Source organism: Triticum urartu, chromosome 4A (genome assembly GCF_056163025.1).
Source record: "Triticum urartu cultivar PI428250 chromosome 4A, HENAU_Tu73, whole genome shotgun sequence".
NCBI lineage: Eukaryota > Viridiplantae > Streptophyta > Magnoliopsida > Poales > Poaceae > Triticum > Triticum urartu.
Genome location: NC_141876.1, coordinates 618,676,443 through 618,820,621, shown reverse-complemented (window position 1 = coordinate 618,820,621; position 144,179 = coordinate 618,676,443). Strand labels below are relative to the sequence as shown.

At 45.2% G+C, this 144,179-nt stretch overlaps 4 protein-coding genes, 2 long non-coding RNA genes and 4 pseudogenes across 6 annotated transcripts; 7 read left to right on the top strand and 3 right to left on the bottom strand.

Annotated features, from left to right (window-relative positions):
* Window positions 1-10,877: 10,877 nt before the first annotated feature.
* On the top strand, window positions 10,878-12,734 carry LOC125550108 (uncharacterized). The gene is made up of 3 exons (XR_015601918.1): window positions 10,878-11,146; window positions 11,274-11,440; window positions 12,194-12,734. It is a non-coding gene; the product is annotated as an uncharacterized LOC125550108 (long non-coding RNA).
* Window positions 12,735-14,891: 2,157 nt separating this feature from the next.
* On the top strand, window positions 14,892-16,502 carry LOC147977477 (uncharacterized). Its single transcript, XR_015601919.1, has 2 exons — window positions 14,892-16,226; window positions 16,313-16,502. It is a non-coding gene; the product is annotated as an uncharacterized LOC147977477 (long non-coding RNA).
* Window positions 16,503-17,758: 1,256 nt separating this feature from the next.
* On the top strand, window positions 17,759-19,942 carry LOC125553291 (uncharacterized; annotated as a pseudogene).
* A 1,075-nt stretch (window positions 19,943-21,017) lies between these two features.
* On the top strand, window positions 21,018-22,850 carry LOC147977476 (ethylene-responsive transcription factor ERF053-like). Its single transcript, XM_087521180.1, has 3 exons — window positions 21,018-21,090; window positions 21,208-21,323; window positions 22,554-22,850. Exons 1-3 carry the CDS (start codon window positions 21,018-21,020, stop codon window positions 22,848-22,850), a joined length of 486 nt encoding a protein of 161 aa, XP_087377306.1.
* Window positions 22,851-29,319: 6,469 nt separating this feature from the next.
* LOC125553310 (aquaporin PIP2-5) lies at window positions 29,320-30,530 on the top strand. Its single transcript, XM_048717122.2, has one exon. It carries the CDS (start codon window positions 29,388-29,390, stop codon window positions 30,261-30,263), a length of 876 nt encoding a protein of 291 aa, XP_048573079.2. The 5' UTR covers window positions 29,320-29,387; the 3' UTR covers window positions 30,264-30,530.
* A 7,625-nt stretch (window positions 30,531-38,155) lies between these two features.
* Window positions 38,156-39,781, top strand: LOC147977475 (uncharacterized). The gene is made up of 3 exons (XM_087521179.1): window positions 38,156-38,388; window positions 39,361-39,455; window positions 39,552-39,781. The coding sequence occupies exons 1-3, from the start codon at window positions 38,156-38,158 to the stop codon at window positions 39,779-39,781; spliced, it is 558 nt and encodes a 185-aa protein (XP_087377305.1).
* A 5,651-nt stretch (window positions 39,782-45,432) lies between these two features.
* LOC147977474 (uncharacterized) lies at window positions 45,433-72,621 on the top strand (annotated as a pseudogene).
* Window positions 72,622-94,356: 21,735 nt separating this feature from the next.
* On the bottom strand, window positions 94,357-94,495 carry LOC125549671 (small nucleolar RNA Z247; annotated as a pseudogene).
* A 1,266-nt stretch (window positions 94,496-95,761) lies between these two features.
* On the bottom strand, window positions 95,762-98,395 carry LOC147977473 (importin subunit beta-1-like). Its single transcript, XM_087519986.1, has 2 exons — window positions 95,967-98,395; window positions 95,762-95,885 (listed from the first exon to the last, which is right to left on the bottom strand). Exons 1-2 carry the CDS (start codon window positions 98,393-98,395, stop codon window positions 95,762-95,764), a joined length of 2,553 nt encoding a protein of 850 aa, XP_087376112.1.
* An 11,053-nt stretch (window positions 98,396-109,448) lies between these two features.
* LOC147977472 (uncharacterized) lies at window positions 109,449-111,230 on the bottom strand (annotated as a pseudogene).
* Between the last annotated feature and the right edge of the window lie 32,949 nt (window positions 111,231-144,179).

Here is a 144,179-nt window from a genome sequence, read left to right as displayed (position 1 = left end):
CCCCTCATGTCACCCACCCCCTGCCAACACCCTCCTCACAAATCCCTTCCTATGAAATTCAGTTCGGTTACTCCCTCCCGAGATCTCCTCCCTCCTATCAGCCACGAAACCGGGAGAGAGCGCGTAACCGTTTCACGAGAGACAGAGCGACGGGATTTGTTTCCGCAGGGTGGGATGCGTGGGTTATATCCCGGTGGCTTCCACGCGATTTGGAAGGGATTTGGGAGGGGCGTGATCCACGCCGGGTCTAACCGAAAGTTGTTAAAAGCCAGGCCAAGATCTGGTCCCGGCCGAGGCGAAACCCACGGTGATCCGCGGGGTTTGGGCCCGATCCACGCGGGGGTGGGGCTTAACCGAACATAGCCTTACGGGAGTCTTTCAAATTTTTCTGTGTAGTTTTAATTTAAAACCCATAGTTTTTTTTAACTTGAAACTAATACATCAAGTGGTTTCTATGTAATTTAGTTCATTCATCAGCGTCAAGCATCGGATCCGCATCTGCATGTACATGCATGCCATACAGGGAGTAAAAATCATGCATCCATGAATGGATGAAATATGGACCACACGAGGCTGGGTGCAGTCACCACGTAGCACTGGACCCGCAGGGTTGTCTATATGGCCAAATTTTGAATTGAATCTGAAATTGATGTTTAATGTGTGTCAGACCATTTTTATACATGGCGCCAAATAACTCTGAATTACTACTCCTACTCTGAATTATTACAGGTGCAATGCATAGTAGTTCTCCTCTTTCACAGTTTACTACTCCTACTAGTGCTTTCTTTCGCGGCGTTGCATGGGTTTACGTGTCTCGCTGGACCTGTCGAGGTGTCAACGTATGTGCGCTGCGCTCCACAGTACATAGATTAGCTTCTTCCTCGGAGAGACAGACAAACTCAGAGGCCTAGACAAGGCCATGCATGCAGCTACATGCAAAAACAATCATGCATGCATCATCGTCGACAGTACTAGTCCTTATTCTCCTACCATTATTCCTTTTTTCACGCAATCTCACTAGTCTTAGTTATCTCTTCTTATCAAGTTGTAATAGGTGTAACTTGCAGAGGTTTTTAAAATTTGTCAAAGCATATTGAAGACTGGTCTTGTTTCAATGCTCTCATCACAAGGAGCACGAGTACGCAAACAAAATATGGATTGCACTTTCGGTTCAAAAGATACAACATATTCAAATTTTAAGGCCTCCTTTGGTTTGGAGTAATTTCATAGGAATTCTAGAGGATATGATTTTTTTCCTTTAGAGCCCTTTGGTTCATAGGAATGGATTCCTATTCCTACATAGGATTGATTCCTATCCTCCACATCTCATAGGAAAATAAAAATAAGCCTAGACTCAATGAAAAAATTCCTTTGATGTCAACCAAATGACATCTCGTTTCTTATTCCTACTCATACGATTTGAGATACACATCATCTTATTTCCTATAAAATTCCTATTCCTACGATAATCCTATCCTATGAACCAAAAGAGGCCTAAAGGCAAAAGGAAAAAAAGTGTGATGGCTGGCGTATGCCATCTCTGCGAATTGCTGCATGCATGGATCTCATTTAAATTAATTAAGGACTAAAACACATACAAAGGCCAAACGAGTTTCCAAATCATGAATCAGGCCAGTATATAATTGCGTGTAACCGTTTAACAAAAATCTTACGCATTATGAGTGCGATATGACGACGGTTCATTTTGGTGGTTATTCCCCCTCATAAGTACGTTAGAGCAACTTCAATGGGGTCGCCCCATTTCGTCCGCCCATGTCTGTTTGGGTTTGCGTGGACAAAAACGATGACCCAACGCACAGACTCATTTTCATTTTGCGTCCGCTTTATGTCCGCGCGGATCCATTTCAGGCTCAAATTTGGGACTGATTTGGGTCCGAAGCGACACAAAGCGGACGCTTTCTGCCTCCCTCTCATCTTCCACTGTCCGCTGCATGCCCGCGCTACCCCACCTGCCATCCACCCATCCATCCCATCTTGCCTTTTTCGCTCTCCCACCCACCCTGTGAGTCTGTGGATCTCCCCGCAGCACAGAGCACACCCGTCCATGCCGACGAGCTCGACTTGCTACTGGCGTCGAGCTTTGCGTCAAGCTGCTGTGGGCGCGCAGTGCCGGGGGCGGGCGAGGCGTGAGCTGCCGCTGGGTGCGTACGGGGCATGAGCTGCTGTGGGCGCGCAGCGCGAGGGGCGTGCGGGGCGCGGCTGGGGCGAGAGCTGTTGCAGCCTCGGTGAGCTGCTGCAGGGGTGGACGCGGCGAGCTCAGGGAGGGACGGTCGGGCGCGGTGAGCACGTTAGCCGGGGCGCGGCGAGCCAGGTGCCGGGCGAGCTCGAGCTCGGGACGGGCACGGCGAGCCAGGTGCCGGGCGAGCTCGGGGCGGGCGCGGCTCGGCGAGCGGGCACTACTAGGGAAAACCCTAGCAGTAGCGCTTGTTTAAAGCCTATCAGTAGCGTGGGGTGCAGCGCTACTAGTACGGCGTTACCAGGGGCGGAGCTAGACTTATTCAAGGGTATGCAATGCATACCCAACAATTTTGGCAAAAGGGAATCAGTATATATGTCCATACATACATGTATATGCATGATAGCAGTCTTTTCACGTGTAGAACTCAGGAAAAAACGAAATGCATAGCCACCCCGTACCCTCCCGCTTCATTCTTACCCGTCTGGGCCTAAGTATTAGCTTGGGCTGCTATCGGATCAATATACCAGCCCTGCCTCTTGCCCTCCTGCTATATTCCAATATCTCGCCTTGTCCTCAACAAGCATGGCGCATGCAGCACACTTCACATCAACAACGCAATACCGTAATTATGTGAGCTTGTCATCTGGATTTCTTATTTTTGAGAACACAGAATGATCTTCAATATATTGATTGATTTTCTTTCAGAATAATTTTATTAGCTAATTCATTGTAGTCTGTTGCATTCAATCGGATTTAAGCACTAATTTGCATTTGTTCAGTTAACACTTGAGAGAGGAGCTAAATTGACTTGGCAGTTGGCAGTGATATTGGAATTGTAGACTATAGTGTTAAACTATATTTTTCTCATTATTTTCAAAATGCCACTAGACTATTCGAGATTGTTTCTGGAAAGACAAATTATAGTTCATCATGGTCATCATGAACTTTCATGTCATATATAAAAATATGATACAAAAAAATATAGCTTCGCATACCCATGTAAAAAATCCTGGCTCCACCACTGGGCGCTACAGCTAAAGGTTAGCAGTAGCGTGTGTTGGACCACGCTACTTCTATATCGACTTAGTAATAGCGCTTTGTACTATGAGCGCTACTGGTAATTAGTAGTAGCGCTTCTCCTAGCACGCGCTACTATTATTATTTCATATTTCTTTTTTATTTCATGTTATATTCATACACCTTTATACAAGTTTTCATATCGCAGCAATTTAGAGAATGATTTTACATCATAATGAGTTATTACATCACTGGGAGAAAGAACTTTGAACTAGTTTCAAGTGGATGGATATCCACTTGAAACTAATCCGCGGTTTTTTCACCCAATGTTATAATATATCATCATCATCATATCATTAAGAACTTATCATCATATAACACCTCATCATGATCATCGTTTTCATGAATGAGACATCACATACAAGTTGGTCACTAGACATAATCACAACTACTCATCATCATCAACTCTCATAAACATATTGTACCTCATAGGACCTACTACATTCTCTTAGGACCTACTATATTATCTTAGGTAAAATAGCATAAAATAAGATAGCCCCTGACTCTCCATTATGGAGAATGGAGATTATCCTGTCTCCAATTCTTGCCTTTCGCACAATGTTGCTTCCAAGAACCTCCTTACGATTGTTCATACATTTTTTTCCATTCTTTGATTATCATGTGTTCACCGGTTTTAGAAATCCGGTATGGACAGGTGAGATTCGTAGGATGACCTGGTTGTATGTTCAAAATATCAAGGCGATCATTCTGATACATCAGATGAGGCACACAATTATCTGGGATTTTCTGTTGAAAAACATAGTAATAACTCCGTAGTTAGCAATGTAGTTATGTTTTAAAAGAATTTATGCAAAAGATGCACGGATGTCGTAATAGTAAAAAATCTTACCATGGCATCTGCATGGGTGTTACTGTAGTTCAACACGTGCACTAGTGGCACGTATTGACCATAATGTGGAGGAGTTTTATTATAGATATTGTAATTCTCAAGATCAGTACAAAATGCGACCAGATGATTTTTCTTCTGATAAGTTAACTCAGAGCCATCGGTGTAGTAGGTTCTATCTACCATGTTCCGCACATTGCTTGAACAATGAAAATAAGCTGTCAATAGAAATAAGTTGTCAACTATTTTGAAATGAACAATATAAATTAGTTAATAACTATGTTTGAGAAACTCACATAGCGGTAGAATTGAAAGCGTATCAACAAGGACCCAAATGTCCAAATTGTCTTAGTCGATGTCAGGATCACCAAGACCCATGGCAAACATACCCTCTTGAAAATCATACATCTTGCAAAGTGCTTCCCAACCCGGGCAACTAAAATGGGATACGCTCTCAGAATTGTATAGATTTACCTCAAAATCCATACGATGATGGGTCCTTAGGTTAATTTTCTTTGTTTCATTCCTCTCATGATCTTAGAAACCCATCCTATCCAAGACATAGTGTCTTGCACGGCACGGGATAAGCTAGTCGAATTGTAAAAGACAAAAATTACACGTTGAAGTAGTAGAAGTCGAGCTTAATTAAGAAAAAACACTTTGCGTCGTAGCTTACCGTATCACAATCGAAGGCCTCTTCGAGCTTAATGCTGAAGCGCCGAGCTTCGTCCAGGTGAGGCCTGTCGCAGAAACCCCGGTCGTTGTGGCACCAGTCGCACTCCCCCGGGAGACTTTCGTCGTCCGAGTACGACATTTCCTATGTTCATAATTCAAATATTAAACTTGTACAATTAAATATATGTACTAAAAAACCTAAATTAGATCATTATTATTCATCCAGGGTTGACTATCGATCTGTCGAGTCTTTTCTTGTTCCCGAGTGCATTACACCCCACGACAACAGTCGGGATTTTTCGGCCTTGATAGACTTAAAGTCAACTCAAAATATCGTTTAATTATCTTTCTAGAAAATCCAGGCCACTCGATATTTCCTACATATTCTAGCACAAATCATTCCAAAATTCACGGAAAATTCCGACATGACCTTTGCTAAAACAGGACATATCGAGCGCCTGAAATTTGCCAGAACGGAAATTAATCAACACTCCGGCAAAATATAGGCCACTTGGAGGTGTAACATGAACATGACCGGCCACTGGGGCAATCACATATCCTATTTGAGCAACACAAGATATACATGTTTGTATCTACATCATATCTTATATGACTCATATTGACATGGAGATTTGGCTGGTCTCACCTCGAGATCGGAGGGGGTCGGTGACGGGGACGACGACGGGGATGATGGAGAGGCTCCTTGATTTCTGCAAAAACAAAAATCCTATAAGTTATCTCTAATACATCCCGAATAGTATCATACATATAACATCACTAATACAACTAAAACCTTAACGGACGACGGGTATCGACGACAAGGATGCGGGATAGGCATCGTCGACATCGATGCGGGAATAATTGCTTAAACTAAAAAAATAACAACAAATGTGACATGTTCAACTAGTTCTTACTAAATATAAACTTACTATAAATAGAAATAAACTAGTTCTTTCTAAAAATAAACTAGTTCAACTAGTTATATTAATTTTCTTACTAAAAATACATTAGTTATATTAATTCAACTAGTTCTTACTAAAACTAAACTAGTTCAATTAGTTTATTAATTTACTTATTAATTATTTTAAACACTTACTAAAAACCAGTAAAAAACTACATTATACAATAGTAAAAAACTAAAGTGAAAAACAGAAAAAAAAGATGGATGGAGGAGGGGAAGGGAGTAGGAAGGAGACAGGAGGAGGGGGAGGAGGCCGGTGGGATCGGAGGACGGAGGGGGCGGGGGAGGAGGGGGACGGGGCGGCCGGAGGAGGAAGAGGGAGGGCCGGGGGTGGAGGAGGAGGGGGCGGCCGGAGGAGGAGAAGGGAGGGGGCAGCCGGAGGAGGAGGAGGAGGGAAAGGGGCGGTGGAAGGAGGGCGGCCGGAGGAGGAGGAGAGTAGGAGGGAGGAGGGAGTACCTCGGCGAGGAGCAGCGCGGTGGCGGCGGACGACGTACGGGTTCGGTGCGAGCGAGAGTGAATGAGAGGGAGTGAGTGCGCAGGATGAACCGCTTCAGAATAAGGTAAGTAAGGAGTAGCGCGTTTCAGAGAAACGCGCTACTGCTACGGGCCGTAGCAGTAGCGCTGGTCAGTGGTATGCGGTACTGCTAAGTGGGGCTAGTCATCTGCTTCCAGTACAAATATAGCAGCAGCGCGGTTTCGCGGAACGCGTTACTGCTAAAGTAATAGCAGTAGCGCAGTTTATTTAAAAACGTTATTACTAAGTCACAGTAGCACCCTGTTTTGTCCAGCGCTACTGCTAGTGTATAAGGTTTTTTCTAATAATAGAGGGCGGGCGCGGCGAGCCAGGTGCTGGGCGAGCTCGAGCTTGGGACGGGCCCGGGGAGCCAGGTGTCGGGCGACGACTGCACGGAGGCCACGGCCAGCAGCACCGAGCAAAATGACGCCCCAGTACATCAGTACATCACAAACGCGCTAGTATGAGCTAGCTCGCTTCCTCGCCCAAAGCGAGCGGCGCGCGCGTTGCTATTGTTTTGGAATCGAGCACTGGGTGGCACTCAGCAGCTCTGTACTATCGGACGCTCGTCTCAGCCGCACCCGGCGGCCGGCTTCGCCTCGCGCCCGCGCCGGGACTGTGCTGCTGCAGCCGTCGTCCGCGTTGCCGGTGCCTTCTACGTGTTTGACGAAATGCCAAGACGGACATGACAAAAATGCGTCGGTCATCCGTTAGACACACATATAGACTCAAATCAAAAAGCGGATATGGATGTTCGTTTGACTGACCCAAACAAACAAAAAACAGACAAAACATATGTCCGTTTGGGTCGTTTCATTGGAGTTGCTTTAAAGTTTCTGTAAAACTAGTAAGTAGGAGTAGGATTTCTGTAGTCTTACCCATGTATGAAATTCACTGGATGCATGGCACAGACCGTACGCAACTAGTCACGTGCATGGTTTTCCCCGGGAACAAGAACAATGAAGGGCCGTAGTCGGGCAGCAGCAGTAGTGTGACCGAAACCGGCCAGTGTGAATGTATGTGGACAAATGTAGGTGTTGGCTTAATCGATGGCGACAAAACGCTGCAGTGTACTGGTATGATGCGCATGCTCTCTCTTTCTCTCTCTCCTGATCACAAATAACATCGTGTGCCCGGCCGGGACCATGCACATGCATATACAAAGCGAAAGTCATATGGACAAATATACGCATGGCTTTCTGGATCTCGATCTCGAGCTCCTAAATATTTTTGTTGCATGCTTATGCTTACGTACATGTCTCCTATCTCAACGTAATATACTTGTGGTTGTGGAGTGCACGTCGATAAGACTTTATACAATGCAAAATGCTTAGAGAGATGCTTAGGAATATGAAATGAGTTTTTTCTTAAGTGTATCCACTACAAATAAGCACCGGTGCTTTAAAGTAAATCATTTCATTTTTGTAAGCATCTTGTATTGTACAAGATCTGGGTAATGTTGACCCTCTGACCAAACTTTAACACATTTCTAGATAGATAGCATTTTTTTTTCTAGATAGCTAGCTAGATCCATCTCTTAATCCCTCAAATATATAATTCACTCAGCCCAGATCTATATACACATCCTAACAATTACCGAGCTCTCTAGAAATAGAGGTCTAGAAGAGCTCCAACATTTTTTCCTTGAAGTTGACCCCGCCTGTAGCGCCATGTAGCGCTATGCGCGTATTGTGTTGGCGACTCTTTTCCTCGCCGGTTTATCAACTGATTTTTTTTCTTTTGGTCGTTCCATTATTAAAATACTTTCCAACTTTTTCCTAAATAATTAGGATTGTGAGCTAATGCACAGGACCACATCCCACGTATCGTTATGTGCGTACTATGTTGGCAATTTTTTCTGTTCGGTTTTCAGCCATATTTTCATTTCAGTTGTTTTTCTATTAAAAACTGTTAAATTTTTATGTACATATTCATGAATTTTGAGTTTTGTAAATTTAGAATATTCATGATTTAATTTTTTCATATATTAAAAAATTATTCAAAAAATATGAAAATAATATTCACAACACTAATAATATTCATGAATTTTAAAAGGGTCACAAGTTTTCAAAGAAATTATGAATTTTTAGAAATTGTCGTAAATTTTAAAAATAATCCATGATTGAAAATTGTCCGTGAATCCAAAAATGGCCCACGAATAAGATTCAATATTCATGCATTTGAAAATTTTACTAAATTTCAATAATTATTCAAAAACTTAAAACTATTCAAGAATTGAAATGTTAATAAAATATAAAAACTGTCCGGAAAAAAAATGAAAATGAAAAACAAAACCTGAACGAAATCTTGCCAAAACCAGAAGGACAGATCTACATTACCCGCCCAATAGCACCCATGGGGTCGGCGCTACCTCGGTGACCTCCACATTATGCGCGGAATATAGTTGCCATAATAATCTTGGGAGAAATAAATAAATAAATTCAATAACTGGAGAACGACTCTGGCAAAGCTGCTAGCTACACGGTACATTAGCCTCTAGTATACTTGATCTCAGATTGCCCGAAAAAACATGATCTCAGATGGAGGCCAGACCAAGACCAGGACGTGCCTACATGCATACACCATCGATTTAGAAATACGGAGTATTACTGTATTACGTACAGTACATATATTTACTCCTTAGTAATGATGTCATTCTCCTTTCTTCATCACATCACATGCATCCGTCCATTGTTCGTTACGTAAGTACGTGTACTAGATCCAGTTACGGACAGACAGCCAAGCAATCAACAAGCGAACGGTTTGGCTCTTGTCTTCTTGTCTTCTTAACTAGAACATGAAGGCGCGCGTTGCTGTGCCCATCCATTATGAAAGAACTGATCCAGCAAATACCTTAATGTATAGACAATTTATAATTTCTATCGTTTGAATCACTCGAGTTATAGAGGCATGATGTCGATGATTGGCCATATTTCTTTAATTTATATACAGCCGATCCACTTTTTAAAAAATATTAGTCGTATTACATTTTCTTTTTAGCACGTTCATGAGGAAAGAATGAATAGAACAAACATTAAAAAATCCTTAATTGTACTTCACTTCATTTACGAATTTGGAGAAAGATTGCATAATAGCAAAAAATCATTAAAACAAATACTCAAGGAGCTTGATCCTCACATATTGCCTTCACTGTATCTTATTAATTGTTAGCCAAACTGCTACAAAAATACTCGCTTCTTGATTTAGAGCAAACACATCACAAACGGTAGTCTCCGCCGGTCAATTTTCGTCCCACCTCCGCTGGTTTATTTTCGTCCTGAAATTTCGTAGGTTAACCAGGGACAACTCCCACCTCTCAGGTTTTTTTCCGTCCCAACTCCCACCCCAACCCACGTACGCACCCAAAAAACCGGCCCTCATCCACCTCTCGACCCACACCAAATAGGGTTTCTGTCCGCCACCGCCGCTCGCATCGTCGCCTTCTCCTCAGCTCTTGAGCTCCCACCCCTCTCGCTCGCCAGTCGCCTGTGCCCCGAGCCCCCACTAGCCCGACCTTGGAGGAGGCTGCGGTCGCCGGATCCAGCCATGGCCGTCACCAACGCCCTCCTCTCCATCGCCGCAGGCCCATGTTGGATTCAGCCGGCGTGCCGGCCGAGCGCGCAACCCTAACCTCAATTAGGAGCCCGAGGGAGGGGGAGCGGGACTGGAGCTCGATTCAGCCGCCGTGCCTTGGATTCAGCCGCCGTGCTATACCCGGGGGAGGGGGGAGCGGGACTGGAGCTTGATTTGGACAGGGGGCGGTTTGTGGCTCCCGTGCGCGATGAAGATCCGGCGGCGGCCGCGTCCTGCATCAACGGCGCGACGAGGAATCATAGGACAGATGGGAGAGATGAGGAGATGGGAGGAGGAAGGAAGGAACGGGGAGGGACTCACCGACGCGGTGGCGCTCGCCGGAGGCTGGCTGGCGGCGGGGTCACACGAAAACGGCGGCACGCGTGTGGCACCCTCCCGGCGGCGCGAGCAGGAAGGAGGAGGTGCACAGGAGGCGTAGGTGCTACGGTGAGATGGGCTTCAGATGTGCAGCCGGCCCTAGCGCTGCAACTTCTGCATCATCAGAGAAGGTTTGTGATGCAAATGCCTACTCCTTTACTCTTTTTTTATTAGTTTCAACTGATCGTATTGGTTGGATTAGCACATATTATCTGTGATTCCAATGCCTTCTCCTTTCCTCTGCTATAGAATTTCCTCTCTTGTCGATAAACTTTAGTTTCCAGTAAAAACCCCGTGCGTTTGCTTTTTTCCTGGGTGAAAGCACTGGAGGTTTTGTTCATGCATGAACCTTTATTTATTTTTCCTCTTATATTTTTTCTATCTTGGATGTCTCAAGTAAATACAATTTGAAGCTTCAGTGCATGATAGGAATGTAGTTATGATATACTCCCTCCAACCCAAAATAAGTTATTTTGGGACGGATGGAGTGTATCTTAACTGAATATTGTATCTCATCAACTGAAAAATGTAGCAATCAGTCACACATCGAATATTCAATTTACATCTTTCTGGTACAAAGACATCAATTATCTTCTATTTGCATCCATGTGCGTAGACAGTCTCATGAAGATGTCCATGTTACTTTTAGGTGGAAGATAATCTGTTCAATCTTTTCAAAGGTACATTGGTGAAATGCAGCAACCAGATAAAAGAAATGCATTACTCCATCACCACACTGATGCTCCATCTCCCTCTGATGGCAAGTGCGACCCTGATGAAGCTGCTCCCCTACATCAAGGACTACCCCAACAGTGCGGCCTTGATGGCACAACTCCCATACACCAAGGACTAGCCCCATGGTGCGGCCACGACATCACTGCTCCCCTACACCGCCGACTACAACCTGAGATCTTAGAACAGGTGCAGAACTTACACAAATTCCATCTCCCTCATTTTTGATCAATTACATCTATATTCTTGCTTGCAAGGTCATGTGGATTGTTTTTATTATTATGGCCAGTCGTGAGATCGATTGTTTTGGATGCAGGTTTGCAGGTTCATTGGAACAAATGTTCAAAAGGAAGATGCACAGTAAGAATTACAGTAAGAAGTTCAACTACGAGCCCAGACATGAGGTATTTTAACCGCCAACAGAGGGTGTGTTGCGCTAAAAATTAGTAATCTTCGCTCCAAATTCTTAGGTCACTGGCCCAGGTTAGTGCCCATTGTCATTGTGCATCTCTGTTAACTATTTTAGAACTAGCACAAATCTGAGTAGGGCTGGAACAAAATGAACACCCAGGGTTCGAGTACCTCTACTATGATATAATTATCTTCCAAACAGGTGTCATTTCCTTATCAAGATGGTTCTCGTGATTTAGGAAAACTAACAACACCTCAATGGTCTTTGCACTAGATTAGCTGTAGGATCCATTTTCTGGAGCATTTTGATTTTGGTGGACTATTTAGATACTTCCATACATACACTTTACTGAAGGTTATTTTGACGGACCGTTAGCTTGGAAGCTTTTCCATACTTTTTGTAACTATCCTTCAGCAAAACTAGATGCAGTTTGTGTTGTGATGAAATTAAGATTGCTCACAATATTTTGCAGGATAAAATTAATTACAATGTAAGTTCTTTGGTGTGTGATCCATTACAATACAGGAAGTTTGTGGTTTATGCCATAAAATTTCAGTTAATATTTGGTACATGAAGTGATCTAAGTCTGCCACACTGTTTGCATTTGTAGCTTGCTTTGTTTAATAAATAGATTGATCTTATTTTCTATAAACTTTTTTATTTAACCTACTAACTTCAAATACATTATATTTGATCCTTCAAGGGGCAAAATAGTTCAGCTCTTTGTTTTACAAGTTTCAGGATTGAAGGGGGAGATGCTACAACAGTACAACTACAAGTTCCCTTGCTTCTTTGTAAGGGAACCAATCAACTAACTTAATGAGATTGATGCACGAGAGCTTCTAGATGTTCTTCTCGATCTTGAATATTCATTTTCTCCAACTATGCAAGATTTGCTTGTGTATAAGTTTGATAAGGCCAGGGGCAAGAACAAAGTGGTTGATTCATTGAGTAAGTTCATCCCTCAGTTAGTTTAACTTGGCTGCTTGTGTCCCATAAGGTTGTACAACCTTTTGCAGCATCTAATCTACTAACACATGGTTAGATTGAATTTGTGTAGTTTCTCATTGTATTCATGCTTTGTAGTCACCGTCTCAAATTTATTTAATTGCTTCAGTTAATTCCATTGGTTAATATGTACTCTTTACTTTATTTGGTTACAAATATAAACCTGCATTACTCATGCCCTTGATATATAATATCATTCGTTCAGGGTGGTTGAATCCACTATAGGGAGTTCTTTAAATTCGCATGTTGTGTTAGTGCATTGTAATTTGTTTGGTACATACGCTGCAATCAATTAGCAGCCACAAGCTTTCCTTTTTCTTTAGCACTATTTTTTCAACTGCAATTGATGCTTTCATTACAGTTAGTTTTATTTTTCCAGATGAAGTATGCGTTATGTACAGTCCTCCAGAATTCAGAAATTGATCTATAATTCTGTGAAGAGAAGGTTTTCAAACCCAAAGGAACATTGGCAACCTTAGGGACTTGGGCGCCAACGTGTAGTCCCAGCAGAAGTTGCTCACCCGGAAGGTGGTCTTCTCCAAGGCCTCCCTAGCCTTTGAACAAGACCGCTCCATCAAGGTATCTACACACGTTTCCAATTACCAAACATATCTTTTCTCTTGGGCCACAGGACAATATCTTCGTCTTAATTATTTGAATCCATTATTAAATCTTATTCTTTGGTCGAGTTGAATCTATGAGTCTCCCATGGAGCAATGTCGTCTTTGTTAGGCTGCAATTATATGCCTGGGGGTGGTCAAACTGAAAAGTTCAGGGGAGATTCAGATTACATGTGGTAGTGCTGAACATTGTTGTGGCGTTCATCGAATGTGGTAGTGCGTATAAGGTTGTAGCCTCGGGTTAAACTAAAAATATATCTGCAATTTGCTTTTACAGTGTCTAAGAGTTAATGATGTCTAGAATTGCTGCAAATTAATTAATTATTATGGTACCATGTAGTGGTACACTGATTATCTGCCGTTAAGTAATTAATTGAACATTATTTTTGTGTTCATCGATTGTGGCAGTGCATAGGCTCTTATATCTTCAGTTTAAACGAAAAACCATCTAAAATTTGGATTTACATTGTCTAACTGTGAATGGTGGCTAGCTTCGGTTGAAGCTGAAATACCAAAGATCACACTAGAGTGAAAAAACACCCCCGCGTCGCCCTCCTCTGGCGACTCGAGGGGCGACTCCACCCGCGCGCCGCTGGGACTTCCCCTCTCCCCGCTCGTCTCGCGTCCCGGTGCTGCAGGATCGAGCTCGTCCCGCGCCCGACGCGGCTAGACGGAGCTCGTCTCGCACACGGTGCAGCAGGAGTGACCTTTGGATCGAGCGGTTGCGGCGATCCGGTGTCGTTCCTTTGGGGTGCGACGTGTCTCGGGTGAGGTGGTGTCGAGGTCTTGGATGCTAGGGCGGTGGCCCTGGTGGTGGTAGCGCGGTGCTTGTGGGCAGAGCCCGTGCCTTGGTGCTGCCCGGTCACCATGGCCGTGTGGGCAGCGTGGTGTCCGGGGTGTGGCGTTCGGTGGCGATGAGTGTTGGCCGAGGTGAAAACCTGTTCTATCTTCGAACGGACCGGCAGCGGCGAAGATCGTTCCCTTCTTGAAGGCGTCGTCGCGGCTCTCATTGCCTGTCATGCGGTTCCGGGGGAAACTCTGATCTTTGGATCGGGCGGTGGCGGCGATCCGGTGTCGTTCCCTTCCTGAAGGCGCCGCCTTGGAACACATGGTTCGTCATATGTAGCTTCATCTCTGTGTGGGTAGTGCTAGGGGTGGTGTTGCTGGGCTCAGCACCTATGTATCCTGCCCTGGGTGTGTGCATGTGTTGCGGTGGCGGGCGTGTGTTTGTACTGGGTGCTTGTTGATTGATGCTTTATATATAAAGCGGGCCGAAAGCCTTTTTCGGTAAGATCACACTAAAATCCTTTTTTTTAAAGCTCTCATGGCTGAGTTGAATTTCTTCTTGGTCGGTTTAGTAGACGGAAAGTTAGCCTTGTCTCCAAATTCTGAAATACGGAGTATAATTTTTGTTTACTAAAAAGATTAATTGACTTTTAACAGCTGGGGTGATGTGATCTGTTTTTCAACCATGTTAATGTATACTTTTGGAATGGAAAATGAATCTACATCTATTTGTTTAAACAGAGAGAGGACCTGTTTTTCAACCGCATTAATGTATACTTTCGAAACAAAAATGACATTATATCTATTTTTAAGCTTTCCCAAAATTGGAAGCTGGAAGATGTATACTTTTGGCTGCACGGTAATTTTTTTCTGCCTATCCGTCCATTCTACTGAACCTGATCATCTCTGATTTGTGTTGTTCCTACTTCTTTCAGGGTAAACCATTGAGTGGCAATGATACATGTGTGTCCATACGACATAGTGATTAGCAGCATGAGGTGCTGAGCACATCGCGTGTGTGTCTGTATGTGTGCGCTGATATGTGGTTCATGAGGAACAAACTGATTAAGCATGCTCCAAAGCTACGAGCGACTGAACTAGGTATCTTTTCTATTTTCATGGTGAAGCCTGGTTTTAACTGCTAAAGAATAGCAGGAGATGGAATCATTGAAATATAATCAATTCTTAAGTAAATGAACTGAGACTTGATGGTTGTGTGTTATTGGTACAATATGTATTTTGGGCCTGAATTGTGAAGCAAATCGAGAATTCCTGGTTACTTATTATTAGTATAGTATACCTTTTTTGGGCCTGAATTCTGAACCTTGCTGATTTTTTTGGTAGTGTGTTATCAGTGTAGTATGCATTTTTGGCCTGAATCCTTAACCTTATCTAGGTATTGATTTTCTGCAATCAGTGAAGCACTCATGGTCATGCGTATTTGTTAGTCTACATTACTTATAGATTTAGTTGTTTTGATATGTATCCATTCGTCGGTTAGTTAACTGAAATTTGTTGGCAGTGGTTCTTTATGTTCTTTAACTGTTATACAGAAGCAGCGGACTGAAACATTTAAAAACAATCAGCTCTTTATGAATTAACTAAAGACTTGATGGTTGCGTTATTATTATAGTATATACATTTTTGGGCTTGAATTACAAATCTGATTCAAATATCCTTGTTTTGTGTTATTATGATGGTAATGTTATCGAGCTTTGTTAATGTTTTTTTCCTTTCCTTCCTGAACTTCTGATACTCTCTGCACTGATGAAATGTTTTTGCATGTCAGTTAAGTACCAGGGCAACCACAGATGATGTTCCTTCCTTTCATTGAGTTGCCTTACTGTTATGTCGTCCAACTTTTTGTTAATATACACACTCGACAACTTACTGTTATAACGTCCAACTTTTTGTTAATATACACACTTGATTCTGGAACCCATGAACTCTTTGTCTCTCCGAGGACATGTTTCACATCTACTCCTGTTTGTAAAAAAACATTATAGTCTATTATGTGTTATATAGTCAAAAAATACATAATTGGTTCTCTTCTATGTGCTTTCCTTAATGAATACACTTGGTTCACAAAAGCCTTAGCATAATTTGTTGAACAAGTTTTGCCTAATTTTATTTCTTGCATCTCCTGTGGTAAGTTTTATTTCTTGGTACTTGTAAAATTGTTCAGATTACTTAGCTTCGTTCAACTGCTGTGTTGACTAAATCTACTGTGCCTATAAACATACGTGCTTGCCCGTGACCATGTCGGCTATGTTGTTATTCTTTCTTGAATTGGTAGGTTGAAACCAAGAGGGCATTGTAAACTTTGATGACACTTTGTGGGAAACCAATTACTTCATGGCCAGAGGTGATTTTGGAATGGAGATTTCAGTTGAGAAGATATCCCTTGCACAGAAAATGATGATCTACAAGTGCAACCTTGCTGGTGAGCCTGTTGTCACAGCGATTGTAGGCAACATCCATTCCAGTTGTCCATTGGTTTAACTGCAGTTTTTTATGTACAATTTATAGGCCGGACTGATTTTTTTTACTTGCCCTGATGAAGCTGTAGACTATACACATAAGTTGCTGATTTTGCATGCTATACTTGTGTAAATGTTGTTCCACCTTCCCACTTTGTAATTTCATGGCCATTTCAGATGATCTAGACATTTAATGTATGGAATTTACATTGGCACTAAATAAGGAATATTGAAAGATAGTATGCCACAATATCTGTTATGAGGTAAAAAATAATAATTTTCTCACTTTAATATTTTAGTCATGACTTGTATTTTTATTTACTAACCTCTCTTCATAATTTTTTTTGAATTATATTTAGCTTTTCAGAAAGTTGTAAAGAATAGTTCTATTTTTTGTGGGTAGTCAATCAAATTATGGTTCTTGGTTGAAGCCCTCTTGATGACATCATGGAGAGATTAAGAACATCAGCAACATCTTGCGGTGTTCCTCCTCATCATTGTTGTCACCACCGAATAATGACGACCAGCTCATTAGACCGCTACTAGAGCATTGGAGCCTTCTTGAGAAGGCAACACACCTGAGATCGGGAGAGAGTGCGCGAGAGAGAGGGGGAGAGAGCGAGGGAGCGAGGGAAGGGGGAATTGGGAGAGAGATCTTGCACACATTGGTAGGAAAAACATGTTCTGAAATATAAATGAGATTTGATGGTAAGTCATCATTGTGTTTGTTCCCTATCTGTCAGATACCATAACCTTAATGTCGGATGTGTTGTAGAATTATTGTTTTGATAAATATATTTTAAACCATTGATATTTTCGTATGATTGTAAATTTGTCCATCCACGTATCACCTCAAGGAACATTTTTAGTTGATGGATGGAAAAAAGAAAAAAAGAAGTCGCCAATGCAGCCCGTTGCAACGCACGGGCGTTCTACTAGTTTTAGTTAACAACACACACGTGCAAAGCACGTGCCTTCGACTAGTATAATTAGAAGAAGAAAAAGAGCTGCCCTGTTTTCTCCCTGAAAAGCCAAGTCCTTATGCTGAAGCTCTAGGGACAACTTCTGGCCTGCTGAGTAGTAGATTTATTGTCTTCTGCAACGTCTTTTGCATGTGTGCGTTGCTGATAGGGGATATAGGGGGTAACACTATCCCTATAAATTCCTTCTCTTTTCTGTCCCTATAATCTACTACCCCTATAAAAGCACGAGAGGGCGGAGAACCAAATCATCCTATCCGTTGAAACTTGCAATCTGATGGTCCAAATGGCTCCAATCTATCAAACATGTTTTACACTTTAATTACCCACCAATGCCACTCCACGTTTCCACTAACCCACCGATCCCATGCTAATCCATCTGTACCCCTTCGTCGTCCTAGAATACATGAGCACGATGCCACGATCCACATGCCATCCCTCCTCTATTGCTGCCGCCAACCGCTTGGAGGGTCACCGATCACCGCTCCTCCACTCCGCCGCCCCGCCACCACCCCATGCCGTCGCCACACCCCTATGAGCGCTCGCATCTGCTTAAGCGTGGGCCACGGTCTCGCCGCCAGCCGATTCTCCGCTGGGACGAGGCTTAATCTGCTTAAGAGTGGGTTGCGGGAGGTGTGTCTCCGTCCGAGTGACTGCACCGCCGAGGCAGCAGCGGTCGTCCAGGCCGCCACCCAGGAACCGCGGCCCTCCTCCGCAGACCCGCCAGTATGGGCTGCCGCCCAGGCTCCACGACGACGACGGCGAAGAACAAGGTACGCCAGGGAGGGGAGGCCCTACTGGCGCACCCAGTCGCCACCACCAAGGGCGCGGGCCACCGAGAGGCTTAGCCGAGTGGCCGCCGTCCAGGGAGCAATCCAGACGCGCGCCGCCGGCAGGCATGGCCCGCTCGCCCGACGCTCTGTGGCTGGATGAGAATTTCGACGATGAGGCAGGGTATAGGGACTATGACAACGAGGAGGCTGAGGGGGAGGGGGAGGTTTGCTGGGGGGGGGGGGGGGCATGGTCGGGCGACGCCATGCCCAAGCCACCCGCTGGCTTCGTCCTTGACGACCATGGCCAGTGCATCGCTCCCACCTCCAAGCGCATCGTCACCCTCGTCAGGTGCTCCACATTCAGTTTTCTCCTAGCTAGCAGTTCATACTTGAAATGCATTATCCAAGTTCATCTTGCAAATTTGTGCAGATTGATGACGCGAACAATAGTCCATTGGAGTGCATAATCGGGAGGGTGTTCAGCAGTACGTAGGATCATGAGTGCTTTCTTCTCTGTCCGGTCGACTGTGATTAACCACACTCTACAAATTAGTTGCAAACTTGCAATGTTCATTAGTGATTTCCCTCTCCCATGATTACTTATTTCGTGCCTATGCAGGTGCTCAAGAGCACAAACTTCAGTGGCTGGATCGTTGTATGTCACTAACTACATACATTACTCATTTATAGTTCAAACATGGTTTCAATTGATGCTAGAAATATTTATTTCGGACAATGTAATTGATGTGTGTTTGTAGGTTGCCTCTCTTGGGTGATATGATTTTTTGCGGTTTCTCATAAACTGCAGTGTGTTATGCAGATGGAAAAAACATTCAGGTTCTGCATCCTGCCCAGCAGGTTATTTGTTATGACACAAGAACTTCATTATGGTTTTTGATAAAAGAAATATGGACTTCGAAATAGCTTGAAGGTTATCGATTATATGTAGCAAGGCCATTTGATTAAGTTGGCTCTTTCTTGACACCATTTTCTATGCAAGCTATTTGAATACATATTTTCCAAAACAAAGTACATAAGTGTGTTTGGGTGTGGCCCAGATTAAACATCTCACATTTTGTTTCAGAAATCATCTCTATTTAAGTCCAAGAGGTCATCAGGTGAAGGGATGGATAAACTATTAGGTTGCATTAATTTGGAGCTATGAAACTGGTAAAAGGATTATAGTTGCTGCAACTCCTAGGGTCAAGGTTTGTTCCACATTTCTATAATTTTATTTATATTTGTACTAATTTATCACATATCATGCATCTTTTCTCCTTTAGACTAATTATTACAGTAGAATATATTGGCCAATAGACTGCCATTCTCACCTTTGGTATTGCATCTTTTTTCTTGACAGCCTGTTACATTGGAACTTGGTGAAGATGTCGTATTTGAGTATGTTGACATTGACAAAAGGTACATGCCGAATGCTGAGACATATATACGTTGTGTGAGGCAGAGGTTAAATGCTCTGTAAATAAAGAGAGACAACAAGGACTGGTGAGTTTATGATCCCACTTTCGTACTATTTTTATACAAGAACAACAATGAGCGACATATGTACTTCTCATCCAATTAGTTTTCTAGCACGTAAATGTAACTATTTCTTCATGCATGTGAGAAAGACAAATATTAGTTCCTACATGTTTGAGGATATGTATAACTATACTATGGAATGCAATTGTGCCGAGGAGGAACGAGGATGAGAGATGTGTCCTGCTAGACATATTAGCAAATTCTTAGTTCATTTGATTACATTCATGAGTACTATTCTATTCCAACATGTGGGCTTTGTTCAGTGCATATACAGATATACTATCTTATAGAAATATGTTATTCAGGGATGAAGAGGTGGATAAGTTTGTGGCTTTACTTACTGAATGTCCAGATCTGTCTTGCTTCTCACCCAAGGCCTACATTTAGAGTATACATATTCATATATAAGTGATTTAAGGTCAATTACCTCCCCCTGTTGTAATGCTCATCATCTTAATTCAGACATTGTTATATATATGCACCATGGTTCACGACTATACTTTTTTCCGTAGGGCCTATGCAAATCCATTTGGAACAGTGTTAATATTTTACATTTTGCTACAAAAAGTTATATGCTGCAGGTGTCTATACACGGGAACCAAAGAAGGCAACTCGGCAGTTTCTCCCTGCCCTAATCAAGATTCACAATGATAGGAGGGCACAGAGATCATGCTGCCATGGAATCCATCCATTTTCATTGCCTTGCTGCTTTCTAGCTTGTTTCTTGATATTCAATAGCCATATACCTTTAGGACTTGGGATGCGATTTCACATGCATCGCGTAGCTGATGCTTTTGCCGGTTCATGATGAGCTATTTTTGTGTAAAGCTGCTATTGACCGTGGAAAGACTAGCTATGCATGGCTCAGTTTTATTGAGCTTAGATGAAAATTTGAGTGAACCGACTAAATTCATACAAAAAAGGTGCCAAGTACAACCCCAAATTAGAGACACGATGGGATGCCCATCCTGGTCACTATTAGATTTTATTATTTGTCATCTAAGAGCTACTATTAGACTTGCAATCTCGAACGACTACCTGTATTTTTTAATTTGTTTGTGGACCTGGAATGGCCATTATTTGGGCATAGGACATGCCAGTACGTTTTCTGAAAGTTGCAGGAGAGGCATGCTATTTAAAATGGATAGATTGCAAAAAAAAAATTGTACCTCCATTGGTCAGGACCTGACCATGGAAGAATGAACACTAAATGTTGTCAAATGAACTATATTGGTCCGGATCTCCACGTAATAAGTGTTATTCTTGCTGCACTGGCTCGGGCATCCGCATTGTCCGTCGACGGGTATGTATGGGCCGTCGCTTGGTACAGCCGCAGGGGGAATGGCTGGCCATTGAACTACATTGGCCAGACCTGTAGGTAATGAGTAGCATGATTCATGTCTTATTTTGGTGATAAAGATATGATATCGATGCAGCCTGATGGTTTGCTGTGAGCGAAGCGATGCCGTTCTATGAGGGAGGCGAGCGGGCCGACGACAACTGTTGTGAGTCGGGTGAAGCGGCTCCGTCGACGGGTATGTATGGGCCGTCACTTGGTACAGTCGCAGGGGGAAGGGATGGCCATTGAACTACATTGGTCAGGACCTGTAGGTAATGAGTAGCATGATTCATGTCTTATTTTGGTGATAAAGATATGATATCAATGCAGCCTGATGGTTTGCTGCGAGCGAAGCGATGCCGTTCTGTGAGGGAGACGAGCGAGCCGACGACAGCTGTTGTGAGTTGGGCGAAGCGGCTCCATCGACGGGTATGTATGGGCCGTCGCTTGGTACAACCGCAGGGGGAAGGGCTGGCCATTGAACTACATTGGTCAGGACCTGTAGGTAATGAGTAGCATGATTCATGTTTTATTTTGGTGATAAAGATATGATATCGATGCAACCTGATGGTTTGCTGCGAGTGAAGCGATAAATCCTGTCAATTCCCACATGATATCTGGGCATTCTTACACCTGGGGCCGCTTCACTCGGATAAAAGTAAGTAAACAAGAATTAATTCTAACTCCCACATGATAAAAAATAGTAAAAGGTCTCGCAAACAAAATAATCCTATTTGACCACTATACATAGCGAGCATCAAGAAATAGAATAATCAAGAATTCCGTGTAATTGGCCAAGCTGCTAAAGTAGCTAAAGTAGTGATAAATTCTGTCAATAAAATAGATCCTATCTTTATGACTTGGGAATTAGAAATATGTATTTTTGAAATGAAATTATGATTAAAAAAATTATGTTTCATTGTATAACATGCTTTCAGTCCAGACGTGTGTTGCACGTGCAAGCTTACTAGTTGACACTAAGGAGCAGCAACTGCTGATAGGGGATATAGGGGGTAACACTGCCCCTATAAATTCCTTTTTTTTTCCTTCTCTTTTATGTTGAGAAATATATTTTGTGTCAAATTTCAGTTGTATAAATAGAATCTATGTTGAAGTTATGAAAAATTGCTTTTTACTATGTTCAATTTAGGAGTTCGGCCAAGTCCGATCAAAACTTAGTGGAGTAATAATCTTGCAGTAAGTTTACTCCGCTGATTCGCACCTCTTTTTAAGGAGATCGGTAGAGGAGTAAAAATCCGGTTTTACTTCTCTAGCCCAACCCCTAAAACCCATAGAGGAGGATAATGTTTCCTTCACCACTTATGTAGCGCCTATATTTACTCCACCACTCGGTGTTGGAGTAGAAAATCTGCACCCTTCTCTCCATCGCTCTGCTTCTCCTGCTCCCCATCCCGACAGCCGATGACCCCCCTCCCCCCCCCCCCCCCGACATTCCCCGCCGCCCCCTCCTTCCAATGGCCGGATCCCGTCGCCGGCAGTCCCCGCTGCCCATTTGCAGCGCGGATCCACGCTGACACAAGCAAAGTGCGTCCTCAAGCTGCAGCCTCCGCCATGACGTTGCGGCCTCATCGGATTGGCTCATTGGCTTCCGTGAACTCCCTGCGGTAACCATTGAGGAATTACCTCTGCGTCCAACAGCAGGAGTTGGGGACGTGGGTGGCAGAGATCACCAACCGTGAGACCTACAAGCGGCACTGGCTCGACTCCTTCTACACGGCCGAGCTCGCCGCCCTCGAGTACGAACAGTGGCAGGTCCGACTACGCGGCGTGGCTGCCCGCTTCAACTTCCTATGGGGCGAGGCACCCATCGAGCTCGAACTGCCGCCACCGGGGGTTGTGACTGCGGCGGTGGCAAACGAGGACCGAGAGGCGAGGGAGCGCACCACGGTGGAGGCCACCGCCCATGAGCACATGGTGGACCTCTGCCGCCAGTAAGCCGAGGTAGTGGAGGCGGAGAGGAATATCTTCAAGGAGCGCGCGGTTGATGGGGAGGCCATCGTCCTCTCAGACAATGAGGAGCACCGCGGCAACGATTGCAGCGACGACGAGGAGGTCTTCAACCTTGAAGAATGGCGGAGGTTCTTCCCTGACTGCAGCGATGGCACAGGGCGGACCCCATGGGTGATGGGATTTCGCAGGCAGATTGACTCACCATCTATAAGGGTGACGATGTTTAGTTTTAGTTTAAGTTCATGTTTCATTTTAAGTTCAAGTTCATGTTTAGGTTTAAAAACTAGATTATGTTTCGGTGGATGATTATGTACATTATGTGTCGAATTTCGGTTGTTTAAAGCTAATTTATGTTGAACTTATGAAAATTAATGTTTTACTCCGCTAAATTTAGGAGTTCAGTTAGGTCTGAGACCAACATTTAGTGGAGTAAAAATCCTTCACTAAGTTTACTCCGCCATTTTGCTCCTCTATTTTTAGGGGATCAGCTAGAGTTGACCTAACAGGCTTTTTTAGATAGCTGTGGACCGCAAGTTATTCTTGGAGGCGTTTTCCCAAAATACCACGACCCAGATGGAATTTTGTAGGCACATTCGCTATCTCTGGTCGAAGATGTTCTTAATTTGCAATGATTTTTTTTTCAAACCAGGCATGACCCCTTTCCATTGCAAATGAACGGAAATACATTGTTCCGAGAAACAAACAGGAGAAAAGGGAAAGAGGTGCAGCGAGTTCGGGCACTGCCAGGAAACCCACTGCGTTCGCCCGACATCGAAACGAACGCCATGGGGCGAAAACCTGACAACACCATAGTTCAACGATAACCTGAAATACTACAGTCTATTACAGCCAAAAGCTCATCACAAGAGCCAAATAGAAAACGGACAACAGCTGGAAGCGACAGCGGCAACTCTGAAAGCAGGCGAGATTGCGAGATCATTCTCCCTCGATCGGTCTCCTCGCCGCCTCGCACATCTTCATCATGCACATAGTGCTTGACCTGACCATCGCCGCCCCACTGCGCAGCTCCTTGACTCCATCACCTTGCTGAAGACCTTCCCAATATAGCAAAAAGGAGCACACGGAAAATACAATCTCAAACGGTGTTTTAATCTGTTTCTTCTCAAAGATGGCTCGATTTCTAGCCAACCAGATAGCCCAGCAAACGGCCGGCAGGCCAACAGTATAGTGTTTCTTCCCATAGGGAAGGAAAGTGTGGCATCAGAAGAAATATTGCCAGTAACTGTTTGGACAGAGGTCCTTAATTTGTAATGATGCAGGGATCATGGTTGAAGCTTAGAATGAAAGAACGATTGGAGTGACGGACGAAGAATTATTAGTGGAGATGCAGTGGCAGCGACATGACAGTGACGAGGCTCTTTGCCGCGGCAAGTTTGAGCGGCTCTGTCTGCGCTTTCTCTTTTCTGGATGTTTGCATTGCACGTAAGGGTTTTGTGATGGGACCACGTACATGCATGGCCAGCTCCACGTAGGTACGCCACGTAAGTATGCATGTCGATGTCGGCAGACTAGCGTCTAGCTAGGTACTGCCGCTGGTTGTATTATTCATGCATGTATGCTAGCTGCTCTACGACAACGTACATACAGTGAGTAAACTCCTCTTGATACATCATATTGATCGGATATGTGTATATTTATAATAGATTGATAGATACATCATTCGTTTCTACCAGTAAGGACTATGGATGGAGACTCCTGCCTATGGATCCTGGTACAAATTAAGTTTGCCTCCTGGATGCACGGGTGGCACTCCACGCTCTATCTCTAATCTCAAATATAAGATCTACGTATACAGATATGTATACCCGTTGGTAGTACGTAGGTAGTAGGTGGTGGTGACCATGCAAAAACAACAAAAAAGGTACGAACTCACGTCACATGCATGGTTCCGGGGGGACCGGATCGATGCCGACCAGATCGATTCACGCTGCAGCTACCTAGCTAGCATGCGACATATACGTACATTTCAGTGTACAATCCGTATGCGCGTCTGTATGAGTTTCTATTATTGTGTGTGCTGTTGCATGTGTACATGTCTCCTTCATCTGTCAACGTACCTACAGTGACAGTGCAGTGCGTGCCTGTCTCTCTCGCTCTCTCTCTCGCTCTCTTCGTGTGTGTGTGTATACGTGTGACCAGAGCAGGCCATGTATGCATGTAACTATATATATGCTCCCTTCATTTTTATTTACTCTGCATATTAGATTTGACTGAAGTTAAACTTCAAAAAAATTGATCAAGTTTATAGAAAAAACATGAACATTTATAATAAAAAAAATTATATGTGTGAAAGTATATTCAATATTGAATCTAATGATATTGATTTGTTATTGTATATATTAATATTTTTGTCTTTAAACTTTGTCAAAGTTTACAAAGTTTGACTTTGATCAAAAACTAATATGCATAGTAAATAAAAATGGATGGAGTACAAAAACAATCATTCATGCATGATGGATCATCGATCCTCCATCCATCATTCCTTCATTCACACGCACCAATGCCAACGTTCCAAACAATCAATCACCAGTCTCAATTGTCTCTTCTCATCCCTTCCGTGTCCTGTAGATGCGGAGAGAACTACATGCTCCTACCTAGCTACACTAGCTTCACCTTATGCTAATAGTTCATTCAATGAGGCTAGTCATAGTGGAAGTAGGTAGCAACATAAGTGTGGTATCACTTAATCCTTCATTTATTAGACGTAGATTTATTTTGTTTTGGGTTGCGTTATGTTACATTAAATATTTACCACAAACACATATCTCCTCACTAACTACTTATATCACATACACAAACTTTTTTTTGTGTGTGTTATGTTACTATCTAAGTTACTCCCACCATGACTAGTCTGAGGGAGCCCATTAATCATCCATCCATGTTGCACAAGCACAACGCAACACATGAGGTATATTTAACACACATGATAATTAATTTTACAAATATAAAATTAGCATAGCTACCTCAACATGTACAACATATAGATACCCCAACATTACAGCATGTTGATATGTCATGTAAAATCGACATTTATAATCCCTCATACAATTAAGTTGGCTATAAAGTAGATTATAAGACTAGTACTTTTTTCCACCTTCTCTTTTCTGTTTCTTCAAATTTATTGTATTTGCCTAGGTGCATGTGTAGAGGCAGACTCTTGCATAAGGAGCCCATTCTCCAAATTTGTTCATGTCTCTCTAAGCCGCAGAGGCAAAAGTGCCATGTAAGCGGGCTATGCGCCTGCAATTACTTGCTCTTATGTCAAATGATTTAATTGGTCTATATGATGAAAAAAAGATTTGTTTTGTCCTTGCATATTGAAATTCTACGTCATCTAATCTAAATCCTTAAGCCTGGATTAATCATGGCGCATATGCATTAACTTCATCAACTCTATCGGTACATTTTTTTTGTGAGGGGTCAACTTAGTCACTTACTTGGCACACTGGCCACACCGTTGTATAACACCCACAAGTAGGGAGACCTATATTAAGGAGATGCTCCATCGAGCTTTTGGGTTCATATATTCGTGGTCGGTTGTTCACTCTACAGCTTGAACCTAGCTAGTATTAAAAGACCAACTTAATGATTACATAAACATGATTTTGTTGAAACAGTTATACCAGCCTATTTATAGCCAAAGATGGTCACAGAGAACCAAATCAGGAGATTACACATGCGAAACACTGCAAATGGAAAACACTACGGCGGTAGGGCTTGGACCGGCCAAAAAAGGAAAACATAGCTAAAGCTCATGATCCGATCTAGGGACACGGGCACCAATGTCCAATACCACTGAATGTGGCTCGTACAAAGGAGTTAATGATTTAAAGAATAGTCATTACATAATAGAACACTTGGCATGCCAAAAATCATCATCACCACTATTTTCATTGGCGTGCTAAAAAATCCTACCTTGATCACCATGTTCTTTGCCCTGTGTCCGGTGGTTACCGTTGCTCCTTATTCTCTTTATAATGATAACATATGAATATCAAGAGTACATCCCACCTCTGCAACAACATATGTTCCAGAGCTAGTCAAGACATGAATCATGCACACATCAAATTATTTACAAAAATGAAAACAATTGGCATGATCCTAATAGTCATGTAGCAACATCAACCACCCTGGTGGCAGCACCCCAACTGCGAAATTGTTTCTCCAAAAGCGATGCCTCTCGAAACGAAATGATGGATGGGGACTTAGGAGGTCAGATCATGTGATGTCACCAAGAGCAGCAAATTTGAGGCTTCGAGTGATGGTTGCTTCAACTTGTTGTAATCCTCTGGTTCCTTGTCGATGACCGGCTAAGCACGTCGGCAAAGTCACATTTGAGGGTGCCATCCTTCGAAGCACTTGTACGGCGATTACGAAAACGAAGAGGTGGGAAAAAAAAAGGCTAGCAACTCACAGCTGGACGCCAGACAAAAAAGTCGACCGTTTGTGGAAGAAAAAAGAAAACAACCGCTGGATATTTATTTGGCAAAACACCCATGAATGGGAGAGTCATGTTCATCCGGAATACACAGCACGGGGAGCCATGCATAGCATAGTGCCGGCAGCTGCACGCATGTACTCCCTTCGTTTTAAAATACTTGACTTTCATTTGTCCAAAAATGAATGTACCTATACACTAAAACATGTCTAGATACATCTATATTTTGACAAATAAAAGGCATGTATTGTGGAACGGAGGGGGTTCTCCATTTGCATCCGTCCATCCATGCTGCGTCGCATGCATATACCGATCTACGACGTACACATCCAGGAATATGCCACAGCTCGCTAATTAAGCTTACGCCGTCCTCCATTAATCCTTGTGTGCTTCATATTTTGTGGCGGGTACCTTTGTCCTATCGTTTGTATGCTTAATGATCTGACCGAGGGCATTTTCGTCAAATTGGTGTGGTTTTAGTCGGCAGCGTACGTGTCTGGTCCTTCCCCTCTACAATTCCTGCAATGTCGATGGTTGCCATGCAATGTCCTTGCTCGATTGCCGGGGAGAAGGATTCACTTTCACCAACCGGTTAGCAGATATTCCTCCGTCCCAAATTAATTGCTTTAGACTTTTTTAGATACGAATATATTTAACACTAAAAACATGTCTAGATACATCCGTATCTAGACAAATAGACAAGTAATTGGGAATGGAGAGAGTAGTAAATAAAGAGAGGAATAGTTGGATCATCACATGCAGACCACTAAAAGAAAATAGCCTCAACACAACCCATCTGATGAATGAGATCCATGAGCAGGGAATCAAAAGACAATGCGTAGGACAAATACAGGGAGGTTAATTATGTCACGGCTTGTCCCCCGCAAAAAAAAATTATGTCACGGCTTGTGCTCGTTGATGAAATGCTTTTGAAGGCTCAGCTCAAAACTATCTCACCAATGTGCGATAATGAAAGTATTTCGACTAACATAGTTTAAACAGTTATTTTGATATATTCTCATATTCTCCACCTGTTGTAATTATTTATTTATTTTACTTTTTACTACCTATAATTTAAACAGTTATTTACGCTCCCATACCCCATTTTCCAAATCGCAAAAGCTTCATAACCTCTACATCCCTTGGTCAAATCATTCCACTCCTTTGAAGGAAAAGAGAGACGAGCCACCGGTCTATATTTCCAATGAAGGAATTTGGGTTCGCCTTTGAGTTTATTGAGTAATTGTTATTCTTAGGGGGCTAAACCTCTGTACTAGCTGAGACTAACGGCATAGATTTCTAGTCTTGTATCAGAAATTGTCCTTTGTTGAAATATATTGCCCGCCTCTCTCCATAACACGCATCCAGGAGAGGAATCAACTTGTGACTTACCCCGTTGTTTGTAAAAGTTTGGACTCCCCCTCAAGGTCTACCACTAGTGGTTAAGAATTGCCTTCATGGTGATATCACAAGGATAAGAGGGTACCTTCATGGTAACACCTACCCCTACGACGGTGACAAGTTTTCTTTCAAGGAAGTGAACATCGAAATACATCTTCGTCTGTGTGGTGTTTGGTTGTTCCTAACCGTAACTCATTTACTTGTGGTTAACTTTGCTCACTTGACCTTGCATGCATCATGTACTTGTATATCTCACCGTAGCATTGTTTTGGCCCACACTTTTCCACGTAGCCTAAACTTGCTAATAATCAAAGTAATTAATTAGTAGTTGTCCCTATTCACCCCCTCTAGGTCCAGTTTGATCCTTTCACTATCCCTATCTCCATCACCACCCGATCCCTCTGCTGGCTCCGCCTTTTGTTGATTCCCAAAGTATACAAAAAAAGAGAGGTATGGCTTGTAAACCAGTAGTAAATGGCACTTGTCGCAGTAATAAAAAGATGCAAATGGTGCGTGGCACTATGGTGGGGCACCCATACATGCTCACTGATGCTGGCCATGCTCTATATATACATGCATCCTTGCCAGGTTATGGACACCCAATCTCCATCCATCATTGCTGATTGATCCTTGATTCATCAGCCGAGAGCCGGAGATTGATCATGCCTATGGCAGCAGCACAGGGCAAGCTGAGTCCGGAGGCCATCGACAATGAAGTTATCAGCAACGGCAGCGCCAAGGACTACCTCGACCCTCCTCCGGGGCCGCTGGTCGACGCAGGCGAGCTGGGCAAGTGGTCTTTGTACCGTGCCGTCATCGCCGAGTTCACAGCTACACTGCTCTTCGTTTACGTCGCCTTGGCCACCGTAGTCGGCCACAAGCGCCAGACCGACGCCCAGGCGTGCAGCGGCGCCGGCGTGTTGGGCATCGCGTGGGCCTTCGGCGGCACGATCGCCGTCCTTGTCTACTGCACCGCCGGCATCTCCGGCGGCCACATCAACCCCGCGGTGACGTTCGGGCTGCTTCTGGCGCGCAAGCTCTCCCTTCCCCGAGCCTTCCTGTACATGGTGGCGCAGTGCGTGGGCGCCATCTGCGGCGCGGCGTTGGTGAGGGCCGTGCACGGCGGCCACCACTACGCGCTCTACGGGGGCGGCGCCAACGAGCTGGCGCCGGGATACTCCAGGACGGCGGGGCTCATCGCGGAGATTGCCGGCACCTTCGTGCTCGTGTACACCGTGTTCTCGGCGACCGACCCGAAGCGCATCGCCCGGGACCCGCACGTCCCGGTGCTGGCGCCGCTGCTCATCGGGTTCGCCGTGCTCATGGCGCACCTCGCCACCATCCCCGTCACCGGCACCGGTATCAACCCGGCGAGGAGCTTTGGCGCCGCCGTGGTGTACAACGACAAGAAAGCTTGGGACGACCAGTGGATGTTCTGGGTTGGCCCGTTCATCGGCGCCGCCGTGGCCATGGTGTACCACCAGTACATCCTCAGGAACAGCTCCATCTTCCGGTCCAACTACGATGGCGCAGTCTAGCTATTTCCATCCATCCATCCATTGATGCGTTCCGTATCTACTAGTAGATGAGTTGAGATCCACATTATGGATGGATCCACCGTGTGGCTGTTAAAATCGCTGGTCAATTAGTATGTTGTTGTGTTACTGAACGTATGTATGCATTGTATTGTATGTTAGTGTTGGGCTTAAGTGTTAGCTAGTTACTGCAAGAGATAACACACCCCATGCATGTCATGACTATCTAGTGAGAGAAACCAAAATACTACTTCCCATGATTTTTGTACTTGTCTTCACTTTCCAACTTTCACTTTGCAACTATTTTTATTTTTCATTTTACCAGTTTTGGCTCTCACTTTTTTTCCTAATCAGCAGTGTCACTCACGTCACATTCATGTTTTCTTTCTCTATGTCACGTCATCTCTCTTCACTCTCCTTGTAATTTGATGTTAGTTGACATTTTACACTGAATGATTGCTAGTCTACTGCAATAAAATTCAATTTTGTCAATGCGGTTTGAGTTGGGACACAGGACTTGAAGTTAAAACCAAGACGTTAACCCTATGTCTATTTCGTATGAAATTTAACCAGATTGGCCGGTCACTAAATTACTTGCGCTTTACGGGAATCTTTCAAATTTTCCTGTGTAGTTTTAATTTAAAACCCGAAAAATTAACTTGAAACTAATACATTATGTGGTTTCTCTCAAACCCTATATATGTCATATAGTAGTGTTCCTATGTAAATTAGTTCATTCATCAGCATCATGCACCGGATCCGCATCTGCATGTACATGCATGCATGCCATACAGCATACAGGCAGGGTGCAGTGACCACCGTACCACGTACATGCAGGTGGTACTACTGCCCGCAGGGTTGTGAATATGGACAAATATTCAATTGGATATGAATTTGATGCGTGAATTAATGTGTCAGGTCATATATATCCATGGCGCCAAATTAACTGAATTACCTTGCGTGCAATGCATAGTAATTCTCCTAGTATTTGACACTTTACTACAACTGCTTTGTTCCGCGGCGTTGCATGGGCGTACGTGTCTAGCTGGACCAGTCGAGGTGTCACCGTATGTGCACTGCGCTCCACAGTACATAGATTAGCTTCTTCCTCGGAGAGACAGACAAACTCAGTGGCCCAGACAAGGCCATGCATGCAGCTACATGCAAAAACAATCATGCACGCATCATCGTCGACAGTACGAGTCCTTATTCTCCTACCATTATTCCTTTTTTCACGCAATCTCACTAGTCTTAGTTATCTCTGCTTATCCCATCCGTGTCATGTAGAATTGTAGATGTTGGGAGTACATACTCCTACCAAGTTTTACCATGTTTCATTTCCTGTTTAGGGTTTATGGTTATCAAGTTTTAATAGTTGTGACTTGCTGAAGTTTTAAAATTTTGTCAAAGCTTATTCGAGGTTGTTCTTGTTTCAACGGTCTCGTCGCAAGGAACATGGATATGCCAAACAAGCATAAATTGCACTTTCGTTTCAAAAGATATAATAGATTCAAATTCAAAAGTTAAAAGAAAAACATGGGAGGTGAGATGCGTGGCATATGCCAAATGTGGCATGCATGGAACCCATCTAAATTAAAACATATGCAAAGGCCAAACAGGTTTCCAAATCATGACGCAATCGTGCGGTCCAGGATGCCCTCAGAAAAGTGTGATTGCGCCCCCACACCCAGGTGTCACAAATACACCCAAAGAACCAGGAAATGAAGAAACAACTTATGTGATTAGTAGGGGATTGATTATGTCACAGGTATGGAATGGGGAGTAACAATTTAACAAAAATCTTACACATTATTAGATCGATATGTCGATGGTTAATTTTTGTGGTTATTCCTCCTCACACAGTACGTCAAGTTTCTGTATAACTAGTAGGTGGGAGTAGAATTTCTGTAGTCTTACCCATGGCTGAAATTCACTGGATGCTGCTCACGTGCATGGGTTTCCCGGGGAACAAGCACAATGAAGGGCCGTAGTTGTGCAGCAGCAGTAGTGTGATCGAGACCGGCGGCCGGTGTGAAAATATATGGACAAACCTAGCTGCCGACTAATTGAATTTGAATCGGAATGAATGGTGTCAGATGATTCATATATATCGATGGCGACAAAATGCTGCAGTATAGTAGTATCTCTCTCACCTGATTTACAAATAATACCGGCCGTGTGGTGTGGTCGACCGGCCGGGACCATACACATGCATATGCAAAGTCAGTGTACACGTACTACGCAGGAAGGCATTGCTTTCTGGATCTGGATCTCTAGCTAGCTCCTAAATATTTTGTTGCATGCCAATGCTTACGTACATAGTTGGTCACATGCATGGGTTTCCCGGGGAACAAGAACAAAACCTAATCTACTGTAAAATGTTTAATTTTAGTCGGCAGTGCCGGTGTACGTACGAACGAGCAGCTTGCTTGCTGGTCCTTCCTTCCCACACCAACGCCTGCGTGCCTGCATGCCCGGGTTGCTCAAAACCTGCTCTTTTCTAATGGAGACAAGTAAAAGCTCTTGATAGATTAGGATTATAACGGGTCGAAAGATTTCGGGCAGCTATCAAGAGATTATATAACACAAAACGTGTGCCTTTCATATTTGAAACAATGTAGGTATAAGAGCATCTACATGCGCAGTCACCAAATCCTGCTCCTCAAACGCCTGCGGATGCGTCTGCGGGCACTGACCGGGCTCCTTAAATCATGTCATTCACATCTGTGTATCTCATATCCAATACTCTATAGCCATACTAAAGCATGCAAAATGAATAAAACTACGTAGATCACCAAACGGACATAGAAATGCACATTTCGATCATCAAAAATCACCAACGGATGTCCAATAGATCCACAATCCCTATTTGGCCCACAAACCTGGGAGGAGCCTCCAACCACACAACCCTACCAGCTGAGACGCAATGGGCCGGCCTAGTGCTGTTTTTTTAGTTTCTGTTTTTTCTTTACATTTTTTGGTTTTCTATTTTTATTAATTTTCATTCTGTTTTTTATTTCTTTATTTTAATTTTATTTCTCATTTATCAGTTTCTTTATTTTGGCCTTGTTTCCTCCGGGGGGTTTTTCTATTCTGCAGTTTTAAAATGTTCTAGTGTAAGGTGAATATTTTTTTTATTATATGCTGAATTTTCTTCCAATAGAGGTTGAAATTTTTATAAATACAAACTCAAGATTTTACTAAGTGTACGGTGAACTTCTTTTATATACAGTTAACTTATTTAATGTACCATGAACTTTTTTTATAATGTACAGTGAACTTTTTAAATATAGACTCTACTTTTAAAAAAACTACAAACGTTTTTCTAATGAGCAGTTTTACGGTGATTGGGTTAGTACTCGGAGTACTTAGCAGTACTTACATGTCTGATCACGTCTGATTTTTATTAGCCGTCAGATCTTGCGGGGAATTTTAATTGATTAAATTTAATATGTTACTTGCGATAAGGGCATAATGGTCCAGGGGGAAATATCTTTTCTTGAACCGATCACCTGATGACCAGATCCATGTCTACTCGATCCAGTTCAGAATCCTCCTCCGATCTATTCGCCGCCGCTCGCCGCTCCTGACCTTCTCCGTCCTCGACCTGCCCGGCGAGAGGAATAAATTCATCGTCCTCGTCCTCCACCCAACCAACCCCAACCCCCCACGCCGTCACCGAAGAAGAAGAAGGCCGGATCTGCACCGGCTGAATTGGCGTCGACCGCGGCGGGCGATCCCATCTCTTCGCGCGTACCATCCTTAAGCTATGAATTTGGCTTGGCGTTCTGCTCGTTCTCTTGGCCGTTGCGCCCCTCCACCATGCATGCAGTACAACCTCAACCCCACAAGATCCGGGTACGGACTAGAACAACGAATGGAAAGCTTCATCGTGGCATAGTTTCTCTTGAGCTAATCGCATCATGTTTGTTTAAGTAAGATGTTGAGGGCATTGCTTACTTTGGTACCGCAGAAAAAAAGTGACTTACTTGACGTTTGAGATGAGATATACTAAAGGAACATGAGATACTGGTTCCATAGTTCACTTAATTTAGTTTATTAAAGTCATCATCACTTTGGGTTTGCATAGTGCATGAAATATAGTTTAAAGGAAGATGAGATACTAGTTGTTGGACGTTGATGATTGGTTTCCCTCACATGTCAAACGAGCAAAGTCTTTTCCATGCACTTGTCTTTGCCTATGAGCTATTTACACCTGCAACATTGATAAACATAAAGATGTTGATGATTGGTTTCCCTCACATGTCATATGCAGGAAGACATGGCGTATGCAAGTGATGAGAGTATGTTCGAGTATCTAAATGTTGTCAGCAAGATGTTTGATAGTGAGGCTGAAGGCTATGAATTCTACAACAAATATGCTCTTGAAAAAGGTTTTAGTGTGAGGAAAAGCTACGTTGAGTGGGATGGATCCAACAAATACATAATTTTAAGGAAAATTGTGTGTGGTCGTCAAGGGTTTCGCGAAGAGAAGCACATGAAAAGAAAGATGGAAGATAGAAAGAGGAGGCCACGAAGTTTAACTCATGTTGGGTGTAATGCTAAATTGGTCATTACGAGATAGGAGGAAACCGGTCGGTGGTTTGTCAAGGATTTCATCGATGAGCACAACCATCCTCTAGCCCCACGGGATCTTTCTTGTCTGCTGCGTTCGCACAGACGAATTAGCGATGAGCAGAAAGCGGACATTGCGGACATGGAAAAATGTGGGATCCGCAAATACTGTATTATGGATATTTTGTGCTTTCAATACGGTGGATTTGATAAGGTTGGATGCATAAAGAGGGACGTTTATAATTTCTGCCATACTAATAAGCAGGAGACAATCAGTGCCGGTGATGCTAATACGGTGATCATGCACCTGATGGCGAGGCGAGAGCGGGATGTGGATTTTTTTCTTCAAGTACTTGGTAGACGAGCATGGCCATCTGAAGGGACTGTTCTGGGCTGATAGTCAGTCACGACTTGACTACGAGGCTTTCGGAGACGTCATTGTTTTCGATAGCACATACAGAACCAACAAATACAATCTGCCATTCGTGCCGTTTGTCCAGTTGAATCACCACCGCATCACTGTTATTTTTGGTTGTGGTATAATTTCTCATGAAACAAGTCAGGCAAGCAATGAAGTTTTGAACAAGCTGACAGCAAGGAGTCAACTAATGCTCAGCATAACAGCATTAGGTTTGGCCCGTTGATGCCGCACTCGGAGAAAGTTGATAAGGTTCTGGATCCCGTGCATGTGCCAGGACGAGGTGCACCGAAGAAAAGGCTGCAGGCAAAGACAAAGAAGTCAAGATCACAGAATATCTGTGGCTATTGCAAGAAACCAGGTCACAATCGACATAAATGCGCTAAATTGCTAGAGGTACGAAATATGTTCATATTTATTTTTTGCATGTGTTTTACTCATAATTGATGTCCATGTGATTTATTGTATTCTTCTGTGTAGGATCTCGAGGCTAAACTGTGATATCTACATACAGCATGAACCGACGATGAGCCAGAGAACGTCGTGTGCCATTCAGCTCTGTGTGACGTGGTCTTTACATTCTATTTCATCGTGACAGTAATTTAGTGAAGTGCGGTTGTACTGCCATGTTACTGTATTAGTTCGACATCTTTCGTTTCCATTTTCTGTGTGTATCATTTGATGTCCAACTTTAAGAATGATGATGTATTTCGAACAGGAATAAGGGCTAGCATGGACCACTTGTTATTGTCGACTAGAATAATTATTGTGATGTATTTCTTCACGCACACACGGCCGCCAGACGGATCTCCCGCGCGATCCCACGGTCTGCATGGCTGGCTCGGTGCGTGTCCATCGTTTAGGCGAGACTACCGACGCCATGCATGCATGGCAGGCCGTTTTCCTACGTCAACCCAAACACCGGCCATCCGAGGTTGCAGCTCCGGACGGCCCACGTCGCGTACGATCTCGCGTGTTGTTCTCGTCTAACTAAAAATAGTCCCACCTCGCCCCTCGAGCAGCTCCTTTACCTGCTTAAATACTTTCATCGAGTTGATTTTAGCAAGCGTTGGTCCTCATTGTAGGATGAATATGATTCTTCACCCTTACTATGGTTGTCATGCATATTCTTCATTTACAGAGCAATAATGACTGACGTATTTTTTAAATAAGCAGGGCCCACTGGGGTGTGCTTGGAAATCTTTGAGTAACCTCCATGCACATTCATCTTCGCTGCATGCAAATCGAGCGGCAACCGCTGTGCCAGTAGCTGTCAAGGCCTTGATGAATCACTATTCACATGCAGGTCCCCGACTCTTGCATGCAGGTCGCAAATTATCTTGTACATGGTGACCCACATGTGCCAAACATGTCTATGAAAGAAAATTTTGAAAAAATTTATTTTACAATGCCCCCTTGAGGCATAGACCGATGTTTTTAGCAGTCAGTCTAGAGGGCATTATAAATTCAAAAAAATTCAAAAAAATACAAAAACTTGGAAACCTAGTTTTGTTTGTGGAAGAGATCATGTGTGCCAAAATTGAGGTGATTTGGAGGTGGTCGAAAAAATGTCGGCATTCCGGAGGGACCATTTTGTCTAACTTAAGCCAGTTTTTGAAAAATAGGTGAATTTTTCCACCACCTCCAAATCACCCAAATTTTCTTGTACATAGTAAACCACATGTGCCAAACATGTCTATGAAAAAAATTTGAAAAAAATTAATTTTACAATGCCCCCTTGAGGCATAGACCGATGTTTTCAGCAGTCAGTCTAGAGGGCATTATAAATTCAAAAAAAATCAAAAAAATACAAAAACTTGGAAACCTAGTTTTGTTTGTGGAATAGATCATCTTTGCCAAAATTGAGGTGATTTGGAGGTGGTCGAAAAAATGCCCGCATTCCAGAGGGACCATTTGGTCTAACTTAAGCAAGTTTTTGAAAAAAGGTGAATTTTTCCACCACCTCCAAATCACCCAAATTTTCTTGTACATGGTGACCCACATGTGCCAAACATGTCTATGAAAGAAAAATTTTGAAAAAAATAATTTTACAATGCCCCCTTGAGGCATAGACCGATGTTTTCAGCAGTCAGTCTAGAGGGCATTATAAATTTAAAAAAATACAAAAACTTGGAAAATGCAGCATTAAATCAGGGTGTGTACAACTCTAGCTTGTTCTTGCCAACACTACTAGGAAAAGGCATGCTAGTGGCGCACCGATTTTGCCTTCTAATGGCGCACTACTAGTGCGCCACTGGATGTTGTTTTGGCTGATGTTGTTTTGGTGTAGTTTTGGTGCCATTTTGGATGGCTGCAGTGACTATTTTGGTGCCATTTTTGATCTCCTAATATGGTTGCAGTGATCATTAATTTTAGAGCAAAATATGGCTGTTATTTTTTTGTTTTGTTTCAGAAACAGGAGAAACCAAAGGGCCCACGTCTCCCCTCCAGAGTTTTCGAGGGCCAAAGGGCAGGGCGTTTCAGTTTTGGAGGCAACTCCCCACGTCTCCCCTCCACTGGCAACTTCCCATGTCTCCCCTCCACTGGCAACTCCCCACGACCACGACGCAGGTAACTCCCCTCCTATTCCAATGCCGCTCCATCTTCCTCCCTTTGCCTCCCTCCTCATTCCATTGCCGCTCCATCTTCCTCCCTTTGCCTCCCTCTACCTCCACCATCAAGCAACTCCCCTCTGCCTCCATCATCGCTGGCCAGGAGGGCAATGGCGGAGGAATTGTGGAGCAACTCCCCTCCGTCTGCCAAGAGAATGGCGGAGGCATCGTGGAGCAACTCCCCTCCGTCTGCCAAGCATCATCGTGGTGAGGCGTCTGGCAAGGAGCCGCTGGTGGTCGATGATGACGTTCCGGTCCCCGGGCAGAAGTAGGACTACACCGTGCCGCTCATGGTTGATATCCACCTGAAGGAGAAGTTGGATGTCGTATGCACCAGCAATCCAGACGAAGCCGATAAGAGGATCCGCGACATGAGGAGGAGGCTCGGCGGCATGGTTTCTCGGTCGATCGGCATTGATGTCGAGTATACCAGGGAAGATGAACATCCGCAAATGGCTGCAGTTCTGCAGTTATGCGTGGAGGATCACGTCCTGGTATACCACATCACCGCGGCAACCAAATGGTAAAAACATCCAGTTCTGAAGTTTTGAAGTTTCTATCTGATTAGTAGTTTCTGAAGTTTCTGAAGTAGATGCAATAGTTCTGAAGTTCTGAAGTAGATGCAATACTAGTTCTGAAGTTCTGAAGTTTATGTCTATTTAGTAGTTTCTGAAGTTTCTGAAGTTTCTGAAGTAGATGCAATAGTTCTGAAGTTCTGAAGTAGATGCAATACTAGTTCTGAAGTTCTGAAGTTTCTGTCTAATTAGTAGTTTCTGAAGTTTCTGAAGTAGATGCAATAGTTCTGAAGTTCTGAAGTAGATGCAACAAGGTTGGAAAAAGCGGTAGGCGTAAGCGGGGCGGTTGGCCTTTGCCTAGTGCCTAGGCGATGCCTAAGCACCCTAGGCGCGGCCTAGGCGGTAATATAGTTTTTACTCGAAGTGTATTTGTGACTTTTATATGGGTGTTGATATTAATTTAGGGCATATGAATAAGGTAATTACTGGCTACTCCCACTGGAATATAACTTGCTTGGCATATATGTGCAGTATGTGGCATGATTTCTTGCTTGGGTAGGCAATTCTTTGCTTTCCCTGCCTAGACCTCCATTTATGCCCTAGGCGAGGCGGTTGGCCATTGCCTAGCGCCTCCTAGGCACTGCCTTTTCCAACAGAGTGCAATACTAGTTCTGAAGTTCTGAAGTTTCTGTCTAATTAGTAGTTTCTGAAGTTTCTGAAGTTTTTGAAGTAGATGCAATAGTTCTGAAGTAGATGCAATACTAGTTCTGAAGTTCTGAAGTTTCTGTCTAATTAGTAGTTTCTGAAGTTTCTGAAGTTTCTGAAGTAGATGCAATAGTTCTGAAGTTCTGAAGTAGATGCAATACTAGTTCTGAAGTTCTGAAGTAGATGCAATACTAGTTTTGAAGTTTCTGTCTAATTAGTAGTTTCTGAAGTTTTTGAAGTACATGAATTTGATGCACCAGATTAATTTGATGCAGGCCCAAGGAACTCCGCCCGCTCCTGCAGGAGAAGAAGCTGTACACCTTTGTTGGCTTCTCCATTGGAGGTGACAAGGAGAAGCTGAAGTTGTCTGGTTTGGAGATCAACCCCGACAAGTACGTCGACATGCAGCGCAAATGGAGAGTTCCAAACAATGGAAAGAAGTGACAGTCTTTGGCTGAGTTTGCAGCCAGCCTCATCCACCCATCCTACAAGGAAATGAAGGGGAAGATCAACAAGAAATTGGACCACAAACGATGGGGGGACAGCCCACTACCAAACAACCTCATCGAGTACGCAGTGAAAGATGCGTACATCACCTACGAGGCATGGAAGAAAATCGAAACCGTCAAAGAAGGTTTGGAGCAATGGCAAGAGGCGGGGGATCATTGGGATGACCCCTACTACTGGGGATATTGAGTTGTTTGTTGTATTATGTGTCTCAGTTTGTAGTTATGTGGTTGAACAAGTTTGCTTTTGTTATGTTGAACAAGTTTGCTTTTGTTATGTTGAACAAGTTTGCTTTTGTAATGATGAACAAGTTTGCTTTTGTTATGTAGTTATGTGATTGTTATGATGCTGGTGCAGAACACTTATGGTTGTGATGTGATGTTACTGCTATATAGTAGTGACGCACCACATGACAGGTGCGCCATTAGTGTCCATTCCATCTATAGCCTTTTTCCTAGTAGTGCAAAATGCAGCATGATGGACTGGCTGCAATGGAAATAATGGTGACAAAAGCAAAAAATGAAATATGACAAAAAAGCCCGCCTACTTGCCGCTTAAAGTTCACAATTCAACGGCCTGCATATGACTAGTAACCCAATCATTTATTGGGCCAGGATGCAGAGGCCCGTCGGATTGTGATAACAGGTAGCAAGTAGGCCCCACAGGGCAGGGACGGAGACGGTTAGGCAATGTGCTGCCCGCTTTAGAAAGGAACTTGAGAGGGAAAGCTCAGCCCGCTATATAAACCGGTGCTAGCTCCGCTCGCTCGGCGAGGTGGGACTAAACTCCATGCACCCCTGGGATGTGCCCGGCGCGACGCTCGCTTGGGCTTAATTCGGATGGGCCGTCCCATGCCAGCCTCACCTGCTGGGTCGCTGGATGGACCGTTGGGCCATCTTGTTGTCTGCGCCTGAGGCATGCATGCATGGGAATGGCGGCGACGTGGGTTTGCATGCGCGGGTGGCGGACGTGAACTTTATCTATCCGAACTATGTTATGATTTCTACCCGAAAACAAGCTCCCGTGCGACGCGCTCCCGTGCGACGCACGCCTCTCGCGTGATACGCGATTCCGATGCGACTGCGTGCCAAGTTTTATAGATGGAAACTTCTTTAGATGCAATGCCATCTCACAAACAACTGTATGATTTATCATAAAACACATGCATTGTTGTTCAAAGAACTGTCTCATGAATAAATTGTACCATAATTGCGAACATAGTGTGAAACAGAAAAAAAAATGTTTGTTTGCAAAAAAATAATCCTGGTTTGAAGCTTAAACTGGTTGAAAAACAATTGAGCCTACTCCATATTGTCTTCTGCACTGTCAAAATCCAGTGACCTCTTGCGTTGCGTCGTTGGAGATTGCGTCGGGCTTGGCGACGACCCATGTGCTTCAACCTTTTTCTCTTTAACATCAATGTAACCATACAATTTAAGTTGTTCTTGGTCTTTCTCTCCCAACTCTCTAGCAAGACCCTCCATTTCTTGGATTCTCACTTACTGTAAAAAACCATAGGAATTGTATTAGGAAGAACTCAAAAAATACGTAGCCATAAACTAGATGCATGTAACATGTAAAATTTGAACCTCTGAATCAATGTCATCCTCGGGAAAACAACTTGTAGTTCTATTGTACACAATGTACAGGTGACATGTCCTGCTGCCATTCAGATCAGAAAGCATTTTTTGTACATCATCTGGTCCTGCAATCAAGAACATTCCTTCTGGCAGCTTCCACGCAGACCTGGGTAAGAAGTAGTACAGTTCTGCTCCCAGTTTGCAACCAAAAGTATCTCTCATTTCACTCATAATGAGACCGTAGGTCACTTTGGCGGGTTCAAAAATTCTGACTTTTGCCGGGTGTTCATCAAAGTATGCTCTCGGGACATGTGACATCTCATCATCCCTACTAACAAAAAATTCCATGACCAACACCTAGTATCTAACATCAGAGTTAATACATTCAATGAGTAAAGGGGCAAACATAACTTTTTATGTGCATAGCAACATTGCGGCGTTGTTACCTGCTTTTCTGGAATGTATCCTTCATGTGGAGTGACTAGGGATTGTGCCATCTCAAACCTTCTCACCTTGTTATGTGGAATATATCCTTCATGTGGTGTGACTGGGGACTCTGCCATCACAGGTTTCTTATCCTGCGTATGAAACATCGACAGTGGGTTTACACACAAGTTTTGAAAGGTCATACCATATCCTGGGTATGCATCGTTGCGAGGTACTTACAATGGGAGAATTGACGATATGTTGTTGGGGTGGACTGATGTGGCATTGAACGGGTGACTCTATCGCAATGTCTCGAGTGAATGGCGACTGTGCCGTCTCATGATGCTTAGCCTACATACAATCGCCGACATAAGGTTGCCACAAATTGAAGATGTTTGTATCATAGAATACATAGGTCCTTAATATATAGAATTGGTGCGAGATACTTACAAGGGGAGAATAATTGAAGACATGTTGTCGGGGTGGCCGTGAGATCGCACGGTCTTCTAACATATGTCCTTCCAAGCAGACCTTCTCCAGCATGGTCTTATAATCCATGTCCGACCGCTCCTGTAGCAGCTTACTGTCCATATCCGCACGTGCCTGCAACACATACGCATCCATCCTGACTCGCTCTGTCTGTATAATACTGTCCACAAGCTTCCGGTCCTTCTGCAACGTATGATGCATTTCCTTGTAGCCCAGGACAAACTTTTTTTCCATGTACTCACAGTCCCGCTTATACTTTTCTTCAATCTCAAGACGCATCTTCGCCATCTTACAGGAAAACTCCTCACGCTCCTCCTTTATCATCCTGTCCACGTATGAAGGTTCTTTTTTCAGTTTCTTATCTACCTCATCGCGATCCTTTTGCACCTTCAAGTCGATCTCCCGGCACGCTTCATGCAAAGACTTGTCGTACTCCGCACGGTTGTTATGCGCCTCTGAGACCATGGTCCCTACAGCAACACATATACCCATAGTATGAAAACTGTATCCACAACCTCATCCAACTAATTCGAAACAATACGACCGTGAAAAAATATTCAGAACCAATTCGTACAATCAACTACTACAAACTATCAATCAAAAAGCTCTTGCATGACATCCTATACTCGAATTACACCAGAACTACTCAACTATGGCAAAACCTGGATTTTCTAATCTCTTCGGAAATGACTTCTTGGTCGAATCAATGGAAAAAATAATCAGCACTGCAATCGAAGATGGGAGGAGCCGTGGAGGAGACCTTTTTAATCCGGCGTCGGCGTGGTCGCTTGAGAAGCGATGGCGCGATCCCGGCGATGGCTATGTGAGGAGAAACAAGGTAGATGGGGGTGGTTAGGGTAGGGTAGATATGCGGTATAATGGGAAGGTATATATCCGTGATTGTAGGGTTAATTAGTTATTTTGAAGTAATGCGCTTCGGTGCAAGTTTTTTTAACGAGCATGATCTTTTCGGGGCTTCCAAAACATGTGCACTAACCGCGGGTCCAACCACATATCACAGAAGCCCGAGCCGTCGCCGTGCCCGTGCCAAGCCGCCGCCCACCATTGCCTCCCTTTCCCTTGCCCCACCAAATTGTTATTCTTCTCCGGCGACGAAGCCTGCCATCGCCGGTGGACGGTGAGAGACGAGAGATGTCCATGTCCAGTTCGGCCTCTCCGTCATCATGGCTGCGGTATGGTTCACTACCGATGACCAGATGCCCCGATTGCCCACGCATCGCGCCAATGAAGCGTTTGACAACCATATCGGAGAAGAATGGAAACCATGGGCGGGAATATGTGAAATGCGAGAGCAAACTAGAAGCGGAGAAGATTAAATCTATGTTCTGTTGTGTCTTTTTGCTATGAATTCTGACCCCAGATTTATATTTATTTCCTCGGAATTGGGATTTAGGGTTTCCCTTCCCTATTTCAGAAGCTGAAAACATGCAAGCATTTTGAGTGGCTGGATGAATGCGTTGAGAGGCTTCAAACGGATGGCTTAATTGATTTGCCCATTGATTTGAGGCACGGGGCAACCCTAGAGGCAGATCTGCCATCGGCGGTGGATAATAAGGGTTATGCCAATGTTCCTCTGATGGTGGCGGATGCGAAACTCAAGGTGGAATTGAAGAAGATGAACAATAACTTAAGGCAGTTGATCGATCTGAATAAGCACGCAAATCTGATGGCCGCGGGATTTTATTTTTCAATAATTGTTGTGGGATTTGTTTACTTGTTGATCATCACTCATTAGAAGTTGTTAACAAAGTATTTCACTCAGCTTCTGTATAAGCAATGTCATTTGTGCTTAATGCCTTGTATGACCAGACCAAGGAAAAGCTCATTTGTAATCTATTGGAAAGGACAAATAAAATTGAAAACTGATTTCTTGTTTCCAAAATGAAATTTAGCAAAGAGGAAATAGCTCGAACATAACATAGTAGCCCGAACATAACATAGTACCACGAACATCAATATAGTTGATCTAACACAAATAGTACGATAATGATGATTCGTAAAGTAGCACATTACATCAAGGATTTATAAAGAACGCAAATTATTTTACTACGTTGTGATGTAACAACTCCAGAGGCACATGTGGAACATGGGAAACAAACAGATAAATCCCTTTATTTCCCAGGTACAGCAGCATCATCAAGAGTTAGGATGAAAAACAATGGTTATGGCACCATATTCTGCCATGTCTTGGGGCACAACACGATGAGGCAGTTTCTGTTTGAACAACAAATTTGTTATGTTAGTAAATTTGTAACTTATTCTTCTCTAAAAAAGGAAGAGCAATAAATTCATTCCAAGAATTTCCAGAAATAATTGTTAACCCATTTTCGTTGGTAATTACGAGATATGTTTGGCGCAATTAGTGGCTAACTGGTTTTTTTTGAGAATAGTGGCTACTTGGTTTGATACATGCCAAACGTTACGTTTAGATTAGTTGCACTATTTCTTTCATTTTTTTTACCTGTACTACTGCTAGTTCCCATGTTTTTATCTACAAAATCTTCCGTAGCTACTTGTTGCCTCTCAGTGATTTGTTCCTTTCAGTTGGAGCTGCATGCTGCACAAGATTTAGAGGATCTGTGAACTGTTGAGCAGATATATTGGGGATAAAATCAGAGTCTGCATTTAAGCAGTGATGCCTTTCAATGTTTATGTTGGTTACGCAGTTTGATTACACACAAGACTTTTCATTACTAATAATTTTCAGTTTTATTTCAGGATTTCAGCTCAGGAGGGAAGAAATCAAACTATTTCGTCGGTCACATCCCGCTGTTATATTTTGTCAGTTTGTTTGCGGAGGGCTCTCTAATATTCCAACAAACTGCTTCATGTCTGCGTCATTTCGAAAATGAAATAAGCATGATTATGAAAGGGGCAAATCACATCGATTTATCAGTATATTCGTTAAACATGGCAAGTGGCAGGTAGTTTACATAATCGGTTGCACCTTCATTACGTACACCAGCCAGTGCAGATCTGAACCCATTTGATCTAGAATGTCTCTGGGCTGAAGAAAAGAAAGATTCCCACTCCATTCATTACATTTTTGGAAAGTGAGGTTCGTTGCAACTTTAGTTCCACCATCAGTATTCTAATTTGAATGCACTGGCAAAGCAAAGCAAAAAATGATTCCTTGTCTCTCTCGTCAACCCAATGATCACATTCTGGAATGTCTCTGGACTGAAGAAACAAAAGATGCCAATGTGAAAAGTGAGGCTGCTGAGTCTTGCAACTTTAGTCCCATTCACCTATTTTCCGTGAAGGCACCAATGTGTACAGAGCTGCTTAATGGTGTCTTCATATTTTAGTTTGAGTGGAACCAAAGTTGCAAGCCTCACTTTTCATATTTTCATTCAAAAATGTAGAAAAAGGGACCATGAAAGGTTACTTCTCTCTTTAACCCAATGCTCACACAAACACAGCAACCAAGCACCTACCTAATCTAATCCCACCAAGCGAGAGGTTGCCTACCTCACTGTGCCCTCTTACAATCCACAAACACATCAACACTGTCCTGGGTTTAGTACGCTGCTGGCTGGGGATCCATGGTCATGAGCGGGATTGGGTGTGTGATTGCGGTCGCCGTGGCAAAGCAGATCGTCAGCAAGCTATTTGTCGGCGGTGAATACGCTGCGGCGGAAGTCACTCTGCAGTGGAGGTACAGAGAGCAGGTGCTGGAGATGGGGGAGAAGATGAAAGATATCGAGGCCGTGCTGGGCGATGCCGACGAGAGGTCGCGTCGAGGAGGAGAAGCCGGAAGAGTGTTTCAGCGGTGGCTTATGAAGTTTAAGCGTGTCGCCTACGACGTCGAGGACGTGCTGGATGAGCTTGACGCTGATGAGCTCATCAGCAAGACACAATCCAAGGTAACTAACTCTTCTACTCTCCCATCTCCTCTCAGCCGGTGAGGCCACGGGTTCCTCCCTCTTTCCGTACGCCTCTCTGGCGGCTTCCCATCTCTTAAGCTGTCACTCGCATGTTCGTCTTCTTCTTCTTCAGTCTGCGCAGAGGCCTCCAGACACTAATTGCCGAAAAAGGCTTTCGTCCCGTTTTATATATAAAGCAACGAGTACAAATCCGGGTACAACACCAACCCCCCACACACCACACACACCCAAGGCAAGATACAAGGGTGCCGACGCACCGCAACACTACCCAATCGACCACCATGCACACTACCAAACACTTGGGGGTCGACGAGGACCTTCCGAGACCTGGCCACCGAGAAGAAGTGAAGCGGGACAATGGCGAAGCATGGACTCCAAGGCGGTGCCTTCAAGAGGGGAACGACACCGAAAGCCGCCACCGCCCGATCGTGGAGATCAAGTTTTCACCCCGAGCAACATGGAGAGAAGAGAACACCACGATGGAGTCTTCATGAAGGAAACGACGCCCGCGGTGCCGCCACCGTCGGCCGGAGAAGACCGAGCAAGTTATGTACTCCGGTGTTAACCCTCTACCAAACCACCATGCTTCGCCAAACATCACCAACCATGCCACCCACGTGGCCATGGCTGCCCAACCGCATCCAAGACACGCGCTCCGCCCACGAACACCGCGTCTCCCGCCGCCAGGGCCGCCACCCAGCATCCAAGCAACTCCGTGAACACCCAAAGTCCTTGGCTTTGGCCTGACTGGCAGCCCTCACCTATGAAGATGCCAGCAACCGCCCTGCCTCGAACATCGCCAGACCCCCAACAAAGAACACACAACCAAGGAAAGGGGGAGGAGGAGCGGACGCATCCGGGCCGGTGCACCCCTGCACTGGCGACGGGTGGCCATCGGGGCCTCCCATCCCTCCTAAGAACTCCCCATCGGACACACCCCTGTGTGGCCTCACCATGGCGCCCGCCGCAGCTCGACGCGAGGCCACCAACGGCAGCCCACCCAACCATCGACAAGAAGCGCGAAGCCAGCCCGCACCTGTAGCCAAGAGCACTCACCGGGAGAGCCATCCCGCGCCGCTCGCCGCCGCCCAGGGGCCGGAACAGGGGAGACGGCCAGCGCGCACCACCAGCACGCGCGCCCGCCACGAGCCCGACCACCGCAACGGAAGCTCCCGCGCCCGCCGGATCGCCAGATCTGGCCGAGCCCAGACCTGGCCACCACCGCAGCCACGAGCGCGAGCCGCCCCATGCAGCCCACCGCGCCGCCACCAAGCCCTCGCTACCCTGCCGCCAGTGCCCGCCTCCGCGCCCGCACCAGCGCGAAGCACCGCCGTCCGCCGCCGCCCTGCGCCAACAGCTCCGAGCGGGATGAAGATGAGCCCCGCTGCCACCGGCGCCGGTGGGCTTTGCCCGGCAGCGTGGTCCGGCGGCGGCGAGGGAGGGAAGTGACGAGAGGAGGCCCGAAGCCGGCAGCTAGGGTCCCCGCCCCCCCCCCCCCCCCCCGGTCGCCACACGGGAGCGACGCGGGGAGGGAGGGAGGGTAAACTATCAACACCCTCCAGAGATGTTGGAAATATGCCCTAGAGGCAATAATAAATTGGTTATTATTATATTTCCTTGTTCATGATAATCGTTTATTATCCATGCTAGAATTGTATTGATAGGAAACTCAGATACATGTGTGGATACATAGACAACACCATGTCCCTAGTAAGCCTCTAGTTGACTAGCTCGTTGATCAATAGATGGTTACGGTTTCCTGACCATGGACATTGGATGTCGTTGATAACGGGATCACATAATTAGGAGAATGATGTGATGGACAAGACCCAATCCTAAGCCTAACACAAGATCATGTAGTTCGTATGCTAAAGCTTTTCTAATGTCAAGTATCATTTCCTTAGACCATGAGATTGTGCAACTCCCGGATACCGTAGGAGTGCTTTCGGTGTGCCAAACGTCACAACGTAACTGGGTGGCTATAAAGGTACACTACAGGTATCTCCGAAAGTGTCTGTTGGGTTGGCACGAATCGAGACTGGGATTTGTCACTCCGTGTAAACGGAGAGGTATCTCTAGGCCCACTCGGTAGGACATCATCATAATGTGCACAATGTGATCAAGGAGTTGATCACGGGATGATGTGTTACGGAACGAGTAAAGAGACTTGCCGGTAACGAGATTGAACAAGGTATCGGTATACCGACGATCGAATCTCGGGCAAGTATCGTACCGATAGACAAAGGGAATTGTATACGGGATTGATTAAGTCCTTGACATCGTGGTTCATCCGATGAGATCATCGTGGAGCATGTGGGAGCCAACATGGGTATCCAGATCCCGCTGTTGGTTATTGACTGGAGAGTTGTCTCGGCCATGTCTGCATGACTTCCGAACCCGTAGGGTCTACACACTTAAGGTTCGATGACGCTAGGGTTATAGGGAAAGTATGTACGCGGTTACCGAATGTTGTTCGGAGTCCCGGATGAGATCCCGGATGTCACGAGGAGTTCCTGAATGGTCTGGAGGTAAAGATTGATATATAGGAAGTATGGTTTTGGCCACCGGAAGTGTTCCGGGCATCACCGGTAGTGTACCGGGACCACCGGAGGGGTCCGGGGGTCCACCAGGTGGGGCCACCAGCCCCGGAGGCCTACATGGGCCAATAGTGGGAAGGGACCAGCCCCTAGGTGGGCTAGGGCGCCTCCCACCAAGGCCCAAGGCGCCTCCAATAGGGGAAGGGGCAAACCCTAGGGCAGATGGGCCCTAAGGCCCACCCTAGGTGCGCCTCCCCCTCTCCCCCTTGTGGCCGCCACCCTAGATGGGATCTAGGGCTGCCGCACCCCTTGGGGTGGGAACCCTAGGTGGGGGCGCAGCCCTCCCTCTCCCCCTATATATAGTGGAGGCAAAGGGGCAGCCCAACACACGATTCAATCTCCTTGTTGGCGCAGCCCTACCCCTCTTCCTCCTCGTCTCTCGTAGTGCTTGGCGAAGCCCTGCTGGAGTCCCGTGCTCCTCCACCACCACCACGCCGTCGTGCTGCTGCTCGATGGAGTCTTCCCCAACCTCTCCTTATCCCCTTGCTGGATCAAGGCGTAGGAGACGTCACCGGGTTGTGCGTGTGTTGAACACGGAGGTGCCGTCCGTTCGGCACTAGGATCATCGGTGATTTGGATCACGACGAGTACGACTCCATCAACCCCGTTCACTTGAACGCTTCCGCTTAGCGATCTACAAGGGTATGTAGATGCACTCTCCTTCCCCTCGTTGCTAGATTACTCCATAGATTGATCTTGGTGATGCGTAGAAAATTTTGAATTTCTGCTACGTTCCCCAACAGTGGCATCATGAGCTAGGTCTATGCGTAGTTACTATGCATGAGTAGAACACAAAGTAGTTGTGGGCGTCGATATTGTCAATTATCTTGCCGTTACTAGTCTTATCTTGATTCGGCGGCATCGTGGGATGAAGCGGCCCAGACCAACCTTACACGTACGCTTACGTGAGACCGGTTCCACCGACTGACATGCACTAGTTGCATAAGGTGGCTGGCGGGTGCTTGTCTCTCCCACTTTAGTCGGATCGGATTCGATGAACAGGGTCCTTATGAAGGGTAAATAGAAATTGGCAATTCACGTTGTAGTTTTGGCGTAGGTAAGAAACGTTCTTGCTAGAAACCTATAGCAGCCACGTAAAAAACTTGCAACAACAATTAGAGGACGTCTAACTTGTTTTTGCAGCAAGTGTTTTGTGATGTGATATGGCCAAAGGATGTGATAAATGATATATGTGATGTATGAGATGATCACGTTCTTGTAATAGGAATCACGACTTGCATGTCAATGAGTATAACAACCGGCAGGAGCCATAGGAGTTGTCTTTATTTTTGTATGACCTGCGTGTCATTGAGAAACGCCATGTAAATTACTTTACTTTATTGCTAAACGTGTTAGCCATAGTAATAGAAGTAATAGTTGGCAAGCAACTTCATAGAGACACGATGATGGAGATCATGGTGTCATGCCGGTGACAAGATGATCATGGAGCCCCAAGATGGAGATCAAAGGAGCTATATGATATTGGCCATATCATGTCACTATTATTTGATTGCATGTGATGTTTATCATGTTTATACATCTTATTTGCTTAGAACGACGGTAGTAAATAAGATGATCCCTTATTAAAATTTCAAGAAAGTGTTCCCCCTAACTGTGCACCGTTGCGAAAGTTCGTCGTTTCGAAGCACCACGTGATGATCGGGTGTGATAGATTCTTACGTTCACATACAACGGGCGTAAGCCAGATTTACACACGCGAAACACTTAGGTTGACTTGACGAGCCTAGCATGTACAGACATGGCCTCGGAACACAAGAGACCGAAAGGTCGAGCATGAGTCGTATGGTAGATACGATCAACATGAAGATGTTCACCGATGATGACTAGTCCGTCTCATGTGATGATCGGACACGGCCTAGTTGACTCGGATCATGTAATCACTTAGATGACTAGAGGGATGTCTATCTGAGTGGGAGTTCATAAGATGAACTTAATTATCCTGAACATAGTCAAAAGGTCTTCGCAAATTATGTCGTAGCTCGCGCTTCAATTCTACTGTTTAGATATGTTCCTAGAGAAAATTTAGTTGAAAGATGATAGTAGCAATTATGCGGACTAGGTCCGTAAACTGAGGATTGTCCTCATTGCTTCATAGAAGGCTTGTGTCCTTAATGCATCGCTCGGTGTGCTGAACCTCGAACATCGTCTGTGGATGTTGCGAACATCTGACATACACATTTTGATAACTACGTGATAGTTCAGTTAAACGGTTTAGACTTGAGGCACCGAAGATGCTTTGAAACGTCGCGAAACATATGAGATGTTTCGAGGGCTGAAGTTGGGATTTCAGGCTCATGCCCACGTCAAGAGGTATAAGACCTCCGACGATTTTCTTAGCCTGCAAACTAAGGGAGAAAAGCTCAATTGTTGAGCTTGTGCTCAGATTGTCTAAGTACAACAATCATTTGAATCGAGTGGGGGTTGATCTTCCAGATGAGATAGTGATGTTTCTCCGAAGTCATTACCACCAAGCTGCTAGAGCTTCGTGATGAACTATGATATATCAGGGACATATATGATGATCCTTGAGATATTTGCGATGTTTGACACCACAAAAGTAGAAATCAAGAAGGAGCATCAATTGTTGATGGTTGGTGAAACCACTAGTTTCAAGAAGGGCAAGGGCAAGAAGGGATGCTTCATGAAATGGCAAATCAGCTGCTGCTCTAGTGAAGAAACCCAAGGTTGAACCCAAACCCGAGACTAAGTGCTTCTGTAATAAGGAGAACAGCCACTGGAGCAGAATTACCCTAGATACTTGGTAGATGAGAAGGCTGGCAAGGTCGATAGAAGTATATTGGATATACATTGTGTTAATGTGTACTTTACTAGTACTCCTAGTAGCACCATGGTACCGGTTCGGTTGCTAAGTGTTAGTAAACTCGAAATAAAAGGCTGCAGAGTAAACGGAGACTAGCTAAAGGTGAGTTGGCGATATGTGTTGGAAGTTTTTCCCAAGCTTGATGTGATCAAGCATCGCACGTTCCCTCTACCATCGAGATTGGTGTTTGCGTTGAGCATAGACATGATTGGATTATGTCTATCGCAATACGGTTATTCATTTAAGGAGAATAATGGTTACTCTGCTTATTTGAATAATACCTTCAATGGTATTGCACCTAAAATGAATGGTTTATTGAATCTCGATCGTAGTGATACACATGTTCATGCCAAAAGATATAAGATAGTAATGATAGTACCACCTACTTGTGGCACTGCCACATAAGTCATATCGGTATAAAACGCATGAAGAAGCTCCATGTTGATGGATCTTTGGGCTCACTCGTTTTTGAAAAGTTTGAGACATGCGAACCATGTCTATTGGTGTATATGCATGAAGAAACTCCATGCAAATGGACCGTTTGGACTCACTTGATTTTGAATCACTTGAGACATACAAATCATACCACATGGGCAAGATGACTGAAAGCCTCGTTTTCAGTAAAATGGAACTAGAAAGCAACTTGTTGGAAGTAATACATTTTGATGTGTGCAGTCCAATGAGTGCTGAGGCGTGTAGTGGATATCGTTATGTTCTTACTTCACAGATGATTTGAGTAGATGTTGAGTACATTTACTTGATGAATCACGAGTCTGAATTATTGAAAGGTTCAAGTAATTTCAGGGTGAAGTTGAAAGATCGTCGTGACAAGAGGATAAAATATCTATGATATGATCATAGAGATGAATATCTGAATTACGAGTTTGGCATAGAATTAAGACATTATGGAAATTGTTTCACAACTAATACAGCCTGGGACACCATAGTGTGATGGTGTGTCCGAACATCATAACTGCACCCTATTGGATATGATGCATACCATGATGTCTCTTATCGAATTACCACGATAGTTTATGGGTTAGGCATTAGAGACAACCACATTCACTTTAAATAGGGCACCACGTAATTCCGATGAGATGACACCGTATGAACTATGGTTTAGAGAAACCTAAGCTGTCATTTCTTAAAAGTTTGGGGCTGCGACGCTTATGTGAAAAAGTTTCAGGCTGATAAGCTCGAACCCAAAGCGGATAAATGCATCTTCATAGGACACCCAAAACAGTTGGGTATACCTCCTGTCTCAGATCCGAAAGAAATAAGGGATTGTTTCTACAATCGGGTCCTTTCTCGAGGAAAAGTTTCTCTCGAAAGAATTGAGTGGGAGGATAGTGGAGACTTCATGAGGTTATTGAACCGTCTCTTCAACTAGTGTGTGGCAGGTCACAAGGAGTTGTTCCTGTGGCACCTACACCAATTGAAGTGGAAGCTTATGATAGTGATCATGAAACTTCAGATCAAGTCACTATCAAACCTCGTGGGATGACAAGGATGCGTACTACTTCAGAGTGGTATGTAATCCTGTCTTGGAAGTCATGTTGCTAGACAACAATGAACCTACGAGCTATGGAGAAGCGATGGTGGGCCTGGATTCCAAAATGGCTCGAGGCCATATAATCCGACAGAGGATCCATATATGAAAAAAAAGTGTAGACTTTGGAAGAACTACTTGATGGTCGTAAGGCTGTTATGTACATATGGATTTTGAAAGGAAGACGGAAAATGAAGGTAAGTATCACCATTAAGAAAGCTCGACTTGTCGTTAAGATGTTTTCCGACAAGTTCAAGGAGTTGACTACGATGCGACTTTCTCACTCGTAGCGATGCTAAGAGTCTGTTGGAATTATATTAGTGATTACTGCATTATTTATGAAATCTTGCAGATAGGATGTCAAAACATTGTTTCCTCGACGATTTTCTTGAGGAAAGGTTGTATGTTATACAACCGAAAGGTTTTGTCAATCCTGAAAGATGCTAATAAGTATGCAAAGCTCCAGCAATCCTTCTAAGGACTGGAGTAAGCATCTCGGAGTTGGAATGTATGCTTTGATGAGATGATCAAAGATTTTGGGTGTATACAAAGTTTATGAGAAACTTGTATTTCCAAAGAAGTGAGTGGGAGCACTATAGAATTTCTGATGAATATATGTTGTTGACATATTGTCGATCAGAAATGGCGTAGAATTTCTGGAAAGCATATAGGGTTATTTGGAAAGTGTTTTTCAATGGAAAGCCTGGATTAAGCTACTTGAACATTGAGCATCAAGATCTATAAGGATAGATCAAAACACTTAATGGTACTTTCAAATGAGCACATACCTTGACATGATCTTGAAGGTGTTCAAGATGGATCAGTCAAAGAAGGAGTTCTTGCCTGAGTTGTAAGGTATGAAGTTAAGACTTAAAGCTCGACCACGACAGAAGAAAGAGGAAGGACGAAGGTCGTCCCCTATGCTTTTAGGCTCTATACGGTATGCCATACTGAGTACCGCACCTGATGTGTGCCTTGCCACATATCTGGCAAGAGGGTACAAAGGTAATTTAGGAGTAGATCACCAGATAGCGGTCTAAATTATCCTTAGAGGAATAAGGATATGTTTCTCGGTTATGGAGGTGATAAAGAGTTCGACGTAAAGAGTTACGTCGATGCAAGCTTAACACCTATCCGGATAGGTCTGAGTAGAGATACCGGATACGTATAATGGAGCAACAATTTGGAATAGCTCCAAGTAGAACAGTTATTTGAAATGGCTCCAAATGTAGCGTAGTAGTTGCATCTACAAGATGACATAGAAAATTGCGAAGTACATACGGATCTGAATGTTGCAGACCCGTTGACTGAAACCTCTCTCACAAGCATAACATGATCAAACCCAGAACTCTTTGGGTGATAGTCACATGGGGATGTGACCTTGAGTGTTAATCACATATCGATGTGAACTGGATTATTGACTCTAGTGCAAGTGGGAGACTGTTGGAAATATGCCCTAGAGGCAATAATAAATTGGTTATTATTATATTTCCTTGTTCATGATAATCGTTTATTATCCATGCTAGAATTGTATTGATAGGAAACTCAGATACATGTGTGGATACATAGACAACACCATGTCCCTAGTAAGCCTCTAGTTGACTAGCTCGTTGATTAATAGGTGGTTACGGTTTCCTGACCATGGACATTGGATGTCGTTGATAACGGAATCACATCATTAGGAGAATGATGTGATGGACAAGACCCAATCCTAAGCCTAGCACAAGATCATGTAGTTCGTATGCTAAAGCTTTTCTAATGTCAAGTATCATTTCCTTAGACCATGAGATCGTACAACTCCCGGATACCGTAGGAGTGCTTTGGGTGTGCCAAACGTCACAACATAACTGGGTGGCTATAAAGGTACACTACAGGTATCTCCGAAAGTGTTCGTTGGGTTGGCACGAATCGAGACTGGGATTTGTCACTCCGTGTAAACGGAGAGGTATCTCTGGGCCCACTCGGTAGGACATCATCATAATGTGCACAATGTGATCAAGGAGTTGATCACGGGATGATGTGTTATGGAACGAGTAAAGAGACTTGCCGGTAACGAGATTGAACAAGGTATCGGGATACTGACGATCGAATCTCGGGCAAGTATCGTACCGATAGACAAAGGGAATTGTATACGGGATTGCTTAAGTCCTTGACATCGTGGTTCATCCGATGAGATCATCGTGGAGCATGTGGGAGCCAACATGGGTATCCAGATCCCGCTGTTGGTTATTGACCGGAGAGTTGTCTCGGCCATGTCTGCATGACTTCCGAACCCGTAGGGTCTACACACTTAAGGTTCGATGACGCTAGGGTTATAGGGAAAGTATGTACGCGGTTACCGAATGTTTTTCAGAGTCCCGGATGAGATCCCGGACGTCACGAGGAGTTCCGGAATGGTCCGGAGGTAAAGATTGATATATAGGAAGTATGGTTTTGGCCACCGGAAGTGTTCCGGGCATCACCGGTAGTGTACCGGGACCACCGGAGGGGTCCGGGGGTCCACCAGGTGGGGCCACCAGCCCCGGAGGCCTACATGGGCCAATAGTGGGAAGGGACCAGCTCCTAGGTGGGCTAGGGCGCCTCCCACCAAGGCCCAAGGCGCCTCCAATAGGGGAAGGGGCAAACCCTAGGGCAGATGGGCCCTAAGGCCCACCCTAGGTGCGCCTCCCCCTCTCCCCCTTGTGGCCGCCACCCTAGATGGGATCTAGGGCTGCCGCACCCCTTGGGGTGGGAACCCTAGGTGGGGGCGTAGCCCTCCCTCTCCCCCTATATATAGTGGAGGCAAAGGGGCAGCCCAACACACGATTCAATCTCCCTGTTGGCGCAGCCCTACCCCTCTTCCTCCTTGTCTCTCGTAGTGCTTGGCGAAGCCCTGCTGGAGTCCCGCGCTCCTCCACCACCACCATGCCGTCGTGCTGCTGCTGGATGGAGTCTTCCCCAACCTCTCCTTCTCCCCTTGCTGGATCAAGGCGTAGGAGACGTCACCGGGCTGTACGTGTGTTGAACACGGAGGTGCCGTCCGTTCGGCACTAGGATCATCGGTGATTTGGATCACGACGAGTACGACTCCATCAACCCCGTTCACTTGAACGCTTCCGCTTAGCGATCTACAAGGGTATGTAGATGCACTCTCCTTCCCCTCGTTGCTAGATTACTCCATAGATTGATCTTGGTGATGCGTAGAAAATTTTAAATTTCTGCTACGTTCCCCAACAAGAGACTAATTTATACCAGTAGTATTTTTCCTGGGGCTGCTTCTTAAGTTCTGCCTGCCTGCATGTACCCCCGGCCTCTCTGAATCTGAAATAAGATGATATCAATTGTTTTGATTATCCTGCAGGCTCAAGTTGACTTCAACTTCTATTTTTGCAGGCCAGCTTATGGTTTTCGAGAAACAATCAACCCCTGCAGCGAATGACCATGCCCCACAAGATGAAAAAGGTGATGAAGAAAATAGACCAGATTAAAAAGGAGGGTAGTAGGGATCTCAAACTTGTGCCTCACGAAGCAAGGGAAGAAGGGAGCAGAAACAATGAAACACTTGCAGCCAACTGGAATGCTCATGGAATGGAAACATGGATGGTGGGGAGGGGTATCGAGAAGGAGAAGATAATCAGAATGTTACTCACAGGTGAAGAAGCTAACCAGGATATCTCCATCATTCCAGTTGTCGGCCTTGGTGGCATAGGCAAGACAACATTGGCTGAATCAATTCTTGCAGACAAGAGGGTCAGTGTCTTTGACATCTCAATATGGGTTAATGTGTCCATGCAGTTTGATTTGCACAAAATTGTGAGTGTCATCCTAAAAAGAATGATGGATAACACTATCAACCTTAACAACTATGATTTTCAGTTTCATCTGAAAAAAGAACTTGCTATTAGAAGATACTTGATTGTTCTGGATAATCTCTGGGAAGAAGATGGAAATAATCTTGAAAGGCTCAAGGAGATGTTACAGCATGGCCGAAAGGGCAGCCGTGTTATAGTAACTACCCAAAACCTACGCGTTGTGCAACAATTGCGCACTGGTTTTCTTGCAAATCAGAGGAAAAATTGTCCAGTTCCAGAGTCCGACATAATTGATTTGGGTGTTTTAGAACCCGCAGAATGTTGGGAATTAATGAAGCAAAGGGCATTTGGGCCTGATGATGACCATAGTGGCTTGGAAGAAATTGGAAAGCAGATTGCAGCCAAGTGTGGAGGATTACCGCTCGTGACAAATGCTCTTGGGCAAGTAGTGTCAGAGCTAAGGACTGTTGCGGCATGGGAACATATAAGAGACATCAAGGTCGATTTGGGTTTGAGAGAAGTACATCAGAAAGAAACATTAGAGAGGCTAATGCTGAGCTATTACTGCATGAAGATAGAATTCAGAATGTGTTTCACGTACTTGGCAACCTTCCCCAAGGGCTTTGTCATGTACAATAATCATCTAATCCAGCAATGGAATGCACTTGGATACATTAATTCAAGGCATGATGGTCAAAGGTGCATCAACTACCTTTTGGGGATGTCCTTTCTTCAGATTCCAGGATACGCTTCGGTTGGTACCTATAGACACCATTTTACTAGTTCCCTTTTACTAATTTTTTTCTTACTGTATGTATAGCCAAGAACACACTTTCATAGATTATACTCTTTTATGGTTCACAATTTGGCCCTACACTTGGTATTTAATTTTTGTTAATGATTTAATATATCTATTTGTAAATTTAAATTTATGATCAGCATTGGTATGTTCAGTTTTGTACTTTACTAGGTCTGTTGTTTTGATTATGTTCAGTTTGTATATTGTTTTTTTTTTCGTTTGAGATTATTTCTTTGTCCTTCAATTCCTGGATCTAATGTCTAGATTATGTGCCACAAAATCTAAATATATTTATCAATCTATAGATTCTCCGTTATATATCTCTCCAATGATATGACATATTCATGATTCAATCCTAGTTAGAGTCCATCAAATTATGTGCATGGTGCTATTCATTTCCCGTGAAAATTTGCGGCATTCCTTTTGCAACCTGCCACTTATTTTTGGGAAAAGAAGATACATCCCCCCTACATGTATATTAACTTAGTAATTTTAGAAAATAGGCTTTTGAACTCTAGCTTAACTTAGTAGAGTATCAAACCACAAGATGTCATTTCTAGAGCTACGAACTTAACATTACTACCAAGGTGTACTAGCCAACACTTATATCAAATAGTGGAGCAGTGCTGTTGGTGCATCAGATGGCGTGAACTTCAGCATCGTTCAAAAATCTTCTCTATGTGTATAGCCAATCAGGTAAGGGATTCCTCGCCCACCGGTGCCCATCAGGGAATCTGGTTGTCCACAGCACACCCCCCCCCCGGTCGGGTGGACACTGGGGTGTTTGGGACGGCGCCACAGCGCAGGGATAGGTTGCTCAGGGCGGCGTTGTGACCAATGACTACTAGGACCAGCTGGAGGGGAGGTCGGGCGGCGCGCCGTCGAACGGGAGAGCTACGTGCTATAGGAAGGGTGGATCAACGAGGTGGAGGCTATCGGAGCACCATCATCGATGGCGGGCTAGCAAACAGTGGCTACTGAAGTGGTGATTGGCAGCGGCAGCGTGGACTTGTGGTGTGCTCGCGTGGAGAATATGCGGAACGGAGAGAGTGGCTGTCAGCTGGGAGGGGTTGTGGGAATAGGGAAGGCTAGACTTCGGGAAAGGTATTCAGGTTTAGGCCCTTCGGGTTTCAATCGTGGTCCGACATCAGGGTGGACACGGTTCGGGCCGGTCCGGTCCCTGACCGAGCCGTCGTTTGGACCTGCCGTCAGCGGTCCGGACCGGACCGGACCGAGCAGCATCGTGGTCCTGTTTTCAGGGACCGGACCGGCAGTGACGAAGCCCGAGCCAGACTGAGCGGCTCGTTTGGACCGGCCGGTGGTCACCGCAGAGCATGCGCCGGAGCACGGCGACGCGGGGAGGGCGCTGGAGGCAGCGGGGCTCGTCGTGGAGGTGTTCGGTGACTTTGGGAGGCCAAGAGGGAGCTTAGGAATCGAGGAGGGAGGCCGGGGCATGGCAGCGACGAAGAATCTGGCACGATGGCCGATGCACGACGGCCGGTGTACAGTGGTGGTGTAGGGCCTCCCGCTTCATGTTCTACCTGCCAGGTGATAGATCTGAGCACGACGCATCCATTAGACATGCTTGCCAGCGTCAGGAAGGCCGGTGGCCGCGCGGATGAGCGACGGCGGCGCTGACCAGCGCACGAACGACGGCAGCTGGCGTAGCTCCGGCGACGCTCCCGCCACGTGCTTGCCACGCCCTCGCACGCCCCCGCCACGCCCTCGGCACGCCCCCATCACGCCCTGCCTCGTCCCAACATGCCCCCGCCACGTCCCGCCATGCCGCCGGCTGCCCACGCTCGTGTTCGTCGGTCCGCTTGGTCGGACCGAGCTTTAACCGGACCGGACCGAGGGATTTTCGGTCCCGTTTCCAGGGACCGGACCGGCTGAATTTTATGCCGAGCCAGGACTGAGCCTGCCCGGACCGAGCGGGCCACGAGCCGGTCCTAAAGACCGCTCGTGCCGTCCACCGTGAGTCCCACATGCAAGGCCCCTCCTGGCGGCGGTTCCTTTATGGCTAATATTCCTTTATGTTTTTATTTTGAGACAATCATATTCCTTTATGTGGTTCATGTGAATCTGGCCCAGGACTTCACCATGGGCCAAGTGCATACGGTAGGCGGTAGCACTGTTCAAAATTATTGTCCTCCTTCAGTCCCTATTTACATGGTCTCCACATATTTCGTTCAACTTTGACCACCAATTTGACCAATAAAAACGTGAGTTAAATGTGCCGTCAGACCCAAGCCATGAGCACCGTCTCGCGAAGAAGAGACCACGCCAGCCCTAAGATCACTGTTTGCCTTCCATGCATTTCCTCCACGCGGAACACTGTGGATGTGAGGCCCCCCACCACCATTATATGAAAATCCATGGTTTCTAGTAAAAGATTGTGTCACTACAAGAAATATGTCAACTTGTGACCACCACTATTGGTCACTGAATGGTCACAAATTTCCATTTATGACCTTTTTGTGACCAAAAACATAAGGTCAAAAGCTGGCCGTCGTAAACTGACTATAGCGACCTTTCTTCTGGAATGGTCGCAAACGTTTATGACCAAAATATGTCCACTGTGGCGTTTTGGTCACTAGCAACCTCCGCAGGCCACGTAGGCATCCAGCGTGGCAAGCTGATGTGACACAAGATTCAGCCCGGTCCAATTCGGTTTTCTACATGGGCCTAGCCCATTAATTCAGCCTATTAGTGTTTTTTCTCATATTAATTTTGGCTAGGTAGATGGGCCAAGCCCAGCAATTAAGCCTTCTCATTTTTGGGCCATGGCCTTTTCGGCTAGACAGTTTTATTTTTCTTTTTTCAAAAAATTCCTCTAGTTAGATGGGTCCCAATGGTCAAGTTCTAGTAAGTGGGCCCCTTTTGTCAATGCCTTTTTCTTCTGATTTTGATTTGACAGTAAATAAATAATCAATATTTAAATCAGCACATACATAAAACATAAGAAATACTTCAAGTAACAGCAACCAGAATCAATCTGTATACAATGACAATCAATGTTACAATCTCTACAAATATTGGGATCCTGCTCCAGGTACAAATTCTACTAGTGTAATAACACATATACAAGTAGAATCACTGTTAAACATATGCAGTGACAATCGGCACAAACTGGGTCCCTGCTCCAATCATATTAAACATATGCACGACTCAATGGGCGACCATACTTGACTAGGCCATGACCTTCATTACACTGGACTAACAGAATGACAATATGAACTATCAGCATGCCTTCCACGGTTGCCCTGTTACATGAACCAGAAGAGAAGAATCAAAAAATTTGTGGCCAATATATTATGAACAAACCAATCAAAAAACAAACAAGTTCTTTAGAATGATAAGACAAATTCAGCTAGTACAATGCTTTCATTCTCCAGCAAGTTAAAATGAGATAATCATTCATACAAGAAAGGTGACGAAAGAAAATAGAGCATTTTACTCATAGCATGCAAAGTATCAATATTCTGATAAACATATACAAGTGTAAATGTGAACTATCTTACACCCAAATGAATGGCTGCTTGTGGAAGAAATATGTTAAACCAGGTTAGTTGTAACGGAGAGTGGCTGACTTACATTGGCCGTAGTGGTCGATTGTGGCCTGAACAAATCTGTTGTAGTCGTCTGGGTCTGCGACGTCCCCGAGGAGAATGGTCACGTCCGGCGCGCCGAGCTCGAAGGCACGGTCGGCGACCTGCCACAGGCTCCACTCCCTCCTTGCTACTAGGGCAAGGCATGCCCCCTTGGCAGCGTACTGGTAAGCCAGCTACTGCATGCAGAAGAGAAGATCCCAAGTTGTTTGGAGTTAACAACGAAAGTACTGTATAATGTTTAGAACATGTATATTCAATATGACAAGTAGAAAAGCAGAGTTCTAGCAGAGTAGCGTAAGAAGCAGAGGAATTCCAATTCTGTAACAAGAGGAAACAGAGTTGTCCTGTGCAACAAGAGGAATTCTGATTCTGTAACAAGAGGTAGAATTAGCATCACTAGCTCCGTTGCTGTTGTTTGCATATTACTTAAGTAGTTGTCTGCCTAAGCAAATAGAGAGGTATATGTAGCAAGAACACACAATGTGATGACAGTATGAGTGCACTATAACTCAGGAAGTAAAAAGAACATAAATTCATTTGGGCTGATTTGGACACAGCCAAGAAAAACTTCTTACAAATAAATTCATGGAAGCATATCATCCTTTTAGTCCCTCACTCATATCTCCTAGTAGTATTACATAATGCCTAGTGAGTGATCTAGCAATGTACTGTACAAGAGAGTATATATGTGTACGGATTCCTGCAGCCAGATTCTATCAGTAACATGCATGTATATATTGAAGTAAACGTAACAGAGAGTATCTTTGGAAGCATTCAAAATATATTCAATGTTGGAGCTGCATCTTACAACTCAAGGAGCCACATGAAATCCATGGAAGGACCTTACTGTGACAATTCACTTGTATAGTCCTGCCTCATGTGCATAATGCCGTTGCAAACAATTTAGATAGTGTATGTATACATATAGATAGAAAGAAGCGCTTGATCAACAAGCTGCTGTAATAATGTGTGTGTATATATATAGTGTATGTATATAGATAGATAGTGCACCAATAATTTTTTAGAAGGTAACTGAACTTCTGTGCACACATTTAGATAGAAAGAAGCGCTTGATCAACAAGCTGCTATAATAGTGTAGATATAGAAATGCTAACAACATGAATGTTCCATCAGGCCATGATCAACTACTCCAAACCATTACATGCTTTGCAAGAAAATAATAGAAAAAGTAATCAGCAGATGACACAATGAACAAGTGAAGGCTTTAAATATCTCCCTGTCAAAGATTCAAGTCGATGAAGACATGCAGTACAAGGAGGAGCAGCCTTGCATCATCGTTTGCTCAGATCGACACTGGAAAGTGTGCTGCTATACCATGATCAGAACCCGCACGACACAGCCTCTCTGTCCCCCACCTCAACTCGCCCATGCTGCTACTGCAGTTGGATGTAAGTGTGTAAATACAACATACTTTGCATTATGTATCTAGACTATAGCATCTTGCAGCTAGCAGTACATGAATTCAACTCAATAGTATAATAAACATCCGCTGGAAGTTGTCAGCTCAAACATGTCTTAGTTTTTTCAGAGAAAATAGGCAGGAATTAAGATCCAAATGTGCATGTATAACCAAAACCTATAACAACCAGAAGCTATCAGAATAAATCATAGAGGCTGGCCGAACTAATTGGCGCACTCAAACGATACAAGAGAGCGGCCCGGTGAACAACTAAGCAAGCATACACAGCAAGTAAAACTACATCACCAAGGCAAGTCATGCACAAATTGTTGACAGTAAGATGCAGGGACATGTTAATTTAGTGTTCAGCAGCATCGTCAAGCCACATTAACTCTGTGAAACAATACAAATCAATGGTGATGTTGAATCACGTACAATAAATGTCCAAATCAGACTATGAAATATCTGTGACAACAGACAAATGATCACCGCATGGTCATATCAAATCAACTGCAGCCTAGCTATAACTATCAGGCACACCAAGAAAAATTTGCACAGAAACTATCAACAAAGATGCAGCAAGGAATGGAGGAATGGATGGTCACCGTTACTGAAGTTGATGCTTCAGGAGCCCGCCGGCGTGGTGGTTCAGGTGGTCGAGGAAGAAGAGGAGCATTACTGCATAATCATCATGAAACATAGCTGGACACTTCACCTGTGTTAAGAACCAAGCAAATGGTAGTATAAGCACACGATGCACAAGTATATTAAACGGAGCAGAAAACTGCGTGTGCTGTGTTTAATCCCTCGACATGAACATTTCAGCTTCAGTTGGGTTTTACTTCAGTATGTCATCTGAAGAAAAAGGGGACATGTTTTTGTTCCATTATTTCGTTCACTAGATTAGTGTTCACCATTGATTTGTAAATCTAGTCCATTTGAGCACTATGAAGACAGAGCAATCCAAACTGCTATTACTAATTAATTCTAATCTCAGAGAACAAGATACCACGAGATGAATGATGGCACTCAAATTCTAATCTCACATAGATAAAATTCATTGCCATAGTAAATTAGTAACATTACATCTTCCCTTGGGTATATATAGTAAGTCAAGTTCGTTCTTATAAGCAAGTGTTCACGGGTTACCCTTAACATGGTTGTTTAACTTATACTTAAATGTGAATAACAGTACATATCAGAATCATGGATTTGATTTAAAGTGTCAGCTATGGATAAAATCATGCACAGTCCAATATAACCAGAACAACTGCAACCAGAGTAGGACGTTGACGTACCTGAAAAGCCCGACGACCTTCGGCAGAAATCAACAGGACCAACGGACGGATCCAGGGTTGTTGCAGCTCCTCCATGTGGGTGCTCAGGAGGAAGTGACCTTCGTCGGTGAGCTGCAGCTGCGTGGGGAAGGGAGTCAAGCACGCATCAGCATCATGGTTGGATCAAATGAAATCAATCCAAGAGGATAGGGGAAGATGGGCACCTTGAATGGAAGATGCACACCTCCATGGATAGGAAGAAGCAGATCACCACCGGTGGTGGTGAGCTCCATGGCATGGCGCAGCAGATGATGAGCTCCTTGGACATCGCTCGTCTCGTACCCCTCCGGGTCGCGGGTTGTAGGCCGGCTCCGAGGTGTAGGACGGGCGGGCGGCGAGGTTGGTCGAGGACGAGGGGCGCGAGGGGAGAGTAAGGGCGGCGGTGAAGGTGGGTGGCGGCGAGGATCTAAGGGGTGGGTGGTGGCGACGAGGGGGACGAGGGGGTTCTGCATCGGGGCGAGGATCTGAGGGGTGCGTGGCGGCGACGAGGGGACTGGGGGGTTCTGCATCAAGGTGGGGAGGGGAGATGTGGTGGAGGTGGGTGGCGGCGAGGGCAGAGGTGGGTGGCGGCGAGGGGAGGGGTGGGTGGCGGCGAGGGATCTGGATCGGGGAGGGTGACGGGAGGGGGTGCTACCAGCCTGGGCAGCGGGAGGGGCTGCTGCTGCCTACCCCCGAGCCGCGGCGGGGAGGGCGGCTGCTGCGTCGCCGGGATCTCGCCGGACGTTGGTGTGCTGGTCACGAGGATCGGCGGCTGGAGGTGGCGGCGGCAAGGGAGGAAGCTAGGGTTCGCGCAAGAGAGAGGGGTTGGGTGGGGTTCGAGCTTGAGGGGAGAGGGGTGGGGTTCGCTCAGGAGAGAGGGGTTGGGTGGGGTTCGCGGTGGTGGGATGGATGGACGGAAGGATGGACAGATGGATGGATGTATGGATGAACGGATGTTCTCCATGTCAGCGATCCATGCCACAACTGACTCCACCAATCAGGATTAAGCCTACATAATTTGGTTTTTTCTTTTGTTTCTCTTATATTTTTTACCCTCTTATTTCGGGTAACATTCAACATATTACCTTCTTATAGTTTGTTAAAATTAACCAATAATGTGCAGATGTGTGTATCTTGGGATGACAAACAATGTTGATTTGGAGGTTTTCTTTTTCACGACGCAAAAAAAAAATCATTTCCATTTTCCGAGTGCCCAAAATGAGTTTTTTTGTGAAGGACCTACCAAATAATTGTTGCAAAATTAGACCAAATTATTTTTCTAAAAGACTAGGTCATATTTAATTCACAATTGACCAGATGGTTGAGTGTCAAAAATTTTAATCCACCTCTGGTGAAAAAGACAAATTTTCGCCGATTCAGCTGGAAGCGGGTCAAATTTGAACTGTAGCTACCTCATAGTTTTCTATTTATTTTTTCCAAAAATCATTTCTAGGTAGATAAGTATCTATTTAATCAAAGAAACACCAAAAAAATTCCAAGATTCAACCACTAGCTAGGAATGGTTATTCCCGCCGTTTTGACCGCATTTTGAAACGGGCATAAAAAATTCAAAAAAAATCAACAAATTTGGAAACCTTCGCATTGTGTCATTATATGTGGCCAAGTTCCCAGGAAAAATAACAAACTTGTAATACGACAATTATTTTAAAAAAGTGTTCTCAGAAACGAGCTATCACGTGTGGAGATCAATGGCTTTCAAGCCAAATGATCAATCTTATGGCCACATACATGGCATAGTTTGTTCAAATGATCTCATATTGTGCACAAGGATGCATATTGGAATGGCAAACAATGTTGCCTAAGAAAGTTTTCATTTTCGTTGGACGAAAGAACCATTTTCCATTTTTCGAGTGCCCAAAAGGAGGGTTTTTTGTGAAGGACCTCCCAAATAATTGTTGCAAAATTGGACCAAATCATTTTTATAAAATACTAGGCCATATTTAATGCACAATTGACAAAATGGTTGGGTGTAAAAAGTTTTGATCCACCTCTCGTGAAAAAGACAAATTTCCGCCGATTCAGCTGGAAGCAGGTCAAATTTGAACTGCAGCTGTCTCATAGTTTGCTATTTATTTTTTCCAAAAATCATTTCTAGGTACATAAGTACCTATTTAATCAGAGAAACACCAAAAAATTCCAAGATTCAACCGCTAGCTAGGAACGGTCATTCCCGCCGTTTTGACCGCATTTTGAAACGGGCATAAAAAATTCAAAAAAATCAAAAAATTGGGAAACCTTCGCATTGTGTCATTATATGTGGCCAAGTTCCCAGGAAAAATAACAAACTTGTAATACGACAATTATTTTAAAAAAGTGTTCTCAGAAACGAGCTATCACGTGTGGAGATCAATGGCTTTCAAGCCAAATGATCAATCTTATGGCCACATTCATGGCATAGTTTGTTCAAATGATCTCATATTGTGCACAAGGGTGCATATTGGAATGGCAAACAATGTTGCCTAAGGAAGTTTTCATTTTCGTTGGACGAAAAAACCATTTTCCATTTTTCGAGTGCCCAAAAGGAGGTTTTTTGTGAAGGAACTACCAAATAATTGTTGCAAAATTGGACCAAATCAATTTTATAAAATACTAGGACATATTTAATGCACAATTGACAAAATGGTTGGGTGTAAAAAGTTTTGATCCACCTCTCGTGAAAAAGACAAATTTCCGCCGATTCAGCTGGAAGCGGGTCAAATTTGAACTGTAGCTGCCTTGTAGTTTGCTATTTATTTTTTCCAAAAATCATTTTTAGGTACATAAGTATCTATTTAATCAGAGAAACACCAAAAAATTCCAAGATTCAACCACTAGCTAGGAACGGTCATTCTCGTCGTTTTGACCGCATTTTGAGACGGGCATAAAAAATTCAAAAATAATCAAAAATTGGGAAGCCTTCGCATTGTGTCATTATATGTGGCCAAGTTCCCAGGAAAAATAACAAACTTGTAATACGGCAATTATTTTAAAAAAGTGTTCTCAGAAACGAGCTATCATGTGTGGAGATCAATGGCTTTCTAGCCAAATGATCAATCTTATGGCCACATTCATGGCATAGTTTGTTCAAATGATCTCATATTGTGCACAAGGGTGCATATTGGAATAGCAAACAATGTTTCCTAAGGAAGTTTTCATTTTCGTTGGACGAAAAAACCATTTTCCATTTTTCGAGTGCCCGAAAGGAGGTTTTTTGTGAAGGAACTACCAAATAATTGTTGCAAAATTGGACCAAATCATTTTTATAAAATACTAGGCCATATTTAATGCAAAATTGACAAAATGGTTGGGTGTAAATTTTTTTGATCCACCTTTCGTGAAAAAGACAAATTTCCGCCGATTTAGTTGGAAGCAGGTCAAATTTGAACTGCAGCTACCTCATAGTTTGCTATTTATTTTTTCCAAAAATCATTTCTAGTTACATAAGGACCTATTTAAGCATAAATACATGGTTTGGTGGCGATACGTCGAGGTTTGGGCGGTGGCCGATGGCCCCAACTCTAGAGCGCGTAAACTCGCATGCCCGTCGCGTGGTCACCGCGTGACCGTAATGTTGCCATGTGTTCTGGGCGGCCTAGGCATGTCTAGTGGGTTGGGCACTCCCCAGGTTGGTGCTAGGAATAAAATTACAACATAAGATTCTCACGAGGAGACCGATCGATGCTCAAACATGAATTAGCAGCCAAGTGTTTGATTAGCGGTACGGGAAATGCACATGGCCAATGGGCGTGAGTTTTGGCTGAGGATGATCATCTACTAAGGAGAATGTCTCCACAAAATTTTTAGCTCAAAAGGAGGATCCTAGGTGGTACTTGCTTTGCAAAGTACCACGCTAGACAAAAATATGAATGTTGAAGCTGGGCTCAAAATAATGAATGGATTGAGCTGAAATTTTTTGGAGGATGGTTATTTGGGCATAGGAAAGCATTGTAGAAAATTGATACCATTTGGACATGCCAAAGTAGTACTTCCTTCACAATGCTCTTCTATGGACAGAAACTTGGGAAAACTAGTGAGAGAGATTGGATGAATGAAATGAGCTCAAAATTGGTGTAGGTAAGTTACTTAGGTATGGTCATGCGCTGGTAAATTTTCAGATCATTTGGGTAAGCCTAGCTAGTACTTACTTCACAAAGCTTCTCTCGAGGTAGAAACTTTGGAAATTTCCCGAGAAAGATTTACTAGGAAAATTGAGCTGAATATTATCATGTGGCAATGATTTGGGTATGGAAGAGTGCCCGAAAAGTTTGAGGATAATAGGAGGGGTCTATATAACACTTGCTTTGCAACGTGCCAATTTAGCCATAAAATATAAATTGAACCTGGGCTCACATAGATGGCTTTACTGAGCTACAATTTGGAGGAGGGTGATAATTTGGGCATATGAAGAAACTGTATAAATTTCATGTCATTTAGAGATATAAAAAGGTACTTCCTTCACAATGCTTCTAGGTGGACAAAAACTTTGGAAATTTGCCGAGGAAGATTTGCTAGGCAAATGGAGCTGAATTTTGTCATGCGGTAATGATTTGGATAGGAAAGAGTGCCCAAAAATTCCTAGGGAAATCAAGAATATATAAATAGCACTTCCTTCATAAAGTGTTGTTGTGAACATAATAGGAAAATGAATATTGTTGAATTAGTTTTGAACTAGGCAAGGAAGGATTTTTACATATTTGATGAATATATGACCCAAAGAATTTATGAGATTTTTTGGGAATTTTGGGAATGATAGAAATATAGGTTGCTTCACAACCTAGGGCAAAAACTGCCACATGGACATGACACATAGGCAAAACTGATGAGATGGCGCCTAGTCATCACAACCCACCACAATCTACAAGGCTATGACCATCTATATTGGTCATGATCAGCAAGAAATAAGGCAGCGGACTAGCACAGTTTGCTTTGTGACCATTTCGTGTAAGGAAATTACGACCTTTTTGACCAAAATGGTCGCAATGGTTTAGGGTTTGGAGCCCCCTGAACAGCTTTTGACCAATTGGTCTAAAATGGTCAGAGATTTATGACCAATTCTTCGAGGGTCACTGACAAAAGGTCATAAGTTGACATATTTCTTGTAGTGTGTGTAGGATAATTGCTATGTATAAGGCTCCACAGATTTTCGGGACATTGCAATTTTACTGTGTCTTAGTGTCTTCTCTTAACTCCATTTTAATACATTTTCTGTTGTCAAGGGGTTTTAGATTTCTTTTTGCAATAATATATTGATAGTAATTTCCTCTGCAGGCCAGTCCAAGTCCGTTGCATTGCAAATCTCCTCCAGAACTCGTCATGCATGATTTGGTGCATGATCTTGCATGAGAAATTGTTGCTGATGAATTCATTGATATGAATGCTACCAAAAGCACCAGCTGGAACATACCTCATTACTACCGACATGCACAGTTAACCAACTTCAATAATGATCCTGAGGTTTTCAAATATGTTCCAGATAAGCTGAGGTCCCTCCACCTTAGAGATTTCGGGGGATTGCAACTACCGAAAAAGGCATTTGCTCAGTCCAAGTACATACGTGTCTTAGATTTAAGTGGACATTCAGCCAAAGGCCAATCTGCTCCAAGTAGCATGATGCTGCCAACTTCTGTAAATCAATTGAAGCTACTTAGGTACCTTGATGCCACAGGCTTGCCAATAACATCACTTCCAAAGTATTTTCATGCACTTCAAAACATGGAAACTCTTATTCTGTCCAATTCCTTGCTTGAAACCTTACCTGACAGTATTTGTCACCTTAGCAAACTCTGCTATTTGGACCTATCTAGCAATAGCAGCCTCAGTAAGCTACCTGCATCACTAGGGGAGCTCTCTCAACTCTTTTTCTTAACCTATCCGGGTGTTGTATACTCCACGAGTTGCCTGACTCTATCTGTGAGCTTACATGCTTACACCACCTAAACATGTCAGATTGTTGTGCTCTTCAAAAGCTACCTGATAAATTTGGTGGCCTTCATAACCTCTCATTCCTAAACTTGTCAAGTTGTTCAAAGCTCACCAAACTACCTGACAATATAAGCTTCCCCTGTTTAGAACATCTGAACCTATCGAGTTGCCATGAGCTAGAAGACCTACCAATTGATTTCGCTCACATTCAGAAACTTGAGTTTGTGAACCTCTCTGGTTGCTACAAGGTTTCAATGCTGCCAGGATCATTTTGCCAACTTAATCATTTGAAATACCTAGATGTTTCAGATTGTCACAACCTTGAAAAACTCCCTGAATATTTTGGTCATCTCATCGAGCTTGAATATTTGAACCTAACAAGTTGTCCTAAGCTCCGACAATTGCCTGAATCACTATGCAAGTTGTCTAAGCTGAGGCGTCTCCATTTGTCATACTGTTTGAGGCTCCGTGAGCTCCCCTCCTCATTTGGTGACCTTAAGCTTCAAATACTGCACATGAATGGTCTTCCGGAGATAAATAACTTCCCTGATAGCATTGGTGACATGACTAGTCTACCCAGTTTGTGATTGATATTGCAACTTCTAAGCTGCGTAAAAAGATTCCAGCCATTGAAAAGCGTCTAAATCTTGTGGGCACAGTAAGACATCACGTACATGAGATAGAGAGTAGAGGATGCAACAGTATAGTGAATCTTTGGGGATTGACTTGTTCAGAGCTGATACTTGAAGGCCTTCAGAATGTCACGCATCCAGAAGATGCAGACAGAGTCAAACTACGTGATAAATCAGATATTCGAGTATTAAAACTTCTATGGGAAAACGAAGGAGGTAAATCTGTGCTGGACAGGCTCGTACCTCCATGGACTCTTGAAAACTTTTCGCTAGTTGGGTTTACGAGCAAGGATTTCCCTAACTGGTTGTTTCACATGTCGTCCTACCTCCCTTTTCTCAGCGAACTGGCTCTTGATGCTTTGGAAGCATGTGATTGTCTTCCTCCATTCGGGGCACTGCCAAATTTAAGAATGTTGTCTCTGAAGAACATTCCCAACATTAGGAAAATCGGTAAGGAATTCTATGGAGAGGGCGGACCTTGTATGAAACTAAGAGTTCTGCAATTGGAGTTGATGGAGAATTTGGTGGAATGGTGGACAACAAAGTCAAGTAAAGAAAACAAAGAGTTTTTAATCCCTAATTTGCATCTTTTGTTGGTAGTGGACTGCCCAAAGTTGAAGTTCCTACCATATCCCCCAAGAAGTATGCATTGGGGTTTGAGCAACAGCGAGACAATCTGGCCAGAACGAGGGTTTGGAATGCTCTCCTCTTCCATTCGCCCTTATGAGATGGTTCTAAAGAACTGTAGTTTCTCTCAAGACAAGTGGGATAGTCTTCAACATTTTCCCACCCTTGAGAATTTTTATGTATACTCCATCAGTGGCTTGAGAACTTTGCCAGAGGTCATGCGATGCTTCACCTCTCTCACTCGACTATGGTTACTGTCGTTGAATGACCTGGAAATATTACCGGAATGGTTGGGACAGTCCACTTCTCTAGAAAAACTTTTCATCGGAGATTGCCCCAGCCTGACATCTTTGCCTGAAAGCATACAGAGTCTCCCTGCTTTGAAGCTACTCGACATTGCTCGATGTCCAAGTCTGATTGCAAGGTGCCAAGGGGAGGATGCCCACAAGATTTGTCACATCCCCAAAGTCCAATTCGGGCATTGAAGGAGTCACTGTGAAGCAACGCGCTGATCGCGTTGTACAAAGTTATGAAGAGCTGGGTGTCGGAGAGGAACCGGTGGAAATTATTGAACCCCTCTGCCCTTTGGTTGGACAACGACGAGGCGGAGGTGTGCAGCTCCTTCCAGTGTCGTGGCGTGGTGCTCAACTCCATACTTCATACTCATCACAAGGAGGGAGGTGCTGGATTTGGACGAGGTGTCGCTCTGGCTGTGCCAACAAGTGTTGGATGCTGTCCTGCTGCTGCTGCAGTACAGAGGAGGTAAGCGACCTGGAGCCTTCTTTTTCAAGTGGTTCTCTACTCCATCCATTAGCAATTTTTTTTCTTAGTAGTCATCTTTTTTCAAGTCCAGTCATCTTTTTTAGATGAGATGCAGTCTTAGTTGTACCCAATCTTCTAAATATTTAGAAATTGAACTTGCATCGAAGAATAATAAAAGGGACTTGCCTTTCATGGTTGCTACTTGGCTGCACAAGTTCTTATTGGTTCTCTTGTCTGTTTGTACTGCTTACTTAACTTGAAAAAAAAAATCTCTTCAAGCATGCAATTTTCATTGTACCATGATATCCAGCTGACATCCATATGACTTAGTCAATCATGTGCGCAGGCTAACATTGCTGTTCCAGAATGGGAAAAAAGAAAGAAAGAGGAAGAGCTCAAGGAAGCAGGGATTCTCAAGGAGCGTACGCTTATGAGGGAAGAGGTCTCAAGTCCTGACTGACCCATGTCATGGTTCTTGTGCCTGACGAGAGGAACCCCTGCTTTATATTCCCCATCAGCTTTGACCCCGTAAGTAAGATTACTAATTTCAACTCAAGCATTTCTTTTTCTGTCAATGCTCGATTCGTTCATGTATGTAATTTATCTGTTGTGTTGGTGCTTTTAGTTTCCGTGTACTTGCTAATGTTGCCGTTGTCTGCCAGTTCCAGGTGTGCATCACCGATCCTGGTTGGTTGCTGTATAAAGGTTGCTTCATGATACTTCAGGTGATCAATATAGCAGCAAGTATAGAAGGGTGAGCACGCCCATGCGTGCCCCTAAATGGGTCAAGCCCGACAACTCAACGTAGCTTTCCTATTTCTTTTTTTTCTCTTTTTATTATATATATTTCGAAATGGTCTAAATGTATACGCATTTTGAAAAACATGTTAAATTGCAGCAAAACATGGTTAACATAAAATATGCAAAAAATTGTCGATGTAAGTTTTAAATATGTGTTCTCTTATTTTAGAAAATGCTCATTACATATAGAAAAATAGTCTTTGCATTTTTCTCTCTAAATTTTCATGTAATTTTTAAAAATATCCATGTATATTTTAAGAAGGCACGTGTATTCTAAAAAAAGTATTCACACATTATCAAATAATGGACACTTTATCATGTATTTAGAAAGATATTCGCAAATTGTCAAATAATCTACACTTTATTAAAATGTTTCTAGCTACTTAAAAATATTAATCCTCATTTATTTAGAATAAAGTATGTGTGTACTATTGGCATGTGCATTCGTTTGATGCAAAAACCTAGCCGGTTCATTTATCCTCTCTACTACTACCTCTGTAACTTAATATGAGATGTTTTTTTGACAATATGACTATGTCAAAAAACGTCTTATATTAAGTTATGGTGGGAGTAGTACTCATCAAAATCGTTGGGCTGACTTAATTTAGGGTGGGGTTGAGCTATATAGGTCACCGTGGGGGAATCCTATTGGTCGACAATATTGAAGTGTATATGTGGATGGCCTAGCTTTTTTTATAAGTTCGGACTTTTGTTTGCATTGTCCGGTGCATGAAGCTTAACATGATATAAGAGCCTAAAGTCTTGAGTTCAAATCCTGGTTTTTGCAATTCATCCAAAAGTTGTTCCTGCCCTCTGTGTCCATGTATAGGCCTCTTGAGTCATACCTCTGAGTCTATTCATGTGTTAACTTTCTGTGCCACATGTGAGAAAAGGTGTTGAAGTGTATATGTGGCTTGTCTCCCAGCGCGGATCTGTATCGCACGCGCGGACGCCGGCCTCCACGCGGTTTTACTCGGCGGTGGCCTGCTGCCGGTGTGCGGCTGGCCAGAGTCTTGGAACAGACGACTGTCTATGGTATGCCAGACAGTCGGATCTGTAGTTAGGTGGTCGGTACCCCAGTGTAGTTGCCTTGATTCAGATCTGGAAGGCTTGGTGGTGGTGATCCAGATCCGGTCGGCCTGTTTGGTGGTGACTGACCTCCTACGGCTCCACGACGGCGGTGGTCATCCGAAGGTCTTAGGGAGGGTTCATCTCTCGAGATCCGACGATTGACTTCGGCGGTGAGATGCAAAACTACGGACGACAGCTTGATGCAGAGGGATGGTTGTGCAGCGGCAACGACACATCGCATGTACTGCTGGGATTGTGAAAAAATGGTGGCGACAACATGTGAGTGACTTTGATGGTGGTGCTATTCGAACACCCGGTCTAGAGCTCCGGGGTGAAAGCCTAGATTCGACCGGAGTTGGTCATACCTGGCAATGGTGATGTTTTTTTACGTCATTACATTGTTGAAGGCATTGCTCGGACATGCTCCGGACTGATTCTTCATGGTGAAAACCTAGATTCTGGCCTTTGTGGCTGCATCTGGTGACGATGACGCTTGAGCGCCGCTCCCTTCCTGAAGGCGTTGTTGTTGAAGACCTTATCGTCTATGTGGTGTCATGATATGATTGGTGCAGATATGGTCATTGTTGTAGTTTTGGCGATCGCTGATATGATTGCTCTGGGACTTTTTTTATTTTTTTCCTCGCCTATCCATAGCTTTGGTCTTATGACTTTGCTAATTGGCGGCGTGTTTGTGTGCGTTGGTGTTGGGTATGTGCATCTTAGCTGCAGAGGCCGGGTGTGGGCTCATCATGTTTTGTATCATCTTGATGCTTCGTTTTGAGTCAATAAAATTCACCCTTTGTCAAAAAAATATGTGGGTTGTCTAGCCATTTTCATAAGCACGAACTTTTAGGTGCGTTTGCTAGTGCAAGCTTAACATGGTATCAAAACCTAAGGTATTGAGTTCAAGACCTGACTTTCACAATTTATTCAAAAATTGTTGTTGCCCCTTGTGTCGACGTATAGGCCTCTTGAGCCATACCACTTAATAGCCATATCACTTAGTCTATTCACGTGTTGAATTTTCACGCCACACGTGGGAGGTGATGTTGAGGTGTATATGTGGATTGCCTAATCCTTTCCATAAGTTTGGACTTTTAGTTGTGTTGGCTAGTACATGAAGCTTACCAGACCAAATGTGCACCACCCGTGCGCACGCTCACTAAGTTGGGCTGGCCCAGTGAAGATTCTAGAACCTTCCCATACCATTTTTTTCATTTCCTTTCGGTTTTTTACTTTTGTTTTTCTTTCTATTTACATATTTGTTTATTTTTCGTTTTATCTTTCTTCTTTTCTTGTTACTTTAGTTTTTTATTTCAGTTTTAAAGTAAAACTGTGAACATTTTGTGTTCATCAAATTAAAAAATTGTTTATCTTTTTTCAATTTTAAAAGATTGAGAACATTTTCTGTTCTATTTTTAAAATTGTTCACCGAATTAAAAAATTGATCATTAATTTCAGAAAATCTTCATCGAATTCAAAATGTGTACTTCAAATATATAAAATGGTCAACATGGTTTCTTAAATGTTCATGATTTTTTTTAAAAAAATATCATAGTAATTAACTGTTTATCATAGTAATTGTGATACTACAGATGTGAACTTGGGGTAACCATACAGTGCGTGTAATTTAGGGCAGCATACGTACTTGATATTGAGAATATCTATAAGAGAGCATATGGGGGTTGACATGGACCTATTCATGAACCCCTGCAGCAACGACACGGGATACCCGCCAGTGCATGCGGAGCTAGCCACTTTGCAAATCATTCATGAGGATCCCTAAAGGTGAGTTGCAGCAGCGTGAGTACGTCATTGCTCTGTTGGTGCTATGGGATGCAAACTTGCAATCGCTTATTACTACTTTTGATCATGCAAAATTAAATGGAATTAAAGATGCGGACAACAATTATACATATACTAAATCTGGCCAGGATTCTTTTTTACTGTTTCTTTGACTTTTTTCTATCAGTGAAAAGCGAGCCAATGGGGACACGTGCTTTAGTGGGGGATCTGGAAGGGTATGCACCTGTGTGCAGTTAGCAATTGCGGCTAGGTTTTCTAAATCGGTTTGCCATTGGCTGCATGGGTGTGCACTGTGCAGGATGGGCGGTTTTTATGGGCATGCATGCGCGATTCTTCGTCGGTTCGCTTTTTGTTGCATGTGCGCACAGGATCTACAGTTTCCATTGGTCTGCAGGCATGCAACATGCAATGTATCCTGGTCTGACTGCTTATACTATTTAATAATGCTGGTTGTTTCGAACTTGGATTTCCTTTCTGCCACGTGTACTGTTGTGAGGTTGGCTGCCGCTTCGCCGTGCTTTCTAGGCCTGCTCTATGGTCGGCTGCCGCCTTTCTCTATTTCTCTGGTTGCTTCTTCTATCCATGCAGTGGCTACCTTCAAATTGTCCTTTGGTTCCTTGTTGCTTCCTATAAATACCAGCCTCTTCCATCCATCTTCTTTCCATCCTGGTTCGAGCCGGCCGTGCACTCTGTCTTGCATAAGAATTAGGGATGGTTACTCTTGTTGCTGTCCCGTCTGGTCGGGGATGGCAGGCCGTCGTCCGCCTGGGAGGTCGTGAGCTCGAGGCAACCCCGGGTAGACCGGGCAGGTTGTCGGAGGCTCCGACGCGGTCCTCTGCAGCGCACGACTTGCAGCTTGGGAGTGTCCTGGCAGTAGTCAGCGACCTGGGCGCCGCCAGTCCATCGTACACGATGAAGATGTGGGCGAGGAGGCGGAAGGAGGAGCGGTAGCAGGACGTGTTAGCAGGTGCAGCTCTTTTGGACGTTCTTGGATTCTAGGCACTGCTTTCATCGTTGGTTCTGGTCATTTGGAAGTTCTATAATATGGGCTTTCCTGCTTTCGTTTTTCCTTGCCTTGGGGTGACGACGAGAAGAGCATGGAAGGAGCCGGTGAGGGAACCACACCGCACACGGACGGCGGGGTGAGAGGCCGGCGCCGAGTTCGCGTCAAAGCTCTCGCCGGATGTGCTTCTCTTCTACTTTCTCCAGTCCTTCACACCCGACATGTTCGCCTTGACAGTCCGTCCTCGCCGTCGTCGACTATGCATGCTCTTTTGTTTGCCAGCGAAGGACGATGTGCAGCCGTTGCCACAGTGGGTACATCGGCCGTGGCGCTGCCGACTCCCCGGGCGGGTTCATTGCGATCTCCTAGAGTCTGGACAGTCGACTGCCTCCGGGTCGTTCCACGCGGGCGGAGCGAGAGCGACAGACAGCTACTGCGGCAACGCAGAGGTCCAAAGGAAAAGCTGAAGTCGGTCACTGGTAGAAAAAGAGCCTATAGTCCCGGTTCGTAAGGGCCTTTAGTCCCGGTTCAGGAACTAATGCCCCGACTCTTTAGTCCCGGTTCAATCCAGAACCGGGATTGATGGGCCTCCACGTGGGCAGTGCGCAGAGCCCAGTCAGGAGACCCTTTGGTCCCGGTTGGTGGCACCAACCGGGACCAATAGGCATCCACGCGTCAGCATTTCTGTGGCTGGGGTTTTTGTTTTTTTAAAGGGGGTTGGGGTTTTGGAGGGTTAGTTTAGGTGTTTCATATATTGTGTTAGCTAGCTATAATTAATAGAGAGAAGTGTCCTCTCTTATGTCCGTGCTTGGTCGACGCTACGTACTATACATACGTATAGAGAGGACTAGATACGCTGGCTAGCTAGTAAGCAAACGAAGGAAACAGAAGATCGTCATGAACATATATGCATACAGAAAGAAGTGATATCGACCACCTCTCCTTCTTCAAGAGATTGGTCGAACAACAAGGCGGATTTTTGGTATAAAGTTCAGAAAGAGCCTTCCGAATATCGCTATTTGGAAGGCTTTTGCTGAATTCGTACCAAAAGGGGATTATTCTATCCGGGACTTCATTCCAGAACAACTTTGCAGAACTTCGTACCAACATGCCCTGGTTACTTCCGGCTAATGATGAAGGCATGGATTTCTTCAATACTTTGACACTAGGAAACCTCTCTCGACCCCTCGGCGATCCTCGAACCCTCGACAACCCTGGAACCCTCGACCCCTAGACGACCCTGCTGAAACCCTCGACCCTCGAACCTATAGAACCCTCGAACCCTCGACCCTGAAACCCTTGACCCTTGACCCCTTAACGACCCTCGACCCTCTACCCTAGTTCCCGACCCTCGACCCCTCGAAGAGGAGAAATAAATAAGAAGAAGAAAAAAGAAGAAAAAGAAGAGAAGGAAGAAAGGAATAGTGGAGAAGAAGTCTTCTCCACTATTCCTTTCTTCCTTCTCCTCTTCTTTTTCTTCTTTTTTATTCGATTTTCTCTTCTTCTCCACTATTCCTTTCTTCCTTCTCCTCTTCTTTTTCTTCTTTTTTATTTGATTTTCTCTTCTTCTCCACTATTCCTTTCTTCCTTCTCCTCTTCTTTTTCTTCTTTTTTCTTCTTCTTATTTATTTCTCCTCTTCTTTTCCTCTCCTCTTCTTCTTTCTTTCCTCTTCTTATTTTCTTCTTTCCTATCCTTCTTTTTCTAAAATTGTAATTTTTGCATATATAAAACTTTTCTAAAATTGTAACTTTCTATATAAAACTTTCATATCGGGAGGGGGAGAAGATCGAAGAAAAAAAAGAAAAAAAAAAGAGGAGAAGAGTTCTATTTTTTCTTCTTCTCCTCTATTCCTTTCTTCTTCTCCTCTTCCTTTTCTTCCTCTCCTCGTCTTCTCCTTCTTCTTCTCCTTCTTTCTCTACTTATTTTCCTTTTCCTTATTTTACTTTTTCCTCTCCACTAACATAAAATGCACTAACCTAAAATGCAACAAACATAAAATGCACTAAAGAGGCTCAACTAACCTAAAATCAGTGATAAAATGCACTAAACTAAAATCGATATCTACTAACAACTTAAAAAATTAATACATATATGAAAAAATGCATATATGAAAAAAAAAACATCATCATATCATCAACAGAAAAAAAACATCATCATATCATCAACAGAAAAAAAACATCATCATATCATCAACATCATCATATCATCAACTTAAAGGGCGCCGGCGCGGGGCGACGACGGGCTCGGGGCGGCGGCGGGCTCGGGGCGGCGACGGGGCGGGGCGATGGCGGCGGGCGCGGGGCGACGACGGGCTCGGGGCGACGGCGCGGGGTGACGACGTACGGGCTCGGGGCGGCGACGGGGCGGGGCGGGGCGACGGCGGCGGGCGCGGGGCGACGACGGGCTCGGGGCGGCGACGACGACGACGAACGGCCTAGGGGCGTCGGGGCGAATGGGAGCGGTTGGCCAAAATTTCACAAGTGGTGGCTTATATAGCCAGAGCAATGGTCCCGGTTCGTGCTACGACCCGGGACTAATGCTCCCTTTAGTCCCGGTTGGTGCGACGAATCGGGACCAAAGGCCAATTTTCGGCAGCCGAAAGGGCGGGAAGCGAAGGCCATTGGTCCCGGTTGGTGGCACCAACCGGGACTAAAGGGGGGCAATGGTCACGGTGTGACCATTGCCCCCCTTTAGTCCCGGTTGGTGCCACCAACCGGGACCAATGGCCCCTTTAGTCCCGGTTGGTGCCACCAACCGGGACCAATGGCCTTGTGCTGCATCGCTAGCTGAAGTTTAGTCCCACATCGCTAGCTGAAGGGCGCCGACACTTGTTTATAAGCGCTGCTGTGCCTCCCCATTCGAGCTCCTCTCTAATGCAGGCTTTTCGGGCCTAAATTTGTTACTGCCTGTGGGCCTATTGGGCCTCTGCGGGCCTGAATCCTGGCCCATGTAGGGTTTCTAGTCGTATTCAGGCCGTGGAGGCCCAGTAGGTGGCATTTTTTTTGGTTTTTTCTTTTTTATTTCTACATTTTTTTGGTTTTTTATTTTTTTATTTCTACTTAAAACTAAATACTTACAGTTTTTTAGTGATTTCTTTTTGCTTTTAGGTCACAAAAATTATAAACTTTCTGTTAGTGCCATTAGTTTTAAATTTTGAATAGTTTAAATTTGAATTTTTAAAAATTTGTGTGAATCACTAGTTTATGAATAACTTTACTATAAAAATAGAATTTTTTCTATTTATTTTTTATTTATACTTACAACTAAATACTTATAGTTTTTTAGTGATTTTTTTTTGATTTTAGGTCACAAAAATTATAAACTTTCTGTTAGTGCCATTAGTTTTAAAATTTTGAATAGTTTAAATTTGAATTTTATAAAATTTGTGTGAATCACTAGTTTTTTAGTGATTTCTTTTTGATTTTAGATCACAAAAAACAAAGCACTGTGCTCTGCTCTTGCGCGATGGGATATATATAGGCACCTCATTGGTCCCGGTTGATGACATGAACCAGGACTAAAGGGAAGCCTTTTGTCCCGGTTCAAGCCACCAACCGGGACCAATGGTGGTGGGCCAGTAGCGAGGCCCATTGGTCCCGTTCGTCCCACCAACCGGGACCAAAAGGTCCAGACGAACCGGGACCAATGGCCCACGTGGCCCGGCCGGCCCCTTGGGCTCACAAACCGGGACCAATGCTTACATTGGTCCCGGTTCTAGACTGAACCGGGACTAATGGGCTGAGCCGGCCTGGACCATAGCCCTGTTTTCTACTAGTGGGTGCTGAGCGACGCCGTCCAGGTCGGTGGCCGTGCGGCCCGCTGGTTGCCACACCGTTGACTCCAGCGGCAGCGGCGGCTCTCGCAACGGAATGCTCACCCTCCTCGGTGGCGAGGATGAGGCTATCGTTGCATGCCTCGTGCCGCTTTTTGCCCACTTCGGTCGTCCTATCTACACGGGCCGGCCCGGCAGCGGCGAGCAGTAAAATCGCCAGCGCCGTGTGACGCCTCGACGCCTGCGTGGTAGATCCCGGACTGTCGGGCGCGGACGGTGGCGCGTTCTGCCCTTACGCGATGGCGGCAGCTCCTATGTATGCCGGCGTCGAGGAAGAAGAGGGTGGAGGACTGGAGGGCATGCCCTCCAAGAACCTGATGGTTGAGTGCCGGCGTCGTAAGCGCCTCAACAACCGTGAACCGTCTCTCCAGGCTACCTCCGTCGTGCCCGGGATCATCAAGGTAAAGACCAATCGTCAATCGATCTTGGAAAATTAATGGGTAGAATATTGGGAGTAAATCTGAATGTGTGTTTTTGTGGACATCTAGATTGACAAAGCGTCGATCCTGGGGACGCGATCGACTACATGAAAGAGCTGCTGGAGAGGATGTGGCGACTGCAGGAGGAGAGGAGGACGCGCATCCGCAGCCAGCGTGTTCCAGGAGCTGAACCCGACGAGATATATATGACCAGGAACATCCCCGAGATGAGTAATCTAGGCGACTAGGCATCCACTGTCGTCAGCGGAGAGCTGGGACATTCCTGCCGTAGAGCTTCAAAAAATGGTGATAGCAAGAGAAAAGTTGGCTGGTGGTTGCAGACTTGCAGTTCGAGGTGGAGCGCAAGGACGAGGGCCGCGGCCACGGCAACACCTGGGGTGGAGATCTACTGCTCCGTTCTCTTGCCTACTTTCTTGACCCTCTCTTTACAGATGCCTAATTCATTCTTGTTTCTTCGGTCTACTTATTAAACGTGCGCAGTGCTCTCAGTTAGTAATTTAAAACGTACACACTCAATGACATGTCAAGTTGATTTTTTAATTTCTATAGATGTAGTGTTACTTATGGTCGTTGCATGTTCGAGACACGTATCTCTGGTCATTGGCCGCTCCTAACACATATAATGAGTAGTGAAGTGCCAGCCATGAGATCCATATGCCGACAATGCAATTCTTACACACAGCGAGCTTAATCTTAAACCATATATATCTTTACTCATGTGGTAGTAGTTCACTGAAATAATCTCCTTGCCATTACACTATTTCTACAAAAGCCTAATTTCAAGCTTTAGTTTCAGTCTGTCCACCTAGATTACAACTAAAATTCTAGAACGACAGACTATACGGGTTTTTCTATGGGATTCTTCTCGCTAACTAATCTCCATCCCCCTGATTTTCAAGGGTATGGGCCCCTCACCCGCTTTTCTTTCAATCAATTGAACCCAGCTAAGCATCGTGTAGCATTGCTCAGATTACAATATAGTTATACACATATATACCCAAGGGTCTCTATTCATATATTTGTGTATTATTCGTCTAAAATTTGATTCAACATGCACCTCTTGGCTGTCAAATTAAGGCATGTTTTTTTTTTTGGTTCTCTTCAAAATCAGTGGAAAAGAGAAGAGATCAGGATGTGCTTTCTTTGGAGAACAAAGAAAATGCTACTCTCCATTTTGGATGGAAAGTAGAAATTTTTCCTAGGTATACTTTAGGCCAACTTTTTCAGTGGTTGAAGGTCCCAAAAGACATGGTATTATTGATGCATAACCGATTGTATCTTCATTATAAAGACACACACATCATCTATCTCACATGAAATTAACAAAACCGGAATAATCAAACCAAAAAAAACAAGAGTTAAATCCGAGCACATGAAGCTACATATGAAGATGAAAGCCAAACAAAATGTGACAAAAAAACATACAATTAAACTTACACGAACCTGGAAAACTCTTGGAGAACGCATCAACTAACATAAACAACCAATCAATTAGCCAAATAATCAACACAAGGCTCTTCAATGTGCTTTTCTTCATGTAATAGCATGTAACACATGTGAAGCCACCACATATATTTTCTTTAGCTTATAATAATGGTTCGTGATTCTATCATGATGTACAGACGGGCGCGGCGTGCCGCCGCACGGGTTAAGCTAGTTACCTGCAAGGAACCTAGAATACATGTTGATACGATAGATATATACCTGCATCTTGACCAGAATAGGCGGACAACAAATTACGATAGATACCTGCATCTCTGGCAGGTCAACGCGTCAATCCGGAGCGGGCAGCAGCTCCTCGCCTCCTCCTCCCAGGCCCATGATCGAGAACAGGCCATTCACGTCGTCCTCGAGGCTAGCTGTCGTCAATGGTGGCCTCAACAAACCAACCGCCATCACCGGTGCATGTGACTCAGGCCTCGCCAGCCGTCACCGAGTCGACGAAGCGGCCGGCGCATGCGGGGTGCTCCACCAGCGCGCACGACAGCATGGTGCGGATCGCCTCAGCCGGCCTGGCACCGTCGATGCATGTGCAGGCTGCTGTTGTGCCGGAACACGTGCGCTGTCCGTCTGGCGCGGCCGGCAGAGATGAAGCGGCAGAGCTAGATCGAATAAGGCCCATGGAGCAGGAGGCCGAAGGGCGGGCATGAGTTATTGAAACGGTACAAAGTGGAAGGAGAAAGGGCAACAGCTTCATCATCAGATAAAAAATAGACGGTGTCTTGCTGGTTCTATATATACTAGTTGACCCGTTGCGCCAAATGGTGCAGAGACCCGCTAAAGCCATATTATCGATGAAAATAGTTTTATTTTGCAAGAACCTATTCGATATTGGTAGTACAAAGCTCATGTGTTAAACCATGTTATATTGAAAATATGGTTATCACGGTGTGAAATCCGAGTTTGAAAAAAATTATATTTGTATAACATGTACAAAACAGCTAAGGAAGCATTGTTTTAGTTGAAAATATGGTTATAATGATTAGATATCTGAGTTTGAAAAAAAAACATATCAAAAAGAAAATTCATGGTTTAGTTAGTTTAGTTGTGAGCAAGCACATATCTATAATCTATAATACCTAAATAGTTGATCCCCACTATCCTATTTCTCTTAACATGCAACCTATCCACCTAAGCAGCATGCCACATCAGCAAATTACACCTTTTTATTGCTAGGAAAAACAGATATTTTCATTTATTTTTTCCCCTAATGACACGCTTGGACTCCCTCAAGTTATTTTCTCCACAGCACGCATGGTTCATCTCCTCCTCCGTTATTGCCCTCACTCCGCGGGTTTCTCGATCCCACTCACGTGAAATTATTTAAAGGCGGTGGTGATGGAAGAAGGTCATCTTCCGAGCGCGCCGTTCATCTTCTCTGCTTGCCTCTATCGATCTCTCCCCATTCTCCGTTGTCGGCCAAGCCTTCGAGGGCTGTCGACACCAGAAATCTATGTGTTCCTGCCAACCTGGATCCCCATGATCGCCACCGCCGCCGGCTCCGCTGGCCCAAGTCCAGCGCCCAGGCGCGTCGACGAGGACTCCCGTTGAACAAGATGTGCCGCTGCCGGGCGCCGGCGTCCTCCTCCAACCTCACCTGGATAAGAGGTTGGGACTCTCCCCCCTCTCAGTCTCCTCAGATCTGCGATTATTTTATTTAGATTGGTTGGAAGCTCTAATCCAAGTTGGGTCTGTCTCTCTCTCTCTCTCTCTCTTTCTTTCTCTCATGTATGTTTGATTAAGTACGAGCAACTACAATCCTATTTCGTGCCCCCCCCCCCTCTCTTTCTCTCTCATGTTTGATTAGTACAAATTTTATTGGTATTTAGTTTGATTTCCTATGATAGTTTTGTACGACCAGAGAACCAGAGGATATGACATAGTCCAGTTCATTTTCACGTATGAGGATATGACATAGTCCAGTTCATTTTCACGTATGTTGTTTCTTGGCAGATGTTGGACTGCATATTGTTGGGTGAATCTATATCAGAATATACCCGGGACACATCTGAGGCCCTTGATGTCGCATCACTCTTGGGACCAACTGATGCTTGCAGCCTCAAACTGGGATTCTGCTGTGCAGAGACTTTTGCCGTGCAATACTTTGCACACAGAAGCAGGTGAGCAGGATCTGTAGTACAATTTTTCTCAGATCGTAGATTGGATGTCAGTCGTCACAACTCCATCTTTCTTACAAAGCAAAACATCACAACTCCACTGCAGCAATGTAGAGCGTATATCTACCATTAATGACTAGAAAATAGATTGTTTCTATCTGGACTGGTCTAATTTTTGCTATAGAGAATCGCTATGCTTTTCATTAACCATGGCTTGCATTGCAGTATCTCTATTTTACACTAGCGTAGTAGGGAGTTCTTCACATGAATTTGCATTAGTTAAGATTGCAGCACTTAACTGTCTTTCTTTGTTATGCTACATCTGCAGTCCTCGCCGTCGCCTGCGACCTGTTTTAGTTTGTTTCCCCCTCTCTTAGTTAGTCAATCCTTTTGTTATTCACAATGGTACACTTGCATATCATCACCTCAAGTTGTGGCCTTGGTGAGCACTGTGAAGCCTGTTAATTAAATGATGGTTGGAAATGGCTTATGAATCATGCCTTTTTCAGCATATGTTTCCATGAAATTAGTTTACTAACCATTGGGTTTTCCTTTCAGATGTCTCTAACAACAGGATAGTAATTAAGGAAGGCATGTTATTTTTTATGATTAACTTCTTTCATATCTCATTTGCACTCTTGGTCTATTTTTGTTATTCATTATCTTTAACAGTTTCTTGCTACCATCATCGACTTTGGACATATTTGCTTTCTTCAGCTTTGGTCTATCCAGTTGTTCCATGACATATTATAGATTGTTATAATGGAAGTGTATAAGTCTGTCTTTTACCTTTTTCAGGATCACTACCGTTGCTTATTTGTATGCACATCAGTGTTTGCCGAAATGGAAACCTCCAGAACTATTACAAGGTTTGTAAGGCAACATGTGAGGTACACAGCTACATGCAACAAAACTGCATGTGCACTTATTTGATTGCTCATATATACAAACGGAGCTAAATTAACCAGTTAAGATGTCAACATGTTTTATTTTGCTCCCTAATCTCATACTCCCTCCGTCCCAAAATTCTTGTCTTATATTTGTCTAGATACGGATGTATCTAACACTAAAACGTAACTAGATACATCCGTATTTAGATAAATCTAAGACAAGAATTTTGCGACGGAGGGAGTATATCATTTCATCCAAAGGCATTTAAAACATTAGTTTGATCTCCTGTCCATTATTAGATAAGATCTTAATTGTGTATGTTCATTCATCTTCTCAGGGGCAATCAAATTTTCCTATCCCATGTCTACAGCTTATTTGATTTGCGATGCAGGCTACATCAAAGGTATTGGAAAAGCCATATAATCTCATTGAAATGCATTACACCTGATTGCCGCAGCAACGCGCGGGGTACCATCTAGTGGTAACAAATTTAACTTCTCTTAATAAAAAAAGAGGCTTGCTGTCTACAATAAGATGTATAATAAATTTACCCCTTGCACCACAGGTCTCATTTGCAACAAAGAGTTATTTGACAATAAATGCTTGCAAATTGGCAATAATAAGGATCCTTTTAATAATGAAAATTGAAAGAAACATAGCTTCAAACTATGTAATAGAGTTTTCAAAATGCGGGCATTCTCCCTATATAATTTTGCTATATAAGTTGGAACTTAGGAATCCATGTCACGGTTTATCCTTGATACATTGTTGGTAACTCTCCCCTCCCACTCTGGATCCATAGCATTTTGTCCTTCACGGCCCCTTTATAGTCTTGACTGGTTTTGAATGTCACGCTGGGAACACCATTCCTGCTCAAATAATAGCAAGCTATAGATATCGGGCAATAATATAGTGTGAATAACTGAACATGGAAATCTGACAGTAAGACTAATGGAACACAAAGTATGCCTCCTGCAATTTCTTCCATCTTCCATTCAATTCTATGGGAAAAGGTTGCAACATGAGGAATAGCCTGCAGAAATATATAGTATCGAATACTGCACAAGTCAATAAAATGTTACTGCTAGCCATAGTGAATACTGGACCCGATTGGACCTGTGGCGGGTCGGAGCTCTCGCTTCGGCTAGGTGGGGTTAGGTAGGGTTCGGGTGGTGCTTGCGGGCGATGGTCTCCTCGCGGGTGCAGTGTGCATCGGCGGTTGTCGGGCTATGAGTGAAAGGAGGCGCCTATCACTCTGTCTGTCATGGTTGGACGATGTGTTGGGGATCGTTGGCGGTTTCTCGGAGTTGGATGTCGAGGCGGCGACTCCGGGTGGCGGTCCACATGGGTGGCTCTCTAGCAGGCTCCATGTGGTGGTGGTGGCTACCCCTCTTGGTCGTATGGGCAGCAAGAGGTGTAGCGGCGGGTGGCACGGGCGATCGTTCTGCATTGACAGTGACGACGCCCCGAAACAAACTAGGGAGCTGGTCTCGTTGCGCTTGTCCTGGAGACCTCGTGGTGGAACGGGGCGCCACCAAGTGAAAGATCCACGCTTTTGTGCCGATGAAGGTCACGCTCGAGGGCGCCGCTCTCTTCCTGAAGACGTTGTCGAGGTGCTTCTATCTGTGTCAGTGTTTCGGGTGAAGACCCTTGTCTACTCTAGACTCGGCAGCGGCGATGCTTTGCTCTGTTATCCCTCCCGGTGGCGTTGTCGCGGAGCTTAGGTGTGTTAGGGCATAGGGCAGCTCCGTACTTAGTTCTTCCTATGTTCTTGTTTGGTTGCGTTGTGCGTGATCCGGTTATTCTAGGATCGGCGTTCTATGGGGTCGCCTCATCGTCGTGTATTGGTCGGCCGTGTATTATATTCAGATGTTGCTTTATATATAAAAGCGGGGCGAAACACTGTTTCGAGAAGCGCCGTTGTTGCAAAATTTAAGACTTTATGGTAATCTCGTGGATGTTGCGGAGCATTAGAGTTGGACAGAAGCTCAATTAGTAAGGAGGAATTGATTTATAATGAACCGAGCATCATCATCTTTCACTCGAGTTCCCCCGACAGGGTTTGTTTTTGAGGTACTCCCTCCGTTTCTAAATATAAGTCTTTTTAGATATTTCAATATTGACTACACATGGAGCAAAATGAGTGAATCTACACTCTAAAACATGTCTATATACATTCATACGTAGATTCATAGTGAAATCTCTAAAATGACTTATAGTTACAATTAGAAAGGGAGGGAGTACCTGCATGGCGCCCCACCCATCTATTCAAAAGACAACAAAGTTTTACTTACATTTTCTCTATGCAACACCTTGTGAGTAAAGAGAGCCACGCATACTCGTACCCTCTTTTGTGGACAAAGTATTTCTCACCACCATATGAAATATAGATTCATTCGGGCTTCCGGCACACAAATGTTCTCTCCCACTTTTATTATCAGATGCAGCTTCAATGGATAAATGTTTACGGTTAGTAGATTAGGGCACTCTAACGTGACCCCTCAAACGGACATTGTATATCTCCATGGAGGGTGATAGGGGAGCCGGCTATCCAGCCGTGCCCGCATGCATTCCAAAGGGATTTGAACAAATCGAACGGATTTTCATGCAAACAGATGATTTTCATTTAAACCGAACCAAATTCATTACTTTTTTTTACATATTTCAGCTAAACAAAAGCGGATCACACTTGTTTAACCTAGTCTAAATCTTCGACCGCCGTGGAGGTGTCTTTGTTCCATGCCCTGTCTTCCCCTTGTTGGGGCGGTGCGGGTGCGGGGATTTTTTCTTCGTAAGATTGAGCGGCGGCATATGCGAGGATTAAACATTCTTAGGAGTTAAATAGGATGAGGGTTAGGTTAGGTCCAGTTTAACTCCTTAAAATGGAATTTTTACTCCTTTAACCAGTATTAAGGGATCGTCTAAAGATGCTTCAAGGGACCCAACAATTATTCCCATGTGCAACCAAACAAACAGACAATATCATGTACAGCCTAAAACAAGGTAACACAAAGATAGTGGTGAAATAGCATCACCAAGGAAAAATGCTAAAAAAAAAGAGGAGACCAGAGTCATTCGCATTATTCATCAACAAATCATGATATTAGCCTTAGAACATCATCCAACATTCTTGAGATGTATGACTGCAAATTTAAGTGCCTTTGTACCCAGACCAGAATCCAACCATTCCCATTATACATCCATTATTTAGAAAAAAATAAGGCGACACTGGATCAAATTATGTAGAACACGCGTTAAAAAAGGATATGCATAACACGACCAAAACTGAAAATGAATAGACCAAAGATGCGTGTAATACGTGTGACGTTAACAGCCAGGCAGCCTCTCTACTCTCTCGCCGCCTTTGCTTGTGTTCTGCTCTTGAAATCTTCCTCCGTTGCACGAACCCTGCACGCAACAATACAGAGCGCCCGTTGCAGATTCCGGCGCCGCGTCATGCATGCCAGATTTCAAATAACAAGTTAAGCTATTTGGTCATAATTTGCAATGGCACCTATCATTTGAACACGATCTGCATAGGGAAATTGAAAAAAATGTTACAGCAGAACAAACCATCACGAGGAAGTGCAGTTCGAATCTCATCTGCAAATGGAAACAGGCCAGGCAAATAAAATTGAATTAGATAAGAAAACTAAGTACTGCTACATACATTAATGAATGGAGAAAGAGGAGGCGTCAGCTCATTGTATAGCTATAAACAGTAGATCTCCGTAAACAGGCACACAGGCACAGAAAAATAAAAGGAGAAAGGAATGGAAGGAAGGAGATGAACTTTTACTGCACGACCTGTGGAAGGATCATGGCAGCGTGCGAGAAGAATACCGACGCGTGGGCGGCGCTTGTTTCCTTAGGCCGTTGACGGAGGCAGCGCGCCGGTGTCGTGGGCAGCAAAGCACGCAGGTGGTGAAGGTTTGGCGGGAGGTGGAGTGCCGACGGCTCGTGCGGGTGCTCAGGCAGCGGCAACACGCCCCAGCGGTCGATGTCAGCAGCTCCCCGGCGACGACTTTTATCAGTGGAGCAGCTAGAACGGTGCCACCGGCTCCTCCGTGGTACTGGCAGCTGCTCCTTCGCTATAGTCTATAGATGCCCGACGGCGGCCCCGTGGCGCTACTCTCGCTGGACCGGAGGAAGCCTTGGTGGGGTGGGGACGGCTGAGGCTGAGGCAGGTTCTTGCTCCGCAGAGCAGCATCGGCTCCACGCACCTCCTGCCCGGTTCGGCCCCTAGTGGCGGCAACGGAGACCCCTTTGCGGCCACACTCCCGGCGATCTTGGTTGGTCCTTTGTGTAGCTCAATTAACTGCACACCGAGCGGGCTGCTCTCGATGTCCCCGGCAGCTTCCGGTGCTTGCATGGCTCCCCCATAGCGGTAGGCCACCACGAATTGCAGCAGGAAAAGAAAAGGAATGATGAGATCGGAAGAGATGGACGGACAGCCAACATCAGCGACGTGAATGGCGAGCCGTCGCAGCCCTAATCCTGCTTCTCACGCACGTCGTTTATGATGATCTCCTTGTGCCATCACCACAGCCGGCGCGGAGAGGAGATTGGGGCGGGGCCGCCGGAGGAGAGGAGGCCGAGACTTGTAGCGTCGAATACAGACGTGGGCATAGCCTGGATCGGGAGACGCGGGCCGAAGGGAGCTTTTATATTAGGAAACGCCGATTGATCGGTGCTAGAAGATTGACCACATGCAGATCAAATCTTTCCTACCCAATGACATGCAAGTACATGCAAACCGGCCCACCGCATGCAAAGGATCGTGATCAAATCAAACACATGCAACGCACATGGCCCCAGATCGCTACAAGTAGAAGGCCACAGAAGCCCCGAAGCAAAAGGAATGTCTCGCGTACGAAGCTAGGCAATGAAAGAAAAGAGGTGAAGCGTATACCTCCTGGCAGGGACGCGTGCGTGTTAAATAGCAAGACAAGATTACATCGGTTGGCAGCTTGTTGTGTTAGCTTGACCCCTCATCCAAGACTATACAAGATAAGGATCTCTAACCTCCAACAACCTGCCCAAGTTACAACACACGCACACAAGTTACACCCCGTGACATATGTCACGTTACAGCTACACCCATATCATTTAACATCCTCCCTCAATCTAAACGTGTCAAGGTTGAGATTGTTCTTGAAGGCTTGTAGTTGTCGAATCTGTAATGGTTTTGTAAAACCATCTGCCACTTGGTCTCTTGTTGGGATGAACCTGATTTCCAATAGTTTCCTAGCAACCCTCTCTCTGACAAAGTGAAAATCAATCTCTATGTGTTTAGTCCTTGCATGAAACACTGGATTAGCTGAGAGATACGTTGCTCCAAGATTATCACACCATAGGCAAGAAGTGCTTGTTCTTCTTACTCCTAGCTCATCTAGTAAAGTTTCCATCCACATTACCTCAGCTGTTGCATTTGCCAGAGATTTATATTCTGCTTCAGTACTAGAGCGAGAGACTGTTGCTTGTTTCTTTGCATTCCAGGATATGAGGTTAGAACCAAAGAAAACAGCAAATCCACCTGTAGACCTTCTGACATCAGGACACTCTGCCCAGTCTGCATCAGAAAAGGCACTGACAGTTGTTGAGGGTGATTTACATATTTTCAGTCCTATACCAGCACTTCCTTGAATATATCTCAATATCCTTTTTATTGATGTCCAATGAAGTGAAGTAGGGGAGTACAGAAATTGACAGACCTTGTTAACAGAGAAGGATATATCAGGTCTTGTCAAAGTTAAATATTGTAGTGCACCCACCACACTTCTATATTTAGTCCCTTTCTCTGGACTCAACAACTCTCCTTCATGCAATGATAATTTTTCTGTTGTAGATAAAGGTGTACTGGAGGGTTTACAGTCTCTCATACCTACACGCCTGAGTATATCCTTGGCATATTTTTCCTGAGTCGGCAGTATACCATCATGTACCTATTTTACTTCTATGCCAAGGAAATAATGTAATTCTCCAAGTCCTTGAGAGCAAAATCATTCTTCAAGTTCTTAAGTAAAGCTGAGGTGGCTTGTGGAGAGGAGCTAGCAACAATTATATCATCTACATATATAAGCATATAAATGACCACCTTCTCATTTTTGAAGAAAAACAGAGAAGTATCTCCCCTTGAGGGTCGGAAACCAAGTTGTTGGAGCTTTGTGCTTAGTCTTGAGTACCAAGCTCTGGGCGCCTGTTTCAGACCATACAGTGCTTTGTCCAATTTACACACATGTTGTGGTTTGGTGCCATCCACAAACCCAGGTGGTTGCTTCATGTACACCTCTTCCTCGAGAATGCCATGTAAGAACGCATTCTGCACATCCAATTGGCGAAGAGTCCATTCCCTGGAAACAGCAATAGACAGAACAAGTCTAATAGTAGATGCCTTAACTACTGGACTAAAAGTGTCTTCATAGTCAATTCCATAATGTTGTTTAAACCCCTTTGCTACTAGTCTAGCTTTGTATCTATCTATTGTACCATCAGAATTCCTCTTAATTTTGTATACCCATTTGCAATCTATAATGTTTCTATCTTGTTTAGGTGAGACTAGATGCCAAGTTTGATTTTTCATAAGTGCATCATACTCTACCTCCATAGCTCGTTTCTAGTTTTTATCATCTAGTGCGTCAGCTAGATCACGAGGCTCACCAGTAGCAGCAAAGTTTACAACCTTGAAAATTTTACCATACCTGACCGTTCCATCTTTAGGAACAAGTGGTTTAAAAATGCCTCTTTGTGACCATGTATTGGGTCGCTCCGGTTCAACGGCCACAGAAGATCCTGATGTTGCAGAAGATCCCGCAGCCGGTTCTGGACGCGGTCGGACCTGGGGATCGGTCTTGTCGGGAGGCGAGGCGGAGACGCATCCAGGCGACACACGCCCGGGAGTCCGCGCCTCCTCATCATTCGGTGATGGCGACGCGTTGGACGCACCTGCGCCAGCCCACGCACCTGACCGCGAACCTGGCCGCATGTCACCCGTGGATGGGCTGCCTGCATCAGGTGGGGTGGCCGCGCCAGCCGGAGTGTGCGTTTCTGCCTCTGAGTCTGTGCGCGTGTCAGATGCAGCAGCGCCGCCAGATCTCTCGGGATCCACGCGCGCAGGCGAATCTGTCTTGCCACCAGATCTCTCGGGATCCATGTGCGCAGGAGGATCTGCTCCGTGTTCCGAGCCAGGCCGGTTTGGCTGTATCTGCAACATAAAATCATGACCAAAACCAATGTTTTCTGCTGCATTTTTTCCCTCCGGCTTCCTGCATCATCAGAACCATTAGTAGTCCTATTAATCATTTGATCATCAACTATTTCTCCCCCTTGATCAGTAGGATTAAGTAGGTCAGGAGGAAGTAAAAGAATCTCAGCCCTTAGACGAGCACCGGCATTAGGATGAAGGGCCGCAAAAGGAAAAATGTTTTCATCAAACACCACATCCCTAGAAATGTATACACGCCCTGTGGAGATATCAAGGCACTTGTAGCCTTTGTGCATGTTACTATAACCAAGGAAAGCACATTGCTTTGATCGAAATTGGAGTTTATGTGTGTTATATGGACGTAAATTGGGCCAACAAGCACACCCAAAAATTCTAAGAGAGGAATAGTTGGGAGTTTCACGGAATTACCTAGTAAGAGGTGTTTCATGATTTATGACTTTGCTTGGAACCCTATTGATCAGATAGGTTGCGGCAAGGAAGGCCTCATCCCAAAACTTCAAGGGCATAGAGGCTTGAGCGAGCAAGGAGAGGCCGACCTCAACAATGTGACGGTGTTTGCGCTCAGCTGACCCATTCTGCTGATGAGCATGAGGGCATGATACATGGTGTGAAATGCCAATTTTGATGAAGAAAGAGTTCAACTTTTCGTACTCCCCTCCCCAATCTGTTTGGAGAGCAAGAATCTTGCGATCAAAACGTCGTTCAAAAAGGTTTTGGAAGTCATGGAATTTCTGAAAAACTTCAGATTTGTGCATGATGAGATAGATCCATGTGAATTTACTAAAATCATCGATAAAACTCACATAGTATTTTTTCTGCCTACTGTTTCAACAGCAGGACCCCACACATCAGAAAAGACAAGTTTCAAAGGAAATTTAGATTCACTCAAGGATTGAGGATAAGGTAACTGGTGACTTTTGCCCTTTTGGCAGGCGTCACATACATGCTTATTGCTATCGTTATTGACACACGGGATCTTATTCTCACTAAGAATCTTCCTAACAACAATGGAAGAAGGGTGACCTAAACGTCTATGCCACCAATCCAGAGGTGGTTTGGTGACATTGAACACATGCTTCTGGACGTTTCCCCTGGTGTGTTTGACAGGATAGAGCCCTCTTCTACCCCTGCCTCGAAGTAGAACCTTCCTCATTTCCAGATCCTTGATGAGAAAAAAATGAGGATGAATTTCAACAATAGTATTATTGTCAAGAGCAAGTTTACTTGCAGAAATCAAATCTTTTGTTGCCTCCGGAACATGAAGAACATCTTTGAGATGAAGATTGCGATCTGGGGTAGAAATATCTACATAACCAATATGATCAATGGACATACCTGATCCGTTTGCAATATGAATCTGATCACCGCCCGTGTACCTCTCCCAAACGGTCAGCTTCTCCAGATCGCTTGTAATATAGTCGGTTGCACCACTGTCCATGTACCAGTTGGTGTCAACCCCATACTGATGAGCAGCCATGTTGGCCGAGCGCTCCTCTCCTCCCTGATATGAAGAGTCGTAGCGCTTCCAGCACTTCCAAGTAGGGCGGCCAACTTTTCCACAGATCTGGCACACCGGCTTGGCAGAGGAGTTGTTGTTGTAGTTCCTCCTGCCTCCCGAGTTGCCTCGACCACGGCCGTGGTCACCACCACGGCCACGGTCACCATCGCCGCCTGGTTTGTTATTGAAGCCGCGACCACCGCCGCGATCACCGTTGCTGATGGAGTTGTTGTTCTTGTTGAAGCCGCGCCCACGCGTCGCCGCATTCGCGGACGACTGAGAGGACCCGCCGCGGAGATTCAGGCGAGTCTCAAAACTCAGAAGCTGTGAGAACAGCTCCGGGATCTTGACAGGTTCGACCCTGGAACACATGGCCGACACCACTGGGTCGTACTCCTCATCCAGTCCAGCAAGGATGTGGGAGATCACCTCTTCCTCGTCCAAGGCCTTCCCTGAAGCAGTTAGTTCATCACACAGGGTTCGGACCTTACCAACATACTCTATGATCGTGGAGTTTCCCTTCTGAAGATTGGCTAGGGCAATTCTGACGTTGACGGTCTGCGCCCTGGTGTGCGACACAAGCATCCCTTGCACCGTGTTCCATAGCTCGGCCGCGGTGTGGCAGGTTGCCACTTGGACGGCTATCTCACGCGGTAGCGTAGTCAGCAGGTATGAGAAAACTTGCTGATCCCGCGCGTACCACACACCGAACTCTGGGTTCGGCGCCTTCGTCTTGGTTTTGCCGTCATCGCCGGTGACCTCAATGGTCGTGGGCGGAGGCGGCTGCTCGGTGTCGAGGAAGCTTGCCATCTGCGCTCCCCTGATGGCTGAGAGCACCGTGGCGCGCCATAAGGCCTCGTTCCCTCTCGTAAGCTTCTCGGTTGCGTTGTGTGCAAACGGAGACGAGGGGAAGGAGCTTGCGGAGGAAGAGCTCGCCATGGATGAACCCGAGGTAGGCTCTGATACCATGAAAGAAAAGAGGTGAAGCGTATACCTCCTGACGGGGACGCGTACGTGTTAAATAGCAAGACAAGATTACATCGGTTGGCAGGTTGTTGTGTTAGCTTGACCCCTCATCCAAGACTATACAAGATAAGGATCTCTAACCTCCAACAACCTGCCCAAGTTACAACACACGCACACAAGTTACACCCCGTGACATATGTCACGTTACAACTACACCCATATCATTTAACAGGCAAACCAACGAAACACGTACACACGTTCAAAAAAATTCAAACGAAAACCTAAAGACACCACATATTCGTACACGGTCATCTCCCAAACAAATACACGTGCCCTGAACATGTTTACCAAGCAGTCATTTTCAGCCAAGTGGTGAAACCTCAAAGCAAAAACATCCCCGGAAATAGATGCTTGGGTATATAATATGTACATATGGTGCAGCCGCAAGGAACTGAACGAATCAATCTGCTTTAACAATCGGATCCGATCATATATAACAAAAAGATGCTTATATTTCCCCAAAAAGGTTGGGAGGAAATGAATGAACGATTACTGATTCGAGGAAGCGACACACACCTAACTAAGCCTGCAGATCAAGATGGAAGCATGCAAGATTATCATTGCAAGAAGAGGTGCAGAAAATCGATCCCATGCTTATACATACTGAATGATTATCAGCATGATACACCCATAAGCTGATGGATGGATGGATGATTACATGCATGCTGAGCAAATAAAATGCATGCCTTAATTTGTGGCCTCAACCTCCATGACTGCTGACTGAACCTGGATCATGTCCTCGATCCATGACCCAACAATCGACTGAAGATCAGAAAAGGCACCAACCCCAGCGTGCACCACACTTGTATTCCTGAAACAAAAATACGCACATGATCAATGACAAGGAACAGCCAACCAAAACGAAGCAAGGCATTGAGAAAATGATGTGCACCTCCTCTGCTCCTTGCACACAGCTTCACTGAACTCCATTAGAGTCGCCATTACCTTAAACCCAGATTTTGGGTCCTTTATGCCCCGCAATATGCTAGAGTAGGCCTTAAACATTCCCTCTCTAAGCTGGTCGTCATACTCAACCTTACTCTCTTCTGAAACATCAGCACGATATTTTCCGTTGGCAGCTTCTTTAAGCATTTTCATAACAGTCTCTAAGTACCTCTCGAAATTCCGACCGATAGCAAGGGCAATCTCTCCAAAGCATGCCATAATTGAATGTATAAGAGCGACATCTGACATGCCTTTGTAAAGAACGTCCATAATTTGATCACAACATGGCACCGCCACTTTATCTCCCAAGACATGGCAAATATCACACATCACCTCTAAATAAGTTGGAGAGAGCCGCTTCACAGTAAAATACTGCAAGAGCATAGGCATGTGTTCCCCAAAATCTGGACCAATGGAATGAGCAAGAGCACCAATGGCAAGGGCTGCTTTATCACGTGCACTAGAACTATCGCTTGTTAAGGCGCGACACAATAGCAGCAATACACATTGAGCAGAGTCCCTAAGTGCAGATCGTTCGATTATATCCCAGCTGCCCATCTTCTCGATTATGAGTTGAACTAGACCACACAACAAAACCTCAAGAAGGCCACGATTCATCTTGTCACCTGATGAAATTACTACACCATCATGATTGAGCACCATATTCAATCTTCTCATGATACTAGGCATTAACGTTCTAATAGCTAGGGAAGCTTCAAATTCTCTTGTGTTGCTGACTCTTACAATCTCAGTCAATGCTTCATAAGCAGATGCACATGCTGGAAGCCCGAAAGGGGTAGGTTCCGTAGCAGAAAGGAGAGCGTCAATAACAGGCCTAACATAAGGTGAAAGCTCGGGCGAGTTTGGCTTTGACTTTGATTTTGTATCTTCTCCGTAACCTCGAGCAAGAAAATATATAGCTCCAGATACTTTCTCGGACACTTCTGGGACATCTTTGCTACTCTCTATCAACACAGCCACGATCCGAGGAAGGTTTGCATTTGTAATGATTCTATTTGGACTAGCTTGAGAATGCCGAAGCTCAAACAACCGTTGCAGGGTCCACGCGGTAGTGCCTCTTACGTGCATGTTTGGGTCTTTCATCATGTCAAGCAACGGGTTGATCACGGGAGCAAGTTTCTTAAGACAGGGACCTTCTAGGATATAACCTAATGCAAACGTAGCTGCCTTGCGACTTTGCCAATCAGGCGCTATGATGTTAACCTCAAAAAACCGCATCACGGGAGGGACAATAGCATCCCCAATACTTATAGCGGCAAGGCTTAGGCATTCCATAGCACTTGTGGATAGGTCTTTGAAGCTATCATCTCTGTCTTGCTTTAAAAGAGTTTCTAGAAGAAGTGGAGCAAGTGAAGAGAGGGGCTTGCCAAGAAAGCCACAATCAGGAGCAAGGACATCATCATCATCATCATCATCATCATCACCATCATCATCATCATCATCATCATCATCATCACGAAGGTCGTCTTGTCGCCTGATCTCTTCTTGACAAACAGTGGTCCAGAACTCAATAGATTTGAGCGTGACAGATTTCACGCCTCCTTTCAAAGCTTGGGTTGTAAGCCCGAGTATGGTTTCCATGTAGGGCTCTAACTTGGCGTGATGTCTGGATGCAATCGCAGCAAGGCACTCAAAGATCACCTGTCTGAACTCCGCTTCTTCGGATTTAGCGGTATTGAGGACTGCGGCCATTATACGGGTTCTCTCATCATCGTCTTTAAAAATTCTACAAACTTCATACCGTAGAACGTTACGTAGAGCTCTAACTGCTGCGAGGCGGACATCGCGGGTTAGGTCGTCCTCCACGCGGCTCGCCTCCACGATGAGGGCATTGAGGACGTCGTCCACCTGATCCTGCTTGAGGTACGTGTAGTTATTCTTGAAGACATGCTCCAGCGCCTCAAGGGCCGCCTGCTGCTTTATCGGCGACATGCCCTGCCTTTGTGCCGCGTTGCCCAGCAACCGGTGAAGGAGGTCCGGCCACTCCTCGATACGCGCGAGCTTTGCGATGATCTGCGAGGAGGCGTGCCTGGCGTCGGCAACCGGAGATGCTAGCACCGTTGTGAGCGACGACTCCTTGATCTTGGATCCGATGGATGGATCAACGCTGAACCACCGCTGGACGAGTGGATCATCGATCGGATGGATGTCAGAGGAGCACAACGAGTCGTTGAGGATTGTGCCGGCGAGCCTCCTGGACTCGGCTGGGCTGTCGTCGCTGGAGAGCTCCGACGACAGGCCCACGAGGAAGCTGGGGAGGTCGAGCTCCTGGAGGCGCTTGAGATCGGCCTCTGCCGCTGACCGTACGCCGTTGTCGCGGTGCTGAGCGTCCAGTAGAACCTTGGTGATATCCATGGATGTATGTATCTGCAGCAAACACGGATCAAATAAGCACAAGTCGATCGTCGGTTAGCAAAAGCAAAAGCAGTAAGAAAGTCGACCTACTTTTTTGGATGCTAATGAGGGACGAGCAATGACGGTGAACTGAATTGAGAACGGCGACGACGGGCGTCCGGAGAGAATATGAGGTCGACTGCTTGTTCCCGGGTCGAGGCGATTAGATCACCGCCGTGAGAAGAGAATATGAGGTCGGTTGAGACCTTCCGTGTCGCTCAGGTCAGGTTGAGCCGGCCTAAAAAATAACGCAGTGGGCCCTGCCGCACGCACGAACAAAGCCCAGGCGTATCTTAAAAAAACAATCAGCGCCCGTTTATATCGCACTTTACGCGAGATGGAGCAAGCTCTCGCCTGACCGGCTCTGCGGACGACTGGCAGGCCCGTCATGCGAGTCGGATAGAGGCTAGCTTGCCGGTGAACTCATAGAAGGTCAGCGAAGACGACCAGTCCGATGACCCTACCGCTCGCGCAGGGTCAGCCGATGGCGAGCACGCGAACAACAATGTCGTCGCGGCCATGATGGCGGAAGATCCGGGCTTCCTGAATGAGTAGTGGACGCTACTATTATCCATCCGCAACGCCTGCGTCATCTGCCATGGACGATGGCGGCTACTCATCATGGCGGAGGAGCGCGATTCACTGTTCGCATAGATCGTTGAGGAGTTGCGCGAAGAGGAGACGCATGCCCACGTGGATCACACCCGGCTGCAACGACCATAAGGCCATCCCATCCACGACCGGCAATGTCCACATGATGGACTCCAGCGACGAAGAGGAGTTGCGACATGGACGCAGCACTGTCTCATGTCTCGTGTCATATTCTTCCCCTCCCGCGGCTTTACTTCTCATGGCTCACGGCCATTGAGCTTCCAGAACAAGGGGAAGACAGGGCATGGAACAAAGACACCTCCACAGCCGGCCAAGATTTTAGATTTTAGACCAGGTTAATAAAGTGCCGTCTGCTTTTGTTTAGTGGAAATATGTAAAAAAAAAGTAATGAATTTGATCCGGTTTAAATAAAAATCGTCTAGCTTGCATGAAAATCCATCCGGTTTGTTCAAATCCCTTTGGAATGCATGTGGGCACGGCTGAATGGTCGGCTCCCCTATCACCTTCCGCGGACATATACAATGTCCATTTGAGGGTCCTTGTTGGAGATGCCCTAATCTACTAACCGTAGTTTGCAAAGTACTGGATTTATACTAAACATTGTTAAACAATGTAATTGTATGTCACCGTCATGTTTATGAACCGTGGTAGCTAGGGCGTGGTGTGCGTTGTAAACTGTTAGGATAGGTTAGATTGTTGTGATATGATCCTATAGTTAGCTTGGAGATCAATCCACACCTAACCTAATCCTAACTCCCTGTAAGCCGCCGGCCTCTGGCCTTTATTAACACGCAACGCGCCCCTGCATCGTGCAAGCGCTTCCAGCTATTGTTACATGGTATACAGAGCCTAGTTCTTCCATCTCATGTAGGTTATGTCATCTTCCTTCTCCTCCCACGCCATGGCCATGCCCTCGCTTGCCTCCCTCGGCCACACCATCACGGAGAAACTCACCCGCGACAACTTCCTGGTGTGGAAGGTCCAAGTCCTCCCGCGCATCAGGGCCACGGCGATGATGGGCTACCTTGATGGCTCGATCAGGGAACCCGCTGTTGTCATCGTCATCGAGAAGGACAACAACGGGAAGAAGGAGACCACCGAGATACCTAATCCAGAGCATGCGATCTGGGTTACCCAAGATCAACAGGTGCTTACTTTTTTGCTTGCATCTCTGTCTCACGAAGTGCTAATGCAGGTGTCCAATCACACCACGGCCGCGGGTGTCTGACAAGCCCTGGTAGAAAGCTTCTCCGTGCAGTCCAGGGCGCGCCAGATTCAGCTTCGCTCGGCCATCGGTAACGCCCGCAAGGGCGATCTCTCTGCTTCCGCTTACTTCACAAAGATGAAGGGGCTAGCGGATGAACTTGCTGCTGCAGGAAAGCCCCTGGAGGAGGATGATATCGTCTCGCACATCCTTGAGGGACTCATGCACGAGCCCGATTACAATGGGTTCGTCACCTCCATCACCACGCGCGCTGCCACCGATCGGCCGATTGGTCTCAGCGAACTTTTTTCGCTACTTCTATCTGCGGAGGCCCGGATCGCTGCCTAGCACGCTGCCTACACCGCTCACCACTCCGCCAACCTAACTGCAAAGGGTGGTCGGGGCGGTTACGGCGGCGGACGCGGCGGTCACGGTGGCGGACGCGGTGGCTATGGCGGCAGCAACTACTCCGACAACCCACACAACAGTGGCGGAGGTGGTGCGCCGCGCCAACAGGGTGGTGACCGCGGTGACCGCGAACGCTGCCAAATCTGCAAGGAAGAAGGCCACGGTGCGTGGCGCTGCAAGAAACGGTTCGACAAAAGCTACAACAACAACGTGTGCAATCCCGCTGGAGGTGGCGGTGGCGGTGGACGCGGCAATGGTGGGCGTGGTGGAGGCGGCGGGGGTGGCAACTCTCGCGCTGCTAACTCCTACTGTGTGGATACTAACTGGTACCTTGATACCGGCGCCACGGACCATGTTACATGCGAGCTGGAGAAACTAGCTGTCCGTGATCGCTACACCGGCACCGATCAAATCCACACGGCTAGTGGTCAAGGTATGGATATAGAGCATATTGGTTATTCCGTATTATCTACTCCTTCTGGTTCCTTGCACTTGAACAATATCCTCCATGCTCCTAGTGCCGACCAAAGCCTCCTTTATGCCTATAATCTTATGCGTGATAATGACATATTTATTGAACTTCACCCTGAATTCTTTCTTGTTAAGGATCGCTACCCCCAGAGAACAATTCTGCAAAACAAAAGTAGATGGGGCTTATTCCCCGTGACCGGACGGCAAAGTGCTCCTCCACACCAAGTCCTTGCTGCCATCAAGCCATCCACCTCACGGTGGCACAAGTGCCTAGGGCATCCGGCTCTTCCGGTAGTTCAAAAGATTCTTCGCGACTTCAACCTTCCTGTCTCGAATAAACAAGATCATCTTCTAGTGTGTGATGCATGGCAGATGGCCAAAGAGCCATCAGTTACCTTATTCTCGTTCAACTAGTGAGTCCACATCTCCTTTGGAGCTTGTTTTTTCAGATGTTTGGGGTCCTGGACCCGTTTCTGTAGGAAGACAAAAATACTATGTCAGTTTTATCGATGATTTTAGCAAGTTTAGCTGGATATATTTGCTCAAAAATAAATCTGATGTCTTCGAGAAATTTCATCTCTTCCAAGCTGCGAGATGATATAGATCGCATTATTTACTCAGCATGTACACAACTCTTCTCTTGCCGAGAAACACATGAATCTGAACTTTGTGCTTGCATGGAAAGACCGTCTTTTGCCATTCAAAGGAGTGACTTGTCAATTATAGTTGAAATGGACTCCATCGTCGCTGTCAAGCTTCGGATCTTAATAGATCGATTTATTCTTTTATAGTTAGAGAGATTAAGCACCTTATGTCTCTTCGTGATTCCTATGTTACTCGTGTAATCACAATCAAAATAAGGTTGTTGATATAGCTTAGATAAATTTGCTAGACTAGAGGGTAGGACGATGACTTGGATTGGTTTTGGCCCGATAAAGCTAGCCAAATCTGATTGTACGGACAGTGTGATCTGAGTAATACATGAGTTTACCCGCAAAAATAAGTTTATTTCAAAAATATTTTCAGAATTTATTGACTTTTTATTTAATTACAATTTTTTGCTTTTATGGTTTTCTAAATATATACCTACTAATAAATCAAGGTGCGTTTCTTCAATATTTTCATCCATTCACCGCAGAAAATAATTTTTTTCTATCCGAGGTGGTACTAAATTTTTGTGCGTCTCTCCACTAGAAAAGACAAAAAAATTCTACAGAATTCCGCAATTGGGCTGGGCGCACTCCAGCCCAACAAAGCCAACCCAGTAATTATCCTGCCCACGCGTTGGGAATACCTTATTTGTTGCACAAGGCAACAAATTGTTGAAAGTATGCACAGGTCGCCTAAGACTGGGCCGACCCGTTTTTGTTTTTTCAGTGTTCTGTTTCTATTTTCCTTTTTCCATTCCTTTCCTACTAATAAACCAAGGTGCGTTTCTCTATTTTTTTCATCAGTTCACTGCAGAAAAAAAAAATCCTATTCGAGGTTGTACTAAATTTTGGTTTATCTGTTTCATTTTTTCCCCTTCTTGTTTTATTTTCCATAAAGTAAAAATATACAAAATATATTCAGAATTTCAAAGATTTTTTAAATATTCAAAAATCAGCATTACCAAATTCTATTCCTGTTTTTAAAAATATTAGAACCTTAAAAAAAGCTGGCATCGGAATTTCCTCAACATTGAAAAAAATATTGCCATTTTAAAAATCTATTTCAAAATTGTTCGTGATTGTTTTGTAAAATTAATATTTTATAAAATGTTCCATATTCAAAAACAAATTCCTGTTTTAGTAAAAAGTTAACAAAAACAAAATAATATTTGCGTCCAAGCAAACATTTAAAAGAATTGTTCTCAAAATTGTATTTTTTATAAAAGGTTCATGTTTTCAAAAAATTAATTTTGAATTTCAATAACTGTTCCCATTTCTAATTTTGTTTGTGTTTTTCCAACATTATATGGATTTTAAAAAAATTGTCACAAAATTGTCCGGGCTTTCAATTTTTTTGACGTTTCAAGAATATTGTGTTGTTCATATTTCTTAGAATGTTCAATAAATAAATAAATAGATCAAATCTGATGCTATCATATTTTATTAAATTTACGCGCTGGCCATGGCTTAGCAGCGTGCGTTTGTTCTATCCTGGTTGGATATAAATTAAAAAAATTGTGGGCATGTGCCAATAAAAGAGAATATTTTGTTTGGCTCAAATTAGAAAAAAAAATGTGGATACATGAGCGCTAAAATAATCAAAGAGAATAGAACGTCATAATGAAGGGACACTCATGCCCGACTATGCTTATGCAAGAGGATTTATGCGCTGCAATTAGTAATCCATCCGGTTATGCTATCGTAGGAGAGTGGTCAAAGCAACCGTGTCCCGATGGTCGTCACACATCCACCAGATGAGGAGGCATACACAACCCTGAGATGGAGGTGGATGTGAAAGAAAAAGGCATGAGTTGGGTGCTCGCCACCATGCCTACAAACTCCACCACTATCAAGATTTCATGGGCCAAACATGTCCAGCGAGAAGACCGCAACTCCTTGCTTTGTCACCTACCATTGTGGAGATCGTCTTCCCCTCGAGTTAGGGTTTTGTTCTCCTCCCGGCGGCGCCTCGTCATCGACGTCGAGACCGCGATCCCCTCCGCCTCTCCTCCACCGATTGCCGGCGTCTTTGGACGGCTGACAAGCGTGGTCGGAAGGGTTCGGCTTAGGGAACCTCCCCGCCTGTGGAATCTGTGTTCTCTCAGGCAAGAGATCCGATGATGGGCTCGACGTCTGCATTTGATGCGGCGATGAGCGAGATGGAAGCGATGATGAAGGAACTGGGGTTGAAGGAGGATGATCTGGTTGACGTTGTGGTAGAAGATGGTGACATCCCAAAGGAAGCTGCCCGCTGGATGACAATAGCTCGAGTGGACACGGACAAACAGTATAGCCAATACCGGTTCTATTGCAACATGCGTGTCGCCTGGGATCTAGCGAAAGAGGTAAAATTTCGGCCGCTCGAAGAAAACTTATACACCCTGCAATTCTCCTGCCTCGGTGACTAGGAAAGAGTTATGGAGGATGGACCTTGGACTTTCAAGGGCAAGGCAGTCGTCATAGAGCCGTATGATGGAATCACCAGGCCATCGTCGATAGAACTAAACAAAATTGAGATGTGGATCCAAATCCACGATCTTCCAGAGCTCTTCTTTGGCCTGATCAAGTCCCTGGCTGCTACCGTAGAAGAGTTCATCTTTGCTGAACCCAAGTCTCAGGATTTTGAAGGAAATTTCTTCAGGGTCAGAATCAAAGTGGATGTTACTAAACCCCTAAAGAATGTTGTTTCTTTGGTAGTAAAAAGGAAGAGGGAGATCTTTAGGGTGAAATATGAGAGGCTACCCGACTAATGCGTCGTTTGTGGCATGCTAGGGCACTTGTACAAAGAGTGCGGCAATGGGATTCACCCCCCGTTGGAGTTAGTGTTCAAAAATCTCCAAGCTGTCTGGTTCAAAGGGCCAGGCCGTGGCCCGGGAGCGGAAAGTGTTGGGGAACATAGTAATTTCAAAAAAAATTCCTATGCACACGCAGGATCATGGTGATGCACAACAACGAGAGGGGAGAGTGTCGTCCACGTACCCTCGTAGACCGTTAAGCGGAAGCGTTATGACAACGCGGTTGATGTAGTCGTATGTCTTCACGATCGACCGATCCTTAGTACCGAACGCACGACACCTCTGATGAAGCTATGTACCTACGGTAGGGTCATGGATCTGTCCAAGCCCCAAGGACATCTCAAAAGGAACCAGAAGCGGGCGAAGCAAAATCATCATCCACTCGACCGTGAAGCTATGTTCCACTCGACAGTATAGAAGACACTCGACTATGCGAACAACCACTCGACGATACGAGAAACCACTCGGAGTGTAGAAGGCCTAACGTCACTCAGGATGACAACGGTCGGTCATTCACTCTGCAACCTTAAAAGACCATTTATATCTCTTTATTACTAGCATTACCAGTAACGCCCTGCCTTAATGTACATTGAACCCTTTGTAACGTGGGCTGGCTGGGGTCCTGGCGCATTCTATATAAGCCACCCCCCTCCTCCGAGACAAGGGTTCGCACCTTTTGTAATTCACACGCATATATCTAGTCGACCGCCTCCGGGCTCCGAGACGTAGGGCCGTTACTTCCTTCGAGAAGGGCCTGAACTCGTAAAACTCGCGTGTACAACTCCTTCATAGCTAGGATCTTGCCTCTACATTCCTACCCTCCTATTCTACTGTCGGGCTTAGAACCACGACAACCTCCGCGTTCAGCATACGTTCAGCTCGGTGACGTCCCGCGAACTCACGATCCAGTAGAGCTCAGGGAAGAGTTTCGTCAGCACGACGGCGTGGTGATGATGTTGATGAAGCTACCGCAGCAGGGCTTCGCCTAATCACCGCTACAGTATGACTGAGGTGGATTATGGTGGAGGGGGGCACCGCACACGGCTGGAGAGATCTCAATGATCAACTTGTGTGTCTAGAGGTGCCCCCTTGCCCCCGTATATAAAGGAGCAAGGGGGAGAGGTGGCCGGCCAGGAGGAGGCATGCCAGGAGGAGTCCTACTCCCACCGGGAGTAGGACTCCCTCCTTTCCTAGTTGGAATAGGAGAAGGGGGAACGAGGAGGGAGAGAGGAAGGAAAGGGGGGCGCCGCCCCCTCCTTCTCCAATTCGGACTAGAGGGAGAGGGGGCGCGCGGCCTGCCCTGGCAGCCCCTCCTCTCTTCCACTAAGGCCCATCTTGGCCCATTAAACCCCTCGGGGGGTTCCGGTAACCCCCGATACTCCGGTAAAATTCCGATTTCACCCGAAACACTTCCGATATCCAAATGTAGGCTTCCAATATATAAATCTTTATGTCTCGACCATTTCGTCGTCATGTCCTTGATCACATCCGGGACTTCAAACTACCTTCGGTACATCAAAACATATAAACTCATAAAACCGATCGTCACAGAACTTTAAGCGTGCGGACCCTACGGGTTCGAGAACTATGTAGACATGACCGAGACACGTTTCCGGTCAATAACCAATAGCAGAACCTGGATGCTCATATTGGTTCCTACATATTCTATGAAGATCTTTATCGGTCAAACCGCACAACACTATATGTTGTTCTCTTTGTCATCGGTATGTTACTTGCCCGAGATTTGATCGTCGGTATCGAAATACCTAGTTCAATCTCGTTACCGGCGAGTCTCTTTACTCGTTCCGTAATACATCATCCTGTAACTAACTCATTATTTATCATGCTTGCAAGGCTTATAGTGATGTGTATTACCGAGAGGGCCCAGAGATACCTCTCCGACGATCGGAGTGACAAATCATAATCTTGATCTATGCCAACTCAACAAGTACTATCGGAAACACCTGTAGAGCACCTTTATAATCACCCAGTTACGTTCTGACGTTTGGTAGCACACAAAGTGTTCCTCCGGTATCCGGGAGTTGCATAATCTCATAGTCATAAGAACATGTATAAGTCATGAATAAAGCAATAGCAGTAAACAAACGATCAAGTGCTAAGCTAAATGAATGGGTCAAGTCAATCACATCATTCTCTAATGATGTGATCTCATTGATCAAATAACAACTCATGTCTATGGTTAGGAAACTTAACCATCTTTGATGAATGAGCTAGTAAAGTAGAGGCATACTAGTGACACTATGTTTGTCTATGTATTCACACATGTATTATGTTTCCGGTTAATACAAATCTAGCATTAATAATAAACATTTATCATGAAATAAGGAAATAAATAATAACTTTATTATTGCCTCTAGAGCATATTTCCTTCAGTCTCCCACTTGCACTAGAGTCAATAATCTAGATTACACAGTAATGATTTTAACACCCATGGAGCCTTGGTGCTGATCATGTTTTGCTCGTGGAAGAGGCTTAGTCAACGGGTCTGCAACATTCAGATCCATATGTATCTTGCAAATCTCTATGTCTCCCACCTGGACTTGATCCCCGATGGAGTTGAAGCGTCTCTTGATGTGCTTGGTTCTCTTGTGAAATCTGGATTCCTTTGCCAAGGGAATTGCACCAGTATTGTCACAAAAGATTTTCATTGAACCCGATGCACTAGGTATGACACCTAGATCGGATATGAACTCCTTCATCCAGACTCCTTCATTCGATGCTTCCGAAGCAGCAATGTACTCTGCTTCACATGTAGATCCCGCCACGACGCTCTGTTTAGAACTGCTCCAACTGACAGCTCCACCGTTTAATATAAACACGTATCCGGTTTGCGATTTAGAATCGTCCGGTTCAGTGTCAAAGCTTGCATCAACGTAACCATTTACGATGATCTCTTTGTCACCTCCATAAACGAGAAACATATCCTTGGTTCTTTTCAGGTACTTCAGGATGTTCTTGACCGTTGTCCAGTGATCCACTCTTGAATTACTTTGGTACCTCCCTGCTAAGCTAATAGCAAGGCACACATCAGGTCTGGTACACAACATCGCATACATGATAGAGCCTATGGCTGAAACATAGGGAACATTTTTCATTTTCTCTCTATCTTCTGCAGTGGTCGGACATTGAGTCTTACTCAACTTCACACCTTGTAACACAGGCAAGAACCCTTTCTTAGCTTGATCCATTTTGAACTTCTTCAAAACTTTATCAAGGTATGTGCTTTGTAAAAGTCCAATTAAACGTCTTGATCTATCTCTATAGATCTTGATGCCCAATATATAAGCAGCTTCACCGAGGTCTTTCATTGAAAAACTCTTATTCAAGTATCCTTTTATGCTATCCAAAAATTCTATATCATTTTCAATCAGCAATATGTCATCCACATATAATATTAGAAATGCTACAGAGCTCCCACTCACTTTCTTGTAAATACAGACTTCTCCAAAAGTTTTTATAAAACCATATGCTTTGATCACACTATCGAAACGTTTATTCCAACTCCGAGAGGCTTGCACCAGTCCATAAATGGATCGCTGGAGCTTGCACACTTTGTTAGCTCCCTTTGGATCAATAAAACCTTCAGGTTGCACCATATACAACTCTTCTTCCAGAAATCCATTCAGGAATGCAGTCTTTTGATACGTCTCCAACGTATCTATAATTTTTGATTGCTCCATGCTATATTAACTACTGTTTTGGAAATTATTGGGCTTTATTATCCACTTTTATATTATTTTTGGGACTAACCTATTAACCGAAGGCCCAGCACAGAATTGCTGTTTTTTGCCTGTTTTAGGGTTTCAAAGAAAAGGAATATCAAACGGAGTCCAAACGGAATGAAACCTTCGAGAACGTGATTTTCTCATCGAATACAACTCAGGAGACTTGGACCCTACGTCAAGCCACGTAACAAGAGGCCACGAGGTAGGGGGCGCGCCTACCCCCCCAGGCGCGCCCTCCACCCTCATGGGCTCCCTGTTGCTCCACCGACATACTTCTTCCTCCTATATATACCCACGTACCCCCAAACGATCAGATACAGAGCCAAAACCCTAATTCCACCGCCGCAACTTTCTGTATCCACGAGATCCCATCTTGGGGCCTGTTCCGGAGCTCCTCCGGAGGGGGCATCGATCACGGAGGGCTTCTACATCAACACCATAGCCTCTCCAATGAAGTGTGAGTAGTTTACTTCAGAACTACGGGTCCATAGTTAGTAGCTAGATGGCTTCTTCTCTCTTTTTGGATCTTAATACAATGTTCTCCCCCTCTCTTGTGGAGATCTATTCGATGTAATCTTATTTTTGCGGTGTGTTTGTTAAGACCGATGAATTGTGGGTTTATGATCAAGTATCTATGAGCTTTGAATTTTTTTTAAATGGTTGCATGCATCACTTTGATGCAGAGGCCGAAGGCTATCCTTCTTTTTAAAAAACAAAAAGAGAAAAACACTAGTTGCTTAATTAATTAATTTCCGCTATTATATGGCTGGCTCTATTTTTACCGTTCCATATGGGTATTTATTTATACAAAACAAAAAAGATGGTGTTTGAGGATAGTTGTGAGTAGGAGATGAAACATATCATTTCCGAGATTTGCTTCTTGGACGAACGACACCAAGAAGGTTTGGTTGGAATTTGGAGAGGACACCAATGTCGACCTCATGTAAATTAAATAGGAGTAGATGCACGTATATAAACTGTAAGTAACATACATACATACATATATACATACATACATACATACATACATAATATTTTGAGTTTGGGATGAATGAGATGGAAAAAAGTTGAATGTCATCGTATGATTGGAAAGAAAGGGGATTCCCAAAGAAGAAAGAAAATACAGTACATAGATATATAGACTTGAAAAGGAAAACATGCATGCATGCAGAATTAACCACGTTCGTTCGGATCGATCACAGCAGCAGGCCGGCCGGCCGAATATAATTAAGATGGATGCATGTTGACAGCCTATTCCGCCCGATCGAGCTTGCCTATCAACTCGCCCCCGTCCAGGATGCTGCCAAACATGGCGGCCTCAAACAGATAGTTCACCTGCCAGGCATGGTGGCTTGCATGGGCGACGAGCCAAACCATTTCGTCGATGAGGCCCTTGGAGAAGAGCTGGACCATTTGCAGGCGCGAGGATTCAATGAGGTGTTTCTCACGCTGCTTGTCCACCTCGCCCGTCCTGACGTACTCCAGCGGACCGGTGACAATGGACGACCAAAGGGCGGCCAGCAGGTGGTCTTGGTCTCCTTTTACTTTGAGGAAGCGTCGGACGTGGTCGCAGGTTTCTTCCCCATTGCAGGCATACTCAGGGTCAACGGGCCTGCTGAAGCCGGTGGTATGAAAGTCGGTGTCGAAGACCTCGTCGAAGTCGGCCTCGCGCTGGGGCCGCGCCGGGGACTTGCGGGCCTTGGGCCATCCTAGGAGGGCGCGGCGGAGGAACATGTGCCGGTCGTTGTGCAGATGCCAAGTGTACAAGGTGATGCACATCCGGGCCACAGGCTCGTGCCACCTCTGAGTGTACATCCGAGCTCCAGTGGCAGCGTAGGCGTCGTAGATGGCCCGCAGCGCCGTCTCGCTCACCACGCCTGAGGCGGCGATGTCGGCCACGTTGAGGAACGAGTTCATGACCTCGGAGTTTACCAGGTCGCTGCCCACATCGATGACATCGGTGCCGGGTGAGCTGAAGACGAGGTCGCTCGTGACGGCGCCAACATCGAAGCCCCGGGCTATGGCCTCAGCCCCCATGCCGAGGATGCTGCTCTCGCACAGGGACAAGACCTGGGCGGTGTGGCGGTCCATCTGCCCCGACCGGTCCTTGAGGAGCGTCCTGTGCGCCGCCTCCAATGCGATCTTGGCTCGGATGTAGGACGCGCCGATGGCGACGGCCTCGCGTCGCTGCCGGCCACCAGGGGTTCGTAGCGAGCGGGCGTCGGCGAGCCCGTCGCGCAGGAGGCGGCTGAAGGAGGGGAACACCTTGTGGTACCCGTGCTCGTAGTAAAATGCCATGTCCACCACGTAGTTGGAGAAGAGGGTGCGCACGTCGTAGGCGCCAATCAGCAGGTTCGCCATGCCGCTACCAGATAGGGCGTTGCTTGTTGTCATCGCCTCAGGCCAGTCGGCGGCGCCCAGCAAGGCGAGAACCTACGGCGCGGCTTGGACCAGCCCGGCGCCCTTAGTGGGCAACACGTTGCCGATTGCGTGCTGCGTGCTTTTCCACAGCGCCAGCTCCGGCGACAATCGCAGTTGCACCACCCTGGGCCGCGCCGCGTCGCCTCCGCCATCACTGCTAATGCTAGCAAACATCTCCGCCAGCATGTCTTCCGCCTCGCGAGACAGCCTTCTCAGATCTGCCATGGCCCCCGTCCCCTTGCCGACCAAGGCCCTCGCCGCCGAGTAGCCCATGTACAAGGGGAAGACTCCATCTTGCCGCTTCGCCAGCCGGGCACCCCAGAAATATGAAGGGATTGCAACTAGACCGCTGCCGTTGTCGCCAGGGACAGTGTCCTTCTCCCTCACCACCTCAATGTCGAGTCCGTGGAGAGAGGAGCCACCCCAGGTTGGGGTTGGGGTGGGTGGTACCTCCGCGTCGCCACGACGAGTCCAAGCGAGACTCAACATTTTTATTTAGTACTGTATTAAAAAAATGCAGGTAATGGACTTCTCGTGGTGTTTGCCAGCCTTGTGTATTCCCCAGCAGCTTATATAGCCATATCAACGCAAGGCTGGCTTCCTCTCAGAAGTGGTTTTTGTACAAGCTTAAGCCTGTGGTACTAGCTAGCTAGAGAGACATACGTTTTGATTGTTTTCTTCTTGTTGTATCACTTTCTCGCCATATGACTAAAAAGTAACACGATTCCGCAGGTATGAGAGGGAGTTGTTTGTGTCTACCTCGCCCTTGTGGGCGTGCCGGCTGTCGTGGTTCTAAGTCTAACAGTAATGTAGGGGGGTAAGTATGGAGAGGGGAGATCTTAGTTATGGAGAAGTTGTAAGGACACAAGGTTTACGAGTTCAGGCCCTTCTCGGAGGAAGTAAAAGCCCTACGTCTCGGAGCCCGGAGGCGGTCGACTGGATTATGTGAGTATGAGTTACAGAGGTGCGAACCCTTGTCTCGGAGGAGGGGGTGGCTTATATAGAGTGCGCCAGGACCCCGGCCAGCCCACGTTACAAAGGGTTCAATGTACATTAAGGCAGGGCGTTACTGATAACGCTAGTAATAAAGTGCTATGATGACCATAAAAACTACTTAATGACGGACCGTTAGCGTGTGGAGTGACTTTAGGTCCCCTGTCCGTCGAGTGGTTGGATCTTGGTCGAGTAATTGCTTCTTGGTCGAGTGTCTTCGAGTCTGTCGAGTGGAACACCTCCAAGTCGATTGAATGGTGATTTATTCTAGAGGTGTCCTTGGGTAGGGCAGTTAGGACAGGTCCGTGACCCTACCCTAGGTACATAACTTCATCATTAGCCCCCGAATGAATCATGGTTTGAGTGGGGAAGGAGTTGAGGACTTCTCCGACTCGTTTTCCATGCCGTGAGCGTATCTTGTTTCGGATCAACGAACCTGAGTGATGACAGCAACTTCCTTTTCAGTCGCCTTGATCCATTCTTAATTCTTCGTCGAGTGAGTTTCTTTACTTGTAAGGCTCCGAGTGACGGTGCGGAGGAGATCTTTGGTCTGACAAGTTGTTTGCTGCCCGCGGATTTAGTGGGATCTGAATTTTGGGAAGCGCACGGGATGGGGAGGGGCGCAGTAATCGGATGGGATAGAGCGGAGCCGCCTCGATCCCCGCGCCACCTTTTTCACCACGTATCGCTCGCGCGGTCGTTACGGGATTTGACAGAGCCATCTGGGCCTACCTGTCAGCCACTCGGAAGCGGCCTCATATAAGGCGTTGGACCGGAGTCTCCCGAACAGTGCGCCCCATTACCTCTTCTCCTCCTCACGCCTCTCCGCTGCGCTCGCTCTCGCCCCTGCGCCACCGCACCACATGCGTCTCGTCGGCGACAATGGTGAAGGAGAAGACAGCGGCTCTGGAGCGGGCAAAGAAGGCGACGGCAAGGTCGAAGGGGAAGGCGACGAGCCGGGGCGGATCTTCCTCGCGGACTGGCCTGCCGAAGGGTTGGATCCAGGGCGACTGGATCCACTCGAGGATCTCCCAAGAAGACCTCGACGACCTGGCCGAGGGAGGGCTGATCCCCTACGACTCGGCGCGACTTCCGGGGAAGGAATCCGAGCCGCAACCCCGGGAGGGTGAGCGCGTTCTTCTTGCCACTCACGTAGACCGTGGGTTTTCCTTGCCTCCCCATCCTTTCTTCCGAGGGTTTCTGAACTTCTTTGGGGCTCAACTCCACCATTTTACCCCCAACTCAATCGTTTATCTTGCCGCGTTCATTTCCTTGTATGAGAACTTCTTGGGTTGTCGACCTCACTGGGGTCTTTTCAAGCATATTTTCACTTGTCGCTCTCAGACAGTGAAAAAGGCTAATCCGAGTGATGAGAGGACCCAAGTGATCCAGATGTGTGGGGGTCTTGGCATCCAGACGAGGGGAAAAAGCTCCTTTCCGGCCATGATTCTTCCCGACTCAGTTCGCGGATGGCAGTCGACCTGGTTCTACTGTAAAGACCAGTCGACGCCAGGGCAATCGACTAGCCTCCCTCCCTTTACCATGGACCGAGTGGAAAAACCCTCCCCTTTGAAGGTGCTCCCAGAGGAGAAGGCGCACGTGAAGCTGTTGGTCAACCGAGTGGTCCAGCTCATTCATGACGGGGTCACTGGTATGGATCTCTTGGAGGTCTTCCTTCAGCGGCGCATCCAGCCTCTCCAAGCCCGAGACCATCCGATGTGGATGTATTCAGGTCTAGAAGACTCCACTCGGATCCACCCGGAGGAGGTCGAGGACGACACACTGGAGAAGTGGCTGTCGAGCATTACCGGGAACAAGGGCAATCCCAGAGGAGCCAGGAGAGTTCCCCCATTCGACCAGTCGCGTGCACCAGAGCAGGTCTGATTCTGAGTCTTTGCTTGTAATCTGAATTCACTCGAGCAACTGTCTGTATTGCGTCGACTGGCTTTGTCCTCCCTGCTTTCTTTCAGGCCATTATTGAAATGTATTCGATGCCCAACGGGACGCAAGAGCAAGCTCTGGAAGGTGAGGCAAGCGGTGGCGAAAGCGGCGAGTGGATTTTCGATGGTGAAGGGGATGGAGGAAGCGATGACTCAAGTGATGGGGAAGAAGTCGAGTCGCCTCCTCGCATAGAGAGACGATCCAAGCTTGACCAGGATCGGCCGAGTGCCCGCGACAAGGCAACTGCTCAGGCTGGTCAGTCTTCGAAGGGTCCTTGGATCTCTTCACCAACCACGACTGAGAAGGTGCCAAAGCACCCCAAAGTTGCAGAACCGAAGACTCGGAAGGCGCTGCCGAAGATCAAGATCGATATCCCTGTCGCCTCCGCGTGAGTGTCTCTCCTTGTATTCACTCGATGCTCCGCGCTGTTTGTTTTTCTTGTTTTAACTGGACGAACTTTGGAATTGTCAGTGCTTCCACTTCCGGGACCTCAGCTTACAGGGATGATGATGAGGTGATGGAGGATGCGGTCACTTCTAATCCAGGTATGACTTCTGCCATACTGTCTTTGTTCAGTCGATTCAACTGCAATGTGCACCATTGGGTGACGTGATTTTGGCAATTGAACTTTGCACAGCTCCCAACATTATTGACCTCCCTGATGATGATGAAGAGCCCGAGAGGCCTTTGACGAGGAAGAATAGGTGAGCTCCTGCAAGCGAGGCGCCACAGTCGACGCCGAGGGCGGAACCAGTCGTTCAGGACACTGGTGACGTCAATCGGGGTTCTGTTACCTTCGTCGAGCCCCTGTCGAGTGCCTTGCCTTCTTCGTCGGCTGCTCAGGCCCCTGTCGACCCGCCTTCAGTTTTTGCGACCCATCATGTCCCAGAGGACGAGGTGAATGCTGCTAGGGAAGCCATACGCCAGGCGGGCATTATGATGGAGAAGATGAAGACGGTGCGGGACGCCAGCCAAGCCGCCTATGATGCCAGCTCGGCTCTCCAGAGCAATGTTCAGGTTAGTCGGCTATCTGAAGATTCTTTTCAAAAATCTTTGCATCTGTACACCCACTGGGTGCGTCGATTGAAGTTTTGGACTAGTGGGGGCACGCTGAGTGCACCCACTGGGTGTAGTCCCCGAGGCTACGGTGGACTGCTGGCAGTCGACTGTAGTCTTTGTATTTTGTCGAGTAAAAACCGAACTGGTAGTTTGTTTCTTCCGCTCGATCCGGTCGAGTAGAATCAGAACCGGTGGGGGCACGCAAAGTGCACCCACTGGGTGTAGTCCCCGAGACCGCGGTCGACTGCTGGCAGTCGACTGTGGTCTGAGTTCTACTTTGTCTCTCTTTTTTTGAACTCGACTCCGGCGGACCGGCCGAGTGGAATCAGAACCTGTGGGGGCACACAAAGTGCACCAACTAGGTGTAGTCCCCGAGACTATGGTGGACTACGGGCAGTCGACCGTAGTCTTAGCACTTAATGTCTTTGAAGTTTTTTGCTGTGGAATAATTTCTCCCCTTTGATTTCAGAAATCTTGTGATCTTGGAGCTCGTTTCGCTGATTTAGAGGGGCAGCAGATTCAACTGAAACTTGACTTGGAGCTGGTCAGGACAGAGCTGCAGAAGGTCAGAGACGGCGCCGCTGGTAAGACAAGTTTGTCGACTGGTCAGTTTTAGGCTCGAGCACCCTTCTGCTATTTCTGAATCAATCATCATTTCTTTGCAGAAAAACTGAGAGAAGCTTTGGCGAAAAAGGATCAGGATTTGGCTGCTGCCCAGAAGGAGGCTGACTACAGGACCGCTCTGGCCGAACAGAAGCTGGCTTCAGTCGGCCAGTTGGAAGAAGAGAATACCAGGCTGAAGACTACTCTGAATGACTCCAACAAGGAGTGCTCGCGCTGGAAGAAGGCGAATCTCGTTCAAGGCGAGAAAATGGAAGGCATTGCTCGCAGGAGGGATGACCTGGAGAGCTATCTGAGGAGTCTTGCCAAGAAGTTGTACATCAAGCTTGAAGGTGCACATTCTGTTCCGACTGATTTTTTTTGTGTCGACTCAGTGTATGAAAATTGACTTATCCTTGGATCATGAATGCAGAGTTTTGCCAAAACTTTGAAGAGGAGACTGGGCGGATCGAACCAGGTTTGGATCCAATCAACTCTCCCGTGAAAGATGAAACTTCCATGAATCTGCTCCGACTGGAATCTCGTATCGGCGGTGCCGTGGATTACTTGGCTCGACTGAAGGTCGCCATGTCACGGATCGACCCGGCACTTTGGCCAGAGGCTACGCTCCAAAACGATCTTGAGTCTCTGATGACTCGACTTAACGGAATCCCTGACCGAGTGCAGGAGTGGAAGAAGTCTTCTGCTTGGTGTGGCGCTGATGTGGCTCTGTCCTTGGTTCGTGTCCACTGCAAGGAGGTGAGACAAGACAAGCTGGCCGCAATCAAGGTCGCCAACACCCAGAAGCATGACTTCCAAACTTTCATGGAGACTTTCATAGCTGCCGCCAGTCGGATTGCCGATGGCGTCGACCTGGATGAGTTCGTCGAGCCTGCCAACCCTCCTCCCGCGGAGTGAACAAACTCTTATGTCCCACCTTAAATTTGCCTCGGAATGCCGAGTGGTTTTTGTAACCATTAAACTTTTTCGGGCTGCATGCCCGAGTACTTCGATCTGTGATCCGGAACTTTTAGAATTTATCTGAACTTGGTTTACCGTTGAATATCTTTATGAATCTCCTGCCGAGTGAACCCATTCTTCATTCGAGACAACTTTCTGTATTCGCAGCGCAGCTCCGAAGGAGAGGGAAGTAGTCGACCCATGTCTTGTATTTGTGGCGAAGCTCCCCAGGGGAAGGCGGCGGTCGACCCACACCCTGTTGCTGCAGAGTGGGACGGAGCGCACATTGCATTTGTGGCGAAGCTCTCCAGGAGACGGTGGCAGTCGACCCGTACTTCGTTACTGTAGAGCGGGATGAATCGCGCATTGCATTTGTGGCGAAGCTCTCCAGGAGAAGGTGGCCGTCGACCCGCCCCTCGTCGTCCTTGAGGATTGAGATGTGTTTCCTACTTAGGCGAGTACTGGACTGCAGCTAAACCCCCGAGTGCGAGGATTGCTCTCCACTCGGTAGGATTTTTTCAAACTTAGGCGAGTGCCGGACTGCAGCTAAGTCTCTAAGTGGGAGAACTTAGGTGAGTACTGGACTGCAGCTAAGCCCCCGAGTGGGAGGATCGCTCTCCACTCAGTAGGATTTTTTCAAACTTAGGCGAGTGCCGGACTACAGCTAAGTCTCTAAGTGGGAGAACTTAGGCGAGTACTGGACTGCAGCTAAGCCCCCGAGTGGGAGGATTGCTCCCCACTCGGTAGGATTTTTTCAAACTAAGGCGAGTGCCGGACTGCAGCTAAGTCTCTAAGTGGGAGAACTTAGGCAAGTACTGGACTGCAGCTAAGCCCCCGAGTGGGAGGATTGCTCTCCACTCGGTAGGATTTTTTCAAACTTAGGCGAGTGCCGGACTGCAGCTAAGTCTCTAAGTGGGAGAACTTAGGCGAGTACTGGACTGCAGCTAAGCCCCCGAGTGGGAGGATTGCTCTCCACTTGGTAGGATTTTTTCAAACTTAGGCGAGTGACGGACTGCAGCTAAGTCTCTAAGTGGGAGAACTTAGGCGAGTACTGGACTGCAGCTAAGCCCCCGAGTGGGAGGATTGCTCTCCACTCGGTAGGATTTTTTCAAACTTAGGCGAGTGCCGGACTGCAGCTAAGTCTCTAAGTGGGAGAACTTAGGCGAGTACTGGACTGCAGCTAAGCCCCCGAGTGGGAGGATTGCTCTCCACTCGGTAGGATTTTTTCAAACTTAGGCGAGTGCCGGACTGTAGCTAAGTCTCTAAGTGGGAGAACTTAGGCGAGTACTGGACTGCAGCTAAGCCCCCGAGTGGGAGGATTGCTCTCCACTCGGTAGGATTTTTTCAAACTTAGGCGAGTGCCGGACTGCAGCTAAGTCTCTAAGTGGGAGAACTTAGGCGAGTACTGGACTGCAGCTAAGCCCCCGAGTGGGAGGATTGCTCTCCACTCGGTAGGATTTTTTCAAACTTAGGCGAGTGTCGGGCTGCAGCTAAGTCTCTAAGTGGGAGAACTTAGGCGAGTACTGGACTGCAGCTAAGCCCCCGAGTGGGAGGATTGCTCTCCACTCGGTAGGATTTTTTCAAACTTAGGCGAGTGCCAGACTGCAGCTAAGTCTCTAAGTGGAAGAACTTAGGCGAGTACTGGACTGCAGCTAAGCCCCCGAGTGGGAGGATTGCTCTCCACTCGGTAGGATTTTTTCAAACTTAGGCGAGTGCCGGACTGCAGCTAAGTCTCTAAGTGAGAACTTAGGCGAGTACTGGACTGCAGCTAAGCCCCCGAGTGGGAGGATTGCTCTCCACTCGATAGGATTTTTTCAAACTTAGGCGAGTGCCGGACTGCAGCTAAGTCTCTAAGTGGGAGAACTTAGGCGAGTACTGGACTGCAGCTAAGCCCCCGAGTGGGAGGATTGCTCTCCACTCGGTAGGATTTTTTCAAACTTAGGCGAGTGCCGGACTGCAGCTAAGTCTCTAAGTGGGAGAACTTAGGCGAGTACTGGACTGCAGCTAAGCCCCCGAGTGGGAGGATTGCTCTCCACTCGGTAGGATTTTTTCAAACTTAGGCGAGTGCCGGACTGTAGCTAAGTCTCTAAGTGGGAGAACTTAGGCGAGTACTGGACTGCAGCTAAGCCCCCGAGTGGGAGGATTGCTCTCCACTCGGTAGGATTTTTTCAAACTTAGGCGAGTGCCGGACTGCAGCTAAGTCTCTGAGTGAGAACTTAGGCGAGTACTGGACTGCAGCTAAGCCCCCAAGTGGGAGGATTGCTCTTCACTCGGTAGGATTTTTTCAAACTTAGGCGAGTGTCGGACTGCAGCTAAGTCTCTAAGTGGGAGAACTTAGGCGAGTACTGGACTGCAGCTAAGCCCCCGAGTGGGAGGATTGCTCTCCACTCGGTAGGATTTTTCAAACTTAGGCGAAACGGATTCGCAGCTAAGCACCCGAGTGGGAGGCTGGCTCGCCACTCGGTAGGAAACTGTTTTTACAAACTTAGGCGAAGTGGATTCGCAGCTAAGCCACCCACTGGGGGATTTCTTACGCAAACAAAAACAATAATAATCACTGGGAAAATTATAACGCTCTTGTCTTTGATAAATAAACTATAGGAGTTTTTCTTATTACATCTCATCCGAGTGAGAATTTAAGTATAAAAGGGGCGGAGTAGCTCCGCATTCCAGGCGCGTGGCTCATCAATCTGGCGATCGACATTGTAGAGGTGGTATGCTCCATTGTGGAGGACCCTGGTGACTATGAAGGGGCCTTCCCAAGTAGGAGCGAGCTTGTGTGGTTTCTGCTGATCCACTCGGAGGACTAAGTCTTCTTCTTGGAAGGCTCGGCTCTTCACGTTTCTGGCATGGAATCGACGCAAGTCTTGCTGATAGATGGTCGATCGAATCAAGGCCATTTCTCTTTCTTCTTCTAGGAGGTCGACTGCGTCTTGCCGGGCTTGTTCTGCTTCATCTTCAGAGTAGAGCTCAACTCGGGGAGCGTTGTGAAGCAGGTCACTCGGTAAGACTGCCTCGGCTCCGTAGACCAGAAAGAATGGGGTTATTCTGGTCGATCGATTCGGGGTTGTCCTCAATCCCCAAAGGACTGATGGGAGCTCGTCGACCCATGCACCTGCTGCGTGCTTGAGATCGCGCATCAATCGGGGTTTCAGTCCTTTAAGAATTAGGTCGTTTGCCCTTTCTGCTTGACCATTCGACTGGGTGTGAGCGACCGAAGCAAAGTCGACCCGAGTGCCCTGAGAGGCGCAAAAGGCCCTGAACTTGTCAGAATTGAAGTTTGACCCGTTGTCCGTGATGATACTGTGCGGAACTCCATATCTGAATATCAACTCTCTGATGAAGCTGATAGCGGTGCAAGCATCGAGATTCTTGATAGGCTTGGCTTCAATCCATTTGGTGAACTTGTCGACTGCTACCAGCACATGAGTGAAGCCGCTCCTGCCTGTTCTCAATGGTCCAACCATGTCCAGCCCCCAAATAGAGAAGGGCTAGACGAGTGGAATGGTTTTCAGGGCTAACGCGGGCTTGTGCGGCATATTGGAGTAATACTGACATCCTTCATATTTGTCGACTATCTCTTTTGCCATCTCATTGGCTCTCGGCCAGTAGAACCCTGCTCGGTATGCTTTAGCCACAATGGTCCGAGAGGACGCATGATGACCACAGGTCCCCGAGTGGATATCGTTAAGGATCAGCTGACCTTCTTCTGGTGTGATACACTTCTGGCCGACCCCAGTCGCGCTTTCTCTATATAACTGTCCCTTTATGACTGTAAAGGCCTTGGATCGACGGACGATCTGTCGAGCCTCTTCTTCGTCCTCTGGGAGTTCTTTCCTTAGGATGTACGCGATGTACGGTTCTGTCCAGACGGGAGTGATAACCAACACTTCCATGATCAGATCGACCACAGCTGGAACTTCAACTTCAGTCGGATCCGTGGCACTTTTTGGCTGCGGGGCCTCTTCCGTGAAGGGATCCTCCTAGACTGATGGTGTGTGGATGTGTTCCAGAAACACATTGCTGGGAATGGCTTCTCTTTTGGAACCTATTTTTGCCAAATCATCAGCTGCTTGATTTTTCAGTCGGGGTATGTGGTGAAGCTCTAACCCCTCGAATTTCTTCTCCATCTTTCTCACTGCATTGCAATAACCAGTCATGGCTGGACTTCTGACATCCCATTCCTTCATCACCTGATTAACCACCAAATCTGAGTCGCCATAGACCATGAGGCGACGGACGCCGAGTGAGATGGCCATGCGCAACCCATATAAAAGTGCTTCGTATTCTGCCTCGTTATTGGAGGAATCAAAGTGGATTTGAAGAACATATGAGTTTATCTCCTCTGGGGGAGACCAACACCACTCTGGCACCGGAACCACTCAGCATCTTGGAGCCATCGAAGAACATAGTCCAATGCTCCGAGTGAATCTGAGTCGGCAGCTGCTGTTCAATCCACTCGGCGATGAAATCTGCGATTGCCTGGGACTTGATAGCCTTCTTTGCCTCAAACTTGATATCTAGGGGAAGGAGTTCAATCTCCCATTTTGCCACTCGACCAGTGTTGCATCCCTGTTATGCAGGATCTCTGACAATGGAGCGTCGCTGACGACTGTAATGGAATGATCAGAGAAGTAGTGAGCAACTTTCTTTGTGGTCATGTGAATCCCATATACAAGCTTCTGATAGTGAGGATATCTTTGCTTTGATGGGGTCAAGACTTCAGAAATATAATATACTGGGCGCTGAACTTTGAAGGTTTTCCCTTCCTCTTCCCGGTCGATCGTAAGTACCGTACTGACGACTTGTCCTGTGGCTGCAATGTAAAGCAGCAAAGGCTCCTTGCTGATTGGGGCAGCAAGCACCGGCTGGGTGGAGAGCAGAGCTTTGAGCTCTGCAAATGCTGCATCAGCTTCAGGAGTCCACTCAAACTTGTCGGACTTCTTCATCAATCGGTAAAGAGGCAATGCCTTTTCACCGAGACGAGATATGAATCGACTTAGGGCGGCCAAGCAACCAGTAAGCTTCTGGACGTCGTGCACTCGCACAAGGCTTTTCATTCGGAGTATAGTGCCAACTTTTTCTGGATTGGCGTCGATTCCCCGTTCAGAAACGAGAAAACCGAGTAACTTTCAGCCAAGGACTCCGAATGTGCACTTTGATAGATTAAGCTTGATATCATACCTCCTGAGGTTGGCAAAGGTTTCAGCAAGGTCAGTGAGCAGGTCGAAACCCTTCCGTGACTTGACCACGATATCGTCCATGTATGCTTCCACATTCCGACTGATTTGAGTGAGTAAACACTTCTGAATCATCCTCATGAATGTGGCTCCGGCATTCTTGAGGCCGAACGGCATGGTAACATAACAGAAGCACCCGAATGGAGTGATGAAAGCTGTCTTGATCTCGTCAGGTCCATACAGACGGATCTGATGGTACCCGGAATAGGCATCCAAGAAAGACAGTCGCTCACATCCCGTAGTCAAGTCGACTATCTGGTCGATGCGGGGGAGAGGAAAATGATCTTTCGGGCAGGCCCGATTGATATGTTTAAAATCAATGCACATGCGAAGTGACTTGTCCTTCTTGGGGACCATGACAACGTTGGCGAGCCACTCGGAGTGGTAGATTTCTCGAATGAACTCCGCTGCTAAGAGCCGAGCCACCTCCTCGCCAATAGCCTTTCTCTTTTGGACGGCAGACTGTCGGAGATGTTCCTTGACAGGTTTTACTTTTGAGTCGACTCTCAGACGATGCTCAGCCAGCTCCCTAGGAACACCTGGCATATCAGAAGGCTTCCATGCGAAAATGTCCCAGTTCTCACGGAGGAACTGGATGAGCGCTTCTTCCTATTTGGAGTCGAGTGTTGTCGAGATATGAGTCGGAGCGGCGCTGGGGTCGGTCGGGTGGATGTGAGCTGTCTTCGTATCGCCAGTCGACTGGAAAGCTGACTCTGTAGCGGGCTTCTTGGCTCGCAACAGATCACTCGGGTCTGCAGTCTTCTGGTATTCCTGCAACTCCACCACTGCCATCTGTGCGTCAGCGATCTTCGAACCTTTCTGAAAACATTCTTACGCTTTCTTCCGATTGCCCGTAATGGTGATCACACCTTTGGGGCCAGGCATCTTCAATTTGAGATACACGTAACATGATCGGGCCATGAAGCGTGCATAAGCCGGCCTGCCCAGAATAGCGTAATAGGCACTCTGGAAGTCCACAACTTCAAATGTCAACTTTTCTTTGCGATAATTCTTGGAATCACCGAAAACCACATCAAGAGCAATCTAGCCGAGTGATTCAGCCTTCTTCCCAGGAATGACTTCATGGAAACTCATGTTGCTGGCACTGAGTCTGGACATCGGAATGCCCATCCCTTTCAACGTCTCAGCGTATAATATGTTCAAACCACTACCACCATCCATCAGGACTTTGGTCAGTCGAGTGCCTTCAACAACTGGGTCGACCACCAAAGCTTGCCTCCCAGGGGTGGCGATGTGCGTTGGGTGGTCGGACTGGTCGAATATTATGGCAGTCTGAGACCATTTCAGGTAATTATGTGTCACCGGAGCGACCATATTCACCTCTCGGTTAATAACTTTCAGTCGACTTTTGCTCTCAACATCAGCAAAAATCATCAGGGTGGAATTGACTTGAGGGTATCCGTCATCACTGTCTTCTTTGTCCTCGACCTTGTCTGACTCCTTTTCCTTACCCTTGGGCTGCTTGCCCTGGAACTGCTGGATCAAGAGTCGACACTGCCGAGTGGTATGTTTCGGGTAAATGAAATTACCCTCTTCATCTTTCTTTGTGTGGACGAGACATGGTAAGTCTAACACATCATTTCCCTCCTGGTCTTTAACCTTTTTGGGGTTCCAAGGCCCTTTAGGTTTCCCTTTAGACTTTCCTTGGGCCAAAGATAAGGCTTCCCCGGGAGCCGCTGGCTCGGCTTTCCGCTTCTGTTTCCGATTGGAATTGCCTCCGGTTTCTTGGGCGACTGACTTGAGCTTGCCACTCCTGAGTCGATCCTCATCTTCACCAGTAGCGTACTTGGTGGCAATCTCCATCATCCGATTCAGGGACATATCTCTGGTTCGACCGAATTTCAAATTCAGTTCTCTGTACTTGACGCCTTCCTTGAAGGCACAAACTGCTTGGTGGTCAGGCACATTCTCCACCGAGTGATGTAACGTGATCCATCTCTGGATGTAATCCCTCAAAGTTTCATTCGGCTTTTGCACACAAGTCCGCAGTTCCGTCAGTCCTGCCGGTCGCTTGCATGTGCCTTCAAATGTGGTGACGAACACTCGGGAGAGATCTTCCCAAGTGTAAATGCTGCTAGGTGCTAACTAGTTTAGCCACGCTCTGGCCGAGCCCTCCAACATGAGAGGCAGGTGCTTCATGGCCACTTCATCATTGCCGCCGCCAATCTGGACGGCCACTCAGTAGTCCTCAAGCCAAGTATCGGGCTTGGACTCGCCAGTGAACTTACTAACTCCAGTCGCCAACCTGAAATTGGGAGGAATCACAGCAGCCCTGATGGCTCTACTAAAGCACTCTGGCCCCGAAACATGTACTCTGCTGCTGGTAGGCGCATCTCTGTCGTGGCCTTCTCATTGAGCCCTATTCCTGTCGACCAGACCTTGGACGAGGATGGATCTCGCGTCAAAGCCTGGCCCTCTGGGGTCGACTGGAATCCTTCGCCCACCATTATGAGGGCGCCTGTCATCCTGCTGGCGAGGCACATACGACCCGCTCCTTGGGGGAGGCGTGGGCACTCGGCGTCGACCGTCACGATCGACTCGGTGATCATACTGCTCATGGTTCCCATACTGGTCACGCCGGTCTCCACGTCCCTCAGGCCTCGGGGGCGATCTCGGGCTGTGAGCCGACTGGACTGTGTCCGCGGCAACGGATCTGCTGTGAATTCTGTTCCGCGACTGAGAAACAGTGGAATTCTGATCTCCTGCTGCCTGGAGTAACGCTCTGATCTGCGGCAAGCCTCTGCCAGCCTTCGATTGGGAAGGCTGAATCGACTCCGCTATACAGGCCGCTGCTGCTAAATTCTGAATCGGAGTCCGATATACCTGCGGGGGCGGGAAGAGCTGACGTCGACTGGATTCGGGAACCCGTTGTTGCGCACGCTCGTCGAGTGCTCGCTGGAGGTTCTCCAGTCGAGTGCGCTCGGCCAAGCTTGCCAGGCGCGCGTCCTCCAAGGCGCGAGCCTCGGGGGTTTCTCCAACGACAGGAGTGTGCAGCGCATCCATATTCCGGCGGCGAAGTTCTTCTCTCTGCAGCGACGTGAGAGGCTCGGGAAGATACTCCTCATGGGGACGCGACGGGTCACCTCCTCCCGCGCCTCCGTCGGTGCGGGTAAAACCGGGGGGACTGGGCGGTCCATCGACCATCAGAACCTCCGCCGCCGGATCGCTGCTGTCGCACTCGGATGCAGTCTCTTCGGAGCCAGTCGACAGGTCGAACAGCCGTAGAGGGATTCGTCGGGCTCGATCGCCGCGACTTGAGGGGTGGCCGACTGACGGGCCACCGCGTGTCTCACCCACCGCTGAAGTCTCGACCGACCGGAGCGTTTGCGCCGGCGGGAAACAGGGAGGGAGGACAACACAGGAGCCGACCGGTAGGGGGTCGACGGTTGCCGCAGGAGAACGCCGCGGACGCACGCGCTAAAGTGCGTTGCCCCGCGGACAGGGAGTGCGTCCAGGTCGAGCGGAGCCTCCTGAAGCCAGGCGGAGTCGTCGGCGATGAACGTGAGCGCGCCGAGACGGATCTCGCGGCCCTCCACCAAAACTCCGTCGAAAACCATGATGTTTCGGGTCAGAAAAGATCGCAATTCCTCCAACAAAACGCTAAAACACCTGCCCCATGGTGGGCGCCAACTGTCGTGGTTCTAAGTCTGACAGTAATGTAGGGGGGTAAGTATGGAGAGGGGAGATCTTAGCTATGGAAAAGTTGTAAGGACACAAGGTTTACGAGTTCAGGCCCTTCTCGGAGGAAGTAAAAGCCCTACGTCTCGGAGCCCGGAGGCGGTCGACTGGATTATGTGAGTATGAGTTACAGAGGTGCGAACCCTTGTCTCGGAGGAGGGGGTGGCTTATATAGAGTGCGCCAGGACCCCGGCCAGCCCACGTTACGAAGGGTTCAATGTACATTAAGGCAGGGCGTTACTGATAACGCTAGTAATAAAGTGCTATGATGACCATAAAAGCTACTTAATGACCGACCATTAGCGTGTGGAGTGACTTTAGGTCCCCTGGCCGTCGAGTGGTTGGATCTTGGTCGAGTAATTGCTTCTTGATCGAGTGTCTTCGAGTCTGTCGAGTGGAACACCTCCAAATCGATTGAAAGGTGATTTATTCTAGAGGTGTCCTTGGATGGGACGGTTAGGACAGGTCCGTGATCCTACCCTAGGTACATAACTTCATCACCGGCCAGTGACGAGGGACGGCCAGACGGTGCCGAGCATATCGAGGACGACGGCCAGACATTCTTGCGGGTTTCCTTGTCGATCATCGTACTACTCAGGGTCCATGGTCCTGATGATGGGCAAAATGAGGGTCTCTCCATTCACAACTAGCTCTATTAGTAGAATGCCCGTATTTTTTATATTTCTATTGATTTATATAATTAGCAATGAATTTTTGACTCCTTCCAATAACATCGTGTCAACACTCTTGTCGATGGATTCTTTTTTAACGTCGACATAATACATCTTCATCTTTCTCTTACTCTCAAAAAACAAACATGTATAGGGAATCTCTCGTTTCTGTTATCATGTGTAACAAATATATAAAGAAGTACAATTGTTTATATGCATCTCTTTCAGTTGGGCGGGAATACGATGTGTTTTTCAGTTTATCCATCTTAAAGCTTTGTCAATCGACATTTTCAAAGCATCCTCCAAAGCCATATGTTTTTTATCTCTAATATACAAAAGTGAATATGAAACACATATTTAATTAAAAAATAGGATCAGCCCATATTTACAATATATATTCATTGATCAGCTGCTCGCTTCGAGCAGGTGACCGTTTCAGTCAGAGTGACTGGCGTCGTGCATATTAATAGAGTGAGTCGCATCCCAGTTTTAATAAACTAGAGGCTCGCTTGTAAATCACTTGTTGGTAACTATTCTCCGAAAATGACTTGCTAGGGTATGTCATATTCTTCAGTATATTATAATGTAAATGACATTTATCTCAAAACAAACAGTCGTTTCCCATAAAAAAGCAAGCAGGCGCTCCTTTTATTCTCATCTTAAAAACAATTATTCACTCTATAAGTATTACCACGTGGCAATGCTCGCACTCACATCTCATTTGCCCGGCCTTCTCTCCTCGTGACGGTATGGTCGCCGCCATCTTTCGCCGTAATGAGTATCAATGACGCATGCCCTCGACACCATGCCATTGAACCCACACCTTCCTCTCACCGTCGTATCTCCTTCCCTCCATGGCGTCACCCCCCCCCCCCCCCTCTCTCTCGACGACGTCACCGTTTGATTCCTGCTGCAAGGAATGCAGGCCGTCATAACATTGGTTGTCGTATGTAGCAAAAAATATGATGGTCGTGCGATGTGACAAAATGTGACGCCGATTGTAGCAAAAATACGAGCGATGTAGCAAAAAAATTATTACGTTACGACAAACACATCTCTTCTCATTAACAGTTGTCACATGAGCAAACTTATATTGGGGTGTGTAATGTTAATATCTAAGCTATTTCCACTATAAGTAGTCTAACATAGGTTCAATGCAACGCCCAAATCGGAATCCGATTCCAAGTGGTGACCACAAGTGTCAGTATCCAAGTATCCAGGATCCACAAGTGTCAAGTGGACATGCACACCAGAGACATGCGTCGCTCAAGCAGGCTATAGGTGGTCCAACTTAAACCTACTGCCAGTGGGTGACATGGTTACATCATCTATAAATATGTCACCGGAATACATCATCTACATGCGTCACAATGTTGATGCATGCGTAAGTTTATCGACTACTCTCTCCATCCACGAAAAAGATACTTCTGCTTTTGAAGTAAGCCACTTTATATATATTTCTCCTATCCAAATTAATTGAATCAGATTTGCTTAGATATGAATGTATATACTTCTGCTTTGTGACTAGGCACATCGGTACCTAGACAAATATAAGTTAATTAATTTGGGTCGGAAGGAGTATCAAACTTAGTATATCACGAAACTACTTTTAAAAATGGATTTATTGGTACTAATTTGGAGTCATACATGTTTCTATATTTCCAATAATATTGGTCAAAGATCTTCTTTTAATAAAAACGAAATTTAAAACTATGTACGGAGGGAGTAAATAGTAGTAGTATGTAGTAATACTCCCCCTGTCACAAATTACTTGTCGTACTTTTTTTCAGATATGCATCCATCTTTAGACACCTTTTTTGATCTGGATACATTCATATTTAGATGAAGCAGAGACAAATAACTTCATCAAATTTAAAAAAAAACTTAGATTTGAAAGAAAAATCATTAATTGTAAAATAAGTTCACCAGAAAATGAAAAAAAGTTGATTGATTTTGGAAAAGGTTCATTGAATTTTAAAAAAAGATAATCAATTTGAAAATAAATCTTTGAATTTAAAAAAGTTCACGCATTTAATAAAAAGAAAAAATAGTCAATAAATAAAAAACAAAAACATAGAAAATATAAGGGGGCATTTTCCTAGGCCTATAACTATAAGAAAAGAAATTCGTAAGCACATGCGTGTAGGTGTTTTTGTGGTTAAGAAAGTACACTCGCACGAAGAGATCGCTAGTTTGAGCCCTGTTGGAGCATTTCCTATTCGACGCCTGCGGCGCCCGTTTCTTCGTTATGTGCAAATGGGCACACAATCCCCGCCGCTATAGTCCGGCCCGTTCTTCCTCTCTTTTGATATAAAGGCAAAAAACAGCACGTGGGCCTCGTCCAATGTATGAGGCAACAACCACCGCACCACATCATTGCATGTGTTTAATAATAGGTTTTCGCTTCTTTTGTTTCTTACTTTTTCCTTTTTGCTGGAATGGGTTACTTTCGGTTTTCTTTTGCTAAATGCATGAATAATTTTTTATTTCGGAAACATTTTCTTAAATTCATAAAAAAAATGAATTTTGCTGATTTTTTTTCAAATTGATAAACTTTTTTTCAAACCGATGAACTTTTCATCAAAATTGATGAAATGTTTTGTCCAAATTAAATGAACTTTTTTCAAAATCGTTGAAGACTTTTCAAATCCAATTAGCTATTTTCCCAAAATCGATGAACTTTCACATTTTATAAACTTTTTTTCAAAATTGATGAATTTTTTCCCAATTTGTTAACTTTTTGTCTATATTGATGAACTTTTTTGCAAATCGATGAACTTCTTTTAAATGTTTCGTTTTTCTATATTTTAACTATTGTTTTCAAAATTTATGTTTTATTTTTTAAAATAATATATACTGGGTACATCTCAAAAAATATGCTATGTGCAGTATTTAAAGGGTTAAATAGTGAAGTTTCCTTGTATTAGAAAACAAGTTGTGGCCGATCTAGTGCTTAGCAGTCACTTGACAAGTTCTTTTTTTTAGATCACTTGACAGATTATTTGCGTTTCTTTTTCCAGCATGTTGGTGGGCCAGCCGACTAGGCACCACGCGTGAGCGCCAATTTTTTCTTAGTGGCGCTTAAAGTGCCAATTAGGAGCTCCCCCATGTTGGACCCAATACCTCATCTTTTAAGTTTTTATACACAGAAAAGAAAACACTAAATGGGCTGGCCCAGAACTGAGCCGGGGTGCGCGCCCGATTGCGGAAACAACTAGATCGGGCGCCTGAAGCGCCCAATAGGGTTCGCCCTGACCAGCCCACTTAGCATCGAGCTTGCTCTAGCAGATTCAAATACTTCATTTTTTATTTCTGACATTTCTCTGTAATAATTATAAAGAATATATTTTTTTCTATTTTCTTCTGTCAAAAATATTCCTGCAATTTTCAAAAGACTTAATTTTAGAAAAAATTACGAACATCATTATTAAAATGCAGTGACATTTTAAAATAGATAATGAAGATTCTTTTAATACATGATAATCATTTTCCAATACATGGTAACATTTAAAATAGTACATGATAAATTTTATAAAAACAATCTGAATTGTTTCTAATATCTTGATGAATATTTTTCAGAAATACGGTAAACATTTTTGAAGTATACCGGTAAAAAAATTGCAATGCATGACAGAGGTTTTATTCATACATGATAAACATTTGTTACATACACTATGAACATTTTATAGATATCTGAAGAAAATTTTTAGTACACCATAAAGAACTTTTCATACATGGTAGTTATTTTTAATACACGATGAACATTTTTAAATAAATTCAAAACATATTGAATAAAATATGAAAAATGTACAATAAATGAACATATATTTATAAATGTTCAGCACGTTCTATTGTGCAGATATTTATAAATCGTCGGTGGTGTACTTGGATAATTGGATACCCTGAATCGTTCTATTGTCCAGCACATGCATTGTATCTTTCATAACTAGAGTATCCTGATCTTTTCCGCAAAAATAAAAACTAGTACATCCTGATCTAGACTTTCTTCGTTTCGCCTGCTACCTTATATTTTTGTGAATGACGATGTAGAAGTAAATGCTCTTCTTGACACATGATTCAGCTATTTATGCGAATTAATATCCGGAGCACTATCAAGTCCACAGCACACACACAGAACAACACAACAAGTCCACAGCACACACACAGAACAGACCACAAGCGGCAAGTATCAACGAGCAAATATATTAATAATGGTTTCTGGAATACACTTAGGTTAACATATGTATAAAAATTTCTAGAGTATAAATTGAACGTTGATTCATATGTTTTGAAGTTGTGTCCAGTAATAAGGTGACAACATATATGAGCTGCGTACTTGATAATAATTACAATGAACATGAAATTGTCATGAATTTGCAAAAAATATTCACAAAATTCAAAAAATGTTTGTTAATTTCAAAAATTGTACACAAACTTCGAACAAAATTTATCGATCAAAAAATAATCGCTGGCTCAACAATATTCATAAATTTCAAAAAATATTATTTTTTTCATGACTTTGTAAAATGTTCGTCAAGACAAAAAAAAGTTTGTGAATTTCAAAATTCTTCCCCAATATCAAAAAATGCTCATCGATGTAAAAACTTTTTGCCGATTCAATTTTTTTTACGGAGTTTCATAAATTGTTCGCAAATTTGAGAATGTTCGTCATTTCCCAAAATGTTCTCAAATTTGTAAAAAATATTTGCAAATATGAAAAATGTTCATGATTTTTGAAAAATGTTGAATAAATCTATGTAATGCGCTGGTCTTAATCCGACTGATGGTTCAGCTGCTTCAGCTATGCAATGCTGAATAAATCTATGTAATGGGCTGGTCTTAATCAATGATGCTTTTCCGTTTTTCTGCACCATTTTATAATAATCGATATAGGATGGCACCTAGTTTCTAATTTTGTTTACCATCAAAATCCATAAAATACTAGGAGATGAATTATGAAATCTCTCTGAATCAAAGAGGCCTAAACAAAAAGAAAAGAAAAAAACAGAAGCTCTTTCAAACGGTGTAGGCCAAACATGCCTGGTCCATTGTGTTCGTGGAATATGCCGACGAACAAGAGAAAGTGTAATCACTAAAGCCATGAGTCGAATCTTCCATCACCGCTGTCACCTCAATGGCAGAGGCTCCCTTCCCTCGAACCCCACATGCGGCGTAACTAGAAACCCATTCAAAGTATCCCTCTCCCTCTTTTCCTCCGTGCTTGTCCCCATACAAAGTTCATCAGTCCTTCAGTTTATCATGCTCTGCTCCTAGCTTAGATTTTGTGATAAATAAATTGGCTCACTTCTGTAAACTAGAGGCTGATAACTACTCCCAACGATCCAAAATAAGTGTCGTGGTTTTAGTTTAAATTTGAACTAAAACCACCACACTTATTTTGGAATCGGAGTAGTAGTATACATCACATTTCTGCACATAACTTTGATTACAGGAGAAGGTTTCATACGATCTGTCCTATCATGACATTCCAACTGCTGGTAGGATGTCAAGAAACTGAAACAGTTTACATGGTGCAGGTTAATTTTAGGGTCTCCACACACACAGTTGGACAGAGTCAGTCAAGCTTGCTCCTCTGATGGGATAGTCACAAACAAGTCAATGAAAGGAAACTTCAGCCTTTTGCTCCTGACTTATTGTTGCTAGCTCCCAATTATATCTTGAGAGAACATGCTCTTGATTATTTGTCGTCGCTATAACGTTTGCGTCGGCGGTCTACTTGGATAGTTGGATTCCCTGAATCGTTCTATTGTCCAGCACATGCATTGTATCTTTCATAACTAGAGTATCCTGATCTTTTCCGCAAAAATAAAAACTAGTACATCCTGATCTAGACTTTCTTCGTTTCGCCTGCTACCTTATCTTTTTTCTGAATAAAGATGTATTGTTAAATGCTATTCTTCACACATGGCGTCTGAATGAGACATAGCTGTGACCATTGTGTATGTATTACTCCCTCCGTAATCTAATATAAGAGCGTTTAGAATACTAAAGTAGTGATCTAAACGCTCTTATATTAGTTTACAGAGGGAGTACATTTTATTTTTAGTCTTGCTTCGGGAAGGTTCGTTGAACATACCATTTGGTTCAACTATTCCTCCTCACACAAGAAACTAATTATCAGGGCAACGCGGCTTGAAATGTATTTCTGGTTTTATGTCAAGTCTAAAATTGTCAACTCATGTACCAGCTAGCTAGTCCTTTTCAATATCACCGTCGTTTGCCTCCTGCAAGGCAGTTTTACCTTGATTAACAAGTGTGGGCTGCCATGCCAACACACTCCCCTGTTAGTTTGAAAACTAACAGTATTTGATTTCGCAAGTGGCAGCCAGCACTTTGATGTCCTTTATATGTTGTGCTGCACTTGTCACACTCAGTAACTCACACGGAATCCGTTTCATGCACTCCGCTTCAACACAACATATGCTCTGCTCCTAGCTAGTTTCAGTTCAGATCCTAGTTTAGATCTGGTGTAGATAAATAAATAAATTAGCTCACTGCCAGTGCAACCATAGAGATGTTCAAACTGTGATATGGCATGAACACTGCAAACTGTAAAATGGCATAATAAAAAGTTGTTCACTAGATCACATTACTTGAAGTAAACAAAAAAGAACAGAAAAAAGTCGCACAGGATCTGCTGAGAGCTCTCGTCATCTACATGTCCAATCATGACATTCGATCTTCCGGTAGGGTGTCAAGAGACTTGAACAGTATATGTGGTGCTGGTTACTTAGGATCTCTACACAGTTGCACCCATGCATCTGTAGTGGACACACAAAGGAACGTCATTCAGACAGAGCCAGCCGGGATCTGAATCTGATGGTGGGCAGAATCAAATCAAGGAGTCTTTTAGCCGTTTGCTCCTGGCTTGTTGCTAGCTACCTCATGATTATATTCAGTCTGAAAATAGATGCCCTTTGCCGTCGCATAATGTTCGCGTCAGCGGCAGTGTACTTGGATCGATCTCAATGCCAAGCATGTCCAATTTTCCATTGTTCTCCGTCCTGCTCAAAATTATTTTGCTGAATAACATGATAGTATGACCAGATATGTATTTTTTGGTTTTTAGTCTTGCTTCAGATTCAAGAAGGATGGCTCAACATAGATTTTTGTGGTATATTCCTTGTCACACAGGAAACTAACTGTCGGCTTGAAATATGTCTTTGGTCTTATTTTACTAACTGTGTCATCTATATTCAAATTAAAGCATACATATATGCCTGGACTGGCTGGATGCCCTGTTAACTGAACCAGACATACACTGCTCACAGGCTAATCATCTGAACTTGCCTGTTAGGCTGTCACTTGCATACGGCAAAATTACCCTTGAGTAGATCAAGCCAGCCCAGTTTACCTTTTTTTTTGTCTGAATTTTGCTGCAGAATGGTAAGGTAATTCCACTGTAACTGAGTGAAAACCAAGCGGCTGCATTCACTTGATAACGGGCTGCATTGTGGCTACCTCAGAATGCTGAACAACTTGTGAGCTTAACATGCCACTTTGGTGTGATTTTGATCCGGGTGTAGGAATGATGAGTTCAGTGCACGTGGTTACCACCAGCTAGCTTCACCCACGCCATCTTCTTATGATTGATTCATCCATGCCTGCTTCCGGGAAGACGGGCGAGGAATGGGCAGATCAGATTGATACTACTAGTACTGAGCTGAACTGATCTTTGATTGTGTGTGGAATTGTGGATCATACCATAAATATCTCCATGCTTGCTTCTTCTATATATGGGTGAGGCATGGGCACAGATTGCTTGTACTCGCTACTGTACTGATATGAACTGAACTTGCCTGTGTGGTATCATACTATGGCATACGTTGCCCGGTTCGTGCACGCCGTCGGAAGCTGAAACTAAGGGTAATTCATGAATGATTGATCCAGGTCATGAACCATCTTCCTCCAATTAACACCTGCCTGTCTGTGTGGATCATTTATAACCTGCAGTGCACTACATCTGATGATCTGCTTCTTCTGTTGGAAAGGAAAAATAACTGTATGTGTACAAGCGAGCGACCCCTGACCCTGAATCTAAGGATGTGGACCAGCAACAGCAACAGTAAAAGACCGCACGCATCAAGCTATATTATGGCACCAAAAGCAAGCAAGATCCTCCTTCGATGACGAGCAGAAAGAGAGTTGATGTAGCTCCTGGTTATTGATTTTATCCCTAGCTATCAGCATCAGCAACAATCATACAATGTTCCACCAGTCAGCAAATATTGAAGGTCAGTGTCATGGTGTAGGTGCCTACCACCAGATCAGCAGCTCGATTCAGATATATATGCATGCCAAAATTTGGGCTCTGACTATGTTAATCCGGTGTTGGATCTCGCACCTTTCTATGATGACAAATTGACAATGTAGCTGTGGTCTCTGTATACATAAGTGACATTGACACTCCTTGTTGCAGAACTGGATGTATGTAGACTTACTTTAAATTTTTTATTCTAGATACATCGACATCTATCCATTTCTGCAACAAGTAATTTGGGATGGAGGGAGTATGTACCAAGATGTTAGTTGATTTCTTTGATATTTATCAACATTGTTTTCTGGTTAGTTGGGCAATCTGACTATTCTAAAACTATACTTGTTAAAACAATACTTTGATAACATAGAAGGAACTAGGGTTACATTCAAGAGTTAGTGTCATACTCATTTCTTCAACCAGAAGGAACTAGTTCTTACCCTGATTGCTTTAGAATTCATGATCGGCTGCATGATTTAGCAGACATGGTCAGTGGAACTGATTGCTCCAGAATCAAGAAAAAAAGAAGAAGCCAGAAAGGTGTTTGCTGATACCATTAGAGTTGCTCTTATAGTATTTTTGTCTTATGACTCAACAGTCATTTTGCAAGCTCGCGTGCCTCACAGTCGCAGTCGGTGCTCCAGCCGGGAGTGCAGAGGTCGCGGGCCTGGAGGGTCAGCACAACCTTGTTACAGTTTGTTGGCCATCGCTTGCCAGTGGACACTCTTCTTCTTAATCAATGATGAAAATGCCAAATCTTTTGCCTTGCTTTAAAAAAAAGTTATACAATCACTCAATTTGCTGGTGAACAGCACATGGTATACAATCTCTTTCATGGTTACATGGAGCACTCTTATTATGCTCTGCTCCTCCTGGTTTCAGTTCAATCACAGTGATGTGCAAATTGCGGAGGTCGATAAGTCACGCTTGGGATAACAATTTTTTTTAGACTGATTTCAATGTACAGGGAAAAAACTGTTCGTTATATCACAATTTTGGACTGATTTCAATTTACGAAAAAAAAATATTTGCTGTACCACATGACTAGTTGCAGAAAAAGAGTTGCACTGAGACATGAGAGCTCTCATCATCTACCTATCATATCATGATATCCATCTCTGATGCACATAAGTAGTATTACTGTATCACATTACTGCACATGACTAATCTTGATTACAAAAAATGGTTCCGCAGGATGTTAATTAATTGGGTGTGTCTAGGGCACATCTAGATGTGCTTTCAGTTATTGCACATCTAAGTGGGTGAATCAAACATAAAGAGAAAAAGAAAAAAAAGAAAATATTCACACGAATCTCAATATAAAATCAATGACATATGACTTAAATATGCAATACTTATGGCACATCTAGATGTGCTTTAGCAAAACTGTAATTAATTGGACTGTTGGACAGAGCTAGTCGGTCAAGTTCGATCCTTCTCTGATGGGATGGGCACAAGCAAGTCAACAAAGGACACTTTAGCCTTTTGCTCCTGACATTTTGTAGCTGTATAGCTCCCAATTATTCCTGTTTGAGCATGCTCTTGATTATTTGTCGTCGCGTTCGGCGCTATTCTTGGATAGTTGGGTGCCCTCGTTCTATTGTCCAGCACATGCAGTGTATCTTCCAAAACTATATCCTGATCTAGACTTTCTTCATTTCGCCTGATACCTTATCTTTTTCTATAACAAAGTATGATTAAATGCTATTCTTGATACATGGCGTCTAATTTAGACGCGAGCTATGACCATTGCATATGTAATACGTATTAGATTTTATTATTATCCTTGCTTCAGCTTCAGGAAACTGTTTCTTCTCTCAAAGGAAACTAAACAACACGGCTTGAAATATGCTGCTTTTAATTTACCTGTAGATAAGTGTTTTTATTAGGGATATGATTCCTTCAATTATTTATGAAGATCAACTCTATACCTAATAATCAAATCATTAGTGCTTCTGGCGGTACGTCACATAAATTGCTCCCAAACTTGCAAAATATTACCCACTGATGTCAGCTATAGGTGACAAAAAATTGTTTCACACAGGGGAATCCCCCGCCTAGCCCGGTCCATGCAGTAGGGACCTCCTATACTGCGCTCTGTGTGCTGGGAGAAGACGCGGTGCACCGGCTTGGACCGTCCCATGTGCGGGCAGCCTGTTTTTAAATTTTGTATTTTATTTTTATTTTCATTTTACGTTTTCATTTGGTTCCACTTTACATAATTTGGTACTTCAAAACAATTCGAAAATTTTAAAAATGAGAATTTTAAATATTTTTTCTGGATTAAAAAATATCACAATTTTTTACAAAATGCTCACATATTAAAAAAATGTTCGTAATATTTTGAACAAATGTTTGGGAAATCAAAAAATGTTAATATTTTTTATAAAAGTTCATGTATTAAAAAATGTTAATGAGGTTGAACAAAATGTTATTGGTGATGTAACAAAATGTTGTCATGGCCATTAGAGATTATGATATTTTTTCTCTCGTTCCAACACACGGGCCCTTTTGCTATTATATATACATACACACCAAAAAGGGGTTGTCATGCCTACTCACTTCCCTGTTATACTGAAGACAAATAAAGTACTCCCTTCGTTTTTATTTACTCTACATATTAGGTTTGATTGAAGTCAAACTTCATAAAGTTTGACCAAGTTTATATAAAAAATATAAACATTTACTATAACAAATCTATATGATGTGAGAGTACATTTAATAATGAATCTAATGGTATTGGTTTGTTATTGTATATGTTAATATTTTTATTTATAAAGTTTGTCAAAGTTTACAAAGCTTGACTTTGACCAAACCTAATACACGGACTAAATGAAAACGGAGTGAGTATGTGAAGCCAGCCAATTTCTGACTAATCCTATATATGTTCTGCTGCACTTGTGCTGATGAACTAACTCACATGGAATCTCTTTCATGCACTCTGCTTCAACACAACTTATGCTCTGCTCCTAGCTAGTTTCGCTTCAGAGCTCACCCATGCTTTGCTCCTATCCTAGTTTAGATCTTGTGGTAAATAAATAAATTAGCACACCGCCAATGCCACCACAGAGATGTGCAAACTGTTGAATGGCATGAATACTGCCAACTATAAGATGCGCAAACTGTAAAACAACATAAATAAAAAACTGTTTGCTATATCACATTACTGTATTGCCCATGACTTTAATTACAGAAAAAGAGTCGTGCCATTTGACTTTCCTATCATGACATTCCATTTCTTATGGTAGGCTGTCAAGAGACCAGAGCAGTTTATGTGGTGCCTGCCTGGTTGGACGCATGCAGCTGTATGCAACTGTAGTGAAAATATGAAGAAGGGATGTCATCTCAGACAGAGCCAGCCGGGATCTGAATCTGATGGTGGACAGAATCAAATCAAGGAGCCTATTAGCCTTTTGCTCCTGGCTTGTTGCTACCTCATGATTATATTCACTCTGAATATATATGCCCTTTGCCGTCGCATAATGTCTGCGTCGGCAGTGTACTTGGATTTCTTGAATCGTTTTAATTAATGCCAAGCATGTTGTATCTTCCATAATTCTCCTGATCTAGACTTCCTCCATCCTGCCCGAAATTATTTTGCTGAATAACATGATAGTATGATTACACTGTTGTAAGGAAAGTAAATGCTGTTGTTGAGCTTCAACAAGGTTATTCTACTATTTCTTGTCACATAGGAAACTAACTGTCAGGTTATTATTCTACTAGTTGTGCTTGACTGTTTGTGCAACATACCATTCTGATGTTAATGATGCAAGTGTCAGTACTTGCTCAAAGTGTCGATTCTTTGCAACTTGCCCATCGAGACGCGCAGCCTTTGTCCATTTCCATTCTTCACCTACATGGATAGCAGTTTTACTTGTAGCTTAACTGCTGCTATTATGGATATATTTTTTTCTTGTAGGGGAACGCAATCTTTATATTTTTTTCAGACAAAGAGCATTTTCATTCAAACCCTATATCAGTTGATACAGCCGCAATGAGTGAATAACCAGCCTCTGCGTAACAAGATGTACACATCCAACAAGTCCAGGAAAAAGTAAAAACCATCGTTTTACAGAAAAAGTTAATAAAGAGTTGCCTAGGATGTTGGACATCCTCTGATTACAATCATTACAGAATGCTTACTGCCATTAGGGATATCGGTTAACTACTTATACGAACGAATATGTGGAGTATCAACTATATATGCATGTGGACCTTGATCACCTTGGTTAGAAATGGGCTACCCTGCCAACTCATTCCCTTGTTAGGTTGAATGAAAACTAACAAATAGGAGCAAGTACACGATTCCTCCTGTGTGTCGATCCATATACTCTATTGGAGAGCCTCTGTTGTTGCTGTCATGGAGTAATTGTGGGATGTGAGGGGGCATTAATTGATGAGCTGCTAGCTAATCATCGCGAAGAACTGAACTGAATCATGGCATGTCAATGTAGTAGCCACATGGGAGGGAGGGGGCTGCAGCTGGATGTGGGAGAAATAGTGGTTGCTTCTTCGGTTCTTCCTACATATTGTGCTCATCATCAATCTAGCTAGCTGGCTGGACCCTTCAAAGCATACATATATGCCTGGACTGGCTGGATGCCCTGTTTACTGAATTTGGATACGGCGAAATTACCCAACACAATTTATCTTCTTTTTTTGGATCTGAATTTTGCAGCAGAATGGTAAAGGAAATTCCACTGTCCGGGCAGTGAAAATAGAGCCAGGTAACTGAGTGAAAACCAATAGAGTAAAACAGCGGCTGCACTCACTTGATAATTCAGAAGCGGTAAATTGTGGATTAGTTCTGTGACTGGTCCTCCTCCTTGAACAATTGGAAGTCACTCTCCTCTTTGTATCCACCATAACTACCATCCTAGCTAGGGTGGTCACTGGTCACTCACTCAGTTACTAGAGAGGCATCAAAAGAGCTTGTGAAGATGCATATTGACAACAAAACTATGGAAATTACGCGCCATGGTCGCTAGCTCAGAAAGTCAGAATGCTGGACAACTTGTGAGCTTAACATGCCATTTTGGTGTGATTTTGACATGCTAGCTCCGATCTGCGCCTGCTCCAGCCCCTGGTGGCTTCGGTCGCCGTCATGGGGTCTGGACGTCATGCGTGATTCCGGGGGAAACCCCTGGCCGGCGCGGCGGCCTCACCAAAGGCGACGTCTTCGGCGCCGTGGTTCTTCCTGGAGGCTTTGGTGTGGTTCTCCCCTCCCACCCTCCCTCAAGCACAGGTGAAGACCTGCCCTCCCCTTGCTTGGACGACGGTGGCATCCGGTGCCGTGCTCCTTCTTGAAGGCGTCTTCCGGGATTGCTCGTGTGGGGTGGAGCTGCTGGTGGCGTGGTGACGGTGTGAGGCAGCCTGCTCTTGTCAGTGGCGGCCGCCGTGGCCTCGGTTGCATTCCAATCCCTGACCACCGCTTTGGCTGTGCCCCTTTTGGCCTTCTCCGTGGTTCTTCGCCTTCGTTCGACGACTTGCGGCTGCCGTCCTGTCCTGCGGCTTCCGGCGACGGTGCTCTTGGTCGGCTTCCGGTGCGTGTGGGTCTGCCTCTGCTGTTTCCCTATGGTGTCTCGGCGCCCTGGTCTGGGTTCATGTGGAACCTCTCCGCCGGCCGCCGGTGCGGCTCCCGTCGAGCCCGGGTGAAAGGGTTGTGGCCCTTTGCGGCGGCAGAGACAGATCTTGGGCTGCTCTTGTCTTCCTGTGCGGTTGCAGTCAGCGGCACAATACTATCCCGGAGTTGTCGTCCTCTTGTAGCCTTAGTTTGGTTGCTTGTTTGACACCGCAGTGGTCGTTGGCAACATTGTCTGTTGTTGTCTTTGGGCCGTTCCGCTTAGCACTATGTATCTCTGCTCCGCTTGTTTTCTTTAATGTCGTTCCTTGTAATCCTGGCTGGTTGATGGCTTTATTAATTCAAAGCTGGGCTAGATTCGAGCCCTCTTTCGAACTCGGCCGATGCCTTTTCTCTATAAAAATAAGAAAAAACATGCCATTTTACAAAACTATGGAAATTACGCGCCATGGTCGCTAGCTCAGATACAGTCCTCAGTCACGCCATCTTATTATTATGATTCATTCATTCATCCCGGCTGCTTCGCGGAAGGCGGGCGGGGCATGGGCAGGGACTGATACTCGTACTGAACTCAACTCAACTTTGATTGTGTGTGGAATACCATAAATATCTCCATGCTTGCTTCTTCTATATATGGGTGAGGCATGGGCACAGATTGCTTGTACTCGCTACTGTACTGATATGAACTGAACTTGCCTGTGTGGTATCATACTATGGCATACGTTGCCCGGTTCGTGCACGCCGTCGGAAGCTGAAACTAAGGGTAATTCATGAATGATTGATCCAGGTCATGAACCATCTTCCTCCAATTAACACCTGCCTGTCTGTGTGGATCATTTATAACCTGCAGTGCACTACATCTGATGATCTGCTTCTTCTGTTGGAAAGGAAAAATAACTGTATGTGTATGGGCAAATACAGTAGTAGCCAGTAGGACACATGGATGAGCGAGTGACCCATGAATCTATGGACGTGGACCAGCAATATAGCAACAACAACAGGAAAAAGACCGCACACACCAAGCTATATAATGGCACCAAAAGCAAGCAAGATCCTCCTCCTGACGAGCAGAAAGAAAGAGACTTGATTTTTTTTGGGAGGAGAAAGAGAGCTGATGTAGCTCATGATTATTGATTTTATTCCTTGCTATCAGCATCAGCAACAATCATACAACATGTCGTCTCCTGTTCCACCGGTCAGCCAATATTGAAGGTCATTGTCATGGTGAAGGTGCCTCGGTTTTTGTTCTCGTGCGTTGGTCCAATGGGGCCAGAACATGACGGCTTTCCGACTGTCTACTACAACAAGTTATACCCAGCTCCGGCAAAGGAGGGGCGATGAGGTGGCACGCCTTCGGCTCGCTTCAGTGCTTGTAGTCGTCGTTAGGTGGTCTACGAATCTAGATGTACAGGGTGAAAGTCCAAAGTCTGGCCTTTATTGGTTGTACCTGACAATGTCCTTGCGAAGTCATTGTTTTTGGGATCTCGGACTCTCTCCAGGATGAAAACTCAAAATCCTTGATCAGGCGACGACAACGCTTATGCATTGTTTTCTTTTTGAAGGCGTCGTTTTTGGAGAACCACTTCTGTAGTCCGGGTGTTGTCTCTGGTGGTGGTTAGAGTGTTGTTGTTGCGAGTGTTTCATCACTGCAACGGGGGCTTTGTTTTTATATTTCTCTCTTTTTTTATTTTTGTTCTTGGCTGTGTGCATCCTTGATGGATATCTTGTTGGTGCAGATGCCGGGTGTAATTAGTATCGTCACGATATTAATATATTTTCTTTATCAAAAACAAATCTAGATGTAATTTTTATTATTTTCAGTGTTTGTTGTAGTGCCATGATTAAAAATGAATAGATTGTAAATTTCTTGCAAAAAGAATAAAATGTTGCCTACCTTGGCTATGCCTGTGTTAATTGGATCCCAAGCAGGCCTTTTTTCTCGCGGGGCACCGAAATTCACGGTTACAATGGTAACCGTGAAATACTGGAAAAATTCGGACGGAATTTAAAATCAAATTTAAAATTCAAATATTTTGAAGTCAATATATATACCGGTTTAACTCTTTGATATCACTGACCTTCTCCTAGCGTAGTGGCTGTTCGCACGCATCCACCGACCACCTGTGCTGCTCTCTCAAAGATCTGGAGTTTGACTCCTGGCTGCTCCGGCAATATTTCATAACTGTTTTAGTTTTTTAAACCTATATTCTAAAAAAAAGTCCCGATAACTGTCATATGTATGATGTATCGGCTAGTTGTGCCACACGTCTCGTGTGGAATGGACAGTAACCAGTCCACACACCTACGTGTGGGCAAAACAACTAATGCCCACACACATCTTTTTTTCCCTCCTGAACCCTCTCACACGCGTGCGTGTGGGCGAAGTTGATAACGCCCACACGCCCGTATGTCAGGCCTCGTATCCTTCTGATCCCACACGCGACGCGTGACGCCCACCGCGCGCCCGCAGTTGCCATGGTCCAGACCCTCGTCCACGTTCGTTTATCTGCAGTTGCCATGTCGCTGAACTACGGTTGTCATGTCGGACAACTGCAGTTGCCATGGTTGCTCAACTGCAGTTGCCATGTATGGTCTGATCTAATGTAGTTGTCATGATTTCATAACTTTAAGAGTTGCCACATACTAACACTAGGCAGTTGAGAGAGTTGCCATGTGCTCACAAGCATGCTAGGGCAGTTGTCATGTAAAAAGGAAGAGTTGCCATTTGCTTACGTGCACGTTAGGTCAGTTGCCATGTACGTGCACGTTGGGGCAGTTGCCATGTACCATGCAAAAACACATGACAACTTGGTAAAAGACAGTTGCCATCTGCTTACGTGCACACTAGGCAGTTGCCGTGTACCCTGCAAAAACACATGGCAAGTCGGGTAAAAAAAGAGAGTTGCCACCTGCTTATAAAGCACACTAGAGGCAGTTGTCATGTGCGCTGCAAAAACACATGGCAACTAGTAGCTTACGTGTGGGAGAGGAGACGGACGTGTGGGCGAGATGGCAAATGCCCACACACCAGCCCTTGTGCGTGACTGAAAACTGGTGTGTGGGTGAACTGCTAAACGCCCACACACCGGCCCTTCCGTGTGGTAAAACGGATGTGTGGGCAAACTTTGTCACACACCACACACACGCCTTGTCCTACGTGGCACAGAAAATCAGCTAGATTATGTCAAGATTCGTGCATATAGTACTGGACGGTGATGGATGCGTGTGGTCGAGATGGTCAACACCCACACATGTGGGCGTTAACATTTCCGAAAAAAAAAGAACGGGCAAGACTAGAACACGCATGCCTTTACCACTAGGCCATTACCATGATTGTTGCTACGTCAGAGATATCCTCTATTTGACTCTATGGTGAGCGTTTGAATTCAAAATTTCCAAAAACTCAAATTTTTTACTTGGTATGAGTGTTTTTCGTAGGGTAGTGGTAAACACGGTAATTGCTCGGGATCACGAAATTTCAAGCGGTACCCAAAACAGTGTGTTAAACCCGAAATCACTAACTAAGGAGTACTCGTTGCAAAGAACACTCCACTTTCCCAGGTCGCGACAAGTGGCGCATATGCAGTGCGCCACTTGTCGCAACCTGTGAGTTTTCCTTTTTTTCGTAGATCTGTTTATTTCAAAACGTTTTATCTCTTAAACCGTGCATCCAAATCTCGAACCGTTTTCAGCATTGGATTCCTCGCGTCGACATCTTCAAAACTAGATCCCATGTTGATAGGTTTTGACGAACTTTTTTTTTCATAAAAAAATCGGACAAAAAATTCGGGTGAAAAAACCGAACCGGGAGCACAATTATTTTCCCTTCCGAAAGAGGCACGGCCGTGCCTCTCGCGAAATCACAACCGTATCTCTCATGGATGCAAAACCTTGACTCTCGTGAAAGGAAAAAAAAACAGAAAATGCGTTTTTTTCATTTCCAAGAGGCACGGCCGTAACTCTCTCGAAAGCACAACCGTGCCTCTCGCGAAAGCAAAACCGTGACTCTCGCGAAAAAACAGAAACGCATATTTTTTTCCCTTTCCGAGAGGCACGGCCGTGACTTTCGCGTAAGCACAACCGTGCCTCTCGCGAAAGCAAAACCGTGACTCTCACGAAAGAAAAAAAAAACAAAAAACGCGTTTTATTTTTCCATTTCGAGAGGCACGGCCGTGACTCTCGCGAAAGCACAACCGTGCCTTTCGCGGAAGCAAAACCGTGACTCTCGCGAAAGAAAAAACAGAAAACGCGTTTTTTTCGTTTCCGAAAGGCACGGCCGTGACTCTCAATAAAGCACAACCGTGCCTCTCGCGGAAGAAAAACCGTGACTTTCGCGAAAGGAACAAAAAATAAAACGTGTTTTTCGCGCAATTTTTTTTCCGAATTTTTTTAATCGAAATGCTAAGAAAGACC

What these genes read in the sequence shown, in the direction of transcription:
- LOC147977476 (XM_087521180.1), top strand. Translation starts at nt 21,018, where the DNA reads ATGCCGTTCTATGAGGGAGGCGAGCGGGCCGACGACAACTGTTGTGAG. An exon ending in TGAAGCGGCTCCGTCGACGG is followed by an intron (nt 21,091 to 21,207) that starts GTATGTATGGGC and finishes TTGGTGATAAAG; the next exon opens with ATATGATATCAATGCAGCCT. An exon ending in CGAAGCGGCTCCATCGACGG is followed by an intron (nt 21,324 to 22,553) that starts GTATGTATGGGC and finishes TGCGTCCAACAG; the next exon opens with CAGGAGTTGGGGACGTGGGT.
- LOC125553310 (XM_048717122.2), top strand. Translation starts at nt 29,388, where the DNA reads ATGCCTATGGCAGCAGCACAGGGCAAGCTGAGTCCGGAGGCCATCGAC.
- LOC147977475 (XM_087521179.1), top strand. Translation starts at nt 38,156, where the DNA reads ATGGTTGATATCCACCTGAAGGAGAAGTTGGATGTCGTATGCACCAGC. An exon ending in ATCACCGCGGCAACCAAATG is followed by an intron (nt 38,389 to 39,360) that starts GTAAAAACATCC and finishes AATTTGATGCAG; the next exon opens with GCCCAAGGAACTCCGCCCGC. An exon ending in GGAGAAGCTGAAGTTGTCTG is followed by an intron (nt 39,456 to 39,551) that starts GTTTGGAGATCA and finishes CTGAGTTTGCAG; the next exon opens with CCAGCCTCATCCACCCATCC.
- LOC147977473 (XM_087519986.1), bottom strand. Translation starts at nt 98,395, where the DNA reads ATGGATATCACCAAGGTTCTACTGGACGCTCAGCACCGCGACAACGGC. An exon ending in GTGTGCAAGGAGCAGAGGAG is followed by an intron (nt 95,886 to 95,966) that starts GTGCACATCATT and finishes TTTTTGTTTCAG; the next exon opens with GAATACAAGTGTGGTGCACG.